Source organism: Eleutherodactylus coqui, chromosome 2 (genome assembly GCF_035609145.1).
Source record: "Eleutherodactylus coqui strain aEleCoq1 chromosome 2, aEleCoq1.hap1, whole genome shotgun sequence".
Lineage (NCBI taxonomy): Eukaryota > Metazoa > Chordata > Amphibia > Anura > Eleutherodactylidae > Eleutherodactylus > Eleutherodactylus coqui.
The window spans coordinates 136,284,138-136,402,173 of record NC_089838.1 but is presented as its reverse complement, the minus strand read 5'-3'; the positions used below and the strand labels follow the sequence as shown (position 1 = coordinate 136,402,173).

Below are 118,036 nucleotides of genomic sequence, written 5' to 3'. Positions count from 1 at the left end.
ACAAATGATGGTGTCAGGGGTGATGGACTGCGACACAGGATATAGAGTACGATGCAGACGACGGAGTTACAAAAATGAAACTTTTTATTCTAAGCAAATAACTGAAAGAAACAAGGCTAGGCAGTTTAGAAAACAGTTCCAGAAACATAACTGTCACTTTACCATGATATAATCCTGACTAAATCTAACAGAGGCCAACAACTGGTAGGCTATGTATGCCAGGAGATAACAGTTTTTCACACTTTGTTCTAGATAATTGCAACCTTAGGCTGCATTCCCACGAAGGTATATCGGCTCGGTTTGCACGCCGAGCCGATATACGTCGTCCTCATGTGCAGGGGGGGGGGGGGGAGGATGGAAGAGCCAGGAGCAGGAACTGAGCTCCTGACCCCTCTCTGCCTCCTCTCCGCCCCTCTGCACTATTTGCAATGAAAGGAGGCGGGACGGGGGCAGGGCTAGGTTTCAAGAATTAGCTCCGCCCATGTCCCGCCTCTCCCCATTGCAAATAGTGCAGAGGGGCGGAGAGGAGGCAGAGAGGGGGCTGGAACTCAGTTCCTGCTCCTAGCTCTTCCATCCTCCCCCCCTGCACATGAGGACGACGTATATCGGCTCGGCGTGAAAACCGAGCCGATATACATTCGTGGGAATGCAGCCTTAGCAACATAAACTAGCAATAATGTAAATTATACACCAACTCTACAGTTCATAGATAACATAAGCACTTTCCGCATCTAGAAAATTAGCAAAACTCTAATACTCACTAGTCACCCATTAGTCCTAGGCTCGATCCAGGTAAGAGTCCCAGTTCTTCGCTGGATATACAAGCTTCTCAATTAACAGTGATCCAAAGGATGGCATTGATCATGCAACACTACAAGCAGGCTGGCTTTGTCCCTCACATGGCACTATAAGTGTGCACACGATTTGACTTTTAATGATGCTGGCCTCACAACCTGATATGGAAAAACTCCTTGATGTCCTGCAGTGGATCTCGATCCATTGATTACGCAGCACAGCTTTGAACCTCTTGTTTCATCTCCCGTTGATTGGCATTTCCTCTGTAGCTTTGGCACGCTCTGTGGTAGGCCCCTGATAGACTCCAACTCATCAATGAGTGGCCCCAATGTCTCTAGAATAGCTCCTGTTGCTCAGCCCGCTGTCCTATGGTTGCTCTGCAGGCTGTTTCTCCTATCAGTCCTCGCCACCTAAGTTTTCACTTTACTAGCCTCTACTTTCTGCCTGTGGGTCAACAAGAAAATCCAGAGAATCGATGAATCCCTTTTTGGGCATGTTCTCAATACCAGAAATTTAGTGCACAATTTGGCGCATGCAATTAATTTGGCACAACTTTCAGCATATGTCTGTCCATTGCCATGAAAACCATTTAACTCTTTAGGGAAGCCCCTTACACACGCTTCCAAGTGAGAATAGTCCTTCATACCCAACTCAATCCAGAGCAATTTAAAAAAAAGAACCAGCATCCAATAAGTGGTGGAAAAAAGATTCAAAATGCCAATTTAATGCATAGTACATTCATAGCGACAATGGTTGGCTATGTGCTAGTCTTCCTGAAGCACAAATAGGGCCATCCTCAGCCTGTCTGTAATTATAGATGCTTTTGGTGCCATGAGATGCAGGACACTTGTGCAGTTTTCTCTGTATGTGTCTTGTAACCAGGTCATGGATGATGTTTGTACCAATAATTTGATTCTTTGCATTTAGTCATTGTGATCCAAGCCACCGATAGTAGTTGGTGATCCAAACAAGTAGCCAGTGTTGTTTCCTATTGGACCTTTTATAGATAGCACTCATTTTACAGTTTTCGGTTTGTGAACAGAAAGTGGCAGATTATATCATAAATGACAATGATGTATTTTACATGGTGCCCCACTGATTACACTCAATGATACAAAGTGTAATAAGTAGTGAATTTATTTATATTGGCAACTGTTTTTGCTCCAAATATTGTAATCTAAATTAGGGGTGTAAATTGATGATATTGGATGCTGTTTCTTTATTTGAACCCAGTGACGTAGCTATAGAAGTTGCAGCTGCAACTGTGCCCATAAACCAGAGTGATGCCCTATATTGCATCCCTCATCTCAATCCACCACCCACCCCGCACCCTCCACTCCACTAACGAAATCAGATTAAGCGTCTTTTAACTCGAACCTCTCCTTCCCGCCTCCAAGATTTCTCCAGAGCAGCACCAGTCCTCTGGAACGCGCTACCCCTAACTATCCGGGCAATCCGTGACACACAAAACTTCAGGCATGGTCTAAAAATGCACCTCTTCAGGGAGGCATACCATATCCCCTAAACCAAACTCCCTCTGTACTCAACCTGATAACATGCTTTCTGTCTTACTGACTGCAATTCCTGCTAGCCACAATCAACCGCCTCCTGCAGTCATACTGATTCAGCCACTATACGGCTCAATTTGACAATGGTCTATGTGTATAGCACCCCTTACTCTCCACCTCACCTTAAGTGCACTTTTCGTTTGAATGATGGATTTTACTTCACATAAAATCCATCGTTCAGCTGCTGAAAGACTGAGTAAATACATTCCATTTGAATGTATTTCGCTCATCTTTCAAAAGACTGCAGGATATTCTCCTGCAGCATGTTTACACTAGCCGGGAGAACAATGGAATGCATCTGCAGCTGTTTACACAGCTGGGTGTGTGTTTAAACACATGCTGTACTCAGCAAACAATTGTGGAGGTCTTTTTACATGAAAATGAAGATGATAAAGTATTAATGGCCATTAAATCTAGTAACACTTTATGCAAATACATCGCTAAATCTTGTGGCCGTTTGAAAGATTGCCTTTGCGTGTAAAAGAACCTTTACCTTGCACATCTCCAGCCCCTTTACCTTCTGTATCACCCCATTATTTGTATTATGTAAGCTCATTGGAGCAGGACCCTGACCCCTAATATCTCTATCAACTGTTTACTAGATGTAAGTGTGGTTTTGTTTTTTGTTCCCCTTGTTTTGTAAGCGCTACAGAATAAGTTGGTGCTATATAAATGAAGATTATCTGTGAGACCCCCTGGCCAGGTTCCTGCACCGCAAGTCCAGCAGTATCTTCACTTCATTCTCTCACATCTTCTCCCACAATGCTCCTTGAGCTGCAAGACTCCTTCCGCCAGTTCATTCTGTACTGAGAACAGGAGTAGGGGGCCGGGGAGATCATTGTACAGTGGGGTCACTTTCAGTGTCTGGGGGCCTAGTGGGCAACTATTACCTTATTGGGGGGGGGGTCGCAAAGGGAAATTATGACTGTGTGCTGAGCACTTAGAGGAAGGGTTAACAGCAGGATGGGGAGCGTGTACGGAGATGAATTCTTCATGGCGGTCTGGGCCGAAAGAGAAAAAAAAAAGTTAAAATGAATGTCACCAATTAGAGAAGACATCACCAGTAATCACTCGCACAGTGTAGAGCTACTATCTGACTATTATAGGTTGACAGCAATATTCAGAGGTATACTAGAGTTGAGCTGCTGTATATAAGCCTTTGCTGTTATAAAATTTGTCCTATAGGTAGGCTGTCTTTGACAATGTATATTTTTAACTTTTTTTTTTGGGGGGGGGGGGGGGGGGCGAGTGCATGTGCTTAGGAGCACCGCTGTTTTGAGGTTCCAGCAACATCCCTGGTGGCTAGTGCTACATTGATAAGTCACTAGCAGGAGTTGTACAATAGACTTTTACCACCTATCCTCTCACCTCACCTCACCTCATACTCAGCCCTCAGCCCTCACTGCAGCACACATCCCTCAGGCAGTTTGCGCTACTAAGTGCTGTCGCTGGTCGGGTGATACAGTAAACCCTGATCAGCGAAAATATATTGCACCTTCATCACACAGCATGTGGACCTGTGTATTTACATAGGGCTGAATTACAGTCCTAGTGCAGTATAGACCATCACTTTCTGTGTGGAGGAAACCCCTTTAACAAGAGTCAGCACAAGCCTTTTACTTGCACTTTACAAAAGTGGGCAGTTGTATGAAAAGAAAAAGGCATAATTAATACAAATGGCATCAATTTAAAAAAACCAAAAACTGAAATACACAGGAGGAAATTCGTAAAATGTTTTATCCCAGATTCTGGTGTAAAAAATAAGTTGCTAAATTTTGCGACCCTTTGTCCTCCGTGCCAGTTTACGTCACTTTCCCAAGAAGGGGGTGTGGTCACATTGGCCCAACATTTTTATGTATAATTTACTGCAGAAAGGGGAGTAAATTGTACCAGAAATGTACACCTGATTGGACCTGGGGTAGAGTTCTGTGTAGGTATAATGAGGAGCCAAGATGTGCCTAATATATGAAGAGGCATCAGCAGGAATATTATTAAGACCAGCAGTTGAAATGCTGGTCTTAATATATTTTCACCTTGGTGTCACAATTGTTATGTATTTTAGACAGTTTTGACACCTACCTTTCAAGGCTACTTAATGTGTTTTTTTAAAAAAAACTGAGTGTGTGGGGCTAAGGAGTCAAAAATGTGGCATCTGGAAATCCATCAAGTCCAGTTCTGTGAAACTTGTATTTTCCAACTCAGAAAATCATGCAAATTAAACCACTATTCCTCAATCGCCACTCACTAATCAGGCTATTTCAGCACTAGAATATTAGCATCCCCTGTAACTTACTGCTATGTAGCGACATGAAAAGAACATGAGAAATAATAATCCCAGGTTAATGTCTAACACTCAAATGTTGCTTCTTTCATAGGACTGCAGATGAAGCTCTTGCATCGCGTGTTGCCATAGTGATGTCAGTACTAGTTTTCTAACAGATTTAGATTATTTCCTAAAGAGAGCTGAGATTACATCTGCATCTCACATGTACTCCTTCTAGCTGCATGACATTTAACAGGCAAAAAATGCAGAAAATTACAAAGTAGAGACTAAAATAGAGAAAAAGAATTCAATCTCTAGCACGTGTACACCCCAAGGCTACTTGTACATGGGCGTTTTAAAAGTTGCGCCCAAGGTTTTTGGGTACAATTCATAGAATGGTAGAGTTAGAAGGGACCTCCAGGGTCATCTGGTCCAGCCCCCTGCTCAGTGCAGGATCACTAAATCATCCCAGACAGATGTCTGTCTAGCCTTTGTTTGAACACTTCCATTGAAGGAGAACTCACCACCTCCCGTAGTAACCTGTTCCACTCATTGATCACCCTTACTGTCAGAAAGTTTGTTCTAATATAGAATGTGTCTCCTCCCTTTCAGTTTCATCCCATTGCTTCTAGTCTTTCCTTGTACAAATGAGAATAGGGCTGATCCCTCTGCACTGTGACAGCCCTTTAGATATTTGTAGATTGCTATTTAGGCATCCTCTCACACAGGTGCTTTTTACAGCAATTAGGGTGGCGCTTTCAGTACCACACTATACGCAGTACAACGCTCACATTGTTTTCAATGGGACTGCTCCAATAGCCGATAGTTGCTGGTATTTTGGAGCGCTGCATGTTCTATTTTTGGGCGTCCTCATCAATGAAAGTAAAGCGCAGCGCTTACCGCAACGCCTGCGTGAGGGAGGCCTAAGTCTCCACTCCGATTTCTCTTTTTGCAAGCTAAACATTCCCAAATGCTTCAGCCCTTCCTCAAAGGGCATGGTTTGCAGACCGCTCACCATCCTAATAAGGCCGGCTTCACAAGTGCTAAAATCATGTGAGATTTGTGCATTGCGAGACTCACAAATATGAACCCCATTCTCTTGAATGGGGTAATACCCATGAGCGATGTTTCCTTGCAATGGCATAGCGATGCTATGCAGAAAACAAATCTTCCTGTCAGTTTCCAAGTACCTTCTGATGGTATAGGAAACAGTACTGACTTCCACCTTGGCTTTCTTGGCAATTTCCCTGTAGGACAGAACTACACGTCTAAGTGTTAATTGCCTGTCTTTAGTTAATTGCCTTTTACTTGCCATTATGAGAGCAATGTACTCTGCCATGAAGATCAAAACGGTCCAAATTCTGCCCTACAGGGTGTAATGCAGTCTGTTCCAACACTGGTTATATAGAATCAGTGTTTGAAAGTAATCTACAAAAGTTGGTACACCTGTAGGAATAGTTTGCATCTAATTTCAAACCATAATTTGCTCTCTGTTCTGCATAGCAGCTGTGCTTGGTGTGTTCCCTGAAAAAAAGAAGCTCTTTGGTTAAAATCAGAAAAACAGACTACTGCTGCATTTCAGGTTAAAATGTTAGATGGGCCGTGATTCACAGCCAGATACCGCCCTCACAATTCTTTTGAAAAGCTCTGGAAACGAAGTGTTTTCACATGGAAACAGCCTCACATCACTGCGGGAGTTCCCTTCATCACAGCCGCAGCGGGCGATCGTGATGTTCTGCTATTGTTTTCAATAGGGCCAGCGATGCTGCTGCCGCCGCCGGCCCCGTTGAAGGAAATGGGCAATATCGCAAAAAGAAAGGAGATGCTGTTTTTTTTTTCACGCAAGCTGGCAGGAGAGAAAACATCGCAAATGAGATTGAAACCATTGAAAATCATTGGATTCAGAAGCTTGCATTTTCACTCACTCTTGCATCTGGAGAAAATCGCACAATTTTCTCACCAGTGTGAAGGAGCTCGGATATGGATTTTTCTGTGGAAATTCCACAGCACTTCTAGTATAACCCATGTGTACAACAGTTCTAGAATCTCATTGATGTGGAGCAGAAAATTTCAGCCAAGAAACTGCAACATTTTCATGCTGCAGATTTTGAATGCGATTTCAACTTTTGAAATACAAAAAGGTTGAAACCCCCGGCAAATCCATACCATCTAGGTGCAGATAGTGTCACTGCGGATTTACTGTATATTCACTGTGGAAAGGCTACACTGAATACAGCATGACTGACAGTACCCTAAGGCCCAATGTCCACAGGCGGATTTGATTTGTAGGACCCGAACATCAAGCCGCCATAGGAAAGCATTGGGTGTCCGCACTTCATTTAACACCTGTGGATTTTTAAAAATTTGATTTGCGGATACCATGCGCACATAATAAATCGCAGCATGCTCCATTGTACAGTGGATATGCTCAATTCATCTCTATGTAAGCTTACGAGCCGCAGTGCATCTGCAAATACATTTGAAGGTTAAAATCAATTAGGGAAGAGGGGAAAAGGCTGGGAGGTGGAGTTGTGGATTTATTCCGCAGAGCATCTGCATATATCTGCCTGGAAAAACTGCAATCTCCCGCAAGCCATAAAAAAAAAAAAAAAAAAAATTAAAATGACTCACAGTACATCCGCTGCGGAAATCTGCATGACAAATCCTTGCGTGCCATAGACATGAGGCCTTAAAAGTGGCTTCCTCACTATTTCTAGTAAAACTATAGTAAATCTAAGTAAAAATGCTATCAATTTCCAATTTCTTATACCATAACTATACCCATTGTATCAAACGTATTTACATCATCTCTAAAAAGTTACTTTTCAAAAGAATGTGAAAAGATGTTTTTAAGTCAAGCTCCTAGCAGTCTATTCTTCACAAAACAAAGGAGCATTCAGTGCTTGTATTCATGGAGCACTCCTTCAAGGAATGCGCAGAGCTGATTTACTAACACTCAAAGACATAATGAGAAGAAAGAAAAAATACAATGTAACACCTTATTCCATCGATAGATTTTCTAAAGGCAATAATTGATTGTATTTTGGGTTTTTGTAGATCTGATATGCCACTCTATGATTACCAATTATCCGTTGGAATTTCTAGACAATCTATAGTCTAACAGTGATCCCCAACCAGTGGTCTGAGCTACACATAGCGTGCAACACCTATTCAAAGAATAAAGCAGATTCAGGAGTCCTACACCCCTCCAGTAACTTATGGCTAGCTTCTGTGTATGCACATGTGCAGCCAGTGGGTCTGGGGGCTAGCACTCCTCTCATGAATACCACAGGCTCTAAAAGCCCATATTATATATATATATATATATATATATATATATATATATATATATATATATATATATATTAGTGTTCAGTCATGCAAACCCATTGATTTTGGCAGGGATGAACAACTCTCTAATGCGTATGTGGCAGCTCCATTTCCCCCGAAAGATGGCAGGGGAAAGAGAGATTGGGTGATGCCCAATTTCAACATCTGATCATTTTGTTCCAAAGGAGAAAAGCTGGCGCCTGAGTTGTCTGGCTGTAGCTTACCTCCCTAAACACAAGAACCCTTGACCAAGCCAAACATTCATATGTACGGGCAAGGCACAGAAAACAACTGACAGCTATAGGTGTATGGACACTTATAACTAGAGATGAGCGAACGTACTCGGTAAGGGCGATTTTCGAGTACTTCACTACTCGGGTGAAAAGTACTCGGGGGCGCTGTGGGTGAGCGGGGGGTTGCAGAGGGGAGTGGGGGGGAGAGGGAGAGAGCTCCCACCTGTTCCGCGCTGCTACCCCCCACTCCCCTCTGCAACCCCCTGCCCCACAGCGCATCCGAGTACTTTTCAACCGAGTAATCGCGGTGCTCGATTGCGAAATCGCCCTTACCGAGTACGTTCGCTCATCTCTACTTATAACCATACACTTGTTGTATTTTTTGACCGCTTCCATATGACAAATATTTTGGTTAATAGGAAAGCAAACCTTTCCATGTGACATCATACACTTACATAGCCTGCCTGGAAGAGCCTCTTCATTCCCTTTTAGAAAAGCATGGGAACCGTCGCTAAAAAAAAAATAATAATCGGGTGAGGGGCCCAGGGATGGAAAAAATTGTTTTTGCAGAAGTAGCACATTAACTTGTTACCTGCAAATTAAGGATAATGTTTTCTCACAGTATTAAAGAATGGCATTTTGATAGGACCTACCATCGCCAACGGCTCAGGGCGGGGAGGGGGTGGGGGGGGGGGGGCTAATAGCGGGAAACATTCATCTAGCCTTAGGGCGGATTCATACACGCAGTATGCAGAGAATTCAACCAACCAATTGATTTCAATAGGTTCATTCTCACTCACTTGTTTGGCATGTGCAGAAGAAAACCCTGCAGCACGTTCTACTTTTGTGCGCATTAAAACGTCCCCACAGAAGGACGACGCACAATTTGTTGTGCAATTCCTTGGAGGCGGGGAGAGGGGGCGGGGAAACATCTGAAATTTATTGGGCTAAATAGTCATTTTAAATCAGGGCGTGGTTGTATTGCAATTCCCTGCACAGTGGGTGGCCATTCCTATTTGACAGTCCCAGGTGTTGGCAAGCCTCCTACCACCACCCTGCCCTTCAATGCCTTGTAATTTCCTATAACATTCCATGATGAATTAGCCTTTGAGCTTGTGAATATTTTACTTCGAGTGTTCCTTACATGCCCATGCGTGTTAACCTGTTACTTCCTACAAACGTGGAAAAAAAATTAAAGCTAGCCTCCGGGCTGAGATAAGGCCAGCTGCACCCTCTTCTGTGACTACCTGGTTCATACTTTACATTTCTAATGCATCATTAGTTTACCCGATTCATACTTTAGGCCTCTTTCACACGGGCTACAAAATGCATGTATGTGAGGCTGCGTCCGCACGGACTACAAAACATCTCTCATGTGAAAGAACCCATTGGAAACCATGGTCTTCATTAGAACAAATCCATGGGCTTCAGGATGTATCCGCACAGAAGATTTTGTCGCACAATTTTGTAGTGATGCAACAATGCTAAAAATCGCATGTATGTAGAGCCCATGCTTTCCTGTTTGACCACATGACGATGTTTTGTAGTCTACTAGAAAGTCCTATTAACAGTCTCACTACAAAATTGTGCACTTGTGTGAAAAAAATCACGGGCAGCCCTACATTGCTAATGCATCATTAATCTATACACTGCTATGACTGGCTAGTGCTGCCCACATGAGCAGCATGTAACATCTTAGAGCACCAGTGTGCATAAGGTAGGCAGAGACGTGGTTCTCCCGGCTTTGTTCGTCCAAGCCCAAAGGGTCACTCATAGAAAAAGATATCGAAATGGCTTATAGTAGAACTCCTCTTGCCTAACACATGCAATAATTAAGGTCAGTACAGGTCCCCTATAGCCCCTAATGGTAGTTTTCCCACCTCGATTTTTATTTTGTTTTCCGCCCTAGACTGTTATAGCTATATGGCTACAGATAGAAACCAAAACACATATAACACCATTCATTAAAAAGCAATGATACAAAAAGGTCTAAAAATTATTCTTCCAAATAGAAAAAAAAAGACAAAATTATATAGCGAAACGTATACAGACCCCAGCTTAGCAATGGGTAGATGAAATTAATGCTTAATGGGGTTGTCCCGCGCCGAAACGGGTTTTTTTTTTTTTCAACCCCCCCCCCCCCCCCGTTCGGCGCGAGACAACCCCGATGCAGAGACTTAAAAAAAAAAACCGCACAGCGCTTACCTGAATCCCCGCGCTCCGGTGACTTCTTACTTACCGGTTGAAGATGGCCGCCGGATTCTTCTCCCTCGGTGGACCGCCGGGCTTCTGTGCGGTCCATTGCCGATTCCAGCCTCCTGATTGGCTGGAATCGGCACGTGACGGGGCGGAGCTACAAGGAGCCGGCATCCTGCACGAGCGGCCCCATTGAGAAAAGAAGACCCGGACTGCGCAAGCGCGGCTAATTTGGCCATTAGACGCCGAAAATTAGTCGGCCCCATGGAAACGAGGACGCCAGCAACGGAACAGGTAAGTGAAAAACTTCTTATAACTTCTGTATGGCTCATAATTAATGCACAATGTACATTACAAAGTGCATTAATATGGCCATACAGAAGTGTATAGACCCACTTGCTGCCGCGGGACAACCCCTTTAATTACACATTAGTATATAGCGATCATAAATGCCTCAACTATAGGCCATGAGGTACAAAGATAGAGGAAATAGATCCTTTTGAGTGGTGTTGGCTGGTACGCACGTGGTGCCTTTACTTGCATGCGACAAGCGTGTTTATGAAAGCATTTTACTGATGGGAAAGTGATCAAATTTGCAGACACAAAGCTAGGAGGGATAGTTAACCCTAGGGAAGAGAGTGTATTCAAAAGGATCTAGAAAAGCTTGCACAGTGGGCGGCGACTAACAGAATGGTATTCAAAAAGGAGAAATGCAAAGTCCTACATCTGGTCAATAAACAAAGAAAGCACATACAGATTGGGAGGAATTGAGCTAAGCAGCAGCACATGTGAAAAAGACTTGTGTATACTAATAGATCATAGGCTGAACATGAGTCAGCAATGTGATGCAGCAGCCAGAAAGGCAAACACAATTCTGGGATTTATTAAGAGAAGCATAGAGCCTAGATCACATGAGGTAATTAATCCCCTCTGCTCTTCCTTAGTCAGACCTCATCTGGAATACCGTGTCCAGTTCTGGGCACCCCACTTTAAAAAAGACAGACAAACTGGAGCAAGTTCACAGAAGAGTTATCAAGATGGTGAGCGGTCTGCAAATCATGTCCTATGAAGAACGGTTAAAGGATCTGAGAATGTTTAGCTTGCAAAAAAGAAGGCTGAGAGGAGACTTAATAGCTGTCTACAAATATCTGAAGGGCTGTCACAGTGCAGAGGGATCAGCCCTATTCTCATTTGCACAAGGAAAGACTAGAAGCAATGGGATAAAACTGAAAGGGAGGAGACACAAATTAGATATTAGAAACAACTTTGACAGTAAGGGTGCGGGCAGACGAGCGCATAAACGGCGCGTTTTTGCGACCAAACGTATATACGTGACCATCTGAGGCAATGGTTTCGAATGTATTCGTTCACATGGGCGATTTTACGGCGCGTAAAAACGGCAATTCAAAAAAAAAAAAGGAACATATGCGACCGAAATACGCGCCAACGCATATTCGATCGCCGAAAAGACCGTTTGCAAAGTAGGAACAAACGAAAATACGCTTTCTAGCTCTGGTCGTGATCGGTGAAAAACGATCGCTCGGGCGATTATACGTTGCGCTTGTGCGAACGTAAATACGCCTACGCTCGTCTGCCCGCACCCTAAGTGTGATCAATGAGTGGAACAGGTTACCACGGGAGATGGCGAGTTCTCCCTCAATAGAAGTGTTCAAACAGAGGCTGGACAGACATGTCTGGGATGATTTGGTGAATCCTGTACTGAGCAGGGGGTTGGACCCGATGACCCTGGAGGTCCCTTCCAACTCTATCAGTCCAAGTCTGATGCAGAATACTGCTAGCTTATATGCATGCAGTGGGATCTAATCACATGGGCCAGCAACACGTCTGTGGGCAGCATATTGTGGCTTTGTTTTAGTGCAGTCAATTATATTTTCTGTATTTTATTCCTACAAATTTTGGAGGAATATGTATAAAAGGTATTTATCATAGATATAGACTACTGTGTAATTCAACATCAATTTCATCTACCCATTGGTGCAATGGAAATTTGAATGTCTTTTTTGGAAGAATAATTTTTAAACCTTTTGTAATAAAGATATTTAGTCTTTAATGGATGGCGTATGCCTCTATTGTGTGTTTCGGTTTCTAGCTTGATGGGAGTGGTTTCAAAAATATGAGGTGATTAATTGATGCACCCAGCCATGTTGGACAATCTTATGTCGGACTTTGTTGGTAATTGCTATATGAATACAGCCCGATTAAAATAGAAAGCATAGGATACATTAGTTAAAGAAAAAACTATAAAATTATAGAATCACTGATATGACCACCTTAGGAACATTTCACTATACAAGCAGAGGTAGCTCACAAACCCATTAAGTCATAAGTCAAGGTGCAGGTATCAATGGAGAAGCTCAAACCGTATGTACTACATGCTCTAGATGAGGTTCTGTACATGGGAAGGGAAAGTCATCAGCGCAAAATACAAGGGGGGTTTGAACATGTAACAAAAATCAGAACAGGTTTTTAAATGTATGAAGTGCGCACCACCAGCAGAACACAAGATCACAGATTACGGTTCCATACAACCTTCCAATAGTTGTAGGGGACAATCTCTCTGTAATGCAGTGAGGTACAGAGCTGCAGGGACTTGGCTTCCATGCACAGCGCTGTGCCCCGTACACGACGCCTACCTGCCATGTCTGGAAGGTAGAGGTGGTATAGACGCAGTTTTCCATGGTGTACCCATTTGGTTTCCCAACGTCACATCACATTTGATAACACGCATATGTGGCCAATACAATTGTGTTTCTCAACGCCAATGGCATTTTACAAATAGATATTTGGGGTCCAATATCAAAATTGTAGAGCGGGAAAAACTAAGCAACCAATAACTTCATTTTTAAGAAGGTTTTTGAAAAGAGAGCTGCAGTTTGTTTGCTAGGCATGGCTGCTTAATTTCTTTTCGCACCAGCTTTTGAGACCCTCTCCTTATGACTTTTGGCCAGCCTGGAGCTTAGGATACCTTCTTAGAGGAATGCACCCACAGAGTATTTTAAGGCCTTTTTACACTGGTTGGTCCATGATCAGGCGTGAATGTTAACCCTTATACAGACTGGGATAATGTATTGACGGTCACATGAGTGTACTCTACCATGGACATAAAACGCGGTTCCAATCCTTTATATTACCATGAATTGTGCCTCTCACACACAGTGCATGAAATGCGCAAGAAAAAAAACCACAGCATGCACTAGATCGGCACATATTACATGCACATACATGCCAAGAGATTTCCGCTACGGAATCCGCATTCAATTTTGCCCATAGGGATCCATTAGCCATCCGCGGTCAATTAAATTGAAATTTGCACCCGCGGATGGCATTTTAATGGATTTGCGTTTTCTCCCGTGCGGGAGAAAAAACGCAGCATGCTCCATTTTCTGCGGGTCTCCCGCTGGCTTCCATAGAAGCCTATGGAAGCCGTCCGGTCCTGCAGTACACCCGCAGCTGAATTTCTGCTCTCCGGCGCGGGAGAGCAGGAGTTCAAAAAGAAAAAAAAAAAGAAAAACAAAAAGTGCACGGCGCGTGCGCGCGGCAAGCTACCGGCGCGCCGAGCGCATCCGCCGGGCAGAGAGAAAGAAGATCCGGCTGCGACGGAGGGGGAACCCGCAGCGTCCGGACAGGTAAATTAAAACTTTTTTCAGGCCTCATGTCCCCAGGAAAGGAGGATCCCGCTGCAAGATTCTGCATGGAGAATCCGCGCGGGCCTGAATTTCCTAGTGGACATGAGACCTAAGAGTGCAAACACTCATTCGGTCGCTAATGCTCGCTTGTTGGCTACACATCTCCCCGTGTAAACTCGGACCTGTATGGGCCAAACAATTTCAATAATGATTGCTGATACTTTCTTGCACATGAATGGCGTAAATTAGCGTCAATCTACATACTTTATAGATCGCACTTGTTTACAAAGGCCCAAGGCGCGTCTTGTGTAAAAGGTCCTTTAATCTATGCCTGACAAAATTCAAGTGGCCTTGCAGATAAAAGCGGTCCTACCTGGAATTAGGAGACAGGCGAGAATTTATTCCGCATTTAAAATTCAACACCCTAGAAATAGATACTAATGTAGATCTCAAAATAGCACCAACTACCTGCAAAGGCATAAAGCGGCAGTTTCTACACAGCCCTGACTCAGCAGAGCGCTGCAGATCTAGCCGTGAAGCAGATTTAACATGCAGCTATAGAATTCTTGCACATTAGCTTAGTTCCGCCTCTTTATACAAAAGTGTGTGTATATATATATATTAGCCAATTTTAGCCTTGGATTACAGGGCGCATAAGGCGACCATTTTGCTTGGCGTCGGTGGGGAGTAGTTTTCTTTATGTAAATATTTAATTTTATTCTGTAATTTTTATTCACTTATTTTGTCACTTTTTTTTTTCTTTTTAAATCTAATGTTTCCCATGATGTCATAAGACCTCTGGGGGACATTAACATGGGTGTTTTTTTTTTATTTTTAGTTTCACACTTTTCTACTGTAGCTGGGGCAGCCATAGGAGCCTCAGTTACAAGGGAAAACATCCCCCTGTAGTGACATCAGTCACTAACAGAGCTTATCAGGGTCTGCTAGGATCCTGCAGCGGCAGAAGGCACCCAGCAGTCACGTGATCGCCGGGTCCAATAGCGGAATCAACAATTCCAATTTTAACTTTTTAGTACATGGCGCTCATTGAGTGCTACCGCATGTAGCCTGGAAAGGAGAAGGCAGAAGCATTTAAATACCACTTCTATCTTCTCCTCAGAGTCCTTCGCTGTGTCTTACAGCTGAGCACTGCACCTGCTCCTGCTTGATTGCTATTTACAATACACTTACGATTTACAATTTTCTCTGATCACCCTTTAAGACCACCAGAACAGATTTTTGTTGCAGAATCTGAGGCGGGCGTACGCACCACGGATCCGCAGCAAATACTGTGCATAGCATGCTATGGGAAATTAATTCTTCCAGCACATTCGCAGAGGGGGAAAAAATATATATAAAAAAAATAAAAATAAAAAAATTAAAAAAAAAAATCGCAGCATGCTCCACTTGTGTGCGGATTCCGCACAGGTGGTTTCCATTAAAGTCAATGGAAGCCGTCCGACCCACACCCAATCTGCAACTAACATTGCGGACAGGTCACGAATTCTGCGTCATCGCCTAGCAACAGCGCTGTAAAAATAAACATTTAGAAAAAAAAAAGACCGAAAAGCTGCACTGCGCATGTCAGATGGTGGCTCACCGCAGCTATCCACAGTACAGGTGAAAATGAAAAGAGACAGGTACGCGCAGACTCCGCCTGCTGTCAGTGTCAGATTCCGCTGCAGGCTCCGGCTTGCGGAATCTGGCTCTGCCGTGTGCAAGTGGCCTAATGCTTTTTTTTCCCATGAAAACAAACATGTACATTGTAGTTCCCATTTATAGAACTAAAGAGGGTCTAAGTAACGAGACGGTCTTATGATATGACACTAGCAACAGAACCCCAAATCAGGAAGGGCAGTCCAAGCTAGACAACCACTTTGAGAAGCCAGCGTTCTAGATTTACATTAAAACAAGACTTACCACACAAGACATCTTGCATACTTCAATATTAACTATTCAAACTTGCACTCTATAAAATAAAACGAGTATTCAGTGACTTATATGTATGACATATCATAAGGGTTGGTCATCAATATTTAAGTTTAGTTGGGGAGCAACTCCTGGCACCCCTATCGGTCAGCTGCCATGTATACCAAACAGTGCTGCACATTGGGATTGAGCTGCAATACCTGGCACAGTCATTGCTTGAATGGGACCGAGCAGCACAAAAGCCTTAACAAGAGGTCGCAGTGCTTACCCAAGCGTTGCATTCTTCTCAAATAGCTGACTGGCTGGGGCTGGATCCCCACCAATCATATTGATGACCCATCCTAAGGGTCAGTATTTAAGTCCCAGAAAACCCCTTTAAGTCTGTGTAACAGCTTACGATGAAACAAAGCATTGTGTTCTGTCGTTCCAATTGTAGAAGCTTGATATGAAATGTTGCTTACTTGTATCAAAATACTTACAAACGTGTTTATCACCGACTGGAAACGATGCAAAGAATATTAAATGCAAAGATTGTATAAAAGCTGAACATTGTCTTTAATATAGTGGTGGAGTCTCAAGTAGAAAAAAGCAAACAGCAAGGTACAAAGTATTGCAGTGCTCTTCAAACACTCAACATATACATCTTATATTTGTAACTCTTTGCATTGATCAAGCAGATGAGGGCATCTTCTCTGTGGTAACATTTTGTGCCTCATAATTGTAAAACTCGCCTGTGGAGATGATAACAGCCTGCAACATACATGACATGCATCAGCAGCTCCCCTTTCTTACGGTACCTGAGAGATTAATTTCAAGCTTCTCCATTATTTTACCACTTGTTATACATCCACTGTATAAAGTGTCACCGCTGTGCATATATATATATTTTTATTACAGAACAGAGTAGTTCTTTTAACCCCAGTATCCCCACAATTATCATGACAAATGTTGTACAGTAATAACGAAAACTAGAAATGTATTCCTACTGTGAAGAATAACACAGAACAGTGGCCGTTAACCTTAAAAGGGGCTTTTCAGAGTTATCCAGTTGTAATGTAAACAGCCTCTCCATGGGTTAAGATAAATCAACTTATACTCCCTCTCCAGGTCTCCCCTGTGACATCAGGTTTACAGGCTGCAGCAGCCTATAACGGGCTGCTGCAGCCAATGACGGAGCTCAGCACTCTATCGCCGAGTGCGGTCATTGGCTGCAGCAGCCTGTTTATGGGATGTAACGGGCTGCTGCAGCCAATGACAGAGCTCAGCACTCTATCGCTGAACGCGCTCATTGGCTGCAGCAGCCTGCGACGACCTGTACACAGGCTGACCACTGCCTGCAAGCAAATTCAGGATAAGGAGGGCTAAGTAACAGCATGGTGGGGAGTTGAGAGGGGACTAGTGTCCAATTTTTTTTTTAACCCATGGAGAGCTTGTTTACATTACAACAGTATAACTCAGACAACTCTTTAACAGTATAATGTGGGAGGCTGTTATTAGAAATCCTTCATCAATTTCTCAATACATAAGCTGGTGTGATTGATATGTAATTCAGGTCATCTACTACTCGAATGCTCTATATTGTTGGCGCCAAATGAAGAGCTTGTATGGCTACTTGGAGGCTGAGGAGACAGTTTGGTGATTTTATTACTTACATTCAAAACCTCAGTGCTTACGGCAGCTACTTAGAAATACACTGGAAGTACCATTCATCTAGATCTTAGAAGGGAATCGTTCTTATGATTGCACAAATGACTTCACAATCTCAAATCAAAGTCAACACTGCAGTGAGGAGAGCTTTTCTACTTTATTACAAAGAGAAGAAGCCTTTATGTGGTCAGAAAATACAAGATTGATCTTTTTTTCTTCCTATGAAACGCTGCTGTTCAAACAGCCAGAGTGAATTGTCTCAGTCACTTCTTTAAGTCCCATCACGTTCACTTGGGTATGGATGTCCTTGGCTGCTGAAAATCTGGCCCTTAAGTGCACAGGGCGACAATGGAGTCCCCTGACCAGCAGTTCCAGAATGTCCCATTTTCATATATTGCATCCATGCACACCTCCTAAAAATGAGGTACAGCAGGGCAAACATTTCCAAAATAGGTGTCATATATATAATATATACACATTCGTACATACATACCTTTATTCATGTGATGTCCAAAAATTTAAAAAAAATGTACACATTTATTACAAAATCGTAACAAAGACTGGACAGTGTTTTGCTCATTCTGGAAAGATGAAGCTCAGTAATACACAACCCTGGAAATGGTCCAGAGGTTGCGGCAATATCTTTCTCCTTAAGAGTAAATCATTGGTTTGTCTGCCCATTCCCTGCCACAGGGGCCTGCAGATCCTTGCACTGCAAGGACATACATACTCCTCTGACCGTGAAGGGGCTGAGCGTGGCAGAAAATTGCCTTTCAAAAACAGAGGGGAAGTAAAATGAAGGAAGCTGACCTTGCCCATCTTTCCAAATGAAATACGAGAAGGATCTTCACATAAAAATGCACAAACATGTGTTTCTTTTATTACCAAATAGTGCTACAATGAACAATGCAAACTTTGCTGTCTAATTTTGTTTTTGTCTCTCTCTCTCATTCTTTTTTTTTTTTGTACAATTTGGAAACTGAGTGGTAAACTGTCAGTACTGTGATCTTACGTGTGTGTGTACAGACCTATGTCCGTCTGCTGGCATAAAATGAAAACAAAAAAACAAAAAAAAAAAAGGAAAAAAAAAAAATCAGACCCTGCTCAAACTAAAGAAACAAAACTGATGACAATTCTAGTTGTTGGGCAGCACATAATTAGTAAGGCAGGACCTCAAGTGATGATCCCTTTGCATGAGACAATTGCCAGATCCTCAAGGAGTTAAAACCAGGATGCCTGAGCCACATCAGTTCTGCAGTTATGTTGAGTATTGTGCTGAGACAGCCATACCCCATGAACAGGGAAGTCTTTAGAAGGCTTGCTGAGCAGGATTGTAATTGAACGTGGATGGCAGATGAGGCCTTTCTTCTAGCTTGTCATATTCCAAATGGAACTCCTGTCAGGAAAGAAAGCGGAATCAAAATGCGGGATTTAAGAAGAGCTGCTCCCATGAACATGGAGCTTAGCAGCATCTATGCCCAGAACAGGAACACAGTCATCTCTGGGACACCTTTCATTTAGCAAGATACTTACTGATCACATGATTAGCAATGAATTGCTGCATAGAAGCAATGGATTGACAATTCCTGTGGTGTTTATGGTCTGTTAAAACGGGCTGATGCAAAATAAAAATGCTTCCTTCCATCTGTCTCCTATTTCGTGCAAACCTACTGAATGCAGGTTTAGTATGAATTAGGGGATGGGAAGGGGTAGAACCGCAAAATTATGTCTATTTGTAGTCTGTGATCATAGTTACACATAGGTCTGTACATACAAAACAGTAATGTGGTTACTAGATTGAGCCGATGTTCGCTTCTTTGCCTATTTTTCTGTCTCTGCCTGTGTGTCTTTCTCTGCCACTCTTCTCTATTTCTGTATCTCTGGCTGTGTCTGCCTCTGTGTGTCTTGCTGTGTCTGCGTGTCTCTTTCTGTGCGTCTGTCTTTTTTCTGCCTTCTGTCTCTGGCTATGATTGGTGGCCCAAAGGGGCGTCAGCCGATGATGGCCGGGGCCACCACGCCCCCTTCCATGCTGCTGTCCCGGGAGCTGCCTCTGTTCTCAGGAGCCGCGATTGAGCGGAATTTATGAGTGGCAGCTCAGCCAATTCATAAATGCTGCTTACATGACAATGGCTGTGATTGGTTATCCAGCGCTGCATTGAAAGGATAAACCAATCACAGCCATCGCACGCTCCCGTGTAGCACTGCCCTGCTATCCGTTGTCCCTTCAGCACAGCTCGCTCCCGTGTAGTGCCTCCCCCGCTGCCCTTCAGTAGCGATCACTCACCATCAGCAGCAGCTGCTGTCACGCAGTACTGGCTGCTCGTGCTTGCTTAGCAGTGGTTCACTGTACCCAGGCACGTGCCCATGCACTTAACATAGGAAATTTGGTCTGCCCTCACGGGTCACTCGCTGTACCAAACTCCAAGTTTAGGATTTTACAGCGGTGGTGAGGATGTTACTAATCTAATGACACCAAAAGGTCAGACAAAGGGGTAAAAGTCTGGTGCAAGAAAGACTGTAGGCTTGTTTATATTAGATTTGTAAAGCTGTTTCATTCTTCATTTTAGATAATTGAATGAAAAACCGGTTGCAAAAATGCATATAGCCTTTAAGATGTATTGCCTTTCAAATGACTTCGGCCCGCTGCACACGGGCAGAAATTCTGCAGCGGGATTTCCCACAGAATTTCCGCCCGTGCCCGCCTGCATAGGATTGCATTGCAAAACGCATTCCTATGCACACAGCCGCGATTTGTCTGCGTGAAAACATACGCGGAAAACAAATCGCGGCATGTTCTATTTCTGTGCGGGTCTCAGTAGTGCTGGACCGGCTCCGCGCATGCGCTGGCGCAAAGCCGAAGATGCCGGGAGCGGGTAAGCCGCAGGCCTCTGCAGGGACACAGGTCTGCATCCCGCTGCGAGAATTCAGGCGGCCATAGTCTTGAAAAATAATTTCTGGCTATTATATGACTTGCATCCTATATTTTTTATTTACCAATTTCCATCTTTGCCTGCTCAGTTTCTGTCAGTTGTCTCAGAGCTCATCTCCCGGAGTGAGTAGAGACTAACTGCTATGTTGTCTTTCATATATGTGACACACCCTCAAAAACAGCATCATCATGGAAGACATTATACAGCAATACCGAATAGCATTGTTGTGAATCCAGGATTGGAGCAAGAAAACACTAGAAGCTCCAGCCACCCTACACCTTCCTTTTGCATAGACTTCTATGGGTTGTAGCAGCCATTCAATCTCTGTGTACAGACTACTGTATCTTACAAATACAGTCAGACTGAGTGATCAGTGCAGGAGGAAGGGAAAGGAGTCTGATAAGTGGAGGAGGCGGCATTTTTCTGTAATAAAAATTTATTAGAAATGTTTTTTTTTTCCTTTTTGTGTTTATGGGGAAAAAAAAAAAGTTTAGTTACCCATTAAAAAAATAGCTATCCATAGAATTGTGTGAGCATACATAAATGTATGTAGTGTACATACTTAGTTGGAAACTTCTGAAGAACTGAAAACATTTTAGCACACCAATATGAAAGTGGCTATATAGGTTTTATACATGAAAGGTTGGTGACATCTGCTCAAAGAGGTAGGTGGTTTTCCTTTAGAGATGTCACAATCAAGAGGGAATGAATAGTTGCAGTGATTGCCTGCTTTAGATAACCCCTTATCAACACGCCCTATTAAGGCATGTGGATGCAATGTGTCCCATGCTTAGCACCCCCCCCCCCCTTTCCTTCTACCAGCCAGAACTCTCTCTCCTCTTTGAAGTTATATTTCCCCAATGGGAACAAATGTTCAATGTGACTTTCCCAGAGCTATTATTTAACTGCACCGACTACAATGAATTTACTTAAGCAAATTGTTCAAATGGCAGGAAGATGTCTTAATGCGTAGGATATTCATTTCTTTCGTTAGACGGTTCCTCAATGTAAAATGAAAGTAAAATGTTTTCTTTATTAAATGATTTATTTTTTTATTACACTGAATCAGGCTGTTCCATAATTGGGCTTATTTCATTTGTAAAACTAATTGCGGAAGCTGTACCAAGGTAATTCCAAGTTAAAGCATTTAGCTAATTCATATCCTAAATTCAATTACATGTACATGTGAACTTCTTACTTTCAAAGCACGGAAATGAAGAAAACATGCAACTTGGGCATGTCAAAATGCATATGGCGTTCCATCCAGCTGAAGCGTCCAGCAGGTCTAACACTGCCTTGTCAACTGGTTGGACGCAGGTAACCAGAGTGGATTACTTCACTTTTTGTTTTTCCTATAAGGATACTAGATTGGTTTATTATAAACACAAGTTATGTTGCTCAAGTATCTTAAGATGGCTGAAGATTTTGCAGAGTACACTATTAAGAACAATGGAGCAGATTTACTATTGAAAATGTGCACGTTCTCTGATGCAAATTGTATCAGAAAAGGGTCTTCATGCTTTGCCCCACATTTATTATGTGTTTAGGGTAGATTCACACATAGCAGAAATGCTGCAGATCTTCCAAAGCTGCACCATTAGTGCAGACCTTCCTGGGTTTCAGCTGCAGATCCGCAGTCGATTTGAATCTGCTCCTGTCACCATACTGAGCCTTCGCTGCAGCTCACAACCCTCACCCAGCAATCACTACTGAGCCTTCCCCTGCTGGTCGGGTGATGTGCCCACTTGGCATCATCTGACCTCTACTGGTTGCCGAATGAGGGATATGTCCTACATTTAGGGCTCAGTATGGTGGGTGGGAGTAGCAATGTTGCAGGCTGAAATCAGCTGCGGCTCTGCAGCTTAAACCTAGTCAAAATCCGTAGTGCCATGGATTTTTACACTGTGAAAGATCCCCAGCATTTCTGCTACATGTGAACAAATCCTTAGATTTTTTTATTTTTATTTTTTTCCTGCCCCAGCGCAACCAATAAGAGCCGTAGCTTTGTGAAAAGTCGAATGGCCTGAATGGAACATTGTGCAGCAAAGTTGACCCAGAAGCTGTTGTAAACTAAGCCTTTGCATGAAGATTTGCACAAAACAAAATTGTGAGTTTTTGCTGTCTGCGAGGCCATCCGTCACGGACGACACACATCATTTACACCAAGTTAAGTTATACCAGGAATGAGTACCAGATTGGATCTGGCGTACGTTTCTGCTTTTGAGGTGCCGAGATGCGCCTAATACACGAACAGCCATGTGCTTGTCTATGTATTAGATGCATTGCTCACTCGCTTGAAATGCCACTTTTAACTCTTTCCAACACAATTTCCATGTCACCCGCACACTCCCATAGTTATTTTGGGTAGGAAAGCGCATTGTGGATTCCTTGGAATTACTCGATAGATACACATGAAAATGATGTCATGACTATTAGTAATTTTTTGAAAATTAAACGTGAGTTATGTATATTACACATGTATATTATACACATGTATGATTGTATATGTATATTACAGATCAAATCTCTCCTCTGCATAGTGTAATACACATATGCTGAAGAGAACTCCGATGACTGATTTCTGCATAGTCTTAGAAACATGTATCTGACCTCGGCCGACAGGAGAGCTTATGCAGAAAAATCTTAATGTCAGACGAGGTCCGATACTGGATTGGAAAGGGTTAATATCCCCCCTGTATTTCTTACTATAATATTGCATACTGTACCATTCATTGAGATGAATAGAAACTTTGATACAAGTATCTTGAACTGCTAGCCCCCAAGGTGCTTGTGAATAGTCATATGGGTGATCCCATTGCAATAGAAAAGTGTCTTACCCCTTGTATACTAATCCAAGCAGGTCCTAAAGGCTCAGGTTAAAAGGGGTTATCCAGCTGTGATATTGATGGCCTATCCTTGGACAGGTCATCAATAGTAGATTACTATAAGATTCTTGCTGCTCAGGTGTTCTCTGGGCTGGTGCACGGAGCAGATTTCTACAAGAAGCAGAAAGCTTTGTTGTTGCAGTGGTCAGACTTGGTACTGTAGGCCAAGCCCCCAGTGAAAAGGAACTCTGCCTGTAATGCCAGGCCTTCCACTGCAGCTTTCACTGCAATCATCTAAGCAAACTGGCCAGGCGAACAGCTGATCAGCAGGGGTCCTGGGCAACTAACCTCTGACAATCTATTATTGATCTATCCTGAGGATAAGCCATCAATAGTGTACAACTAGACAACCCATTCAAAAGAAGTGACCTACATGATGGAGTGTGCGTCGAGGGGGCAGTTATTGCCTGTATACATGCTGGGTGTCCACATACTATTCATTGTAGACTGCAAAATAACTGAAGATGGTTGTGACTGTCCCTAGGCAGCCCAGTTCATGAAAGAGGAAATTTGTCCTATTGTTTGGGAGAAGAATATCTGCTCTGCAAGAATATGCCGTTTGGCTATATTCAGAAAAAATTAAGGGCAAGCAAATTTAAGTTTACGTCGAGGTGTGTTAGAATAGGTGCTGCAATTTGGGGTATGGGATGGATGATCTAGACTTGCAAAAGAATCTCACTTGAGGCCACTGTACACTTTAGATCTAGAATAAGGAGATCTTCTCTCATAATCAATATCATTTGATTCATAGCTTAGTTTGGACAAATCAAACCACTTCTGAAATATTAGTATCATGTTTAATGTGTGTTAAGGACAAAGTAAATAAGAAGAGCGCTGTACCTTTGCAACTTTCCTCCAGTTAAGACAGTCAAAGAAATAATATGTTCCCCTCTCATAAGTGTTGGTTTTCATAGTTGGTTCCATTCCAGGTGCCCTGGTTATCCATACCCGCTCTTCTTTGTGGTATCTCCAGTCTCTGTTGAAACTTAAAAGTAAAGGAAAAGAAGGCATAAAATTGTTCTGCATCTCTAAATATGTATATGTAAAGCAAACTATAATGAGGGATCTACTTTTTGGCAGATTGTATTATATATAGCTCCAAAACACTTGACTATCTAGATAATGGAAGTAACATACTGAGAGTGTTATCAAGTCTATCAATAGCTATACAATTAGGGTGAAAATTGTGATCTGACACATCCCTCCTAATGGACAAAAACAATAACAGATGGAAGGAGGAGGATTTTACTACGATTGACAACTAAGTTAACTGAAAAGTAATCTCCTTTTTACACGGGCCGATAGTTGGGTAAACGACTGCATGAGTGCTGATGTCACGGCTAAGGTAGTTAGCACTCATGCAGAGCGTTTACAATGACAGACGTATCGCTGGATCCTGGACTTCTCGCTCAGCACTTCACCTTCTATGTGTAGTACTGAGAGTTTACACAGAACAAGTCGGCGATCCAGCAATGGTTTTTAAGCAGACTGAAAATCAGCAATAAAAGCCTGTGAACGAACAGTGAGCTATTATTTGCATTTACACTGCACGATTATTGCTTAAATTCGTTCCTTTGAATGTAAATGGCCCATAAGCTACAGGATATGCCAATGTGATGTGATACGACTGGCCATGGCAGATGTCAGACAAATGCTTAAAAGGAGTTGGCCACTTTATCTGCTATGGATAGAGCTGTCTTCAAAATATGTATATGCTTCAATTAGCAATAAGTGTGTTCTTCAAAATGTGTCTAGATGTCTAATATTCAGGCCATGCACCCCGCTGCATACTGCTGGCATCCAGAAAATAGCAGCCTATGGAGGGGCATCTAACTAACACATCATTGTGTATCTATGGAAGATGCATAGTATGCCTTCCAAACTTCTTGAAGTCATATTTTAATGAGGCACATACATGTTTTGAACACATTTCCATCCATAATAGTCGGCAGAAGCATTTGGAGTACGGGAAATGTTATGTTCACATGATGCAGGTTTACTGCAGCAGAAAATCTGTAGCTACAAATTTACACCAAATTATGCTGATGTGGCTGTGGATGTTTGCTATAGATTGGCTGTGGATTTCACCCCTTCAATTGAAGTAGTGAAATCTGCAGTAAAAAATCTGCAACATAAATGGACATGCTGTGGATTTAAAATCTACAGGGCGGGTCAATTCACACTGTGGATTTTCTCTGCCACGTGTGGGTCGTTTTTTTTTTTTCTCCAAACCCCCATCCGCAATACACGTACTTTAAATGCTGCGGATCTTCCGTCCTGCCTGGACATACACCATACATAATTACTTCACAGATTTAGGAGCACAGTATGAGTTAGGTACGAACTGTGCCAAATCAGGTGTGAAACATACATAAACAGTTTAAAAGAGCAGAATGAAAAAAAAATGCATACATACAGCTCTACTGCTGCTAAAAGCTGTAATACATCCCCACCATTCATGTAATAAAGATAGAAAAGTAAATCTTCTCCATATCGGCCAAGTTTTATTGCAGCTAGCTACAACACAAAAAGAGGGGAGGGGGAAACATGTAAGAAAATATATCAGAGTAAATGTAAAAAGAACTCATCTCCAAACTAACATACATGTATATCATATATCTCTCATATCTCTACTTTGTTTCCAGGCAACTGAAATTAAATTCCATGGCTAAAATGACTAGGATTATATGCAGCACTGTTAGGTGAGGGGTATTGATAAACAACGTTAGCGCAATTTTCCAATTACAAAGAATGCCAATCAATAACTAAGGATTCATAAAATCTGGTGTCTAATCTATAGTGCTGCGCAATATAGTTTCACGCTTGAAATGAGTCTAATTTTGAATATTCAGGCAGTAATGCTTAGTCAGATAGCTAAAGCTATAGAGTGTATGAGTTCAGAGTACATACATATCCAGACCTTCGTATAGCAATGCATGTAGTATAGCTAAACAAAGAGCACCATCAGTTCTAATTAAAGAGTAACGCCATCTTGGGAATCCCATTTCAATGTGTTCAAAACTGCAAAACAATGCGCTCAACCATAAAATGTTTGTTTCCAAAATGCTCCGTTCTCCAGATATTATGGATATTGATTCCTCTGTCCTCTGGTTGTTTACTGCTTGTTGCAAGGAAAACAGACCACCTCTTCTATGGAGATAAATAGAGAGGGCCGGTGGTAGCACACTTCTTTCTTCTAATTTTGATGACTTGAGATATCAGGAGCACAAGCACACCAACTTTTGCCCTGGCCACCAGCTACCATTGTGCTCTGCTATTTCTTTCCATAGTAGAAGTGGTCGGTTACCCTGGCAACGAGCTGTAAACAATCAGAGGGCAGAAGAATCAATAACTGCAATATCAAGAGAACAGAGCATTTTGGAAACACCTTATGGGTGAATGCCTTTTTTTGGGCAATTTAGAGAACATTGAAATAGGATTCCCAAGATGGGAATACCCCTTTAACAGCTGTGTTGAGGAAGTCGCAACTTTGTAGTTACTTCTTATTCATGCTACATTAACAGAAACAGGAATAGGAGTCTGAAAGATTTGTAAATATTATTCCCATTTTCTAATTAAAGTTTTAATTTAAAAAAGTTCCCCATTTCTAGCATAAAGACATTTGACAAGACTGCAATAAACTAAGCCCACCCTGGAACTCACCTTATCCCTAATGTGAATGTTCGTTAAATATTCAGAGGGGACGTGGAAATCTAAAGGCAAAAATAGGAAAAAAATAAAATTAACAGTTAACTCCTTTAATGCCGACATCATTCTCACACTAGCAAAACATTTTATTAACTGCGTAAAATACAGCATAAAACAGAGAACAAAAACAGGGAAGCAAATGGATATTTTACATGAAAAAAAATAGCAAATGTCCTACCAATATCTTGTGGTCGACAGGGTGAGGATGCCCACGGAGACGCAAATTTCGGATAAAGATTTCTGGGGTTAAAATTGAAACAAAGTGAATAAGCCTTCATCAAATGTCAACATCATCTATGTCGAACACATGACTCCAAATGACAAACACGCCACTGATACATGAAATCTATTAAACCCACTCAAAAAATGTAAATGTTTATGCATCTCACAAAATGAAGAGCTCCCGTGTTTTAACTGACAAACGTTTTTCTTTTATGTCTGGCTTTAGCTTTACTTCACTTATTTTAGCACGGATGTTTAGGTATCAATGAAATAGTAATGGCCAAATTAGGGCATGTTTACAGAGCGGAATTCACAGTGGAATTTTCCACATGAATTTCGCCTCTAAAAACCACGTGAAAATCTGTGTCCATCTGGAGAGGTTTTTTTTTTTTGCACGCATCCAAGCACAGTTTTAGCCCAATCAATGGGTAAAATCTGTATGTGGAATTCCAATGCAGAAAATCGTGTTTTCCCCAGTTTTGAGTGACATGTTACTTCTGGTAAAAACAGAACGTGCCCATCCCTCATTGACAAAATTGCATTTCCTTTTCACCCCACTTAGAAATTTTTTTTTAAAGTTTTTCAATACATTATGTGGTACCAGAACCAATTATACCAAACGGATAGTGATCATTTTTATATGTAGCTTAAAACAGTCATTAACTGAAACAGAAACAACTGTGTGTGAGGCTTAAAACTGGGTGAAGAACAGACAAACTATGCTACAAAAGTGAGGTTGTGAGTTTCATGTCACAGGCCATACATCATATTTTGGAGCATTTATTTAAAGTCCTTCTTTGACATTCGATACTATTGAGTATTAATACATTGAGACATGCTTCTCTCTTTTTATTTAGAGGGATGGGGATATATATATACATATACACACATAAGAGATGTTGCTGATAAGTATTGAGCCTTACCCAGAAAAGAAATTGAGCTAGAAAGCTGCAAAATTTCAGGTTTTACTTGTCTATATTCAATGATGCAAAAATCAACAACCTTATCTTTTTTGCGGTCCAAAGTGAACATGGCAGCATCTCCAAAGACATTCAGTGTGGAAGAGCATGGGACCATAATCAAGTTCCTGTTTCTCCAAGTGAAAGGTGTAAAGCAGATGCATGATGAAATGTCACAAACTTTGGGTGACAGTGGCCCTTCATATGCAACAGTTAATAGTTGGGTTGTAAATTTTAAAACTGGCCATTTCGGTGTTGAAAGTGAGAAACTCAGTGGAAGGCCTGTCTCCGTCTCCTTGCCTGCGACTGTGAAAGCGATCCATGACATGGTCACAGAGAACCGCCGAATATCAGCCAAAAGTATTGCTACATATCTTGGGATATCACAGGAGAGAGCTGGTGCCATTATCCACAACAACTTGGGAACCAGAAAACTTATAGCCAAGTGAATCCCAAAACTTTTAACAACCGAACAGAAGAGGAGACATGTGCAGACATTGGTGGTGTTTTGGAGCATTTTGCAAGAAGAGAGTCAGATTTCCTGGACTAAATGGTGATGAGACATGGATCTACTGTTATGATCCAGAGACAAAAGGGATGGTCCAAGTAATGGAGGCACAGTGGTTCCCCCAGGCGAAAGAAGTTGTGTGCAAAGGTCAGCGTAAAAGCAAATGGCAACCATTTTTTGGGATAAGAAGGGAGTCCTGTTCATGGACTACCTGCCAAAGGGTTCAACCATCAATGCAAGATATTACTGTTCGTTATTGACAAAGCAGAGGCAAAATATTAAGGAAAGACGTAGAGGAAAGCCCTCCAAAGGTGTCATCCTGTTATAGGACAATGCGCCGTCACACACTGTAGGTGCCAGTATTGCAAAAATGACCTCCTTAGGCTTTCAGCTGATGCCCCATCCACCCTATTTGTCCGACCTGGCTCTGTCTGACTACCATCTGTTCCCCAATCTAAAAAACACCTAAAGGGACAACAGTTTGGGAGCGTTTTGGAGGCAAATAATGCTGCAAATGAGGGGTCTGAACCAGCAGTTGGAAGAATTCTATTTGCAGGGACTTAAAAAGCTGCAGCAGAGATGTCACAAGTGCATCCTGGAGAATATGTAGAATAGTGTGACAGTTTCAGCTTCCTAGCTCAATTTTGTTTCTTAGTAAGGCTCAATACTTTCAGCACCCCCTCGTATTTTATATTAGAATTATATATTATAACTTACATATTTTTAAATTGTTTTCACATAATCATGTATCCAGCTATCGGCTTTATGCCACTACGACTGTGAGCCAGTATGTATTAGAGAGGGATAGAATTTTTTTTAATGTCACAAAATAATTAGTGTGAACGCTCTGAGACATTGTGCTAGTATTGATCGCCCGTCTATTATAGCGCAGATTATACCTACGTCAGGCCTTGCGGAGATTTTTTATTTTATCGTCCAATTTTGATACACTGAGTATACTCTGGCCTGTGAATACTGGGAACGCCTCTGCCTTGTGGAGACTTTTATTCTATCAGCCTGTTTGTTTTTAAATAATTTTTTAATGGGTTTCATAATAAACAAACAAAAATAAATAAATAACAGAAAGTTGACATATTTGTTGCCTTAGAATACAACTTCTGTACCGTGACATAAATATTTTAAACATACAAAGCGTTGCTAAATAGTATTAAAACTAATGTTCCTTCTCACAAAGGAGAAGAAAATAGTTGCCAGGTTAATGTAGTCCGTGACTTGAGTACTAGTTATCAACTATGAACCAGAAACTAGAAGCCTGTGTGTACCACTTGAAGACTTTTACTTTATGGCAAAAGTGGGGGCTAATGAAATGAAAGGAAGTGGGGGTTAAGACATGGAGATATTTGGAAGGGTGGTATGTGGAAGGATTTGTTTATCAGTCCGTTGTGATCTGCTGAGCATGCTCTGGCTGACGAACACAGTCTGTGCTTGGCAATGTGTCTCCCATTGGCTGAATGTTATGTGTTCTTCTATTGGCTGCCACACACAGATTCTCCTATTGGTCTTTGCACTGATGTCTGTGTATTACACCCAGAGCCACTATTGGTTAAGCCCTCTGTCTCTCATGCATCTGATTGGTGGTGGGGATGATACCGATGCCACTTCTTACTGATATATATGCCTGTTACAGCCGGGTGCTGCATCTATAGCTCCATGTACCCCTGAGGATGCCAGTTGTCTGGTGAAACATGTTTCAGCCTTAGATCTTTGCTGTAAGGATTTATCTCCTCACTACTGATCGTGGTGCTTTCAGTATATTAGTAGCACCGATACCAGTCATTGACTAGTGTTATATATGCACTAGTTCACATGATTATATTGGTTTCTATAACTCAGTGTGCATGAACTATTGTGCTGGAGTCAGTGGAGCGAGCGCCAGTTCTACCATTCCTAATAAAGTGTATATACACCTAATGCATTTAGTGAGACAGGTAGTTTATAGGTTCAGAGTCTGTAGAATCATGTTTTTTCTGCCGCTACAACATATCTTTTCTTTTTCTATCTTTCTAAGGTGAGATTTTATATGTGATTAATAAACGTTTATTTTAATATAGTGGGTTTCGTACTGATTACAGTGGGGCCCGATGCCCTTTCCTTTTTCTCTTTTCATACATCAAGACAAGACACAGGGTAGTTCTACTGCGTCAGCGAGGTTTCTGTCAGACATACACACACTTGTACCCTATGGTACTAGCACAAGAGAAAGTAAGAGGCGAATTTTCAACCAATCACACAGCACCTTACATTTTCAAAAGCACTATAGGAAATGAAAGCTGCAGTGTGACTGGTTAGTATGGGCAACAAAGACAACTTCTGTTTTAGATCATTTACATAAATGTTCCCCCAGATGTTACACATTGCCTGCTGTGGCCAATGAGGTGCCACGTACACCAGAGTAAGGCCTCCCTCACACAGACGTTTTTTTTTTTTTTTACAGCGCTTAGTGCTACCTTTTCAGCGTTGTGCTAAATGCTGTACAACGCTCCCATTCACTTCAATGGGGCTGCTCCCAAAAAAAAAAAAAAAGAAATCTTGTAAGCCCTTTTATAGGACAATGAAGCCCTTTTTTTCACCCTGGTTTACTAGGACACAACCCAAGCTTCCCTATTCTAGAAAATACTCACTCTGGAGAGTTGAGATTGAGGCCTAGTGTTGTCAAGTCACTTCCTAACGCAAGATGTACCATCCCTGGATCTGTCTCAGCTGCCCTGATGAATGTTAACAAGCCAATCATGCCAAACTGGTCTGTCACCATGCCTTGAGGAATGTTGGTAACTCGGCCTGGAGGAGACACAAGCAGAAGATAATGCCAATTACAGGAAATCAGAAAAACAAGCAAAAAAGCCTAAAGAATTACCCTAAAACATTAGAGTGTTCACCAGAGTTACTAGCAAACCTTGCTGAATTTAGATTTAGGCTGGATTGATAGTTATGTTGAGCCATAGTTGGCTTTCAAAATGGATATGTCCTTAAGAAAAATGCATTAAAAACAGCCAATATCCCACATATGAACTGAAACTAGCAACTAGAAACAATCCATGGGAAACACTAGATATAAAAGTAACTCTCTGGTCCAGAGAAGAAAAACTGAAGTCAGACTGGGAGGAGTAATATTACCTGGTGACCTACATTTGTGCTGTTCTGCTACAAGTTTTCTGGTTTGCAGGCCCCTTCTACCTTCCTCATGAGCAGTGCTGGCCAATCAGAGAGCAGTGTGTAGTGCCTTAACCCTTTCCAATCCAATGTCGGGCCTGCCCCGACATCATCATTTTCCTCCACAGCTCCAATGTCGGGGCAGGCCCGACACTGCAGTGCAAGAGTGCATCTGCACCCGATCGGCAGACACATCGGGTGCAGATACACTCCTGCACTGGTCCCCATCGAGGACCCCCTAGGAGAAGGCAGAAAGGGTTTTTAACCCTTTCTGCCTTCTCCTTTACACATTACATAGCGCTCAATTAGCGCTATGTAATGCATAGAGATTCCGGCCGGCCGGCGATCATGTGACCGCCGGTGTTACCTGACCCCCGGCGGTCACATGAACGCCGAGCCGGGAGCCTGCATTGTGGGACCTGCTTACCTGACCGGCGTCCTGCGCGTTCTCCTGTCTCCCGGCCCGGCGATCATGTGACCGCCATGTGCCACCTGACCCCAGCGGTCACATGATCGCCGAGCCGGGAGGCAGAAGGAGAATGCGGAAGACGCCTGACAGGTAAGCAGGTCCCTCCACGGTACAGTGAGCATCTGCACCCTCCTGAACTCTGTCAGTTCAGGAGGGTGCAGGGAAAATGTATTTTTTCTCACCCATTTTCCCCAGCTCCAATTTATTTGGAGCTGGGGAGAATGGGTGAGAAAAAATAAATGGATTGGAAAGGGTTAAAGGGGTTGTACCAGAATTGCAAGTTATCCCTGATCCACAGGTGAGTGGATAACCCGCTGGTGGTGGTCATTTTTTGTCACTGCAGGGTCGCTTCTACCACCTGTAGTGACATCACACTCAAAAAAATGATGGCTGAGCATGTGTGGCTGGCGCTACATTAATTTCAATGGGACTAATGATAATCCCAGAGCTCTTCCCCCCAGAGCTGTATTTAAAGTTCATACTGTCCTAGGCCCTTTTTGTGCTCATGTCCTCTACTAGAGAGTCAGTTTAAAGCTACTACTTAAACACTTTAGGCCGCCAGCACACAGGTTTTTTTTTTCTTGCAGGATCGACAATGGGCATCCACCTCCAGGTTCCGCAGCGAAAACTTTTTCCTGCACAGAATGAGATAGATAGATAGATATATATGGCAGCATGCTCCATCTGAAGTTATTGGAAGCCGTCCGACCTGCGGACGTTTGCAATTAACGTTGCAGTCGGGTCGCAGATTCCGCATCATGGCCTAGCGACGGCGCAGGAAAGAAGAATTTGAAAAGAAAAAATCTGTACTGCGCATGTCCAACGGCGAGCCGTGCGGACCATCGGCAGTACAGATGAAGAGAAGAAATACAGGTACGAGTCGACGCCGCCGCTTCCAGGGCTGGTTTCCACATGCGGAATCTGGCTCTGCCGTGTGCAGGTGGCTTTAAGGCTCGTTCACAACAGCAGTCGGCTGTTCCGTTTTCCTGCTCTGTCCAGGGACCAGCAAAAACTGTACCCCCTAGCTGAACAGTTCCATCTTATGATGGTACTGAACAGCGCCAAGCGGACTCCAGTTAGCTATAATGGGGGTCCATTTGATTTCCAGCCAGCATTTTGCTGGAATTTATAGGATAAAATAGCACTGCTCGTTGCACTATTTTGTCCTGCTTTCTAGCAGAAATCAGCAATGGAAGTTAAGAACAGAACAAACAAGATGTGACCAAACCCTAAGATACCCGTCGGCCAGACACATTAGCTCGCCAGCTATCGCTCCGGTCTTCCCCGTACACGTCTACACTCAGCCAAGAGTACATGGGTTTTCATTGAGAAGGAAATAAGCCACAGCAGACACTTATATGTATGTTCCTGCGGGAGATGACAATACAGCCAAGATTACTGTATTAAGGGTTTGTTCACACCAATGATCAGTCTGTTGTCTCTCTGGTCTATTTTCTGAGCACAGAGACTCAATTAAAATGGAAAGAAATTGTTCAGTTTTATTTCAATGTTTAAAAAAAAATAATAACGGAAGGCAAAATGGAAAGCTTTCAATTTGCTCCCATTCTGTTAAGTTTCAGTTTTTTTAACTCTTAAGGATGAAGTTTATTTTTCTCCCCTCCTCTTTCGTGTTTTCCTCCCACTTTAAAAAAAAAAAAAAATTAAAATATCATAAGTCTTATTTATTCATCAACGGGGATGTATGAGGGCTTGTTTTTTGCGGGGCGAGTTGTGTTTTTCAATGGTGCTATTTAATGTACCATATAATGTGCTGAAAAACTGTAAAAATTCTAAGGAGTGAAATAAAAAAAATTAATAAAATTCCGCCATCTTTGATGGGGGTGGAGTCTTGTTTTTTTAGTGTACACACCGGAGCAAAAATGACAACTTTATTTTACGGGTCAGTACGATTACTATTTTAATATAAAAATATGTTTGGAAAACAAATAATTTTCTGCCGCCACCTTCTGACAGCCATAGGCTGCCTGTCCACAGCCAAGGCGAAATATCGCTAGCGATATTCCGCCTGCGGGGGAGCAAGGTAGAGAACTGACTGGTCTCCATGGTGAGCCTAATAGATAGGCTCACTGCAGAAAATTGCAGCATGCCACGATTTGAATCCCACGAGCGCAGAATCGCTATGATTCTCCGCTCATGGATGTCGGGCAGCACCATCCATAGTTCTTCTATGGAAAGTGTTTACTGCATTACCTGCAGCCAGATTATCGCCGCGGATAATGCAATGACAACTTGCCCGTACACAGGCAGCCATAAGCTTTTTATTTCTCCGTCGACCTAGTTGTGCGAGGACTCATTTTTTTCAAGATGCCCTATAGTTTGTACTGATAATAATTTGGAGTACATACAACTTTTCAATTCCTTTGTATCACATTTTTTCTTGGAGCCGTGGTGACCAAAAACAGCGCAGTTCCCGGAGTTATTTTATTTTTTCTGACTACATTCACCGCACAGGGTAAATAATGTATTAATTTGATAGATCGGACCTTTAAGCACCCAGCAATACCAAATATGATTTTAGGAATTTTGATTCTTTTATTCTAAAATATGTGAAAAGGGTTTTCTTTTTAAACTTTTTTTCTTTTTAATTAATTAATTAAATATTTAAACTGATTTTTAGTCCCCATAGGGAACAAGAACTTTACCTTATACCACGTTCTGACAAACCCTGCCCGATCCCCTGCAGAAAGACACCCTAGGCACTGGCCCTCCAGTGTCTAGTGGCAAATACGGCCCTGCTTATCACTTGGCTACTATCTTAGCAGTCCCATTTACCGTCGCTCCATTCATTCTCCTCCTCATGGCGGGGAGTGCAGTGAGCCCAAAGTGAGGAGACAGCCCCTTTGTCGGGATTGGTAGAGGTCTAAGCAGCGAGACCCCAACCAATCAGCAAGTTATTTCCAATTCTGTGGATAGGAGATAACTTGTAATTCTGGTACAACCCCTTTAAACTACCCATGAAGTGTGTGCATCTGGTAGTGAGAGTAGCACTGTTGCCAGCTTAGAAGATAGAAGATAGGCCAGGGTTCTGGTTGATCTGCAAAAAAATAAATTGTACAAATGGAGGACCTCAGGTAACATTACACTCATCAGGCCTGTCAAATTTGTCACTTGGGGCCAGAGGGTCTCTTCAAGCTTGTAAACTAAAGTAATGCATGGAGTGACATAATCCAACTAGAAATGTATGGAGAAAAGAACAAAAAAAAAACCTGCAGCTTACCGTCAGGCAAGACCTGGATCCCTTTTTTCTGCTGGTTATTATTTTGTGTTGTGGAACTTTTGTCTCCTGGAAATTTGGGTCCATCTGTATTTGAGGCAGTCTTTCCTGGTGTATTTAAATTCTGTACACAAAAAGCATAATGCAAAATAAATAGTACAATTAGCTTTAAGACTGTAAAGTAAAAAAACAAACAAACATACAGCGTGGGTGCAGACTCGAACCGCACAAAGATTTTTTATACTCCATCTTAGAAGAGATAGATACGTCTAGATGCTCTCTACCCCTCCTCCTTTGCTTCCCCCCCTTCCCTCTTCATCCAGGGTTGTTTAGGTGTAGTTGACTGGTTTTTGTAATAACACTTGTTTTATACAAAACCGACAGCGGTGTTTATTCCTGTTCTCCAGGCCCGGTCCGAGTGGATGTGTATGGTTTACATGCTTAATATATACTGTATGCTTATGTCAAAATTTATGTTGGCTATCTAATAAAATACTTTTAAACAAAGTAAAAAAAAATACATTTTTAACCCCTACAGGACCAGACACTTTTTAGGTATTTTACCAATGTGGTGGTTTTACTGCCTTATTTCTTTTTTTTTCGGCTACCAAAATTATTCTTGCTGCAGGTTTTTTTTTACATATAGGGCTATCCATATCTACAAAAAAAACACACACACACACACACACACTTTTAATTTTAGTAAAAAGCTAAAAGAAAAAAATATATATTTTTAAAATTAGTATATTTGTGCTGAAATAAAGTATGGAAATGGGTTCTTCATTTTGCTCCAGACGTTGGTTTTGGTTGGCGTCGGCTTTGGGTCATTTTCTTTATGTATATATTTTTATTTTATTCTATAATTTTTTTTAAAAACTTAATTTTGTAACTATTCTTTTTTACCATTTATGTCCCCCATGGTGTCATATAAGACCTCTGGATGTCATTCACATTGTATATTTTTTTTAAAATTATTTTAAATTTTACACTTTTCCACTGTAATTGGAGCAACCATAGTCACTAACAGTGCTGATATGGGTCTGCTAGGACCCTGCGGCACTGCTGTAACATGGGGCACCCGGTGATCGCACGGTGGAAGTAATACTTCCACTCTTTAGTACAAAGCACTTGTTAAAAACAGTTTCCCCCTTCTCCTTTGGGTCCCCCACTGTGTTTACATGGCGGATTTGGCTGCAAAATGTGTAGTGATTCAGCAACAGGTCCACAGCAAATTCTGCGTCCAAACATGCACATTCATTTCAATCGGAATCCACGATACAGTCTATATTGCGCACGTTTGCCTGGTTTTTCAAATCTGCATTGCAGGGGGAAAAATGGGAATGTGACTTCTTGATGCAAAATTTGTGTTGGGTTCTCTGCACATGGATCAGCCTGCGCGAATGTGTGTGTGGATATGTGCCTGCTAGAAAAAAAATAAAAAATAAAAAAAATAAAAAATCACATCTGTGCTGAAATCTTGCATATTACTGCGGCTGTTTTTCATTGTGCTGCATCCACTTCATATGCCTGTGTGAATAGGGCCCCAGGGTGTGCCTAAACAGTCTGAAATTGTCCAATCAGTGCCAACCACGTAAAAGGACTTAATAGTAGCTCCGTAATCAGTATTATTAGCTTGTTATCAGCGTGTCCACTCACCGCCAGAAGATCCAGCGATACAAAAGTAAAAAAAGGCACATGCAGCAGTGCTCATGCCAATCCAGGACTTATAAAGATCTATCCAGAGCCAAATGAACAAGTCATTTGTTTTACACCATTTGCGAAATCCATTGATGTCTATTGACTTCTAGGTTACATAAATAACGTAGGCGCGCTATAGCAAGTAGCGCGCCATGCCAGTCAAGTTAGAGAATACTACATCTGTATGTTCTTCAATAAGTACAATTCCATTCCGTTACATGAATATTGCCATTTTTTTCATACACGTATCAAAGGCAAAATCACCCCACGGTATATTAATAAACGCCGCTAGAATTGAATTGGCGTGTTTCTTGAACCATTAAAGGGGTTTTCCAAGATTTAAAAGAAAAAAAACAAAAACCTTACACATCTTTCCCCATAGCCTCCCGTGTCCGGCATTGCCGCTCTAGTCTTTGATGGTCCAACCTGGCAAGAGAGTGTCAAATCACTGGTCCCAGCCGATATCTGTGCATAAATGGCATATGGCCACTGCAGTCACTTCCAGGGTAGGAACGGCAGAGACTGTAGTAGTGGCGCTTAACAGGGAAGGCCAATGGAAGGGCAAGGGTGGCTTCTTTTTTTTAAATTTTACACGGTTACCTTCCAACTGTAATTTTTTTGTGTTATACATTACCTATACATGGCGCATATTTATTTATTTAATATATATATATATATTTATTTAATTTATTTATCTTAGTCCAACTTACTAATGGGTTTACTGCTAGAAAACGCTTTAGAGTGATGTTTTGTATTCTGTCCATGTGACTCTTTCCCAGCTAGCACAGCACCGAAAATAAGAACCAGCACAGTTTAGGTTTTCTCTGAATGAAACGTTGCAGGTTATGTGAAGTTTCTGACACTGAAAGGAGTTCCCCCTAAAGCTAATGTTAGAGGGGGAGTGACCAGGACGCTGCATACAAGATTAGCCATATTGTTGGGACAGAGTATACACTAACTAATTGGAGGTGCACCACTCTGAAGTATCAGCACCAGTAAACAAAAGGTGCCACAATGGAGGCGGGAGATCAGGAACATTCACAAGAGTCATTAAAAATGGGCCTGGAGCGCACAGGGAGAAAGTATTATTGCACTTCATATACCATCTGGGAATTTTATCAGGGCTGAAAACCCCTTTAATGTATAGAAGCAACCCCCACTTGGCAAATCCGACTGCAATATTACACAAAACTATGACTTCAACAAAAACAGTAATTAGTAAATGCTGCACTGAAGTTAATAAAACCATAAAGCTAACCAATTGCTACGTACAGATTTATTGTCATCATTGCTCGATGTTGGATCCTTATAGCTGGAGCCAGGTAATGCTGGGAAGTCCTCATTGTGTATCGAGAAGTCCTGTGACTGCTCACTTGCTGGTTTTGTCACCATACCGACTGCAGAGACAAAAGGAAAAAAAACTTATCAAGATCTTTCCCAAGGTAAGATTTTTAATGAGTTTCTTTCTATTGATGCCCTTAAGCACTCTGGTGTCTGGGTGTTATAATACTACTATAACGTAATCTAAACAAATAGACTATTATAAAGTTATACTGGAATCTTCTCACTCTAAGGACAAATATATTAAACCTGCGGGAGAGTGTGCGGTTCTGGTATATTTGTCAGAATATAGGACCATATTGAAATATAAATCGGGAACATGCAGAGCAGTAGGGAAGTTCAAATCAGTTTAGGATCCAGACTTCTGACTCTAGTGTCTGGAGGCCAATGAAGACAAGCCGAAGATTAAAAGCCAATTTGAACTCCCTTACAGCTAAGCATATTGCTTCTGTACCTACTGCAGTTAATGTGAGCAATTTCACCAATAACCTATTAATCATCTGCCAGCTTCTCCTCTATGTATATAGCCAGTGCTGCCCCTTCATTTATCACAAGGCTCACACAAGCAAAACCTCAGATGGGGTATGCTGCAGTGGGTTGTGTTTTCTTACGTGCATGGAGTTTTTTTTAAACTTTTGTTCATTTGCCTTGTGCTGTATCATTTCATTTTGAACTGGACAATAAATATGTGGTGTGAACACAGCTGTACCGTTCAGAAGATTTCAGCTCAGACGTGGGCAAAATGGTGATTTTGCCAATCTAAGAGCTGAGATCTTTGAATGTTCCCTGCTGGCGATAAGTAATGTAATGAATTTCCCAAGCTCCTCAGTATTGCCTCACCATAAGGAGCCCTTCCAGCCAGAGGATTTATTAACGGAGTAGGATTGCCGCTTCCTTCCCTTCGATTTCTATCAGCAAGTGCAGGGAAATCTGAAAGGTCCAAACCTGTCACATTTTCACTTCCGTCTGAAATACAAAACAAAAGAGCTACATAAATCTTTATCTATCATGTTTTACTCCAAACACCACAATTTTTAAAAATTTTCAAATGTACTAAATTAAGTGAAAATAGCCAGTCATGTCACTGAAAGTCATTCATACGGTAAAAAGCCACTAAGCCTAAAATGCACGGTGTAAGAAAAAAGAGAGAAGTATCCTGAGATGTACAAGAGCATGCATGGAACAAAGGGCCAAACCATTACAATGCTCAATGAATCCCCGTATGTGAAATAAGACATTACAATGAACTTTACACAATGCACAGGATCATCATATTCTTTGCCGTCACTTAGTTATGAGGCTTTATTGGCTGTGTCAACAGAGTACTAACTAATGTTACATTTATCTGAGCCACCTAGTGGCGTCTCTCCTACTGCACTAATAAGTGATGATGACCATTAACACACAGCATTAGACTAAGATCTGAAGTGCAGAGTCCTTATTTACTAAATGCTTTCACCTAGATTTGCTTATGAGGTGCGTTTAAGTATATTCATGATTTCTAAATGTGAAGTGCTACAGAATAATATATGCAAATTGCTCGCCTTTTCTATACCCGACTCTAAAATCCCCAGAAAATACAAATATGAAACGGCACCTGACAGAATTAAAAAAAAAAAAAAAAATCTATAAAAATCGAGAACTACTAAAGCAACTGCTAGGTGGATTCAAAGCTGGCTGAGTGATCGTACTCAAAGAGTGGTCATAAATGGCTGCATATCCAAGTGGAAGAATGTGTCAAGTGGGGTACCACAAGGCTCTGTCCTAGGCCCAGTGTTGTTCAACATTTTTATAAATGATCTGGAGGAGGGAATTGATGGGAAACTGATCAGATTTGCCAACGACACAAAGCTAGGAGGGATAGCTAACACTAGGGAAGAGAAAGTATTCAAAAGGATCTAGAAAAGCTTGCACAGGGGGTGGCGACTAACAGAATGGTATTTAAAAGGAGAAATGCAAAGTCCTACATCTGGGCAAGAAAAATGAAGAAGGCACATACAGAATGGAGGAATTGAGCTAAGCAGCAGCACATCTGAAAAAGACTTGGGAATGCTAATAGATTATAGACTGAACATGAATCAACAATGTGATGCAGCAGTCAAAAAGGCAAACACAATTCTGGGATGTATTAAAAGAAGCATAGAGTCTAGATCACGTGAGGTAATTATCCCCCTCTACTCTTCCTTAGTCTGACCTCATCTGGAATACTGTGTCCAGTTCTGGGCACCCCACTTTAAAAAAGACAGACAAACTAAAGCAAGTTCATAGAAGAGTTACCAAGATGGTGAGCCGCCTGCAAATCATGTCCTATGAAGAACGGTTAAAGGATCTGGGAATGTTTAGCTTGCAAACAAGAAGGCTGAGAGGAGACTTAATAGCTGTCTACAAATATCTGAAGGGCTGTCACAGTGCAGAGGGATCAGCCCTATTCTCATTTGCACAAGGAAAGACTAGAAGCAATGGGATGAAACTGAAAGGGAGGAGACACAGATTAGATATTAGAAAAAAACTTTCATACAGTGAGGGTGATCAATGAGTGGAACAGGTTACCACGGGAGGTGGCGAGTTCTCCTTCAATGGAAGTCTTCAAACAAAGGCTGGACAAATATCTGTCTTGGATGATTTATTAAATCCTGCACTGAGCAGGGGGTTGGACCCAATGACCCTGGAGGTCCCTTCCAACTCTACCATTCTAGGATTCTATGATAAGGCTGCCTGTACACGGCAGAGCCGGATTCCGCAGCAGAATCCAGCTTTGACCCCGGCCAGCGATCCGCCGTACCAGTCTTTTGTGGTCTTTATCTGTAGTGCGAATGGCCCGGACGGTGAGCCATCAGAGATGTGCAGTAAAAAATTTTTTCAAGTGCTCATTTTTACCACACTGTCGCTAGACGATGACGCGGGTCTCGCGACCTTTCAGCAATGTCAATTGCGGAAGGGCCATGAGTCGGACAGTTTCCATCAACTTCAATTGAAGCAGTCAGGGCAAAAATAAAACTTTGCGATTTTCTCTCCACAAGCGGAAATCGATTGTGCAGCAGGCAGCGCTTCTCCATAGGATGTAACGGACGGCATTTGCTGCGAATTCGCGGTGCAGACACCGACCGCGAATTCTACAATGCAAATATGCACGTGTGCAAACGGCCTAATGTGATTCTTTGATTTACAAGTGAAAAAAATCCAAAAAAACACCAAGGGAGTGGATAAGTGTAACATTTTAAAGGCTGCCACAAAACAATTGCATATACATTTATATAGTCTAACAGTACTAAAATGCATATTCAAGTGGATCCATATTAAACAAGGGGGTTTATATGCCATCACAGGGTGTTCGGTATATACTGAACGGGCACCTTCTTAAAGACACCCAACTAAATACATGTTGGACCTCCTTTGGCTTTCAGGACTGCAGTTATTTGTTGTGGAGTCCATCTCAGATATCAAAGGATCCAGGGTGTATAAAGAAGATATTCCCCACACCCTTACTCCTCCTCAAATTTTTGAGACCCAGCAAGAAGGCTCCAGGAAGAATTTATCGAACCGTGCTGCTTTCATGAAATTCTGATCCTCCCATCAGCATGGTGCAACATGAATCTGATTCATCTGACCTGGCTTTGTTTTCCTACTATTCAGTGATCCAATGTTTGTGCCCTTACCCACTGAAGTCTTGCCCTTCTGTTTCTCTTAAAGGGGTTGTCTCGCGAAAGCAAGTCGGGTTAAGCACTTCTGTATGGCCATATTAATGCACTTTGTAATATACATCGTGCATTAAATATGAGCCATACAGAAGTTATTCACTTACCTTCCCTGCGCTGGCGTCCCCGTCTCCATGGCTCCGTCTAACTTCAGCGTCTAATCGCCCGATTAGACGCGCTTGCGCAGAAGGGTCTTCTGCCTTCGGCTCGGTCTGGCACGAGCGGCGTTCTGGCTCCGCCCCCTTCTACTCGTCATTGCGTAGCTCCGCCCCGTCATGTGTGCCGATTCCAGCCAATCAGGAGGCTGGAATCGGCACACGTCATGGGCGGAGCTACGCAGTGACACCTAGAAGGGGCGGAGCCAGAACACCGCTGCTGCCGGACAGACCCGAAGGCAGAAGACCCTTCTGCGCAAGCGCGTCTAATCGGGCGATTAGACGCTGAAGTTAGACGGAGCCATGGAGACGGGGACGCCAGCGCAGGAAAGGTAAGTGAATAACTTCTGTATGGCTCATATTTAATGCACGATGTATATTACAAAGTGCATGAATATGGCCATACAGAAGTGCTTAACCCCACTTGCTTTCGCGAGACAACCCCTTTAAGACAGCAATGATGCCATTCAATGAATGGCTGTGATTGGTTAATCAAGTGCCGTCTCTCATTGGCTGACGTGGTGCTCGATTAACCAATCAGAGTATTAGCTTGCTAGAGGCGGGGTATTCAAGCCCTGCTACCAGGAAAAACTGCTGTCGGTGTGCAGGAGGAAACGGAAGTCTGCAGCAACAATGGAGACCAGTGCAAGGGACCCAAACGCCAGCTCCAAGTATTTGAAGACAAGAAGATAACAAAGTGTGCCTGTTTTGAGGCAAAAATTAATATAAGACAGTTTCATATTTTGGGGGAAACACAGTACTATTCATAAGGAGTGCTATTTATTGTCACATTGGCTAGAGAATTTCATAAAGAGAAAATTGGTTCTCTCACCTGTTCCGTTAAAAATATTACTCGATAATGAATTGTTCAAACCAAACGCCTGATTTCTGTTCATACCAAACCCAGACATGCTGTATGATCAAAGAGGACATCAGTTTAGAAAATATCTCATGCAAATCACAAACAGTGACATTAATTGGCCCATTTACACGTAACGATTATCGCTAAAAATTTGTTTCAACTTATTTGAACGGTAATCGTTTGCAGTTGTTTATCGCCAACTTTAAGTCGGGGGGGGGGGGGGAAACTATCGCTGGCTTCTCCTTGTGTGTAAACGCTTCCCGCTTAGTGCTTCACATAGAAGGGGAAAGCACTGAGCGAGAAGTCAGTAATGTCTTTGAGTCTAAACGCTCTGCATAGCTACTAATGACATTCGCCGTGACGTCAGCACTCACGCAGTCTTTTTGACCGCTGTCGGTCCGTGTAAAAGGGCCATCAAATACAAAGGAGTGCTTTATCAATGTACTTCAAGGCAACGTCTTATATGAATGCCATACGTATGAGGGGGCTATTACCACATTTAAAAACAGTATGAGGAACTATCAAGACTGGTACAGTGGAAAAGTAGAATAGTTCCCCATGGCAACCAATCAATTTCCACCCCTTATGTCTGGAAAATGAAAGCATCAAGCAGATTGGTTGTCATGGGCAATTAACTTACTTTTCCAAGGCTTCCATTTTAATACAACTCCCTAAATGTTTTGATCATTTGTGTCAGGTAAGGGATGAAGCCTTACTGTCAAATTAGCCACAACCGATTCACTAAACACACTCTACTTTTCATTACTCTGTTCCTGAAGTTGGCATTACGCACAGCCAGTAGTACACAATCTAAAACTGTAAGCCGATGCAAGAAAAGAATACTTCTCTCATTCTAGACATTTATGGACAATCATCTAACAGGTGGGGGATCCCGCCTCTACATGTTGGAAGATTTACCTATACATTCCTTACACAAGTCCTACAGAAAGTAAAAGAGCCATTTACCTGTTCACAGTAAAAGGTTGCCGGGATGACGGTTGCTTTGGCATACATATTATGCTGGGCGAGCTTCTGTTTGGACTACCTAAACCTGAACTGCTCATGTTATTTGTCCTGCTGGGAATTCCAATGCCCTGACCAACTTGGGAGTGGTTCATCATATTCCTGGGATTCATCGGCAAGATACCCCTGAAACACATCATGAAGAATATTAACAAGAAGAAAGTCATCTAACAAACCTGTACAGTATGACAACACTAAGACGTCTTTTAAAACTGGTATACAGAAGCCAATTTTTATGTAATAGTGCAAGTGATCACACATTTCAGGTCAAAGTAAATAGGAGATTAAAATATAAAAACCTCCAAGTAATAAGCTTCCAATTACCTGCTTGGCGATGGTGGCGTATGAAGAGACATTGTTGGTACCCCTGTTGTCGGCGTTACATGGTTTGGTAATTGAGTGCCTTGTGATAAGCTGCGGTTTAACTGAGGAGTATTGTTGCTCATCCCCCTCATTGGAAGGCCTAGTGCACCTATAGAAAAAAAATACATATTAGAAAAAAGCATCACAGATTTTATGAATCTTGAAAAAGGGGTTGTTTCATGACTATTCATTGGTCAAATAACACAAATTTTCACTGGAAATTAAAAAAAAATAAAAAAATAAAAAATGAAATAATAATGCTCCCGTGATATTGTCGTTACACACGTTACGGCGCCTCCGTTTTCTTTGGATTCTTTCTCAGAATCTTCACCTAGTGTATCCAGTGCTAGTAGGTCAGTTGCACTGCCTGGAATCCCCTTGTATATGGGCGATGTAGCGATTCTCACCATTATGCACATACCAATAAAAATTAGTACACTAGAAGTGGCTTCAATAACCAGCACTGGACACACGAGGTGGACGCATTGTTAGGAAATCAGAAGGTTACCAAGGTGCTCCATAACAGAGTACAGTATGTAGCTGCAAGATCTACACATAAGCAAATTTTTCTTAATCCCTTTCAGTCACTGACAGTTTTGGCCTTAACCCCCATATGCTCTATGACATCTAAAACCATCACGAGAAAAGGTTACACTGACATCCATGACAATATACTAGGTCAGATGATCGCTAAGCTCCCACCAGGACTTTGGATAACTTTCATCTCAGCAGTTTAAACCCTTTGATGCTGTGGCCAAGATGCTCTGCCCCTCCAGTGCTGATGGACTGATACGGCAGTCAGAGACATAACAATGGCCTAATGGAAAGGAGGGGGGTATGGGGGTGCTCTAAAGGGATATAAAAAATAAACCCTAAGAAACCGACCCCTCAAAAGCATTCATGTAAGGGTGTAGCAAGCATCCTTGACCCACAGTTTTCCAGAAATGTATGTGCAAAGGATGAAGCAAATTAAAAATTGCAATTTTTCTACAGATATGCCATTTCAGAGCCAATATGTTGTGCCCATGGCGACACACCCTTTAAAGCAGGGGTGCACAACTTGTGGTCCGGGAACCACATGCAAAACACAATGGTGTTATGTGTAGTCTCAAATAGTTAGTCATAGATATGTTTGTGTCTTGTGGCTGCTCATATGTATTCTCCATGTCAGAAAATGGTATGTAGCTTGGGAACAGGAAGAAGTACTAATGATGCACTATATGGCTATGCTTGTGACCCCCAAAAACTGACAAAACAAATTGAGCCTCATGACAAATGAAAAGACAGATGAGGTGGAGAGGTACCCATGCATGAGTACAGGGATCTTCAAACTAGTTTATGGAAGTATTTCACTACTCCTATAAACTACAGTGGAGAGAGCTGCGTGTATGGTCTCCCCTCCTTTGTGGCGTATGAACGGAGGAGAGAAGGTACCCCACTCTCCCAACAGGTGGGAGCTCCGCAAGAGGAAAAGGCACCTACCAGACATTTAGAGCATATACTATTGACATGCCATAAATGTCTTGAATGGTAATACCCCTTTAAAGTTTTATTACGGCCCTTGACTATAAAAGTGGTGTGGAAAAAGTTGGCGCTATACAAATAAAGATTATTTGTAAAGCGGGTGGGCACACTGCGGAGCTCAAAAGGAAAGTAGTGCCATTTGGCTTATCAAGAGCAGATTTTGCTCAAATGGTTTGTTGGCACCATGATGCATTCGCAGTAACCCTGAGGTACCAGTACAATGGAAATCCTTAGGATGTGATCCTATTTTTGAAACCTCACTCCTTAAGGTATTCATCTCGGGGTATAGTATGTAGTAGTTTGTTTGTTTGGTGTTTTACCAGTATTTCAATTTAGAATGAATGTAGGAGCGTATGTAAGCTGTGGGGAGTACGGTATACAGGGAATAGATTTTGTGAAGATGAAAAAAAAAAATTTATTATATATATATCTCTATCTCCGGAAGCTGCAGGAAATAACTTGCCCTTTACCCCATAAAGTCACAGACCACTGAAATCAGCTCCGTGAAGGCACCATGTAGTACATGACAGGTTGCCTTTAAGCCAGCGGACTGGAGCTCAGTCTGACACCGCCCATCGAACCAAGGCGTCAGCTGTTGTTGCAGTGGACACCGGCGGCTGATAAAGCAAGCTTAACCCCTGAGCCCACGCCATACACATACAGCCATTTGTGGGAAGCCCTTCCCGGCTGCAGCGTTTTTGTACTTCAGGAACGGGTTCAATGATTCCAATTAATAACTTTTGTTTTACCTAGTCCAACAGACAAATGTAATACTTGGAGCAAAGGACAACATTAAAAGTAAACAAACTTACTTTGTTGCCCGTATAAACTAGCCCCAAACTGGGACAGCTGACCCGATGCAGATGGTGATGGAGATGCCAGCATCTGTAAAAAGCAGAAGAAAAATCAGCCAAGCTAGTGCCAATTGTTAGAGAAGTGACATCATTACAGAAACATGTGTCTTAGATCTTCATTTTGAACCTCATTTCTAGGCTTAAGGACATAATCCCATTAATTTTGTATACATTCTAAAATATAAACTGGGCCTTAAACCTAACCGAGCCTAAACAGAAGACACAAAAGTGCCAAATTGTGATTGCTGCCCCCCATTACATTTTACTAAGCCATTTATGATACATTTTGGTTTGATGTTAAATACAACTTTGCATAAAATCAAATCCCTATGTACATGTCAAGAGGTTGGAGCCATACATCCGACAATGGTTGAAGGTTATATGTATAGCTCGAATACCTTACAATGAAGCCTTTTCTAGAATCTTTTTCCCTTTACACTTTTTCTTTTTACATGTCTGACATTATAGAAGACCATCCACATATATAAATGTCAGCTCCTAAGGGCTTCAGTGAATGGCAAAACTTCCAGAAGCACAAATTAAAAAAAAAAAAGTCTAAAAAGGTAGAATGAGTCAGTGTGCTGTACTAGAACTCCAAAGTTTGCTCTTCAAACTGTGATTAAAGAGCAAGAGGGTGCGAACAGCGAACACTATGCAAAAAACACAAAATGAGGAAGAGAAAAAGTGAGAGACTTACATCTTTCTCCGACCGATGCGGAAACATCGAGGACTGGCTATAATACATATTCTCATCATGGTAGTCACTTTCGACCCCTTCTACAAACTTCTTTCTTGAAGCACCAAACATGCTGTATGTCACCTGAAAAATAAAAACAGAAATAATAATGTATGAGGACTAGGACTGTACACCAGTTCCAGTTATCTTCACCCAATGATGGGAACGGTTCAGGAACATCTTCACTTTTTACCCTTTCCTTAAAGATGTTTGTTCAGGACTATAAAATGAGGTCTGCTGTTGTTTCCAGGAAGAAGCACCGGACTGTCTATGGGCTGTGTGTGGTATTGCAACTCATTCCCATTCAAGTGAATGGAGCTGAACCGCAAACCAGACCCAGCCCCTGGAAAAAAAACCTCATTTTATAGCCCTGAGCAAACCCTCTTAAAGATTATCTAAAGACAGAACAGTCCGACAGACACCAAAACTAAAAACAATTTCTTATGGCTTGATTTCCATACAATTATTGTGTTATTTGCCCTTATAAACCAATGAGACACTGACTGTAGTGTTAAAGGCTCCTTTTACAAAGAACGACTGTGGGGCGCTTAACACAACAAATTGTCCTATACTCACCCATCCCCGCTCCATCTCGCGCCGATGCTTGGTCCACCGCTCTGGTCTCGGTTTACAGCTGCAGTCGCGCCCAGTTTATGGGACGTCACGGGGGCTACAGCTAGGGATGAACGAGCGTACTCGGAAAAGCACTACTCGCTCGAGTAATTTGCTTTATCCGAGTATCGCTGTGCTCGTCCCTGAAGATTCGGGTGCCGGCACGGAGCGGGGAGCTGCAGGGGAGAGCGGGGAGGAACGGAGGTAAGATCTTTCTCTCCTTCTCTCCCGCCCGCTCTCCCCTGCTCCCCGCTGCGACTCACCTGTCAGCCGCAGCGGCACCCGAATCTTCAGGGACGAGCACAGCGATACTTGGATAAATCCTTCCCCCCCAATATTTCAAATACCTACAATTCTATAGGAGAACGCACTGACTTCAGAGGGGGGGACACTGCTGGATGTGGAAAGGCACCTTTAATTGTAGCAGCTTTTTTTTAATAAGCTTTATTTAAGGTAAGCTTTCCAATTTGAGTTTAGTCGCCCCTTAATAGGACAACATCCAGCATCAGTAAAAGCTGAATGGTAATGGGTAATAATGAAGTCAATGTCATTACTCTCAAATGTTTCACAGCAAAACAAAAAAAGAATATGGAACAATTAAACAAAATGACACCACAGATATATGGTACAAAGCGGTTGATGCATAAAACCAGATCATATCCCCTAAACCAGTCAGCACTGGGCACGGCTTTGCTGCCAGTGCGGCGAAGTGCTTCATGATGCACATTATATGGACTTGCTGCGGTCACGCCAAAATAATAAACATCCTGCAGACAGATACTCCAACCAAATTTGGATATCCTGCTAAAACAGTAGGCCATTTCAGAAATTGTGTATATTCAAACAGTTCAGTGAAAACAAGTTATTAAGGCCAATTTTACACACAGCATTTTTGGAAAAAACACCACTGCAATTTTTGCTTTAATTTTTTTAAGCCAAAGCCAGACGTGGATCCAGCAGGAAGGAGAAGAAGTCCTTCCTTTAGATTTCCCATTCCTTCTACATGAAAAAAGCCACAACCTGCACCATTTTTCCTAGAAATGTTATAGGTGAAACAACCCTAAAGGCGTTTTGCAAGACTGAAACATTAACCCTTTAGTGATCCAGCACCGTAAGTATACGGCGCTTGGTCCTGAGCCTTAAACCTGAGCTATTGCACATTTACAGCATGGATTTAAAGCTCCTGCAAGCTAGCTGGAGCAGTAAGGCGCTTGGCTGTCTGACAGCTGGGCTCCTACTGTTAAGGCCGCCGTCACACAGCCAAGAAATATGCGCGGTATGAGATTCACGAATCTCACACAAACATGAACCCCATTATTTTGAATGGAGTTACATATACGCATCACCTATTATTTTCGATAGGACTGGAAAACACATCCCACCACGTGTGAAGCGAGGTCTCCCATTGAAAACACTACTTTACCTGAAGTGATGGGAGGAGTTTTTAAAAGAAAACCACCTTGCATCCGTAGGTATATTGCACATTGGCGAGCACGATATCAGGCAGAGTTTCTCGCCCATGTGTAGGAAGCCTAAGGCCTCATGTCCACGGGGAAAATCAGGCCCGCTAGGGATTCTCCATGTAGAATCCGTAGCGGGTCCCTCCTGCCCCGCGGACATGAGGCATAAAAATAAGAATTAACTCCCTTCTCGCCCGCTCCAGATCTTCCCTTCGCCGCGGCTTCATCTTCTCTCCATCGTGGCCGGATCTTCTTTCTTTGGCTCGGCGGATGCGCAGGGCACGTCGGTTGCGTGCCCCGCGCATGCGCCGGGCCGAAGAAAAAAGATCCGGCCGCGACGGAGAGAAGATGAAGCCGTGGCGAAGGGAAGATCCGGAGCAGGTGAGTAAATTCCGATTTTGGTCTCCCGCGGATCCGGACGGCTTCAATAGAAACCCGCGGGAGCCGTCCCCGCGGGAGACCTGCACGAAAATGGAGCATGGTCCAGATTTTTTTCATGCTCCATTTTTAAAAAAAAATCACTTTTATTGACCATCCGCGGGTATTTATCTACCCGCGGGTGGTCAATGCATCCCTATGGGGTGCGGATCCGCGGGCAGGAGAAGAGTTAAAATCCGCTGCGGATTTTAATTCTTCTTTTGCCCGTGGACATGAGGCCTAAGGGTGCAAGCTGATAAACCTCCATTCCTGACCATTTGATGCCTTCCATGCTGCAATCAATAGCGATCATAGCATGTAAGCGGCAGAGAGCTCCTCCTGTCACCCATGTATGCAATCGCAAGGTGCTGATGGGATACCAAGAGAGCAGGATGCCTGACCATCGATTCAGTGTCTGCCAGGTATCACAGCCTATCAGACCCTGCATTACAGAAGTACCGTAATACAATGTACTATGCTAGCAATCCAATGATTGCATCTTTATGTCCTCTTGAGGGAGGTAAAAAAAAAAAATGGAATTAAAGTTTAGTGAAAAAAAGAAAAATATCCACTGTAAAACATGTTTTAAATAGGCATTGCCGCAAGAGCTAAAATACTGTTCTTTATCCCACACGGGAAAACAACCTAAAAAGTAATTGAAGGGTTTGAAACACTACTGTTCATAATATTATTGCAAAAAATCCATTAAAAACCATCAAAAAGTTGCATATACCCAATATATTGTGTCAATGAAATTTACATCCCTTCCCACAAATAAGACCTGGCATAGCTCGCAGGGGTACCAAATGGTACCAATAAAAACTACAGATTATCGCACCAGGAACAAGTCCCTCTCCAGCTTTCAATAAAAGAAAAAAAATTTTATGTGGTGACAAAAAGAATTTTACTTGATTTTTTAAGGCGTTTTAAAGTGCAAAAGTAGCAACATAAAAAAGCCCATTAATCAGCATTGCCACCAACATACAGATCCAGAGAGTAACATCGTCATGGTGTTTTTTCATACTACACAGTGAATACCAATAGAACAAAACCTTAAAAACAGCAGTGGAATTTCAGGGGGGGGGGGGGGGGGGGGCAGTGTGGTTTATGTCTCCCGTTTCCCTACTTCCTCCCCTCCTCTCCCCCCCTTCCCCCTTCCCAAAAAAGAGAGAAGAGTTTTACAACACATTAGATGTACTGCAAAGTTGTTCTAATAAAGATACTTAGCCTGCGAAAAAAAACAAGCCCTCATATAGCCATGTCGGCTGGAAAAAAATGTTATGGACGGTACTTTCAAAAAAGCAATGAAAAAAAAAACAAAAAAAAAAAACTTGGTCAGTAAGGTGGAAAATAGGCAATCACTAAGGGGTTAAAGCCCCAGGTTAACTATGTCGACAGGTCAGCCCAATTCAAGTTGTTGTGCCATCAATGCTCCAGAAGTGTCCTTTCAGGGGTTATCCAAGGACAATTTTTTTTTTCAAAGCCTGCTTAGCCTTCTGTACCAACATAAAAGTCCCTGCTATAGCGGGGCCCGGTCTCCCGCTGGACTCTACTTTCAGGTGCACAGCAAAGACCTCCCGACCCCCAGACATGTGCCACTAATCAATGGCTGAAGTGAGCCAGTGACTGACTAGCCAGATATCCCTGACATCATTAGTGGCTCCCTGCTCCCGGGAGTGAAGACCATCAGGGACCGGGGTTCAGTAGGACGGGAGCGGCACTGCAAGGAAGAAGGGGAGTTATGTCGGTGCAGCAAGCTGAGCAGGTTCTGCGGAGGAAAACAACCACACAACAACACCACGTTGTCCCCAGATAACCTTTTAATTCTCCCTCAATTACTTAGAAGGATAAACTGGCAGATAGCTTGTGTACGCTGACCGTATTCTACACCGCTGAGCTCTGCCGCTTGATTTCCCAGTGACTGCGAGTCCTAGGACTGCCAGTAGGACAGGGCAGCCTAGAAATTATACATGGCAATTCCATGCATTTTAATTATATTTGTATTATGTATCAAACTGCTCAGAATGTGAACACACACATACACACATCACATATCCAGAAAAGGGGAAATGAACACTTATTTAAAGGGGTTGCTCAGGACTCCCCTGCTAAACAGCCAGTTCCCGGCACCACTCTCAGTACAGGAAGGGTTTAATGCTGACCACAGTGCAGTGGTCTGGGTTGGTATTGCAGGTACAGCTGGGAACAATACCGGGACCCTTGAGTACAGACGGCACAATCTGCTCCCTGCACTCTCTGTACTGAAAGTGGTGCTGGGAATCAGCTGATCAGTAGGGGAGCGGAGGACCCCCGCCGATCATCTATTGATGACCTACCCTCAGGACAGGTCATCAATGGAAAAAGTTACAAAAGTCCCGGCCAACCCTCTTAAGGCTGGATTTACACGTTGCACTTGCGCAGTGCTAATGCGGGTTGTTTTTTCCCCAGAACGCATACTCTGGTGGTTTTGTAATAGGATTCTCTGAAACTTAAAAGCATGGAAATAAAACCTGTACTTCCAACAAGTCTCAGTTTTCCTACAGACCATTTGGTAAAATGGCTTCAGTTGAACAAAAGTGAGCCTTCACCCTGAAAGATGCAATAATAAATGTAGTGTGTGGAATTGGGCACAGATCTTGGCTGTCGGGCTCCGAGGCCAATAGTCACTCAGATAATATGGGACCATTTTGAACAGATTTTTGAGCACAAAGAAGTTGTCAAAGTTGAGTTTATACCTGTGTAGATTACATCAGAACCCTGGTATCCCCAACGCAAGAGCCAAGGCCTAGTCAACCCTTTGGTAACATGGCATCAGGTGGCACCATTCATCATGTTACATCAGGAAAACATCTGGTGAGAATGCCAGCTGCCGCAAGCATCATGCTCATTGTTCTTAGGCTACGTTCAGCACAGAATGCGCACCAGATTTTCAAGTGCGAATTTGCACTTGTGGAGTTTAGCACATTTTTCAATATGCAAATCCACCTAAAGATTTGCTGACTCAACAGATTTTGCATCAAGAAATGACAGGTGACTTTTTTTTCTTTTTACATTCCACAAGAGAATGTCAACACTGCAAGCAAAAAGTATGGATGTCCTTTCTAATGAGCTGAACACGTAGAGGATGTGGAATCGTTATGGATTGAATGCACACAGATTTTACATCAAATTAGTGGCAAACATCCGCTGTGGGAACATATCCTTGTGTACTTTATACAGACTCCACTCCTCTGCAACAAGACCAGACAGGCCAAGTTTAGCATCACAGCAGTACAACATAGTCAAGACTGTTACACGGGCCGGGCTGGTGACAGAGAACACTGAACAACCAGCGTTTAAACACTGCCAGTGGAAACCGGCCAACGAGCAAGACCCTCACGATCCCGGCATCTGAACTGAACAATTAGACCTTGGCTTCGTTTGCCTAGACAGAGCAATTATTCAATTCTATTGTTCAGAAAATCGTTCAAATGGCGTATTAGGCTTGAAAGACAAATGTCCATTACGCTTCATCCCCACGGGCTACAACACATCGCTCGTGTGAAAGAACCCATTGGAAACCATGGGCTTCACATTGTAGTGATGATTTTGTAGCCCGTGCGGATGCAGCCGTAAGTTCAACCAAGGGATAGGAAAAGACAAGGCAAATAGCCCATTTACATGTAACGGTTATCGCTCAAACAAACAAATTTGAGCGATGATAATCAGGCCTCGTTCACATGGGCGACACAGCATTTAATCGCAGCGATGTCCCATCGCTGGTCCATACGTCATTGCCACAACTTATTGCGTTGATACCGCGACTTTGTAGCACCACATGCCAGGGTTTTCAAATATAAGTCCTTCCCCGAAAAAAAGCTGCAGCTGAAGAAGAAAGAAGGCAAAGAAAAGAAAACCAAAAAAAACCAAAAACACACATACATCACCTGTCCCGCGCTGTCAGCCTGGCAGCATCTTCTCCCCGGGTCCCCGGCAGTGATCATCTCCTCTTCTGGCCGGGAATTCAAAAATCCCCGCCTCCTGGAAGAGCTAGCCGTGATTGGCTGACGCTTAGCTAATCACAGCTAGCGCTCAATGAATGGCAGTGATTTCAACGTGGGTTTCATGGAAATGTTTCTGTTTGCTACCATTAGGAGAGGGGGAATGGAAAAACCAAAAACACAAAAAATGGCTGGTACTTTAAGGGTTAACCTGCATTAAATAGAGCATGTAACGTCTATTCCATGGGTCAGTGCAGGCCACCCATCGCCTAGAGAATCCAATTCAAGATATCATTAATGGCATGAAACACTGTCACAAGCCCTCCTCTGGTCCTCACACAGTCCTCGCCAACACTTCCCTCATCATGTATCCCCATGCCAACCCATTAGACTCTCTCGACCTTCAAAAGTAACATGAAAATCCACCTCTTCGAAAGAGCGATAACCCTGCTGCCTCCACACAACCATTGAGTCAGTTCCTCCCCTCATCTGCTACCTCTTCTCTCCTGGATGGTGCTCACGGGCAGCGTCCTCTCTCCTACCTGCATCAGTTTTTACCCATTTGTTCAGGATTCCTGTACTTGCATCTTTTTTCCATTCCTACATCACGTATTTCAACCTTGCCCTCATAGGACCAGCGCCCTAAAATTAGTGTCGCTTTAAAAACCAAGATTAAACTGCAGTGAAAGTAAGTGACTGCGAAGCACATATAGAGCCTGGAGATCTGCATGAAGCATTCTGTAATGGAAGCGTTACCATGCATATAGGCGACTGTCACCAGAAGGCCACCTATGATGGATGGCAGTTGGTTGTCACTGGCTGCGGCAGAGAACTCCGCATACTGGGACAAGATGATTAGATGCAACTATCTGGGAATGTCTGTAAAAAGGTAAATCTGCTTAGAGTATTAACCGCACTGCCCTTCACAATCACGATATGAGCTGCATTCAATGACAAGGTAAATGAATCAAGCCCCTCTTATTAGGCCTGAACAACTGGAACAAACAACGGACAGGTTAGGATGGACCACGTTCATGTACTATCCAGGGGGAGTGATCCCAACAGCTGCCATGCATGAAAATGCAGATTCATCAAAATTATAAAAACCTATAGTTGTAATAAAAAACAAGTAAAATAGGAATATACTGCAGGGAAAATGTAATCTACTCATAAGCCACTCATTCAAATAGCTGAACATTTCATATATACATACTGTCTTCCAGAGTTAGGGGGCAGTTCTTAGTGAGTGGCTCTTGGCTATTAGAATGTGGTTCTATCATACAGGGCTCCCAAATACAAAAAAATAAAAATAAATAACCTACAAGATATTACCTAGAAAATGTTGGGCCATAAAACTTTTTACTTGGCTCCTTTTACACACAAAGCCAATCTTTCAAATGATTTAAAGTTTTAGCGATCCTTTTGCATAAAGTATTAATGGACACTACTGTCCATTAACACTTTATTAGCTTCATTTGCGTGTAAAGGGGCCTCCAGGAGCTGCCTTCAGAGCACAGCATGTGGTCAGAGCTCTGCACACAGCTCCTTTGTTCTCACATGGGCAAAATCTAATGTAATCTCCGACTCCCGTGCAGAACACAGCGTGCGGTCCCCGTTATCTTCTCTCTGGCTGAATAATGGATTTTAAGCTCACCTTAAAATCATTGTACAGCCGAAAATTGAATGATGGCAGCGTTTACACGCAACATCGAACGCTCATCCGGATTTTGAGTGATAATCTTTGCGAGTAAATGGGCCTTTAGACTCCAAACTTAAACATATATAATTAGTTTTACCATACATTACACACTTACTGTGTGCCCGCTTTTTTTCTCCTCCTACTGATTCCTCCTTTTCACAGCTATTAACGTAAGACCCCAGGAGTGGGCACTGGGTGGCCCAATATCATACAGGCACGCAGTTTTACTGCAAATCGGCATGGTTTTCAAATTGACTTAATGGCTGCAAGGTTTTAAGAGTGGAGGCTAGGCTTGCACGATTGGGTCAGATTCCGCATGCAGGAGGCCCACAGTGAATTCTGGCTGTGAGCCCGGCCGATGGCCATACGTACGGCACATTACTATATTGCGGATGACCGTAGAGGCTCGCAGACGGTCATGCGCAGGACAGGTTTTCTTTGCATTTCCCACGCCATTGCCTAGCGATGACGCGGATACCCGTAGCCCACAGACAATGTTAATTCACAGTATTTACAGCAACAATGTAGCAGATAAGATTTAAAAAAGTCTCATCCACAAGCTGCAAAAACATGCAGGGTCCATTTCAAATATTGAGCATGTCCGTTCTTTGCTGTGGCTTTTCACAATGGGTGATGTATACTGCAAGCCCACATTTCCATTCCAGCGTGCGGCACATTGGTTGGATAAAATCTACTGTACAGCCCGGCCATAGCACTAGTTGCAAATGGCAGCAAAACTGAAAAATGTTGCCATCTGTAAATTCTTAAAGGGGTTGTCCCGCGAAAGCAAGTGGGGTTAAGCACTTCTGTATGGCCATATTAATGCACTTTGTAATATACATCGTGCATTAAATATGAGCCATACAGAAGTTATTAACTTACCTGTTCCGTTGCTAGCGTCCTCGTCTCCATGGTGCCGTCTAATTTCAGCGTCTAATCGCCCGATGAGACGCGCTTGCTCAGTCCGGTCTTCTCCCTGGTGAATGGGGCCGCTCGTGCCGGAGAGCTGGTCCTCGTAGCTCCGCCCCGTCACGTGTGCCGATTCCAGCCAATCAGGAGGCTGGAATCGGCAATGGACCGCACAGAGCCCACGGTGCACCATGGGAGAAGACCCGCGGTGCATCGTGGGTGAAGATCCCGGCGGCCATCTTGCTAAGGTAAGGAAGAAGTCGCCGCAGCGCGGGGATTCGGGTAAGTACTAAACGGTTTTTTTTTTTAAACACATGCATTGGGTTTGTCTCGCGCCAAACGGGGGGCCTATTGAATAAAAAAAACAAAAACGTTTCGGCGCAGGACAACCCCTTTAATGACCGTTTTGGTCATCATCTGGGGTCCCGTCATATATGACCTAGGGAATGCCTGAAGAGGTGCTATACCCAAAGCATGCTGCGTTTTGAATATCAAATATCAAAATGATTTTCACAGCGTTTTACATCTCACTATAGACTCCATACTAACATCTGACTGCGGCATTGTAGCAACTTAAAATAAGCTTTTTTTTTAAAAATGCAACGAATACGCTGCAAAACACTGTGTGTATCCAGCATTAAACTTCATGAAAGGTTAGACATTCCCTCTGGTTCAAAGCCTTCCAGTAACTCCTTTTTCTTGCTTGACACATCAGTGGTTTCACTTTGCCGACTCCTATAATTTGGCTTTGTCAAGGTGAAACTCGTAACCACACAACCTTTGGGAATATGGCATTATTTCACCAGACTCTAATCAGAACCATTTTATATGTAGTTCTTTATGCAAAGTTTTTTTTTTTAAATAAACTATTTCCGCTCACTTTCAAGTTGCCATTAAAGGCAGAGCGCAAAATAATAAGCAGCGGCCCGCTGCATTAAAGTATTAGCGTATATGCGCAGGACAGAGATTTGTTACAGAAGATCAGTTCCCCACATCATCAGCAAGCACATAGATGAACGGGACGTCTGCAGGAACTTCTGCAACAACTCAGCCGCTGGTAAGACACATCGAGGAGCACAGAGGAAATCCTCCAAGTTCAGATGACAGTCTTGGACGGCTGACAGCTTGTTTTTATACGCGTCTCTATTGCAAAGGTTTATTGACTTTCATTAAAGCAAATGTCTAGACCAAGTTTAAAGAAATATTTCCAATAACCTTATCGAGGATCTCGGTGCACGTCCAGCCTTATTAACGTATGCCTATTAACAGCTGATAACAGTTATGGCAATGCAATCTAGCTAAGTAACAGAAATTATACACTGCATGCTAATACAATTTATTCCAGGGAGGTCTGGTCAACCCTAATTTAGGTCAGACTCACATGAGCGTTTGGTCACCGCGTACCACATGCACGCTGGTTTTGCGTGCGTAATATGCTGTACCAGTCTCCCATGTTGCCCCTCTCACGAATTGTGTAAAGTACAAGAAAAATCGCAGCAGGTTCTACATTGGTGCATATTACATGTACATACATGCCAAGATCGTGCATGTCAATTGGTGGCATGCAGTAAATTATGGCCATCTAAGCCCCGCCTTACAGTTATGTGGTTGCAGTAACCAAGGGCTCGGGTCGCAAATGCATTAACCATATCCAGCTATATGACGTACATTTACGTCATGCAGCGTCGGAGTATGTGTAAAAAGATCGCGGGACGATCTGACAGCGGAATTTAAATTCTGACAGCAGCATTTAAATCCTCTAAGCATCGCCAAGCCCCCTCCCCCCCACGATGAGATTGTAGGAAGCCTTCTGAAAGGCCCCAGTCTATCAAACTATCCCCATGGGGTGGCTTGATAGACTGCCTGTCAGCTTGCAGTATGATGTAATGCTGTGGCATTACATCATACTGCAGGAGTGACCAAAGCATTCCTAGTTGTGGTCCCCTAGGGGGGCTAAAAAAGGAAGTAAAAATAATATCAATAAAGTTTCACTAATTGTGAAAAAAAAAGTGTATTACAAGTTTAAATCACACCCCTTTTGCCATATGTATAATAAAAAAAATCTAAATCATAAAACAAAAGAACCATATTTGGTATCGCCATGTCCGTAAAAGTCCGATTTAGCGCAGTATTTACCCCGCAGGGTAAACATTGTCCGGGGGGGGGGGGGGGGGGGGGAGAAGAACACCATTAATGCACTTTTTCGGTCACCTGGTCTCCGAGCAAAAATGCAATAAAAAGCGATCATATGTATACCGAAATGATACAAACAAATACTACAGGATGTCTTGTAAAAAGGAGCCCTCGCACAACTATGTCAACTGAAAAATAAAAATGCGCGCAGAAAATGGCGGCAGAAAATAATTTTAAAAATTAAAGGTTTAAAAAAATAGTACAGCAGAAAAAAAAATACCAGTTCGGTATCGTAGTAATCGTACTTGCCCACAGAATAAAGTTATCTTGTCATTTTTGTTGCAGTGTGTGCGCCGTAGAAACAAGACACACCGAAAGATGGCGGAGTGTCATTTTTAAGTTTTTCAGTATATTATATGGTACATGAAATAGCACCATTGAAAAATACAATTCGTCCCGCCCCAAAAAACCCCTAATACAGCGACGTCGATGGATAAATGAGTAACGATTTTTTAAGAGGGGAGAGGAGAAAATGGGGGAAAAAAAAGTGGGCCACGTCACTAAGGGGTTTAAGTCCATCCTAGTGAATTGGCTATACACATGATTGTAGTTACAGGTTATCAGGTGTTGGGGTGAAGCACAACACTTTCACTGAATGTAGGCTGATGTAATTGGCTCTTGTGATTTTTATGCAACATCTGCAAGGAAAATGTGAATGTGTATTTATTTTCAGAGTGATACAGGCTCCCTTTACACAAGACGACCATCCGACACTTTGAGGCCAACAGTTGTCCCAGTAATCAATCCCGATTGTCAGTGAATGGAGCTAGAGCGGCCAGAGATCCCTTCTGCCCACCGGCCTCCATTCACAGTGATCAGGCAGTCCTTCATAGATGAATTGTCTCTTTACACAGGCAGATTGTCGTTTGACTTTTCTACCTACACCAACTGAACGATAAGCAAGTGAATTGTCATTCAGTCACTGCCAGTGTTTACACTAAATGATATTGCTCAGATTTACACAATTCAGCAAAAATCTGAAGGATAACACTGGGGAACAACAAAAAAAAAAAAAACACGTTCATAGTGCCTAGAATTTTAGGCCTTATTCCGGGTATTATTGTGCCGCTGATTCCATAAATACCATGCATTTTGTTCTAGAAGCTCTAGTATTTGAGATATTCCTTATCTATTTTTGTTTTACTTTAATGTTCCCGCCAGCATTTGCTTACTATTAGCACATATGGCCACCACTGCACATCACACTTGGGTTGCTGAAACAATGTGTAAAGACACTGAAGAGTGATGAGCATGGAGAAGCTAGAAGCGGGTAAATCCGTGGACCACAAATCCAGAAATTCATGAAAGACCAGCATTTTCCAAGACACCGTGAACAACTTGAGTCGTGCGCTATTGTTGTAAAGAGTTTTCTTCGGAACGATAAGGCTGGGTTCACACAGGGTGGATTTGCTGCGGAAATTCTGTCTGGAATTTCCCTGCGACGCATCCGCCTGTGGCCGCTAATCCCGTAATTAGCCAGCCATGTGGACGAGAAATCTCTTCCACACTGGATGGCGAATCGGTCGCGGCAAAGCCAGCGTTGCGGCGCGGATTCCCTGGCCACAGCATGTCCATTTTTTTTTCTTTCCGTTGCTGCTGCGTTCTCCTCTATGGGAGCGCTGGACGCAATGGAAAAGCGTACAGGCAAGCTGCTCCAAAACCCGCGGCTAGGTGCTGCGGGTTTTGCAGAAGCATTTTCCTGGCAGAAATCTCACGATATTTCGCTGCAGCCAAGTCGTGAGATTTCCAACAGGATTCCGCTGGAGCCTAAATTCGCAAACTCTGGTGAACTTGTGGAGAATACTCTCACTTCTGCTCCTGAACACTTGGGTGCAATATGAGCAGCAGATTGCGGGACCTGCAGTCATTGTGGATGGATTTCCAGATTGTTTTGGTGATGTAAGTGCTGAACAGGGTGAATGATTTCACCAGGAAATAAGGACCATGGAAGAGCAGGACTGCGGACGATGGGATACATATATGCTGGCCGACTAATGGAGAAACATCCAGCGCAAATGTCCAGACACATCTCATCGCAGGAAATCACTAAAATGTCGTTTGATCGACCTCTCAATGAAGAAACTTTTGTTTTATTTGTGTTCTAGGCTTCTTGGGATTTATCTTTGTACCTTTAGCTCTTAATTAGCAGTCATTACATATATAATACAATATGCGTACATTTATATGGACATGTGTTGTATCATGATAAGCAGACGTGATGGAAAAAAAATTAATGTCATTTTCAGTATCTATGACTCCAAAATACCCCCAAAGGTTTTAACATCTCAGTCACCAAAAATGGTGTTCCCCAGTGTAATCACTCAGTCTAAAAGGGCCCTTAAATTCTACCATCACTTTTGATGGCCTCTGATAATGTAATACCCTGTTTCCCTGAAAATAAGACATTCCCTGAAAATAAGACATAGTATGATTTCCCAGAATTTTTGAGGATGCAAAATGATTTTTCAGGCTTTTTGAGGATGCTTGAAATATAAGCCCTACTCCAAAATTAAGCCCTGCTAACAGTTAATTAAAAAAGTCAATTTAAATAGTGTCCAGGCAGCTATACATGTAAAAAAAGTTAAACCTTTTTGAACAAAAATTAATATAAGACACGGTCTTATTTTTGGGGAAACACGGTAGTAGTTCAAAAGAGCTTCACTACGAAATCTAGGCTCTGAACAGATCACGTAGCAGGCGAGCGTGACATCCATCAGAGGAGAAAAACCTGGACAAATACTGCACTCTGAAACCTGCAATTTTTACCTGTGCCTTGTATAGGAGAGCACACTCTGAAAAGAGTCCGATTTTGGTGCTGCACCCCAACTACGGAGGAGAACACCGCTGGATCCAGGGAGCGGGTGAGAATAAACACTACATCGCCCGGCCCAGTCCTCTAAGGCCACCATAACAGTTTTTGGTTTTGTGGGGACGTGACTGGCTCCCGTTAAACTGCTAAAGGCATTAAAGCATATTGCATGCAACAACTGGACCTCTCTAGCAAATACTCATGTGGATGCCAAAAAACGGCAACCTATAAAAAAACAGTTATCAAACATATTATGGCACAGGAAGGCAAACATATCCGCCAGTGAATGTGGAAAGCAAAAGGAATATGAAAGATGCCTTTCATGTAAGTCAAATCACCCAGAAGTCCAGTGTAGTGCTGTTTATCCAAGGACGTCAGTGAGCGGCCCCTGCCAAACACTACAAGGACGACTACTGGCCAGAGCACAAGTGTTACACAGAGCGGCAAGCAGACTGCGGCCGACCACCACCACCAGCACTACATCCACAATGGGAAGGGACAGCGGTGATGAGTGTCACGCATCAGATACTTCTGGAGTGTGCCATAAGAGCAGCCTGTACATTGTATATTAAGGTGCAGATCTTCTCTAAAATCACTTTCTGGCACTGCTGTGTCCGACATGGTAACTTCTAACAATTACACTGATGGGAATCCAACCGTGAACTCTAAGAATCACTAGGAATATGGCAGAAAACCCAAAATGAAGCCGATTAGGGAATTATCCTCTTCTCTAGGGTGCATCTGAAGATGTAGTGAGAACAGGATTTAATTAAGGTTTTATTTATTCTCTGATACTGGCTGAAGACGAGAAACAAACTGGGATGGAGGGGGAACTAAATATGGAAGAGAATATAACAAGCACTGATATGATAGCAATCGTCTGTCATCAAACTGCTGGTCAACCTCTGCCTTGTTCTGTGGTCTGCACTTCTAATAGGGGGCCAATCTGTCGTTTAATAGAACATTACTTCCTAGGACTTGCCCCAGCAGCTAAAAAGGCCAACAAGGCTAATCAACTTTTCCACACATCTACCATGTTCATTTTTGTCCTAAAAATGTGGCAACAGTCAGTATAAAGTGGCCGACAAGCTTGCCAGTCTAGAATCTGTAGCGTGTGGCTGGCTTTGAGGTACTATTTGCTCCTTAGGCTGCCTGTCCACAGGCGTTGCGATATCCTGCGGCGGATCTCCGTCACGGGAGCCACCGCCCAGGAGCAGGAGCCGGCACACGGATGTCTGCGGTGAGCCTAACTAACCGACAGGCTCACCGCAGAGAATCGCAGCAATTCGCAGCACGCTGCGATTTGCCACCCGCGAGCAGAGAATCACTATGATTCTCCGCTCGTGGACAGGAGGCTGTGCTTTCCACAGCAACGCTATGGAAAGCATTCACTGCATTCCCCGTGGCTGGATTATCACCGCGGGGAACGCAATGCAAAAGCACCCATGGACAGGCAGCCTTACACATTCTCCCACAATACCTTGTCCAATCTCAATTTTAAAATATGTTCCTACAGAGAGAAACAATTTAAAAACATGCAGATGATCAAGAGGACGTTCCATGCAGGCGAAGACTGCTGCCAATACTTCTTTTACCACAAGTATTGTGATGACAAGACTAGGAATTGGGACCCAGAAACATGTGTTTCGGCTGTCAGGTATGTACAGTTTTGGCATTCACACACACCGCTGACTTAAATCTATAATCACACCCCAGGAGGATCATTTCTGCAAGCCCCATGCAGATGAATGAGACAGCCGAAAGGTCTGCAACAAATCTGCTGTATATGAATACACTCATAAATTGGACAGAATGGTTAGCAAAAAATATAGGATTCCAATATACTTTTCCCACTCAGGCTACGTCCACTCAGGGCAGAATTTGCTGCCAGTTATCCACAGCTAATTCATAGTACAAGATTTTAATGTTGATTTTGGCGCAGAATTCCCCCCCTCATTTGAAGACGCAGAATCTGCACCACAAATCTGATTCAGATTTACGTTCTGTACGTCTATTTCCGCACAGCGTGTGAATAGGAATTTGAATTTTTCACTTACATTGCAGCTGTAAATGCTATGGATTGGTCTGCATGGAAAATACTCTGCAAATCTGCCCCTTGTGGGCATACCCCGAAAGTTCCTTCACACGGGCGATAAAATCGTGTAATTTTCGTGCAATGCGAGTGCAAACGCACAATTATGAAACCAATGATTTTCAATCGTTTCATTCTCAATTGCAATGTTTTCACTCCTGCCGTTTCCAGGTGAAAGCGCCTCGCATCCAGGGGTTTTCAGAAGGATTGTGAGGGCGATATCAGGCCGAGAATCATGGTCCAATATTGGCCTCGCCAGTGTGAAAGAGCCCTTAGGCCCAATGTCCACATGCAGATTTGACTTATTAAATCGTGTGGGAGATCCACAGCTCTATCCGCCCATAAGAAACAATGGGGCATTCGCAACTGAATTAAACCCTGTGGATTTCATTTTCAGCTGCTTTGCTGATGTCTTGCGCAGATCTAAAATTGCAACATACTCCATTGTATCGCGGATGTGGCTCCATTCATCTCTATGGGAGATGAAAATACACAATCCGTGATCATCCGCAAGCCATTAACAAATCATTTTCCAGATGATCCGCAGTGGATATCCGCAATGAAAATCCACGCGTGGCGCGGACATTGGGTCTCAATGGTATGATTTTGAGTGCCAACAGTCACAGGCCCTCATCCATTTAAAATCAAACCCTCAGGACCTAAATGAAGTACGGATGTCCCATGCTTCTCTATGGGCAGCTAGAGATGCAGGAGATCATGCGGATTCCATAAATTAAATCCGCCCGCGGACATTGGGCCTTAATGCTGCCCGTTGCCACCCTAATAGTCCTTTTTATTTTTAAATCCGCTCTGGACAAATTAAAGCTGAAAACCGATTGGCTGCGGTGAGAACTCTTCTTACTGATTTTTTTTACTAGAACGCATGAGCCTACAGTTGCCTTGGATGATGTTGGTCTGAACGGTTGTAGGTTTGTAACACTATCAGCCAAATCAACACAAACCATCATAAAAAAAAGGAAAAGAAAAAAAAAAAATGGATGGACGGACGATGGATAGATACATAGCAAAAATAGTGCATCTTTGAAAAACCCAGCATTTAAGAAAGACCCATAATCAACTATTATCAACTTAAAGTGGTCAACAACCAATAATGCCCACTAACGATTTAAGATGGACTACTACTGCCTCATACAAACTGATAAACATCTTGTAAGATATGGGTCATCAGCGGTGGCGCAGCTCGCTGTGGGCAGGGAGTATGTGCGTTTTTATGCTATCGGCCACTAATGTTAAAACGTGTCAGAAAACCCCTTTAAATATTCTTTGTACAAACCTTAGGCTGAACGTGCTAGGAAAGCTCCAAGAACATAACACAACAGGTCACTTTTGGCTTTTGTCAGGCTGGTGTACATCACTACAGCTCTTTTCAGCTGTATGGAATAGCGCAGTCACCTGTATTGCAGTGTATTATGTCCGTCAGAGTAAAACTAACAGGAAGCCTATTAAGTCCTGACCTGAGACTATCTGCAGATGGTGCAGACGTGCTACAGTTTTACCCCAGGCCAAGAACTAGCACACAGGTATCTCCAGAAGGCCAATAAAAGTAGGTATACTCGACCACTGCTGCATTTATAAAGGGGACACAAGGTCTCTGTCCTCATAATAAACGGGGGTTTCCAACAGGGCTAACCTCTTTAAAAGTAAAGTGGTGTGACTATAGCCAGGCACACACACCATGTGGAGCAGAAATATAGGATTACTGGCTGGCCATTCACATGAATACAAAGGTTTGGGTCCGCCAGAGTCACTCGGCTCATAGAGGGTGGTCCACAAATAGGGTATCCATACCATCTGACAAGGCATATGAAAAGGGTTGTTTTCAAGGTTTAAAGGACCCTGTGTATGTATTTATGTAAACGTGTCTGAAGTATATACCAGAAGATGTATTCTGTACTATTGTCATTTCACAAATCTTTAATAAAAACGGCATTTAAAATAAAATACTCTTACTGGTTGTACAAGACATACTGTATTGCAGGCGATTCTCTCACTAAGAAACTCAAACATTCCTCAACTTTTTCCTTCTGTGTACGTTTCATTCTGAAATCAGAGATGCATTTACCGTGTATGTTGCCTAGATCAGGGGTGTCCAAGCAGCGTCGTCTTGGGCCACACATTACATACACTAACAATGCAGGGCATCGTCCCTCCACAGTGCATAATCCCCACCAGCCCCCAAACCACTGCCATCATCCTCCACTGTGCCCCCAAACCACCCAAGGCACCAGGCCATATGGACTCCAGCCTGGAGTCAGTGCTGCTTCTGGACAGATGGCAGCCACGGGCCGTGTCTGACACCAGGACAGGGACACCTCAGCATGCACGGGTCTCCTCCCTTTAGTGATGGGCTGCATACATAGCCATCCTGGGCCACATTTGACCCGTGGGTTGGACACCCCTGGCTTAAAGCATATGCTGAAAATGATCCCCACCAGCAGCTAAGCACTTCTGTATGCAAGTGTATTGGCGAAGACATCCACTAATGTGACATCGGTTATGGCAGCAACTTCCCATCATATCCCATCTGTGAGGAAGTCAGTTGTATGAGGTTTATTGCTGTATATAAGGCCCTTCAGTAAACCCCACAAGAAGAAATCAGGTGGCTTCTGATCTGGTGATCTTGGGGACCTCAGATTTTGCTAAATTATATTGGTCAGTGAAATAATTTTCAGCTTCCCTCCCGCTTGCATTGTGCGGCACGTTGCACCATCTTGTCGGATGTAATCTTTCAGAAAATCATTATCGGTTAAAGGATTCGTCACCAATTTGTGAATGCAAAATCGTGTCGGTGCGCTTCCTTTACCGTACCGATTCTAAGATGCCCTTTAACGTGGTTTATATGAGCCGTTTGCTTGCATTTTCAAATCATAAGCAAGTGATTTTCAATTGAGTACATGTTGGTGCGACTCCGCTTTTCACTGCGCCACAGACGATGCAGAATCTGATGCAGAAAAACCACTAAGTGTGAACGTAACCATAGGGGCACATTTATATATAGTGGAAGATTATGTCGCTTTCCCGCAGAGGAAAATCTGCACCAATTTCCACTTCAAAATCTGCAGATATAGATTTCACCCTTTCAACAGAAGGAGTGAATTCTGCTGTGGGTCCACACAAAAGTGAGGATTCTGACGTGGTAATGATGCAGACTTTACACTGTGTGTGAACGTACCCTTAACCCTTTCCAATCCAATTTGGATCCTGGTTTTCCTAGGGGGCTTACTCTTTTTCTGCTGTTCTACAACAGCGCTATCTGCTGGCTAAAGCCGGTACTGCATGAGGTGACACATTGGATAGGCTTCGACAGCAGAGAGGCTGGCAATATACAGTAAGAGAACCCTGACAGATGTCTTCCAACATCAGAGCTGTACAGCCTTAAATCATAATGTCTTCAGAGGTCAGACAGTGGATTGGAAAGGGTTAAACAGTTTTCAAAAAGTCTACTCCATTATATTGTTCATACAAAGATTACAAAGTTACTGCAGAATATTTGGGTTTTCCAGCAAGAGAATCAGATTGTAACATACAACAAAAACTAGGAGTGGAACAAACAAAGATATAGTGGAAATTATGTACCTTTTCCGTGTTTTGGATGCGGTCCAGTTATTGGCTTACAAACACTGTGTTATGTGACTTTCCGATGAAAGTGGTAAAAATCCATGTGCGCCGAAGAACTATCTGATTCAGATGTATAGATCGCATATTCAGCTGCAGAAGTTTCTGCGACAAAGCCTAATAGGATATTAGAAAATTCGTTTTCTAAAATCAGGCAATCCAATTAGTAAAAGACTGTTCACCTTCAAAACGTGCCCACATTTCTACAGCAGGCCAAGACCCTGCATGCTAGAACCAAGGTGCAGAAGGGCAGACAGCAGCTTGGAAGTGGCTCTTACATTTTGCAGCATTTTGACTGCCTTCACGCTAGCGTGCAAATCGTGCAAGCTTTGTGTTCAATGGGGTTAAGGGCAGTAGTGCCGGCCCCAATGAAAGCAATGTGAGAACTCCTATCATCTGCCACACCTGTGACAGCAGCGGCGGGAATTCCCTGCGTCCCTGAAGCGATGAGAGGCTGTTTTCACATAAAAATGCCCCACATCAACGGAGCTTTCACATGGTGGCATATGAATCCGCCCGATATCACACTCGCCAGTGTGAAGTTAGCCCCAAGGCTTCATACTTTTTGGCTAGGTTTGGATTATTTTATTACATTTGTAACATGCCTTTTTCTTGCAGTTTGAGAAGTGATGTCAAACTGATTGTGAGAGTTGATGCGGACGAAGTATAACTGCAGTAAGCTCTGCTCTCTAATCCATCACTGAGCATCTCTTCTGGCATCAGAGAAGACACAGCAACTTCAGAAGCAGCCGCTCATCCCACCAGCAATCCTCTGCATACCCAGAGGGGCAGAGAGAAGCAAGACTGAGCATGTGCGACAACCACAGAGCAATTACAGGGGAGGACACAACAGAAACTGCGGGTGGCGCTATTCTAACACAAATCCTAGAAGATCTTACTAAAAAAAAAAAAAAAAAGTTTCTACCATAAGTAATTATAAAAGTATACTTAATGGTTGGATTTAGATGTCAACAATATTTTTCATGAGACAACTTTTTTAACGTTCTATGGGACTTCTGATCTAAATTGAACTAAAAACATTTTTCTCCAAATACTACAATGAATGGTGAGACCTGGGCTTACCATGTTCTGACTGGGAAGACTGCAGTAGAAAACAAGTGATAATCCTTGCTATAGAGAAGCCTAATGGGGAAAAACACCAGAAAAGAAAAATGCCGTACCCAGAGCAAGCTACGCTGCTACCAGAGAGATGCCATAAGCCAAAACACTATGTATGAAGGGCATTTATTTACTAAAGAGAAAAACATTTTGCAGTTTTCTTAAAGGGGTTGTACCAAGATTGCAAGTTATCCCCTCTCCCATCAGCAGTGAGACCCCCACGGATCCCCAGAACAGGCCTCCGCTGTCTCGCTCTGTCTGTCACTACAGGGGTCACCCCCCCCCAGTGACGTCTGCATGAAGGCAGTGCTGGCCAAGGATACATACACAATTCATTTCAATGGGGCTGATGGAAATAGGCCGGCAAGTGCCGCTAGGGTATCTCTACAGTCCCATTGAAAGTGAATTGAGCGGTAGTGCAACCAGCACTCCATTCAGTCTCCTCACTGTGGGGGATGCAGTAACACCGCAGTGTGGAGGACAAGGCGTCCTGATCTCGAGATGAACAGTGAGACCCCCACTGATCAGCAAGTCATAACTTACAATCTTGGTAGAACCCCTTCATGGCTTGTAGATCTCAGTTTTGCCACAAAACACCTTACCTTAAACATTTCGTATGAAAATAGTTTTCTCTAACCTATTAATACACATAAAAGTAGCAAAAGTCAACAGAATCCGTATTTGGACTGCGGCTAGATTTCCTGCTGACATGCCTGCGCATTTGCTATTGACACCATTAAGAAGTGAAGCACGTATAACAAGCAAATCTATCTCATACAAACTGTAATTACGTCTGTCATATCAATTATTAATTCACTCGTTTTAATCTCAGAAGAGTAAAATAATTAAGCCCATAAATTGCAGGAACACAAGAATTGTTCTTTTCACGTAAGCACAAAGGCATCACAAACATATTGGTTATCAATAATTAAGCCCAGTTTTTGCACGAGTAAAATGGGGCAGAATATGTAATAAAAAGCACAGGATAGGTGTCTGCTCCGTGGAAACGGGAGCGACTTACAGTAGAGGACATCTCCCATTGAAGAATACATCCCATGGGACAAGTATATACCCATTTATAGTGGCAAAGATGAAAAAAATTCTATTAACATTGCCTTGCCCAACCACAGTTCCTTTGACCCATTAAGGACCAAGCACTGTAAATTTATGGTGCTTGGTCCTGGGCTTTAATCCCGGCCGATAGTAAAAATACGGCGGGGGAAGGGATTAAAGCCCCTGCTTCTGCAATCAATCAGAAGCAGGTCGGGTCCTTAGTCACAGCTGAGAACCCAGAGGAGAAGGGAGCAGCTGTTTTTAACCCCTTTTGGCTTCTCCTTTCCATAGTACACAGTGCTCAATGAGTGCTATGTACTAACAAGTGGAAGTGTTTCTTCCACAACATGAGCCGGCAGTCCCCTGGCAGAACACTGTCAGCATCCCATGTTACCACCAGCATCCCCTGACACAGCAGAGCTACAGGGTTCCAGCAGACCCTAATCAGCTCTGCCAGTGACTATTTTCACTACAGGGGAATGTTTTCCCCTGTAAAGCCCCATTTACATCCAAAGATGATCACTCAAAATTTGTTCAAAAGTTAGGATGATCGACAGTTTAAGCAATCATTTTGCAGAAGCTGCTAATGGGCACTAATGCGCATTAGTAGCTTATTAGCTTTATTTGCATGTAAATGAGCCTCTGTGCGCTGTATACAGAAAACTGCAGTTGATTTGTTATCTGCATACAGCCCTTTTGTTCTGCCACAGGACTGCAGCTGAATACAATGTTACCAGCACTCCCAGGAAGAATCACAGCGTGTGGTCCCTGCTATCAGCTGCCTGCCGAATGATGGCTTTTAACCCTTTGCAATCCAATTTTGGATTCAGGGTTTCCTAGAGGGCTCTCTCTCTGCCATTATACAATGGCACCATCTGCTGGCTAGAGCCGATACTGTGGTATGGGACATGTTGGAGAGGCCCCCCGACAACAGAGCAGCCAGTAATATACAGTAAGAATACCCTGCCGGACGTCTTCCGACATCAGAGCTGTACAGCCTTTGATCAGAATGTCTTCAGACGTCAGACAGTGTATTGGAAAGGGTTAAACTCACATAAAATCATCGTTCATCCCAAAAGCAAATGATGGTAGCATTTACACGCAACGATTACTGCTCAAAATACATCATTTTTTGAGCGATAATCGTCCCGTGAAAATGGGGCTTAACTAGGGCTCCTATGGATGCGCCAGCTACAGTGGAAAAATGTAAAATAAAAGAAAAATTTAAAAAAAACATCTGAATGCCCCCCAGAGGTCTTATATGACATCATGGGGGTCATAAATAGAAAAAAGAAGCATAAATAGGTAAAACAAAATTACAGAATAAAATAAAAATTTATACATAAAAAAGAAATTAACCCAAAGCCCTGTATACAAAACCATACATAATATATATCAAAATGTCTGAAACAAAATGCGGAACCCATTCACATACTTTATTTTAGCATAAATGTACTAATTTAAAAATATAAACTATAAATGTTAACAAAAAATAAATGAAATCATTTTTTTAGCTTTTTACCACCAATAAAACACAAAAAGAAAAATATTTTAAAAATAGCTTTATAGGTCACAGAAAAACAAACGCAGCAAAAATAATTTTGATAGCTAAAGGAAGAAAAATATAGGGCAGTAAAACCAGCACATGAGTAAAAACCCTAAAAGTGTCTGGTCCTTAAGGTGTTAGGCCCATTTACACGAGCAGATAATCGCTTGAACAACAGTTTGAACAATTATTTTGCATAAAAAATAATTGGTATTTAAGTAGCTTCTCAGCTACTTAAATACCAATTATGTATGCAAATGAAGCCTTCTATGAATGCAGCTAATAGCCCAAGGCTATTATCTGCGGTTAGATCCTTTGTTCTCCAAGGCTATCAGCACTCCCCGTGGAGAACTACTGATAAAAATGAGTGATGATTTTTAGGTGAGCTTGATTTTAACGATCAGCTAAAAGTGCCCGAAAAGCCAGTGCCCCGCACCCATTTAACGCACCGATTATCGCTAAAACGATCACTGATTAGAGATTTTTCAGCGATAATCGTCCAGTGTAAATGGGCCTTTAGTCTTATACCTTCTTTTATCAGTAAACAACAATATATTGGGGATAGCAATTCTCTAATGTATTACTGAAATATCTCCATCCAGCCCCAGGGGCATGCTTATTCTAAACTATAAATCACTGCAGGAAACGTCAAAGTCCCATCAGTTCCCCTGTGAGTGTCAGCAGAAAGGCTCATTGATGTAGTCCAGGCATTGTTAGAAAGAAGCCTGTGACCACAGATGGATCTCCAGGACACCATCACCAAATGTGACATTCCCCAGAGTCCTGCAGCTCATTAAACTCCCACTAATGAACAATGCAATCCCCGTAATCCAAGTATACTGTGAAACTGCTATTTGTATAAATCAATCCCGTACCCTTCAGAACAAGTCCAAGTGCACTTGTGTCATCTTCTCCCGACTACCCTTATTACCATGAGAGGTCGCAGTACAAGGGAAAACCCTCCCCAAAACTTCTGCTGTGTCACAGTGTATAGGGGGATACACTACCAACAAGGAGGACAAAAGGTGCTAGCTTACTCAAGCATTTACAGGAGGAACAACAGAAGGACGACAAACAGAGCTGTAAAGCCTGGTTTAGACGACGATTCGCTCAAAAGATCTGTTTTGAGCGATACCCGTTGTGTGCATTACATGGCAGGGTGGCCGCTCAAATGTCGAGTGATCACTATGCGCTCCGAGTGGGGGATGCAGAAGAACTCCAGATATCATCCTGGACAGCAAGGCACCACCATGTCTAGACCCCAAAGAACTGTCAAAAAAACTGAAAGCAATGACTAGAACAGAACGGAATGTGCTGCCGTAAACGTTTCTACTACCAATTATGGGAAGTGTTCATTATAATGTAATTCTATAATAGACGGTGCACGCTGTAATATACTGAGAACCTGCTAACGTGTCAGGTGAACAACTGCATTTTTGAGCGCTGGTTCCAAATCACTGTGTGGCGTACACACACACAACCCTCTGCACTAGTAGAACTGTGCCATGCAAGGCTGGCTGTCCACGGGTGATAGTTCATAGCGTGATCCGCAGCGATAAATCACACGCAGATCACGCTTGAAACTCTTTCTATAGAATAACTATGGAAAGCACAGCCCGATGTCCATTAGGATTTTTCGCTTGCGGCTAAAAATCGCGGCATGCTGCGGATAGGTCATCGCGGTGACTTTAAAAGATCACCCGTGGTGGAAATGCGCTTGCGAGAATCCGCCCCGTCTGTGGACAACCACCCATCAATCAGTGCAGGCACTAATCTGCCCATGGAAGAAGACCCTCTGCCTCAGGCCCATTACTGCTTTAGCCAAGCGGCCGTATCACTGATGTCACCGCTAAGGCGGTCAGCGCTCACGCCAAGCGTTTAGACAGTCAGAGATCACCGCTCGGCCGAGGGCTTCTCACTCAGCAGCTCCCCTTCTATGTGAAGAGCTGAGTAGGGAGCGTTTACCCGCAGCAAGAATCCCGCAATGTTTTTTTCTATGCTGACTGAAACTCAGCGATAACAAAAAGTAACCGAATAGTAAACGATTTTTTTGCATTGACGCGGGACGATTAGCGCTCATTTTCATGCGTTTGAACAAATTCTGAGTGATGATCGTCAGTGTAAATGGCCCTTAAGTGACCATTCTGCAAAGAACAAGAGGTTTATCCTACACCCCACAGGTCTGTTACAGTACGGCCGGAAGTAGCTGCACGCAGCAAGTAAGCAATGACATGCATGCTTGCTGAGCAACAATCCCCACTCACTGTCCTGGCGTGTATGGATGCCACAAGACATGCCGCAATTGTTTTTGCATGAGTAATTTGCAGGCAGAAAAGAAAAAAAAAAAACTCAGGTATGTCTGGCCCAATAGAAATCATTGGGCTGCTAACCGTGTTTTGCGTACAATGACAAGACGCCCATGTGAGATTCGCGTAAAACAGTTCCAAATATTTATTACGCTCCTTCATATAGCGCCTGCATGTCCTGCAGCTCAACAGAGAAATATTGTTATTACATGTGTAACAGTTAGCAAGACGTTCTAGGCGACCAGTTACAACATTCTTTGCATCTCCCCATGAGGTTGTTCAGAGTTTGTGCCATGCAGATAGTTACCACTCAGCAGGACTCCGCTTTAGGCCTCACGAACACGGGCGGATTTGAATTGCAGATCCCGCAATTTTCACCAACGCAGGAGAGCGACTGTTCAAGTCACCCAAAGGAAAGCATGCAGCGTCCTCAGCTCCAAACACACACAGATTTGATTTGCAGATTGTGCGAGCGGAAAATAAATCGCAAGCGCCATTTTAGCGTGGATTCCGCAAAGACAGGCTCCATTGATCTCTATGGAAGCCTTCGATCCACAATGTAATAGCAGATGCATTCACGATTTGTATGCGGCTACTTCTCCGATTGCTTGGAGACCAGGTAGGGAGGTGGGGGTAGGCACCATTAGGCTTGCGATTTTTTTTTCCCCACGTGGGTGATCCGCTGTGCATCCATGCGGAAAATCCATTGCATCTGCGATCTCCCGCGAGCATTTACGCAATGACTCGGTCATCCTCGGCGGAAATCCGCATGCGTAATCTGCACGTGCCATGTGCATGAGGCCTTAGGCTGAATGCACACAGGCAGATTTGAATTGCAGAATCCAGCGCGGGCAATGCGAAAATGATTCTTCATGCACACGAGCGAAAAGCAATTGTGGTTTCTACTTGTGGATGAAAAAAAAATTGCGGCATGCCGTCTGACCAGTCCGTAATGTGAATTGAGGACAGGACGCAGATTTCCCAGGAAAAGCAGGAGTTTAAAAAAAAAAAAAAGTATTGCGCATGTCCAACAGCGAGCCGTGTGGACCATCTGCTGTACAGAAAAGACGACGACGAAAATAGAGGTGCGGAATCCGACCCGCCCGTGTGCACGCGGCTCTAATACAAATTACCATAGTTTTGATACATAGTTTTCTTGCCTGCATAGCCTCACTAATCTCACCTATAAAACACACAAAGCCAAAACCACATTACACATCCACAGTAATTTGCAGTTTTGCTGTGCAGGAATTGGTGGGGCGGTCAAAGGCAGAGTGCATGGGCATGTGTGAAAGCCGCCTCCACCGGCAGTTTGGTTCAGGCAAGGAGCAAGTTACCGCTATGATGCCATAGGCTTGCTACAATACAACCTAGAAGCAAGAGAGTTTCCCCTTGGGGGACCCTGCAGATAGACATGCACTTCTTTCATTGGAATCAGACAACTGCGCTGTCATCAACCAATAAGGACCAGTAAGCCGGACTGGGAGGCTCCAAGCACCAGTAAGCCGGACTGGGAGGCTCCAAGCACCAGTAAGCCGGACTGGGAGGCTCCAAGCACCAGTAAGCCGGACTGGGAGGCTCCAAGCACCAGTAAGCCGGACTGGGAGGCTCCAAGCACCAGTAAGCCGGACTGGGAGGCTCCAAGCACCAGTAAGCCGGACTGGGAGGCTCCAAGCACCAGTAAGCCGGACTGGGAGGCTCCAAGCACCAGTAAGCCGGACTGGGAGGCTCCAAGCACCAGTAAGCCGGACTGGGAGGCTCCAAGCACCAGTAAGCCGGACTGGGAGGCTCCAAGCACCAGTAAGCCGGACTGGGAGGCTCCAAGCACCAGTAAGCCGGACTGGGAGGCTCCAAGCACCAGTAAGCCGGACTGGGAGGCTCCAAGCACCTCTATGGGGGGTCTCCGATTCTCATATAGAACCTGAAAAAAAAAAATTTGTGCCACGCTCCATCGCTGGTTGTAGCTGCAGTGTTATCCTTCCCGGGACGTTGTGCACCGCTGTAGAACCTTTTGCACACACCAGGAAGGTCTCCATGTATGAGTAAGACCTGACTGCGGACTCTGTTTACACTACAGTTACTCTTCTGTCGGGTTTCCATTTTTTATACCAAGGATCGCATTATCTGCCGCACTATCCTTGCCAACAAAATAAAGAAAACGTATCGGTTATATGTCAACGGAATTCCTTGGAGCGCAGCTAAAGATGGTGGCTACGACTACCCCGTGAACACAACTGTAGGCTTGCGGTCTTCCTACAAGGGTGGAATCAACAATTTAAACAGGCAGAGGACATGTATCAAAATGGGTGCGGAGAAAAGGTGGGGTAGTTACTGATGGCAACCAATCACGTCACTGCTTTCATTTTCTAAAGGGTCCTTGAAAAATAAAGAAAATTGATTGACCGTCCTGCAATTGCGCCACTTTTCCTTTGCATCCGCTTTGGCAGATCTCTTTCAATGATTATCTACATACGACTGTTCACACCGGCATTTGGTTTTCTGTTTTATCATAGGAACAAACAGAAAATTAAAAATAAAGAAAAAAAAGGTAAAGCCGGATCCGTCCTATGATGGAACCAAACGGTTCTAGACGGACCCAACTAACTAGAATTGGATTAGCCCGGCTTCCACCAGTCAGATCTCTCCGGAGGCGCCAAACCCTCCAACACAGAGGTCATTATCACTTCTAGACTCGTTCACATCCGACATCCCACATACATCAATAGGAAAGTCTCTTGCAACACAAAGTGACAAAATGAAGCAAACACACATTTCCAGGTCCACACAGGGTAACTTTGGGGGGTTTGGCAATTTTGAAAAATTACAAATAAAAGTTTACTTAATGATGTCATTTTTACATGTAAATAGTACAAAGCCCAGGAGTGAGAACGCACCCCAAGTCACAGACTATAGACCTCCTATATCCTCCGTAACAAGAAGTGCCATCAGCGGGCAAGGGAGATTATGTTGTGCCGCACACAGGGTAGCGAGAAGGCAGAGTACCGAGCGTGCACCCACTTACAGACCGGCTACTGAGTCCGCGCAAACTTAGGCTGCCTGTCCACGGGCGATGACAGTGAATCACGCTTTGTGAAGCTCTCCATGGCGTTGCTATGGAAAGCACAGCTCCGGCGCCCATGAGTGGAGGAGAATCATAGCGATGCTCCGCTCACAAACTTTAAATCGTGGCATGCTGCGATCACTGCGATTTTCCACGGTGAGCCTGTTAGCGCTCCCCCCTTGGCGGAATATCTCCAGCGTTACTCCTCCTTCGGCTGTGGACAGGGGGCCTTACAGACCGGGTACCGATTACGCGCGCGCGCACACGCATGGTACTGAACGCACGCATACTTACAGACTGTGTACCAAGCACACTCACGCATTTACAGAATGTGTACCGAGCGCGCACACGCACTTACAGACCGGGTAATGGGTACTGAGCACGGGCGCACACGCACACACACACAAACAGGGTACAGAGCACGCACACACTTACAGACCGTCAGGCGTTTGCACCAGTTTTACCACCCTATGCAGCTGCTGGAAAGTTATACATAAAGGTACTTTTACACGGGACGATCATCGGGAATGTGAGCGCCCAGTCGGCCCACAGATTATCGTCCCCGTGCTTTCACACAGGAGCAATAATCGCCCACTGAAGGGCGTTGGAGCCCACCGCTGATCTCTCCCGCCTCCTGTCAGAGTATACAGGCGATCATTCATAAAACTAACTGCCGGCGGTTCATACAGGCCGATTATCGGTCGCACAAACCGCGTGATAAGTGTACGGCTCATGGCCCGCGCTCATCCTGGACGATTATGGCGGAGTTTTGCATGATCAACAATATACTGAGCGACAACCGTTCCGTGTAAAAGTGCCCTAAACTTTTTGAAAAAGTTATGAACTTGACCAAGTAAGATGCCGGAGTAATCCTCATGGCCCCACAGTCCGTAGCGAGCGCTCCTTCATACAACTTATAGTCCGTATTCCCAGCTCGGCGGCCCTGTTGCCCATAGCAACCAGCTTTCTTACTACAGCAGTCTCTTCGGTCGCTGGTGACATTTTTCTGACATATTTGTTCCACAAACCCCAAGGAAAAATTAATGAAAAAAAAAGCTAAAGTGCTCCTATTCAGCGTCCGGGTAAAATAATGGGCCGTCGGCGGCCAAATGCCAGCTATGCGCTGGTGGTAGCGCAGCCGCCAGAGCCGTTATCATATCGTCACTTCTCCACGTAAGATGACGCTGGGGTCATAAGATGTCACCAAGCGGTCACAGCCAACACTGGGGTGAAAGCCAACGTGGCGGTGACAGTGATGGCGGCGGTCACCCATAGCAACCAGTCCCATTGCATTGCCAGGAGATGCTCTCACCTGGGGGCTGTGGACCGGTGATGGATGCTGCCTCTGTCCCACCATCGCCGGCCTACACCGCAGGATGTGACCGTTGGAGCCCCGCACCTGCCGGCCGCCCAATACCAGCGGCCTGAGCGCCCGTCCTCCATCCCTGCCGCCAGCATCCCGTAGGCCTCGGCGCAGCCTGCGGCTGGAGTAGCGCCCCCCGCCGGCTCCGTGCCCCCCGCATCCTCTCCCCGCACCGCTGTGCCGTACAGTCGCCTCCTCCTCCTCCACCACCACATCCAGACAAAAGCCGCCGCGGCCTCCTTCCCGCTCCCGTCCCCCCGGCCGCCGGAGCCCGGCTCTTCGCCACGGCCTTCCCCGCCAGAACTCGGAGCCCGGCCGGGGAGGGAGAAGACTCCGGCTGGCGGCTCCGGCGACTAAAAACCACTCACCGCATGAATTTTCTTGTCTCGCAGAACCAAGATGGCTGTGTTTCCAACCCGGAGGATGCTGGGTGGCTGACCTTTCCCCTTTGACCCTCCGCCGTGACCCGCTCTCGTTCTCCTCCCTCCCTGACAACGGCAGCTGGTAACCAGGAAGCGGCCCGGGCCTAGCTGGGGGATCGGCCTGCTAGTGCGGGGACTGCGCCTGCTCTCCGGTGCTCCCCCTGCTTCCGGTGCCGCCGGCGGGGGGAGGGAGGAAGAGGAGGAAGCCGACGTTTTGGCGGCTTCATCCCCATCCCAGGCCGGAGAGGAAGCTGCTGTGCCGGGCGTCCCTGTAGTGCAGTGTGGGGGTCTTACCTGCGGCTCAGTCCATGACTAGCGGCAGCCGGCGGCTCCGAAGTTCTCCGCAGGTAGTGGTGGGTGCAGCCGGCTATTCCTTCCCCGGCTATCCGGCCAGTGGGGGGCGCTGCAGATAATCTGCACAAAGGGGCTGTAGATACTGCTGGACATCACATCGCAGTACGTGGAGCTGCAGCCCCTTCGCCCCATTCACGCCGCCGTATTTGCTTTCCGTATTTTTTACGGACAGAATACGCCCCCAGATACGTGTTGTACCTCAGCCAGTGTTGTCAAAAATAAAGCTGCCCCCTCAGGGTGACTACCCGCTGGTGTTTGCGAATTTGCTGCGGTTTTTTTTTTTTCAGGTGTCTATTGGGCTTTCCAATGTTAAAAACGCATTGCGGAAAAAAACCGCAATGTACAGCGAAATCGTGATTTTGCACGATCGCGATTTTAACATTAACCCATCCCATAGACCCTTGGAGATTAAAACAACGCTGCAGATTTCACAGTGACAAAGATCTGTAGTGGGCAGTCACCCCAAACCGACCCAAATCACCCCGTAAAGTCTGTTGGCTCGTTAAGGAAATAAAGTAATTCTACATTTTTATTTTGCGCACCTTGTTTTCTATGGGAGGTGAGAAAGCGGCCACCACTCGCTGCTGCTTCCTATTAATGAGTGAAAAACGCAGTGAGCACGGATGTACAACATGTCTATATGCACCGCAAACGTAGATACACTCGCACCGCGAGAACATATATACTTACACCATGAGAACGTATATACTCACACCGTGGGAATGATATACTCACACTACGAGAACGTATATACTCACATAAGAACGTATATACTCACACTGTGAGAATGATATACTCACACCGTGAGAACGTATATACTCGCACTATGAGAACGTATATACTCACACTGTGAGAACGTGTATACTTACACCATGGGAACGTATATACCCACACTGTGAGAACGTGTATACTCACACCATGGGAACGTATATACCCACACTGTGAGAACTTAGATACTCACACTGTGAAAACGTATATACTCACACTATGGGAACATATATACCCACACTGTGAGAACGTATATACTCACACTGTAAGAACGTATATACTCACACTATGAGAACGTATATACTCACACTGTGAGAACGTATATACTCACACTATTGGAATGTATATACTCACCCTATTAGAACATATATACTCACGCTATGAGAACGTATATACTCACACTGTGAGAACGTATATACTCACACTATTGGAACATATATACCCACACTGTGAGAACGTATATACCCACACTGTGAGAACATATATACTCACACTATGAGAACGTATATACTCACACTGTGAGAACGTATATACCCACACTGTGAGAACGTATATACCCACACTGTGAGAACGTATATACTTACACTGTGAGAACGTATATATCCACACTATGAGAATGTATATACTCACATTGTGAGTATATACTCACACCATGGGAACGTATATACCCACACTGTGAGAACATAGATACTCACACTGTGAAAACGTATATACACTATAGTTTATTATTATTATTCACTATGGGAACATATATACGCACACTGTGAGAATGTATATACTCACACTATGAGAACTTATATAACCACACTGTGAGAACGCATATACTCACACTATGGGAACATATATACTCACACTATGGGAACATATATACTCACACTATGGGAACATATATACTCACACTATGAGAGCGTATATACTCACATTGTGAGAACGTATATACCCACAATGTGAGAACGTATATACTTACACTGTGAGAACGTATATTCTCACATGAGAACGTATATACTCGCACAATGAGAACGTATATACTCACACTGTGAGAACATATATACTCACACTATGGGAACGTATATACCCACACTGTGAGAACGTGTATACTCACACTGTGAGAACGTATATACTCACACTGTGAGAACATATATACTCACACTATGGGAACGTATATACCCACACTGTGAGAACGTGTATACTCACACTGTGAGAACGTATATACTCACACTATGGGAACATATATACGCACACTGTGAGAACGTATATACTCACACCCACCCTGATTTAAAAGGCTATTTAGCCTAAAGAGGTCCATGTATTTTTTTCATGGAATTGCGCATTTTCCACAGACTACTATGTGGACCTTTGCTGTGTAAATATGCACAAAAATAAAGCAGGTCTTATTTTTTTTTTTGTGTGCGCAAAAACCAGAACTAATCTAGTGAGATCAATGGCTACTATTCTCTGCGCATTCCGCACGCAAATACGTTCGTTTGAAGCCGCTCTAAGGGCTGGGCTCAGACGGTTGTAATTAGCTGTGCACCACATGAGAATGCAGCAAGTACACCCACGACATGCCGCCAATCCCCATGCACTATCTTGGCGTGTTTCCGCGCATAATATGCACTAAGGTAGAGCATGCTGCAACTTTATTTGTGCGCATATGTCGCAGACCTCATTTGAGTGGCAACATAGGAGATTGGCACTGCGTATAACGTGCACAAAAGCTGCACGCATAATACACGCTGACCATATGCTTGTGTGAGGCAGCCCCATGGGACATGCCATCTGCTCTGGAAAATCTGCACCAAACGTGGCAAAATTGCATGTATTACATGAGCACTCGCTGCAGTATAATCTGTCCTGCTCTGGACTTGAAATCTGCCCCACAGCTCAATTTATGCAGCGGGTGGTTTTCGCATTGTGTGGATGAGACTTAGTAACATCTCATCCATTATGCTACGGTACGACTGTAAATGCAAACAGTTCGGCTCTGGAAAATACGCTGCATTTGTGCCTCCAGGGAACATACCCTAAAAGAAAAAACAGAAGTAAAGATGCCAGAGGGACACATACATTTGCATATGTAAGCACAATGAAAGCTACAGTTCAAGATTTCTAGATGTAAAATAATGCAATTGGGGAGAAGGAATCCTCCTGAGTATCATATCGGCTGTTCCGTGTTATCCAGGACTTCAGTAGAGAAGGATTTTGGGGTTCTGATTTCTGACAGCTTCAAAATGAGTCCTGAGTGCAGTCAGGCAGCTGGGAAAGCCAGTAGGATGCTCAGCTATATAACGAAGTGTAACCAGTAGAAAGAGAGAGATTGTGATCCCACTGTATAGAGCTCTGGTGAGTCACGTCTAGAATACTGTGTTCAGTTCTGGAGATCTCATCTACAAAAATACATTGATAAAATAGAACAAACACAGAAATGATGAGAGGTCCCATGAACAAAACTTACCAGGAAAGAATTTAATTTGTATAACCTGGAGGGGAGAAGGGAGAGGGGGGACGTGATCAAAACCTTTAAATATGTTAAAGGTATAAATAAGGTCAAGAATGGAAAAGTTTTATTAGGTAGCTGAACCCTAGAACAAGTGGTCAGAATCTGAGGTTAGTTGGGGGGAAATCAGAAGGAATGTCAGAAAATATCTTACTGAAAGAGTAGTAGATGCTTGGAACAAACAGCAGACATAGATAAAGAATCAACAGTAAGGCTACCTTCACACAGGTGAGAGCAATGTTGGGGCGTGACTCAAGCTCCCATATCGCGCTTGCCAACGACGCTTTGGTGAAGAAGTGATCCTCCGCTGCGGCAGAGGATCGCAGAGTTTCTCCCATTGTTTTCAAAGGGGAAACAGTGCACCACTTGCAACTAGCACATGGTGCAATGCTGACGCCGGCCCCAATGAAAACAATGGGAGATGCTTTGTGAGAGCACGCACAAAGATAGAACAAAGATGCCGCGATTTGTATCGCTCATGTGTATGACCCCATTCAAAAGCATGGGATTCATATTCGTGGAAGATTTGGGCGTCTCGCAATTCACAAATCTCACACAATTTTCTTGCCTGTGTGAAGGCGGCTTAAAGGGGTTGCCCCGCGCCGAAACGGGTTTTTTTTCTCAATAGCCCCCCATTCGGCGCGAGACAAACCCGATGCAGGGGTTTAAAATAAAAAACGGATAGTACTTACCCGAATCCCCGCGCTCCGGTGACTTCTTACTTACCTTGCGAAGATGGCCACCGGGATCTTCACCCTCGGTGGACCGCAGGTCTTCTGTGCGGTCCATTGCCGATTCCAGCCTCCTGATTGGCTGGAATCGGCACACGTGACGGGGCGGAGCTACAAGGAGCAGCTCTCCGGCACGAGCGGCCCCATTCAGAAAGGAGAAGACCGGACTGCGCAAGCGCGTCTAATCGGGCGATTAGACGCTGAAAATTAGACGGCACCATGGAGACGAGGACGCCAGCAACGGAGCAGGTAAGTGAATAACTTCTGTATGGCTCATAATTAATGTACAATGTATATTACAAAGTGCATTAATATGGCCATACAGAAGTGTATACCCCAACTTTGTTTCGCGGGACAACCCCTTTAAGGCTTCCTACACACGGCCGAGCTTGATATCAGGCTGTGAGACTTGGCCCAATATCGTGCACGTGCAATGTACCAACGGATGCGAGGCATTTTATAACAAAAACCCCTGCCATCACTTGGGTGAGGTTGTGATCCTTTGGCATGGTTGAGGATTGGTAACTGTTTACCAGTTGTTTTCAATGGGAAACCTTGCATCGCACTCTCGTTCACATCGCATGTCGTGCAATGTGTTTTTCAGCCCCATTGAAAACAATGGGCAATGCACTCTGAGGGAATGCCCAAAGATAGGACATGCTGCAGTTTTTTCCCGCACCGTGATGTGGGAAAAAAATCATTCATGCAACGCACAAATCTCCACAATTTTCACGGCCGAGTGAAAGCAGCCTAAATGAAATGAAAGGGGGTTGTCCGGTTACAGGACAACCTATTCTTCAGTAGGGCTGAGCGGTTACCTGAGTTCCTGTGACATCAGTGATCACAGCAATCACTGGGACCACAGCGGGGCTGCAGCATTGGATCCCGGGGTAAGTGTATTATCATTTATTATTTTAGTTTAGCTTGTGCTTTGCGATTTTTGTGTGACGCGTTTTAAATATTAAAAAGTCCTATTGATATTCGCGTTAAAAAAACGCAGCGATATCGCGATTGCCAGTATGCAGGAGCCCTTAGGCCGCTTCCACACAGGCGACAGCGATATCGCTGCTACAAAATCGCTGTGATATCGCTGCTATGTACACACGATTTTGTAGCGTCAGTGATGCTTTTTTCTTGGCAAAACGTAGCATTGCGTTGCTGCTACCTGCGATTTTCTTGCACTATAAAAATCAAACGATTTTGTAGCGAGAAAGTTAATAGAACCTTCCAATGTTAAAAAAAATCGAAAATGCGATAAACAAGGAGGCTTCATGTGGAAGAACCCATAGGAAAGCATGGGCTCCACATACATGCGATTCATAGCACTGTCACGTCGCGAGAAAATTACCTGTGTGGAAGCGGCCTTAGAAGCAGAACAGATCCAATAATGGGCCAAGAGAGATGTCTTGGGTGGACTTACCACTCATAAGGCAAGCAAAAATGAAATTAACCATGCTTGACAAGGCACTAAAAGGCAAAATAGCACCACACACTATTCTGCCCTTTAGCACCCTGTCAAGCATGGTTAGTGTAATTCTCTCACTCTAGCACTGTCTCCTTCTCACCATACCAGTCATAGCTGTCATATTTCCTAATGATAGACATGGGATCACGGTGTTCCTCTGCACCAGATTGTAGCACTTATGATGGTGCCTTCTACTCCTGGATGACAAGCAGATCACTCTCTTTTTTGAGCTCCTCCAATGAAAAGACAGCAGTCACGGCACTTCAGGCGCAGACTACTTCCGGGTATAGATGCAGGTCCAGCGTGAGGTCATGGCATCAGCTCCAAACTGCATGATGAGCCTGTGTGCACAGCTGTAATGTCATTTCATGCCTGAAATGGCTCTTACCCACTTGCGTTTTTTTAACGCTGTGATATCGCTACTTTTTTTTAACATGATTGCCAATGGGACTTTCTAAAGTTTTTTAAAAAAACGCAAGTGGGTAAGAGCTCTAAGGGCTCATGTCCACGGGTGGTTTTTCTCCACGTATTACGCATGTGATGCACAGATGCATGATATGCCGTGAATGGAGTCAATGAAACTCAATGGACTTACCAATATGGCTGTTGACATGAGGCCTATCTGTACTGCCTCTGATAGGCTGGCTGAGCTGTCCATCACCTCAGCCAGCTTATCAGGTTCTCTAGAAGGGATAGGGTGGGGATAACTTACTGATCAGTGGGGATCTCGATGCTAATGATAATGCTAATGCACCCCCTCGTAAGACTGAATGAAGAACTGGTCATGCAAATGCACTTGCGCTCCATTCGCTATCAATGGGACTACTGAGATACTTAAAAGGCACCAGCTCGTATACACAGAGCGCTCAGACCCCCCCCCCCCCTCAGCAGCTGACCCCCTAAGGGATAGTATTTGTAAGATCTTGAGCTTTCAAGATGCGCTTGCAATACTTAAAGCGGCCAGATTTCACAGGGACTTGAAATACAATGACCACCCTATACAGATCTTTCAGGATCTAGCTCCCTCCACCCTATACAAGCGTCGCCTCCTCCTGGAGGCTCTCCGGACCAGAGATATCAGGTACTCTTGGTTATTCCCCTTTGGCCTGGGGATATCAGTGAGCGGTCGCAGGCTTACTATCCGCTCCCCTGAGGACCTTGAGAGTGTCTGGACCCATCTGGATATGGAGCCTATCGAACTACCATGCTGGCTCCCCCTGCCAAACTCCCGAATCTGCCACCAGCGGAAGCCTGGCAACAGGAGGGAAATCTGAAATCCCCAAGGGGGAAGAGGAAGAAGGCGAAGGAGGCTAATAACTACACAGACACTTAACACAAGAGACTGGGTCTCGCTTGATTTTTTTTTTCTTCTCTTTCCACTTTGGTTAAGGAGTTACCCCCCTGGGGAAAAGGACGGTCAAGTATCTCGTTCAAATGGTCTATATGCGATACTACCCCTGAGTAGCACAATTTAAATGCGCAGCTCCGAGTTCAAGCTGCAAAAAGTTTGCGCTGTGTTTGTTAACTAAATTTTGATTCACGTTATCTCTATTTCATATTTGTTTGAAAATATTCCTATATTCGGTAGGCTCTTCGCCAGAGGAGAGCCCCTCTGTAATGTTCCTCTCTGTTTTTGCTCTCAGTGTCCCACCTTTGATTGGGTCAGGGAGGGCGCCTGGCAGTACAGGCTGTACTAAGTTGACTGGCCTACTTTAACATTAGACCAGGCAATCTGCCCTATCCCATCGTTACTAGATTATCTGCTTTAGCGAGTTTTTTCAAACTCCTTGCAGGAATACAGTGCAATTGTTTGTCCTTCCCCACCCTTAAGTGTTCTCCACTCCTAACTTTCCTTTTGTTTCCTCCTCAACCTCCCTTCCTAACTCCGCGCCCTGACAGAGGTGGTCAAGTGAACCGAGGATCCCTTCGAAATTGCGCTCTGATATTTAACGATTGTATTATCTCTCCAGACACCCTCAGAGATGTAACCGCAACCTTCATTCCACCAACATGACTGAATCTCTTCGGATTACTACTTTCAATGTAAGAGGCCTCAATTCCCCGGAAAAAAGGCATCACATCTCGCTGCTTCTGAGGAGGTATGGCACAAAAATAGCTTTCTTACAGGAGACCCATTTCAAGGGAAACAGGTGCATATCCCTTCCTGGAAAACAGTTTCCGCAGGGTTATTATAGCTCTCATCCGACGTTGGCGTCCAAGGGAGTCTCGATCTTAGTACACAGGTCCATCATTTTTTCCTGCGAGGCCCAGTACTCGGACGAGGAGGGAAGGGTTCTATACCTGAGAGGGATTATTCAGGGCAACAAGGTGACACTAGCGAACTTATATGTCCCCAATAAGGGACAGGTGCCGTGGGTGATAAAACAGCTCAAAATCCTAAAACAGTTTGCCACTGGACCGATCCTTATGGGAGGAGACATAAACCTAACTCTCTGTCCCCTTTTAGATTCCTTGACGGGAAAATCGCATATACCACAGACTAGGTTAAAGAGACTGAGCAAAGAACTGACTGATATGGGACTAGTAGACGCCTGGCGATACGCAAACCCATCCGTAAAGGACTATACATATTTCTCAACAGTCCACTCCTCCTTCAAACGTCTAGACTACATATTTATTTCCGCATCCTTCTTAGAGTCAGTAGAGAGCACCGCTATAGACCCGATCGCAATATCTGACCATGCCCCTCTTCATACCAATATAAAACTTGCTACCGCCTCTCCACGTGAGTGGCGGTGGAAACTGAACCCATCACTCTTAGACAATGAAAAAGATAGGCAACATCTAAAAACAGCTATTGAAGAATATTTCTTACTCAACAAAAACAACGAGGCGCCCATGCCGATAATCTGGGAAGCCCATAAGGCATTCGCAAGAGGTTTACTGATTGCCCTGGGTTCAAGGGTTAAGCATGGCCAACAGAAGGAGATTGACGAGATGTTAAAACAAATCGCCAGATTAGAACAAGCAACGAAGTATTCCCAGAGTAAGTCCTCACTAGACAAACTAATTTCCCTAAGAAAAGAGCTAAAACTTTATCTGGAGAACAGATATAACAAAAAACACCTATACCTCAAACATACGGTCTACGCCCAGGGAAATAGAGGTAGTAAATACACCACTGCGCTTATTAAAAAAGCCCGTTCCAGAAATCTCATCAACTCTATTAAAACCAACTCCGGCCTCTCGGTCACCTCCTCTAGTGAGATCGCTAACGAGTTCCAGGCGTTCTATTCATGCCTCTATAACATTCAGAAACCCCTCTCTCCTACAGAATATCTAGAGGCCCGGACTCGAACTGAGGCCTTTCTGGAGGACTTAGACCTGCCTAAGCTAGACGAAAAAGAGACAGCAGCTCTTATCTCCCCAGTTACCGCACAGGAAGTAGAGGATCTTATTGCCTCGTTCCCACCAGGAAAGAGCCCTGGCCCAGATGGCCTCCCACTGTTTTATTTTAAAACCTTCAAATCCCTCCTGATCCCACAGTTAGTAGACTTATTTAACTCTTTACTACTTGGAACACCCCTCCCAAAGCAGGCCCAAGAAGCCCATATAACCCTAATTCATAAGGACAAGAAGGACCCGGAAGATTGCGGAAGCTATAGGCCTATTTCGCTGATCAACTTCGATATGAAGTTGTGGGCTAAACTTTTAGTAAAGCGGCTTGAAAAATTCATTTCCCCCTTGATAAATCCCGAACAAACGAGGTTCGTCAGAGGAAGAGAGGGAAAAGACAATTGCATAAGACTGCTGCATGCTGCAAGATATGCTCAAACACAGAATATTCCTTTAGCTTTCGTAAGCTCGGACGCAGAAAAAGCTTTCGACCGGGTCAACTGGTCCTACATGAAGTACGTCCTTTCTCACTTTAATTTCATCAGTCCCATTGGAATGAATGGAGCTCTGACTGTACATGTGCAGCCAGTGCTCTATTCATAGTGACGTCACTGCGTGGGAAGAAGCAACCCCTGCAGCGACAGGAGAGGGAGACACAGGAATCCTGTTCTCGAAATTGGCAGTGGTGTCAGGCGTGAGACCCCCACCAAGCAAATTCTGATACAACCCCTTTAAATCAGCTTTGGGTTTCTGGGAATGATGGTAATACTTCCTGTATCCTCATCAGCTTTCAATTTGGTGAGCTATCTTGCCTTGCCTTACCTTACTGTGGTCATTTCTAGCATGTTCTTTGGATCTTTTGTTACAGTACCCTCAAGTCTATAGTTATTGTGTCTTTTGTTACACAGTGATGCTTCAAAGTTTGTGAACCCTTCAGAATTTTCCATATTTCTGCTTATATTTGGCCTAAAACTACATCAGATTTTCAAACAAGTCCTGAAAGTAGGTAAAGAGAACCAAATCAAACAAATCAAAAATATTAGACTTGATCATTTATTCATTAAAGAAAAGGATCCGATATCACATGTTTGTTTGTAGCAAACGTATGTAAGGCTTTGGAAATAGCAGATAATGTGAAGGTGAAATTATAGTCAGGTGTTTTCAATGAATGGGATGACAATCAGGCGTGAGTGGGCGTCCTGTTTTATATAAAGAACCGCAATCTATCAAAATCTTTTTCAGCTCACAGATGTCCTGACATTTTCCTTTAGAATTTGCTGGTATAATTCAGAATTCATTGTTCCATCAATGATGGCAAGCTGATCTGGCCCAGATACAGCAAAACAGGGCCAAACCATCGTACCACCACCACTGCGTTTCACAGATGATATGAGGTTTTTATGCTGTCATGCACCATTTGACTTTCTCCAAACATAAAGCTTCTTATTTAAGTCAAAAAGCCCTATTTTGGTTTATGCATCCAAAAAACAATGCCCTTCTAGTTTGTTCAGGTTCTTTTTGGTGAGCAGTAGCTTTCTTCTTGCAATCCTGCCATGCACACCATTGATGTGTAGTGTCCTGATGCTCCACTCCTGAACATTAACATGTGAAAAAGGCCTTTAGGTCAGGTGTTTTCAATCAATCAATAAGATGATAATCAGGTGTCTTGTTTTACCTAACCCCTAAAGGACCAGGCTGTTTTGTACCTTAAGGACCAGACACTTTTAGAAATTTACCCATGTGGTGGTTTTACTGCCTTATTTTTTTTCCTTTAGCCACCAATATTATTTTTGCTGCGTGTTTTTCCCGTGACATATAGGGCTAATCATTTCAGCCAACCAATGACTGATTGTCATAGTTTCTGCTTAAAAACTTAATGAAAATCAGTCACAAAAACCTGTGTGTAAAAGCACCATAACAGACTGGGTTAACAGGTGTACATTGGATGTACTCTTGGTATTCAGGTGTCAGTGGTGACAAAAACTTGAGCAGACAGAAAAACCTAATGACCATCCCAGGTCCCTTGCAAAGTGATTTTAGAGAGCAGGCATGGTCTAGGTAAAAAATTATTGAGATTTTGCATTTTCTCGGTTGGCTCGGGTAGTGCCATTAATGTGGAATGCCCTAGAATCCAACAGCTTAAATGGAAAGAACTGTCAAACTAGCCTTTTGAAAGACCAATGGATGGCTGGAGGTAGAGATTGCTGTTAGTGTTAAGAAGCAATTGGAGGAGTATATCTCTTAATCATTGCTGCCAGTGTAGCATACAATTCTGTAGTGCTCAACACTTGCCCTACCAGTAATTGCAATACTAGGAGCAACTGTGAGGATGGCAAGAAAGCATTGCTATCGACTTGAGAACTGTTCTTCATTCTGCTAATGATCTCAGACTAACATCCTTCATACCTCCCTCTCCCATCTTTTCTTTGGCTGGACCAGTTCTCTGTAATGCACTACACTAAACAATCAGATTAATCACCAATACCCACAGTTTTAAGTGAGTCCTAAAACACCTCTTTTTAGGCAGGTTTATCACATTCTCTAATCTGACTCCTTTACCCTTCTTCCACGTTATTCCCCAGAATACGGTTCCTGCTTCCATGAGTAACTCCCAAACTCTATGCACTCAAAGGTAACTTGGACCGTAACAATTGCTAGCCAGTTGCTTAATCAGAGTGATTTTTAAGTAATAGAGTAATTCACGATATTCTTAATGATTGGCAAGCAAATTTTGTAGACCTTCAATTTAGGGTGCCTTCACACTTGTGATCGCGATATCGCTGCATTTTTTTAACGCAAATGTCAACAGGACTACAGAAATGTCAACATCTTCTCTGGGCCAAAGCTTATTTAAAATGGACTGAGACAAAATGGAAAATGGACTGTTGTAAAAAGAAGAGAGGATATCCGTCCAGTCTCAACTTTTTTGAGATGTGTTGCTGCCATCAAATTCTAAATAAGTTAGTTATTAAATGAAATGGAAAAATGTCTGCTTCACCTTCTGATAAGTGTTCTGCTGTAAATAAAATATAGTTGTATGATATTTCCAAATCATTGCATCACCAGGTAACCTTATCATCCTTCCCCCACTCCCCGATTAACTTCAGATTTTGTTCTGGGACTAGAGGGCCTCTTTAATGCTTTGGCTTAGTTTTTTTATTTAATTTTTCGGAAGTATGTAGGATCTCTGGCTCACCTGCCACTAATATCTTTTTTTACAGTCATAAGCCAAGTATATTATACTATGCACTAAAGACTGTAAATGTCTTTTTGAATGTACATCATAAAAGCACAGCTTCTTCTTGGCAAAGCTAAACCAACTAAACTGTGTGTTCCAATAGATCCATAAAGACATCGCTACTTATTATATTCAATTGTTTTAATTTGAAGTGGCATATTTCTTTGAGCAAAAAAAAGATTTCCTAAGTCTGTCAACCTAAATAATGTAGAGCCAAACTTTTACTGTCAGCAACATTATTAAATAGGGCTTGTAATGTAGTGGTGTGATCTGTGGTTGAGCAAGATGTTTGACAAGAACATATAGGATATGAAAGTGTAACAGCTGCAAAGTACAGAGGCTGTGAACTCTCCATGGTAACAGGAAATAATGAAACTTTTTCATTCTAACTGAATTTTTACTGCAGAGGATATATTTTCAAAGCACATAAGAGGGTACCTGATAGCTACTTAATTTTACAGTGTCTGTAGCATTACATTCTGAGCGAAACTGATTCTGTATTATGCCTAATGAAGGGCCTGAAGTGCCGGTGTATGACATATGCTTCTTGGTAGGGAAGGGCTTCTGAATCCATAGTCATATGTGATACAGTATGTCTGTACTGTAAACAGCTCTGTTACGTCTGCAGGGCGCACTAAAGTGCCACACCTCCATACCGACGCAGGGTTGTGTCCTTTTAAAACCACAAACACACTATAGTGTTGCTTAACACCAATTGCACCTCTACAGGCTATGATGGAAGGACCCCTGTCCTTTACTAATCAGGGGAAGTGGGGCAACCCCTGCCTAAAAGCGGGGTAATCGTCCTGATAAGGTCGGCCCCACTATCTTCATCTGGGACCTGGCTATCCCTGATTCTGAACCTGAGAAGTGCACAAAACACATATAGGACACAACACTGTTTACACACACTGAACATAGAACCATACCACACACTGCACTCTGTACACGGAACAGGACTGCAAGTAAAGCACATGTCTGGCCACCTGCACAGACATACCACACCTCACTGATCACACCAACATACCAGGTTACACATTACAAATAAAACACAGAACAGGACTACATATAAAGCACATGTCTGGCCACTTGCATAGAAATAACACACGTCACTGATCACGCCAACATACATGGTTCTGCATACAACATATAACAGGAACCCTACCCAGAGCTCACATGCATACAGAAGGTAAGCCATAGCTAGTCCAAGTGTTTTCACACCAGGGGAATAGAGAGTCAGCCACCATTCTGACATAGGGAACAGTGTCAGACATCACCCATCTGACACACACTTAGGACATCAGATGTCTGGGGGGGCCACACCTGCCCAGGGATAGGAAGAAACCTGTGGGCCGCCTGCACTTGTGTGGTCACCGTACCACACACTAAACAATGCACGCACCCAAAGACTCAAGTAGGGGAGTGACAGCAGGTGCCGGGACCGTCTTCAGAGGAGGAAAGAAGGACACTACAGACAAGCATGCACCACACCAGTTCTGAGTGGGCTCAACACAGGGTACAACAGTAAAGCACTAAAATGACCAGCAATCTCTCACAAGAGTTTGTTGATCTTTATCTGCAGCAGACAAGGGAGATTGGCTGGTGGAGGCATACCATATCTCCTAAACCGAACCCCTCTGTATGCGCCATGATAACATGATCCTACTGACTGCAATTCCTGCTAGCCACCATCAACTGCCTCCTGCAGTCACACAGTTTCTGCCGTCACACGGCTTAATGTCTGACCATTGTTTATGTGTATAACATCCCTCACTCTCCACCTCGCCATACTGCGCATATCTCCAGCCCCTTTACCTTCTGTATCACCCCATTATTTGTAGTATGTAAGCTCGTTGGAGCTCCTCACCCCTACTGTTTCCTTCAATTGATTACTACATGTAACCGTGGTTCTGTAAATTTTGTATTTTTGTCCTTCTGTATTTCCCCTGTCCTTGTAAGTGCTGCGGAATATGTTGGCGCTATACAAATAAAGATTATTATTGTTACCACACCCAGCCAGCTCAATTAACCCCTACCTGTTAAGGTGTGCACAAGGAAACCTGTAGAACCACAGGTCCCAGATGCACAACCTTAACAATTACATTTTCTTTGGCTATATCTTGAGACATTCTTATTGTTGAGGTAGATGCATCTGATATGTTGGTGCAGGGGTTATACTTTTGCAAGTAAATCCTCATGGACCTAAATTACGCCATGTACTTTTTTTTCCGGAAGTTTTCTGCTGCAGAATTGTATATAAGTGATGTCTTTGTCAATTCATAAACATCACTCAAAGTAAACAAGATAAATTCATATTTTAAACATTATACTATCATAGATGACATTTATATTAATATTTTGTGCTGTTTAATATATACAAAGTATGTTTTGTATATATTATATGATATATATGAATTTATTTGCTATTGATTTTTATAAATGGGTAAATGTTTATGGTAATTGTGTTATAATAGTGATAATGGATTGCAGCAAATGCATTCCATGTTGGCTAATATTGGAGCGCGTGCTGCCCTCCAAGATAGTATGTGGTGTCGATCCTGAGGCTGATTGCAAAGTGTGCTACTAATTAATTCATTTATCATTGCCTTTTGTGAATGGGTAGATGTTGTCGCTGGTCAAATTGGGATAGTAAGAATGAAGCGCAGTGAATGCGTTCCATATCGTTGAATTTTGGAGCGCATGCTGTGCTCCAAGCTAGTACGCCATGTACGTTTTGCAGTCAATTGACAAGCTCCTCCTTAGAACCCACATGGTAATGAGATCAGCGTTTTATTGAGTGAGTGTATTTTAGTATATATATATATATATATATATATGTGGTCTTTAAGATTGTAGGTATATTGCTTGAGAAAGGTGCAAGCCGAAACGCGTTGCAATAAAAGTTGGTATATTTCTTAACGTTCCTATACTGGACTATTGGATTATCTACCCCGGATCCCGTGAGGGCTGAATCCTTGTTTCCTTCCTTAATTCCTTGTATATAAAATTCATTAATCCGCTCAACCCCAGTTCGATTTTGTAATAACTTTCTGTCCAAATTCCAGACACATTATGGCTGATACTCATTCTCATAGTTCTTTACAGTAGAGACTCCTGTACAATCTCCTATCTTACCTCCAGGTTACATTATGGGAGGGTTGACATAGGACATTTCTGACTTACTCTTGCAGGCTCAATCTTAGGCACTTCCAGTTAAACCCACTAAATTATTTTTTGTTCCCGAAACTCTTAGGCCCACTGTGCTCTCGGAGTGTCATGGTAGCAGGATGGCTGTTCATCCTGGTTTCACTTGTCCTGATCTGTTCGGTAGATAGATATGATGTGGAGTGTTTTTTGGGGGGAATGTGACACCTGATGCTGCAATAAGGCACCCAGGGTCTTACCCTTTGGTCAGTTAAGACCTTTAACCACTCCCAGTAGACCATGGATGCCCATATCCATAGATTTTATTGTTGAGTTTCCTGACAGGTTTAGCAAGATGGCACATTTCATACAATTGTCGGGCATGCCCTCTACTGATATACTGGCTACTCTCTGTGTCCAGCAATTGGTGAAACATCATGGTATCTCTGAATACATTGTATATGACAAGCGTTCAACATCTGTAGAGACTTTTGGAATGCTTTTGGTACTAATTTCTCTAACAGTCCACTGCTGAAGCACAAATCTCTATCTCTTCTCACACGATGTAATAAATGTATTTCATTTCATTTATACAATCATCAGTAGTTTTACTAGTCAAATTTGCTTATAACCCAGTTATGTACATATAAGGAGAATGTGGGAAATTTGTTAAAGACTGTGTGCTACAACCGTGGAGTTAAAAAGTTGAAAATGATGGCATCTGACACAGTTGTGCAATAATTTGTGACTTTTTCGTCATTTTTGTGCTTCTTGTAACACATCCAAATGGCGACAAACGTGGGTGGGGCTTATTGTGGGCTCACCAGTAAGCCTGACAGACTTACTAAACTTAAAGGGGTTATCCAGCCATTAAAAATTGAAGACCAAGCCTAGACACGTGGAGGTCTGCCGTTCTGGCCTCCCAAATGAGTAGTTGATTGAAGTGGCCACGGTGCCCTTTGCAAGCACTGCAGCCTCTTCAGTGTTTGCATCTGAGCACTATCTTGTTCATACTCAGAGGAACCTATTTTTTTTTATAGCAGATACTCTGAGTACTACAGGTTTGTCCCATTGAAGTGAATGGGACAAGATTATAGTACTCAGAACAGCCTCTCTAAGCAACCAGATATTGATGGCTTATTCTGAGGATAAGGCATCAATTTCTAAAGACTGGATAAACCCTTTAAGTGTTTAACATTTTAGTGCAAATTTTCAACAGTTCATAGCCAACATGAATTTAAATTTCTGGCACACAAGCAGCAAAATATGGACCAAACCTATTGAGAGACATGTGCCCCTTAGTAACAGTAGCGCAGCTTTATCCAGCACATTGTAGATTAAGACTGATTTACGAAACGGGAGTCTTAATAAATTTCTTCCTAGGTTTTTATTCATCTTGAACCATAGAATAAAAAAAATCCACATAATCTGCAGGTTTGTAAATGATTACACAACGAGAAATTGCCTCCAAGTCTGTGTACCAAGCCCAGGCCCAAACTAGACATTTGTATACAAAATCCCTAAAACAAAGCATTATAAAAACGTCACTTATTGAAGGCTCTGTTCACTTCTGGGTTAAGGCTTTTAATTCTAATAGACCTGGTTTTTAACACCAATAAGACAGATATAGATGAGTAATGGATGGAACTGACTTTTATAAGATCAGTCAACTTTTTTAGGGCCCTTTACACTAAATGATTATCGTTCGTATTCTCAGTGCATTGCGGCAATCTGAACGATGATTGTTCAGTGTAAATGCCTGCATGATCTGTCCAATTCATTGTTTGGATCATGCAGGAATAAAAAAATAACAACGATCTGCTCATGTAGATAAGCAGTCGCACATCTATGCCTGTTTACTTTGAATGGAGGAGGGCGGGCCGGAACAATCCTCCATTTACTGAGCAATGATCCCCCTGTGTAAACGCACAGGAGTGATCATTGCTGGGACAACAGTCGTCCCATGTAAATTGGCCTTTGGTGAGCACACTAACTATTCTGTAAACCAAAAACAATGATCCACCAATGGAATGGAGGGAAGCTAATCACATTTGCCTTTGGAGAAATCCCATTGTAATCAACAAAGGCACTAACAGAAAGATTTCCATACATATTTCTGTAAGAATGATGGGACTGAACAACAGGGGCAAAAGTCAATGTGAACAGAGTCGATCATTTCTGATTAGGCTGACTATGTACTTATTAACTTCGATGATAGCCTGCTTCTGTGATGTAATTCCTCTTTCTCATAAAACAGGGAGTATCTTATATACATACAAAACATTGAGGTTGAGACAGATATTTTTTTACTGCCACACCTAATAATATTACAGCCTCAGGAAGATTATTGGTCAAGTTTTGTTTTCTTAGTTCTTAGACGATAATGAGATTTCATAAACTCCTAATCACAAGAGCAGATGACTGATCCACTGTGTATAAGGTTTTGGACATAATTAATATTTAATTTTGAATACATTGAATGGCTGCTGTTTATACTGAACGGCTGCTGTGTTAAGTGAATGGAGAGGGGCAGGGGAGTGCTAGGAGAGAAATCTCCTCCTGCCGCCCCGGCCCCCTGCTGGCTGATCTGTCAGATAGCCAGCAAAACTCGCTCCTGTGCAGCAGCACAAGAGTGAGTACACACAGGGACGAGTGTCGGGCATTGTTTGCCTAACATTCATCCCGTGTAAATGGGGCTTAAAGGGGTTGTCCCGAGGCAGCAAGTGGGTCTATACACTTCTGTATGGCCATAATAATGCACTTTGTAATGTACATTGTGCATTAATTATGAGCCATACAGAAGTTATAAAAAGTTTTATACTTACCTGCTCCGTTGCTGGCGTCCTCGTTTCCATGGTGCCGACTAATTTTCGCCCTCCGATGGCCAAATTAGCCGCGCTTGCGCAGTCCGGGTCTTCTTCTTTTCTGAATGGGGCTCCGTGTAGCTCTGTGTAGCTCCGCCCCGTCACGTGCCGATTCCAGCCAATCAGGAGGCTGGAATCGGCAATGGACCGCACAGAAGCCCTGCGGTCCATGGAGACAGAGGATCCCGGCGGCCATCTTCAGCAGGTGAGTATGAAGACGCCGGACCGCCGGGATGCAGGTAAGCGCTGTGCGGGTGGTTTTTTTAACCCCTGCATCGGGGTTGTCTCGCGCCGAACGGGGGGGGGGGGGGGGGTTTAAAAAAAAACAAAACCCGTTTCGGCGCGGGACAACCCCTTTAAGTAGTTATGATTTCAGCAGTGTGGTGAGTGGATAGCTGGGACAACAAATGTTTTATCCAGGATTACTTGTTCTAGTTCAATTTTGCTTAGTGTGTCTATTGTCTTATCTTTCCTTATTTGTTTCTGTTTGACAGTTTTATTATATTCATCATCATCATCATCATCTTCTTCTTCTTCACCCTTATCATCTAGTCACCATCACCCTCTGCCCTTGTCATTTATCGGAAAATTCCCAGTATTTGTTTTCTGCTATATTTATAAGGGCTTCATATCAATATTTATTGCGACGTCCGGTTGTTACACCATTCAGCTTTACTGTATGTCCTGGGGGTACTGGAGTACTAGGAGACACAGTAACCAGGAATGGCGACTGCTAAAGGTGAAGTCAAATTGTGCGGTTTAGCATTCAGCCAGCTTTGCTGCAAGAGGTAATTATTTCATGAGAATATTTTCTGAAGCATGTGGATGGGGTGAATGGAACATGAAAAGATGGTGCCATTCATCATGTATGAAAACACCCTGAGGCAATATCAGGCTGCAACTTTGTCCCAAATATTAATTCAGGAATATATTTTAGGAACTTCCATGACTGTAGAGGGATTTCAAATTTAAATATTATCAAAACATTTAATTACTGGAGTATATGTTGTGGTAAAACAGTACCAGATATCACCCCTAGAGGTCATTATGATAGTCTATTTGGCAGAGAAAAAGTGCCTTTAATTGTTAAAATGAAGGCACCTAGGCAGTTCTGGTAAAAGGAGAGGGTGTGCTGCTCCCATTCAGCTTGCGGCTCCTTTTAGAACAGGTGTGAACCCAGACGGTGTGAGAGGAGAAGCTCTCTGGACTGCAGCAAGACTGTTGGTAAAAGGACTTTCTGTTATGTGACTGCTAAAGTGCTAAGTTATGGAATTAGGCCAAGTAGAGAGGGCCAAAGCTGATGTATAGTGAGTGACCAGATGGTCAGGGTTACTGTTGTGTTGTACTGGTTAATGTACAATGTGGAATACTTTCAACTGTTGCTGAGATTGATAAAACTGGCAGGTGCCAAACTTTAAGGAAGTTGCGGGTGTTCCTGAGAGTGGCATCAACCATCTTGAGTGGAGAAGGTGGCGATCCTGCGTGGTGACTAATCCCCTAATGTCACAATACATATTCCAGTTACTGCCTCCTCTTCTTTTTCACCTGTGGTCTGTTACCTATTGGCAGACAGTAGATCCGCAGTGGAATATTTCTGAAATAACTTGATACCCAGGGCCTAGGAGACAAAAAAACATGGATATATATCAGCATTATTCCATCGGTATTTACAGAAAACTCCTGTACTAGACAAAATTTGAATTTGTCAATAAAACATAACTTAGACCAACAGAAGACGCAGGCAACAACTGTAGCATACCTTTTAAGGGTTTCCTTTAACAAACAGAGCATCCTGAAAAGGGCGACTACAATCTCCAGCCTATCCATAAGAGCCCCTACTTATCCTAACATAATATTGGGAAATTTTGAAAACTTGCCTCCGGGAAAAATGACCATATAAAGCATACAAAGACACCCTGAACAGTTGTGAACCCTGAAAATGTGCAGAAGAAGGTAAACCACAAAATAGGAGACTAGTAGAACAAAGGAATCTCTAGCTTTCCCATATCTGATGCATGAGGGTACATGCACATGGGCAGATTTTTGCTGCAGAATCCAGAACGAGCGCCCGCCTCCAGGTTTCGCAGCAAATACCCTCTATAGTATGCTATGGAAAAGTGATTTTTCATGCACACGAGCGAAAGCCAATTGCAGTTTTTAGCTTGTGGAGGAAAAATCACATCATGCTCCTATGGTGTTGGCACGGACGGCTTCCATTGAAGTCAATGGAAGCCATCCGACCCGCGGCCCATCTGCAATTGACATTGCGGATGGGCCACGGATTCCACGGGAAAACCAGGAGTTTACAAGAAAAATTTTGTACTGCGCATGTCTGACAGCAAGCCATGCAGACCATCCACAGTACAGATGAAGCGAACCGAAAGCAGGTACGCGTGAACGCCGCTGCTGCCAGTGCTAGATTCCGCATGTGGAGTCCGACCTGCCCGTGTGCAGGCAACCTAAAGGCCCATTTACACGTAATGATTATAGTATAAAATTAGTTCAAATGATGGCAAATGAGCGATAATCGTTGAGTGTGAACACGGCCATAATTCACGCTTTGTCTGAACGATGATTTACAGGTGAGCTGAAAATTCATCATTCAGCCAGAGAGATATAACACAGACCGCACGCTGTGTTCTCAGCGGGTGCCTGCATTTACATTGTATTCTGCTGACAGCCCTAGCGAGAACAATGCAGCTCTGTGCAGAGCCCAACACACATGCTGGGCTCTGCATACAGCTCCCGGAGGCCCTTTTGCACGCAAATGAAGGTGATAAAGTGTCAATGGATATTAATGTCCATGAACACTTTCTGCAAAATGATTGCTAAAACTGTCAATCTTTCAATCGTTTGAAAGATTGTCTTTGCATGTAACAGGTCTTCAGGCCGCTTCCACACGGGCGATTTTCTCACAATGCAAAAGTGCTGCAAATTGCATGTATGTAGAGCCCATGCTTTTCTATGGGTTCTACCACACAAGCGATGTTTTGTAGCCTGCAACATTGTGAGTCTACAAAATCGTGGAATGCTCTATATAGCCGCGATTTGCAATGTTTTGTAGCCCATTTTTCCCTATAAAGCCTTCCTTTCTGTTGCATCGCATCGCACAAAAACATGGTTTTCATGCAGTGCGATGCAACTTTTAGAGTAGGAAATTCTACTGTAAAAGCCCCAAACTAAGCCCTAGGTGCAGTAAAAAAAACAAAAAAAAATACATCACCTAAGAGGCGTGTCATCTCCAGCGCGTCGTCTTCTCTTCACCTCCGGCACTCGTCTTCAGTCTTCTGCCAGCCCTTTCTAGATTGGATGATCAAACTCCCCGCCTCCAGGAACGGCTAGCTGTGATTGGTTTACAAGCGCTGTGGCACAGCTAATCAGAGCCAACACTCGATGAACCAATCACAGCCATTCATTGAATCAATGACTTTGTAGCACCACGTGCAACTTTGTAGCGATACAAAATCGGATTATCGCCACGAGGTGGAGCAGCGATATGGCACGGACCACCAATGCGATATCGCTGCAATTTCCTTACGTCCATATCGTATCACCCATGGGGAAGCGGCCTAAAAGGAACAATGGTCTGGAATCCTCATGAGATAAAATCAATAGTACCTTTAACTTTGTTGGCCATGGTATGAGATAACGTGCGATTTAAAAGTTCTTTCAAATTCTCAGTGACTGCAGCTAGTAACCATCAGTGGTAATGAACATTGCTTTTTGTAAAACAACAACCATATGCGGCATAATAAGCGTGAACTATGCAGAATTCAAACTGTATTTTGCTTTGCAGCATAATGATTATTGGATGTGTGTTATAAATGAATTTAACTGCACTGATTCTCTACACAAGTTCAATAAACTAAGAGCTTTATCTATACACTATTTAAGGGAATTATAATGTAGTTATCCGTATAAGTTCACCAAGTGCTCACACTTTTTATTATAGACATTATTTATTAACCACCAATTTGTGACCACGAATACACCTTTTTACAGCAGTCACTAATGGACTTTAAACCTGCACATGCGTCTTTTTAAGGCGGTGGCTTAGCTGACTACTGATAGCCGGGTTCCTGCTCTAACAACCAGTAATAGAGAAACCTCAGATCCTGTCAGTTTAACCCTCTTACGTGCCACAATCAATAGCAACTGCAGCATGTAAGCAGATGACAATGGGAGGGGGCTCCTGCAGTGCATGGTAGCCGAAAGCCTGACAAAGGCCTCCATGTCCGCCATGTAACTCAGGCTATTAGGCCTCACCTCCCACAGAGTCTAATAGGCTGATGTCATATGGTTTGTAGAATGTACTACATAAGTAATGCAGTGTACTATCCTAGCGATCGAACAATCACATCTTCAAGTTCCCTTCAGGGACTGAAAAATAGCGTCAAAAAAGTTCAAATAGCGTCAAAAGAGTTTAAAGAAAAATAAATAAATAAATAAATTAAATAAATCATATTTTTCCCCACAAAAATCCATTCTAAATGGATAAAATACCAAATATCTTTTTAAAAAACCAACACATAGTAGGTATTGCCACATCCATAACATCCCAAACAATGAAAATATTTTGTTATTTATTAGAGATGAGCGAACGTACTCATCCGAGCTTGATATTCGCGCGAATATTAGGGTGTTCGGGATGCTCGTTACTCGTAACGAGTACCACGCGGTGTTCCGGTTACTTTCAGTTTCCTCTCTGAGACGTTAGCGCGCCTTTCTGGCCAATTGAAAGACAGGGAAGGCATTACAACTTCCCCCTGTGACGTTCAAGCCCTATACCACCCCCCTGCTGTGAGTGGCTGGGGAGATCTGATGTCACCCGAGTATAAAAATCGGCCCCTCCCGCGGCTCGCCACACATGCCTTGTGAGTTAGCTGAGGGACAGTGGTATCGTGCTGGAGCTGCTGTAGGGAGAGCGCTAGGAGTTAGTGTAGGCTTCAAGAACCCCAACGGTCCTTCTTAGGGCCACATCTACGTGTGTGCAGGCTGCTGTTAGCAGTGGAGAAAATTTTTTTTTCTTCTCAAAATCGGCAGTGCAGAGCATTGCACCCGGCATTAGGGACAGAAGTGGTGCTTAGGCAGGGAGAGTGTTAGGAGTGAGTGTAGCCTTCAAGAACCTCAACGGTCCTTTCTAGGGCCACATTTAACCGTCTGCAGTACTGTGCTGGCTGCTGTTAGCTGTGTTCCTTTTTTTTTTTCTCAAAATCGGCGGTGCAGAGCATTGCACCCTGCATTGATACTACAGGCACAAAATTGTGTAGGCAGGGCCACAACACAGTTATCAGTCATTGAATAGGCACAGTGGGCCTTTCCTTTTAAACAAAAGGGAAAAAAGTATATTTGCCCTGCCTCTGACAGCCGTCAGGGCTCTGGGTACGTGTGTGCTGCGTGGAGAACGTAAAAAAATCAGACGCAACCAGCTACGGTTGAGTGCAGCCTTGCGCCAATTTCTTTCCTGCCTGGGAAATACTTGCTCTGCCACAGTTAGTAACTCTGCAACAGTAAAGTTCTGTGACAGTTTTGCAGGGCCGCAACACAGTTATTAAAATTATTATTCAGTGAATAGACGCAGTGGGCCTATCCTTTTAAACAAAAGGGAAAAAAGTATATTTGCCCTGCCTCTGACAGCCGTCAGGGCTCTGGGTACGTGTGTGCTGCGTGGAGAACGTAAAAAAATCAGACACAACCAGCTACGGTTGAGTGCAGCCTTGCGCCAATTTCTTTCCTGCCTGGGAAATACCTGCTCTGCCACAGTTAATAACTCTGCAACAGTAAAGTTCTGTGACACTTTTGCAGGGCCGCAACACAGTTATTAAACTTAGTAGTATTCATTGAATACACGCAGTGTGGCTTGTCCTTTGAAAAACAAGGGAAAAAATTGTATTTTGGCTGTAGGCTTGCGCCACTTTCTTTCCTGCCTGGGAAATCAAATCACTGGTAATACACCATGCTGAGGGGAAGGAGTAGGCCAATAGGACGTGGACGCGGGCGAGGACGCGGAGGCCCAAGTCAGGGTGTGGGTACAGGCCGAGCCAGTGTGGTGGCCAGGGGTAGAGGCAGGGCCAGACCAAATAATCCACCAACTGTTTCCCAAAGCGCCCCCTCGCGCCATGCCACCCTGCACAGGTCAAGGTGCTCTACGGTGTGGCAGTTTTTCACAGAGACGCCTGACGACCGACGAACAGTGGTGTGCAACCTTTGTCGCGCCAAGATCAGCTGGGGAGGCACCACCAACAGCATGCGCAGGCATATGATGGCCAAGCACCCCACAACGTGGGACGAAGGCCGTTCACCGCCTCCGGTTTGCACCACTGCCTCTCCCCCTGTGCCCCAACCTGCCACTGAGATCCAACCCCCCTCTGAGGACACAGGCACTACCGTCTCCTGGCCTGCACCCACACCCTCACCTCCGCTGTCCTCGGCCCCATCCAGCAATGTCTCTCAGCGTAGCGTCCAGACGTCGCTAGCGCCACAGTTTGAGCGCAAGCGCAAGTACGACGCCACGCACCCGCACGCTCAAGCGTTAAACGTGCACATTGCAAAATTGATCAGCCTAGAGATGCTGCCGTATAGGCTTGTGGAAACGGAGGCTTTCAAAAGCATGATGGCGGCGGCGGCCCCGCGCTACTCGGTTCCCAGTCGCCACTACTTTTCCCGATGTGCCGTCCCAGGCCTGCACGACCACGTCTCCCGCAACATTGTACGCGCCCTCACCAACGCGGTTAATGCCAAGGTCCACTTAACAACAGACACGTGGACAAGCACAGGCGGGCAGGGCCACTATATCTCCCTGACGGCACATTGGGTGAATTTAGTGGAGGCTGGGACAGAGTCAGAGCCTGGGACCGCTCACGTCCTACCCACTCCCAGAATTGCGGGCCACAGCTCGGTGGTGGTATCTGCGGCGGTGTATGCTTCCTCCACTAAAGCACCTTCCTCCTCCTCCTCCAACGCAACCTCTGTCTCGCAATCAAGATGTGTCAGCAGCACGTCGCCAGCAGTCGGTGTAACGCGGCGTGGCAGCACAGCGGTGGGCAAGCGTCAGCAGGCCGTGCTGAAACTACTCGGCTTAGGAGAGAAGAGGCACACGGCCCACGAACTGCTGCAGGGTCTGACAGAGCAGACCGACCGCTGGCTTGCGCCGCTGAGCCTCCAACCGGGCATGGTCGTGTGTGACAACGGCCGTAAGCTGGTGGCGGCTCTGCAGCTCGGCAGCCTCACGCACGTGCCATGCCTGGCCCATGTGTTTAATTTGGTGGTTCAGCGCTTTCTGAAAAGCTACCCCCACTTGTCATACCTGCTCGGAAAGGTGCGCCAGCTCTGCGCACATTTCCGCAAATCCCACATGCACGCTGCCACCCTGCGGACACTGCAACATCGGTTTAATCTGCCAGTGCACCGACTGCTGTGCGACGTGCCCACACAGTGGAACTCTACGCTCCACATGTTGGCCAGACTCTATGAGCAGCGTAGAGCTATAGTGGAATACCAACTCCAACTTGCGCGGTGCAGTGTGAGTCAGCCTCCTCAATTATTTACAGAAGAGTGGCCCTGGTTGGCAGCCATCTGCCAGGTCCTTGGAAAATTTGAGGAGTCTACCCAGGTGGTGAGCGGCGATGCTGCAATCATTAGCGTCACCATTCCTCTGCTATGCATCTTGAGAAGTTCCCTGCAAAGCATAAAGGCAGACGCTTTGCGCTCGGAAACAGAGCCGGGGGAAGACAGTATGTCGCTGGATAGTCAGAGCACCCTCCTGTCTATATCTCAGCGCGTTGAGGAGGAGGAGGAGGAGCATGAGGAGGATGAGGAGGAGGGGGAAGAGACAGCTTGGCCCACTGCTGACGGTACCCATGCTGCTTGCCTGTCATCATTTCAGCGTGTATGGCCTGAGGAGGAGGAGGAGGAGGAGGATCCTGGAAGTGATCTTCCTAGTGAGGACAGCCATGTGTTGCGTACAGGTACCCTGGCACACATGGCTGACTTCATGTTAGGATGCCTTTCTCGTGACCCTCGCGTTACACGCATTCTGGCCACTACGGATTACTGGGTGTACACACTGCTCGACCCACGGTATAAGGAGAGCCTTTGCACTCTCATTCCCGAAGAGGAAAGGGGTTCGAGAATGATGCTATACCACAGGGCGCTGGTGGACAAACTGATGGTAAACTTCCCATCCGACAGCACTAGTGGCAGAAGGCGCAGTTCCGAGGGCCAGGTAGCAGGGGAGGCGCAGAGATCAGGCAGCATGTACAGCGCAGGCAGGGGAACATTCTCCAAGGCCTTTGCCAGCTTTATGGCTCCCCAGCAAGACTGTGTCACCGCTCCCCAGTCACGGCTGAGTTGGCGGGAGCACTGTAAAAGGATGGTGAGGGAGTACGTAGCCGATCGCACGACCGTCCTCCGTGACGCCTCTGCCCCCTACAACTACTGGGTGTCGAAGCTGGACACGTGGCCTGAACTCGCGCTGTATGCCCTGGAGGTGCTTGCTTGTCCTGCGGCTAGCGTCTTGTCAGAGAGTGTGTTTAGTGTGGCTGGGGGAATCATCACGGATAAGCGTACCCACCTGTCAACCGACAGTGCCGACAGGCTTACACTCATCAAGATGAACAAAGCCTGGATTTCCCCAGACTTCTCTTCTGCACCAGCGGACAGCAGCGATACCTAAGCAATACGTAGGCTGCACCCGCGGATGGAAGCATCGTTCTCTCTCACCATCCAAAACGGGGACATTTCTGCTTCATCAATCTGTGTATAATATTCCTCCTCCTCCTCCTCCTGCTCCTCCTCCTGAAACCTCACGTAATCACGCCGAACGGGCAATTTTTCTTAGGGCCACAAGGCTCACTCATATAATTTTTCTAAACAATTTTTATACGTTTCAATGCTCTTAAAAGCGTTGAAACTTTAACTTGAACCAATTTTTAGTTAAACTGGGCTGCCTCCAGGCCTAGTTACCACTTAAGCCACATTAACCAAAGCGATTAATAGGTTTCACCTGCCATCTTGGTTGGGCATGGGCAATTTTTCTGAGGTACATTAGTACTGTTGGTACACCAATTTTTGTGGGCCCTCGCCTACAGTGTAATCCAATTAATTTTTTGCCCACCTGCATTACAGCTGACGTTACATCAGCTGTGTTGGGCACTGCAATGGGATATATTTATGTACCGCCGGTGGGTTCCAGGGAGCCACCCATGCCGTGGGTCCACACGGAGTTGTAACTACATGTGTCCACTTCTAAAGAGCCCCAGTCTGACTGGGGCATGCAGTGTGGGCCGAAGCCCACCTGCATTAAACATGACTTTACCTCAGCTGTGATGGGCAATGCAATGGGATATATTTATGTACCGCCGGTGGCTTCCTGGCACCCACCCATGCTGTGGGTCCACAGGGAATTATAAATGCATCTGTTTCCACTTGTAAAGAACCCCAGTCTGACTGGGGCATGCAGTGTGGGCCGAAGCCCACCTGCATTAAGCACGACATTACTACCTCAGCTGTGTTGGGCAATGCAATGGGATATTTTTGTGTATCGCCGGTGGGTTCCAGGGAGCCACCCATGCTGTCGGTCGACAGGGACTTCACAATAGGGAGTTGTACCTGCCTGTGTCTATGAATTAAAAAGCCCGGTCTGACTGGGGCATGCAGAGACACCTTGACAGAATGAATAGTGTGTGGCACATAGGTTCCCCATTGCTATGCCCACGTGTGCAGCTCCTGATGGCGGTGGCACAGGATTCTATTTCTCATTGCTTCTGTACAGCATTGTGGGCTATCGCCCCGCCCCTTTTAAAGAGGGTCGCTGCCTAGCCGTGCCAACCTCTGCAGTGTGTGCCTGCGGTTCCTCCTCATGGCAGACGCACTTCTAAATAGACATGAGGGTGGTGTGGCATGAGGGCAGCTGAAGGCTGCGCAGGGACAGTTTGGTGTGCGCTGTGGACGCAGGGTCGTGCAGGGGGGGGTTGGTCAGCATGTAACCCAGGAGAAGTGGCAGTGGAGTGTCATGCAGGCAGTGATTGTGCTTTGTTGGAGGTAGTGTGGTGCTTAGCTAAGGTATGCCATGCTAATGAGGGCTTTTCAGAAGTAAAAGTTTTTGGGAGGGGGGGGGGCCACTCTTGCCGCTATTGTGGCTTAATAGTGGGACCTGTGAACTTGAGATGCAGCCCAACATGTAGCCCCTCGCCTGCCCTATCCGTTGCTGTGTCGTTCCCATCACTTTCTTGAATTGCCCAGATTTTCACACAAGGAAACCTTAGCGAGCATCGGCGAAATACAAAAATGCTCGGGTCGCCCATTGACTTTAATGGGGTTCGTTACTCGAAACGAACCCTCGAGCATCGCGAAAAGTTCGTCCCGAGTAACGAGCACCCGAGCATTTTGGTGCTCGCTCATCTCTATTATTTATCTCACATGAACGGCGTAAAAATTTTTTAAAAGCCAATGCCAGAATTGCTATTTTTATTTTGTTCGCCTACTAAAAAAATGGAATAAAAAGCAGCCAAAAAATGACATATACTTCAAATGGTGGCAATAAAAAATATATCATCTTGTAAAAAACAAGCCACACACAGCTCCTTTGCCAGAAAAATAAAAACACTATGCAGTAATTAGGCTGTTGCGTTTGCTGAATAGTGAAAACTCTCAAAACATCTGGATGTTTTTACATCTCATCCAACCCCCCCCCCCAATATATATATATATATATATATATGTTACAAAGCACATTATTTGTACTACAGAGTGGTGACAATTAAAAAATATAGTTTGTCCCAAAAAAGAACAGGCCCTCATATGACTATGTTAAGCAGTTATGCCTCTTGCAATGCGACAATGAAAATTGCTTGGTCCAAAAGGCACAAAATAGGGGTTAAATGAGTTATCTAGTTTAGAAAACCCATTTTCATACACAGACACAAAAGCCATAGTTTTAGAGCATTTAATCTACTCAACTGTGTATCCCAGCTTATCCACCTCTCTCCCCATTACTCCCCTGCCTCTCCCCATTACTCCCCTGCCTCCCCCATTACTCCCCTGCCTCCCCCATTACTCCCCTGCCACTCCCTTTACTGGCTCCTATTGCCTGGAGAATCCAGTTGAAGTTCTTATGAATTAAATACAAGGCCATCCACAACATGTCTCCTCCATGCATCTCTGATCTAATCTCCTGAAACCTCCCCACAAATAACCTTCGGTCTTCGCAATACCTCCTCCTCTGCTGTCCCCTAGTGAGCTCCTCATATAATCATCTCCAGGATTTCTTCCATCCATCATTTATACTTTGAAACTTGGTACTTAGTGCATGAGACTCTCCACCACCTAGAAAAGCTTCAAGGGGAGCTTACCACCTACAGTAACCCTGCTGCCACCGCAACAGGAGCACCTTCCACCTCCACCTACTGTCTCATTATCCCTTCCAATATACACTGTCACAGGCCGGGTCTTCTCTGCCTTCAGAGCACCTTTTTAGTCACTTTGTCCGAAGGGACAAAAGGTTTCAGCAGCGACTTATGGAATACCCTGTGAACCCTCCATGTGGCTGGCAACCCCAGCTCGTAGGCGAGTGGGTTTACCACACGTGTGATGGCAAACGGCCCCACGTAACGTGGCGCCAGCTTCAAGGACGGGACCCGCAATTTGAGATTTTTAGAAGACAGGTATACCTTCTGTCCCACCCTGTAAGGTTCAGACACAGACAGACTCTTCCCACTGCGCAACTGCATACGGGCCCCCGCTGCCTCCAAGTTTCTCTGCACCTCTTTCCATACTCCCCGAAGAGTATCTGTGGCGTCATCCGCTGCCGGACAGAGCGACGGAGTAGGGATTGCTGTAAGGAAGCGAGGATGCTGACCGTATACACTAAAAAATGGAGACACCCCAGTAGAAGAACAAAGGCGGTTGTTTAGTGCAAACTCTGCCAACGGCAGGAACTCTGCCCACTGGTAAGCCTTTTCGCTGGCAAACAACCGTAAATATTGCACTAAGTCTTGGTTCTTCCGCTCAGTCTGACCATTGGTCTGCGGGTGGAACGCTGACGAGAAGGAAAGCGACGTTCCCAGGTTTCTGCAGAAGGCACGCCAAAACTGCGACACAAACTGAACCCCGCGATCAGATACAATATTTTGGGGAACCCCATGTAGGCGAATTATTTCCTTTACAAAAATCGTGGCAAATTCTTTTGCCGAGGGTAGCTTTTTTAACGCCACGAAATGTGCCATCTTTGAGAACCGGTCGACCACCACTAAGATAGTGGTGCACTTCTGGGATTCTGGTAGGTCAGTGATGAAATCTACTGATAAGTGAGACCAGGGACTGGAAGGAACCGGTAGTGGTCTCAGGGGACCCTCCGGAGGACGCCGCCGACTCTTATTGCGAGCACAGACCGAGCAACCCCTCACAAAGTTGCGGATCTCCTGAGACATGCCTGGCCACCAGAAGTATCGGGAGCAAAGCTCCAGGGTCCCCTGGAACCCTGGATGCCCGGCGAGAGCCGACGAGTGGGACTCATCCATGACTCTAGGGCGTAGGGTCTCTGGCACAAACCATCTGCCCTCCGGCACCCCTGACGGAGCGTCCTGCTGAGCATCCTGTAGTTGAGGGACGAAGTTAGACTCTAACACTGCCACCACCACGCCGGGGGCTAAGATATTCTCGGGAGTCATGGTCCCACTGTCTGGAACCCCGAAACTCCGTGACAGGGCGTCCGCCTTCACGTTCTTCTCTCCGGGGATATATGTCACGACGAAGTTAAACCTGGCGAAGAACAACGCCCACCTGGCTTGACGAGCAGTGAGTCTTTTCGCATTGGCGAGATATACCAGATTCTTGTGATCAGTATATACGGTAATTGGGTGTCTAGCACCCTCAAGATGGTGTCGCCACTCTTCCAGAGCCCATTTGATAGCCAACAATTCACGGTTACCCACGTCGTAGTTGCGCTCTGCTGAATTGAACTTTCGCGAAAAGAACGCACGTGGGCTATAGCCAGACCTCCCACTGACTTCCTGCGACAATACTGCTCCTGTCCCCACTTCCGACGCGTCTACCTCAATAAAAAAGGGTAGTCGTGCGTCCGGCTGTATTAGCACCGGGGCAGTCGTGAATGCCTTTTTTAGACGGCTAAAGGCCTCAAGGCCTGCAGGCGACCACTTACCCAAGTCAGCCCCCTTCTTAGTCAGGTCGGTCAGAGGTTGAGCAATAACTGAGTAATTTCTAATGAATTTGCGGTAGAAATTTGCAAAACCTAAGAACCGCTGGAGAGCCTTGAGGTTGTCGCGTCTGACCCATTGGGAGATTGCTGCTACTTTATCAGACTCCATCTGAATCTCTGTGGGGGAAATTACATAACCAAGGAAGGATACTTGTTTAGAGCCAAATGTACATTTCTCTAATTTGACAAAAAGTTGATACTCGCGCAAACGGGTCAGGACCAACCTCAGGTGCCGCACATGTGAATCCCAGTCAGGCGAGTACACCAGGATGTCGTCCAGATAAATGACCAGAAATACCCCCAGGAAGTCGTGGAAGACTGCGTTCATAAAACCCTGAAACACAGCGGGGGCATTACAGAGTCCAAAAGGCATGACCAGACATTCAAAATGTCCTAACGGGGTGTTGAACGCTGTCTTCCATTCATCTCCCTCTCTGATGCGAATTAGATTGTAAGCCCCCCTTAAGTCCAGTTTGGAGAACCAGTGAGCCCCTACCACCTGATTCAACAAGTCAGGAATTAGGGGCAAGGAGCACTGGTTCTTCACAGTGATTTTATTCAAGGCCCGATAATCCACACAAGGCCTTAGTGTCCCGTCCTTCTTCTCTACAAAGAAGAGACCTGCCCCGGCAGGGGACCTGGACGGCCGGATATGTCGGTTGGCCAGAGCTTCCGAGACATAGGACTTGAGGGCTTCATGCTCACGACCTGACAGATTGAAAATGGCTCCCTTAGGGATGGGACCGTCGGGAATCAGGTCGATACCACAGTCCCACTCCCTATGAGGGGGCAGAGCCTTAGACAGTCGTTTGGAGAATACATCCTGAAAGTCTGACAAATACTCCGGAATGAGCACCGTATCTGCGGAGCACACAGCTATGGTAGACAGGTGATTGTGACACGATGACCCCCAATGAGTCAATTCCCGGGTGGACCAATCAAATTGGGGATTGTGCAGTGCCAACCAGGGCATACCAAGCACCACATCAACCGACATTTTTTCCATAACCAAGAAAGACAGTTCTTCCGAGTGGAGGACCCCCACCGTGAACTGTAATCTTGGGGTCCTCCATCGTACCAAGCCTGTAGAGAGAGGGGTAGCATCAATGCTGGTAAAATGAATTGGCGTCTTCAACGCCACAAATTCCGCCATCAGAGAACGGACAAAACCCAGACTTATCAAGTTAGCGGCTGCTCCGGAATCAATAAACGCCCGCCCTGATCGGGAAAAATCCCAGAATCTAACATGACACGGTACCAAAAGTTTAGGAAGTACCTGAAGTCCTAGGCGATCCTCCCTGCAATCGCCTAGGACTCGGAGTTTTCCGCCGGTTCCGGCTGCGGGCGTTGAGACCTCAGTGGGCAGGTTATCACCCGATGTCCAGCTTTCCCGCAGTAGAGGCAGAGACGATGCAACAAACGGATCCGGCGCCGCTCTTTGGGGTCCAGCGGGTCCACCTCCATCGGCTCGGGCGCAGAGACTGGTAAGGAGGAGGAGGGACCAGGGCCACTGACCTCCCTGACTCTACAGGTCTGCCTGTCCTGCTTCCTAGACCTGAGCCTCCTATCTGCTCTCACCGCTAGCTCTATAGCCTCCCTTAAGGACCCGGGAACGGGATGGGAAATTAACAGGTCTTTAACTGCGTCCGAGAGGCCCTGCAGAAAAACGTCCTTCAGCGCGCTATCGTTCCATGTCGTATCCCCCGCATAGCGTCTGAAGTTGGAGCAATAATCCTCCACACACGACAACCCCTGCCGCAGCGCCAACAACCGTGAAACCGCCAACCCCGCTCGGTCTGGTTCGTCGAAGATACCCCCGAGTTCCTGAAAAAAGGAGTCCACGGACTGCAGGCAGGAGGAACCCTCGGGGATGGAGAAAGCCCATGTCTGTGCCGAGCCCCGCAGCAGGGACATTATCAGCCCGACCCTCTGAGCCTCCGACCCGGAAGAACGGGGACGCATGCGAAAAAACAGGCGACACGCCTGTCGGAAAACAAAAAACTTGTTCCTCTCCCCAGAAAACACCTCGGGAAGAGGGCACTTGGGTTCGGGGCTGGTTGAGGCGTTCGACCCCTGCGACACCCCCCGCTGTTCCTGGGCCACCATGCGGGCGGATAAATCCTGGATCACAGGCACCAGGGCCTGCAGCTGGTTCGTGAGGGAACTGATCGCCTCCATGACAAAAACGGTTTTAAAGGGCCAGTTATTATGTTACGGCACTCTGCCCCCCGAGCGCCAGTTGGGGTGCCCTGATCTCCTGCACCCCACTGTCCCTGCCTACTTGCCTCGGCCCTGGCTAACCCCAGGCGGACAACTGGGCGGCAGTCCCTGCGCTGGCTAGGGACCTGGCGACTACCTGGATGGAACTACTAACAGGGGACAGAGTGCCGACAGAAGAGGCAGGTGTAACAGACCAACAAAACTACTAGGTGAATCAAGGCTGGAGGTGTAGCTCACAGGCAAACGAAAGGATACTGACAAGCAACTAGGACAGACTAGAATAGACCTGACTAGAGGCTAGCAGAACCAATAACTGGCAGTGAGTTCAGGTCACTGCCAGCCTTTTAACTAAAAGCCTCCGCCCAGGGGCGGAGAGTGGGAGGAGCCGACTCTCCCACTGTTGCATAAGGGAGGTGGATGAGAGCGGGCGGCACCCTACGGGCGGACACGCCCACGCCGCAGCACGCTGGCTGCTCCACGCTGCTGCACGCTGGCTGCTCCACGCCGCCGGGAGATCCCTGACAGCACAGTTCCGGGACGCCGAAGCCGAGCTCGAAGCGGCGCGCGCCGGCCGCGGGACCCAGCGCCGCCCTGCATGGTAACAGAAATCGTGACTGCTGCAGCCAATGAGAGGCTGCACCATCGTTTCTGGTTCAGGCTGCAGCATCACTGCCCATTCTCCTGGCATCGGCACTCACATCCTGAGCACCATGATGCAGGAGTTCAGGAACGTGACCCTGCAGCCTTTCATTGCCTGCAGTGGTCACATGATTTCCTGTGACATAATGTATCACAGTAATCACCGGGATCACAGTGAGGCTGCAGTGCTGGATTCCAGCAGCCATGGAGGGGTAGGTATATTTCTCTTTATTGTTTTAATAGAAGGTGTCCGATTGAAACAGGGCTTTCCAGTATGCAGACAACACCTTTTAATATTTGCATTTTTATTCAGATTTTTTGTATGTTGAGATTGGTAGTTCCTAAAACCTTCTTGAGCATTTGATTTAGCTATGTGGAAAATTTGGTGCAGATTGGTCTACTCATCTGGCTGTTTCATTTTATGTGAATGAGGTATATATTTAAATGTATTGGTTTAATATAGTACACAGAGCCCATGCGCCTCTCATGGTTAGGAAGAGGACAGCAGGGTCTGAGTAGTTACCAAACAACCAGCACAGTTCTTGTCAGACGTGTTTATTACTACAGTATACAGAGAGGGTCATAACCAACCACAGTCTGTATGCACATCTTGACATACAGTAGGAGTCCCAGCCAACCAAAGAGAATTGAGGAACCTGTGTAACTGTCTGTTGTTTATGTGTGACTGCATTCTACTAAATGATTTCAGCATCCGATTGTTTTGCGATTATGTCAAGAAAGACAGGTTCTAGAGAGCTGAAATGTAGTCTAAAACCCTCAGAAGTGCCTGATTTACCTATATTGCAAATTTGCTTTACAGAGGTAAAATACCAGACACATCTCAATATCAACTGTTCAGAGGAGACTAAGAGAATCAGGCCTTTATGGTTGAATTGCTGCAAAGAAGCCACTACTGAGACGCATCAACAAGAAGAAGAGAATTATTTGGACCAAGACATAGAACCAGTGGAAATCACTACTTTAGCCTTATGAGTCAAAGTTTAGATTTTTGGTTACAACCATCATGCCTTTGTGAGGCGCAGAACAGGCGAGCAGATGGTTTCCATGTGTGTGTGATTTATTTAAAATTCAATAAACAATTAACCAGCATGGCTACCACAGCATTCTGTAGCAAAATGCTGCCCCATTTGGTTTGCGCTTAGTGGGAGCATCATTTGTTTTTCAACAAGAAAATTACCCCAAACACACCTCCAGGCTATATAAAGGTTATTCGACCAAGAAGGAGAGAAATGGAGTGATGTGTCAGATAACATGGCCTCCACAATCATCCAACCTAAAGTCAATTAAGATGGTTTGGAATTAATTGGATTGCAGCGTGAAAGAAAAACAGCCAACAAGTGCTCAGCAGCCCTAGGAACTCCTTCAAGACTGTTGGAGAACCATCTCAGGTGGCTACCTCATGAAGCTGATTGTGGTAATGCCAATAGTGTGCAAAGCTCTCATCAAAGCACAAGGGGGCTACTTTGAAGAATCTAAAATATAAAATATATTCCAATTTATCACTTCTGTGTTTACTGCTTAATTCCATATGTGTTCCTTCAAAGTTTCATGTCTTCAATATGGATCTACAATGTAGGAAATAAAATAAAACAAAAAATACCATAGAATGAAAAGGTGTGTTCAAACTTTTAAGTGGTACTGGGTATTGTTGTACCTTGTCTCCACCATGAAGAATAGGTGGAGACAAGATGAACGCCCCCAAGCGGCACCGACAATTTTTTTGGCTCACCTGGAGAATGGGTGGGCATTATCTCCCCTCCAGCCTTGTGTCACTCAGCCCTCCGGCGCTGTGCCTTGTGCCCTATACCTGCCTCTGCACTGTGGACTTCCCGGTGTTGCCTCGCAGGCAGCCAAGGATAAGGTTTTTCATGCCAGCCGGCTCACCTGCACCGGAACCCCCTGGTTGTACCGCTGTATAGAGAGCAGCTGCACCGCAGTACCGGGCCGCACAGCTGGGAGACAGCAGGAGACGTCAGGGGTGGGAAGGGGATGACATTTTCCAACACAGTTCTGGAACACTCAGCTGGGGTAATGAAGCAGAGGGGAGGTGGGGATGAATGGTGCAGAAGCCGGTACCCTCTGATTTTGGCTGTAACTTCTGGAGTAGACTGAAAGCAAGGGGCTGGATAAATAAAATACAACACAGCTCAATGTGAAATTAATGGCATGTCTGTGTAACACAGTACATGGACATGGTGGGTTCTCTAGAGCGGGGGATGCTTGCTGTAGATGCTTTCTGGTTAAGAGAGTCCTGAATAAGGGACCCATTTTTAACTTGGAATTCCCTAATAAAGTATTTGAAAATAGATTGTCTAAGAGGATGTTCAGACATAAAAAATCTACAGCAGAAAAACATAATGCACAAAATCCACATTATAGCCTCTGATAGAAGTCCACATGGATTTCTGCCTGGAGTGCATATGGATTTCTTGTGAAAATCTGCTGTGTGAACAAAATGCAAGAAAACACCTTACAAAACAAACTTTAGCAGCAGAATATTGTTCTGTGTGCGTCCAGCTTGAAATGGTTTAGAAAACTAACATTACAACTGTCAAAACTAGATACTAGTAAAATCTAAAAACTACAAACTAGGTTCACAATTGGCAAAAAACACCAAATCTAAAAGAATCAGTTGAGATTTCCCTCTATTCCCAACCACAGCATTTTATATTTAGGAATCCTTGTTGTTCTCTGACCTCATTAACTTCTGCAAACTTTTTTTTTTAGCTTATGGAACTATATAAATAAGTGATAGAGATGAGTGAATATACTCGTTTCGAGTAATCACTCGATCGAGCACCACGATTTTCGAGTACTTCCGTACTCGGGTGAAAAGATTCGGGGGGCACCGGGAGGCGGGGGGAGGCGTGGCAGAGCGGGGGGTAGCAGCGGGAAACAGGGGGGAGCCCTCTCTCTCTCCCTCTCCCCCCACTCACCCACGGCGCCCCCCGAATCTTTTCACCCGAGTACGGAAGTACTTGAAAATCGCGGCGCTCGGGTGAAAAAGGGGCGTGGCCGAGTAGGTTCGCTCATCTCTAGTAAGTACCTATCATAAATCTATAGACTTCTATGCTCTATATTCAACTTGGTGTAGTCATTGTAACTTATGATTCCTTTCTTTCTCCACGGGTCTGTACAACTCTTTTACATTTTAGTAGTGTTCACTCATCAGGCTTACTTGCTTAGACATTGGTTAAGCATTATATTATGCATATTCCTCCATCGTTCCCCGTTTTCTTCTTGATGAAGTTGCTCTTGTTCCAACTCTTCTCTCTCCTTCTCCTTCCTCTGTTCTTCAAAGACAGAAAGCTTTATAGAATAGAGATACGTCAGTAAGGTCTGAAATAAAGATCTGTACGTTCATTATTAAGAGGCCATTTGATTTGTCCACTCTGATATGACTGGGTTTCCTGGTAATGAGCTGTGGTCAGTAGACATCTCCAATGTCAGTAGATGTTACAAGCTCTCTATGTGCTAGCGCCACATCTTGCTGTTATATGTCTGCATGAAATCAAACTGGCTAAGCCTAGGGCTCCTGCACACTTGCGTTTTTCTTGCACGTTTTTTTCATGCGATATCACTGCGTTTTTTCACGTAATTGTCAATTGGACTTTCTAATGTTAAAAACGCATCGCACAAAAATTGCAAAGCTCCAACTTGTGATGCGTTTTTAACATTAGAAAGTCCCATTGACCAACGTGTTAAAAAAACGCAGCGATATCGCAGCTTAAAAAAAAAAACAAGTGGGTGTGAGCCCTAAGGCTGTAATATATAGACATAGGAATATGTCCCCATCTGGTTTCTGCCAGGGACAGGCTGAGTGCTGTGACCAATCACAGGCAGCACTCAGCTGTCATTCAATGAATGGCTGAGTGCTGCCTGTGATTGGCTGAGTGCTCAGCAAATCAGATACAGCCCTTTCAGCAGGCGGGGATTTTAATTTCCCGCCTACTGAAACAGATTTAGAGCAGTGCAGGGAGAAGACAGGCTGGACGCACCTGAGCCCCGACACCTGAGGAGAGGTGTGTATATATATATATATATATATTTTTTTTTAACACATTCTAGGGATGATTTTCAGAGCAGGACTTATATTTAAAGCCCTAACCCGAAAATCCCTGCAGGGCTTGCCAGCAGCCTATTGCTTTCAACGGGACTGCAGAAGCGCTGTGGCAGGGTAATCCTTCAGCCTCGTGGGGAGTCCCTTTGTCACTGAACACTGTGACAGTGCAGTCATAGTGTTCAGTGACAAGGGGACTCCCCGCGGAGATGAAGAAATTCTCTGCCACAGCTGTCACAGCTGTGGCAGGGGATTCTTTACTCCCCGCAGGGAATATTTGCACAGCAGCAGCAGAGAGGTTTTATATATATATATATATATATATATATATATATATATATAAATGTAATATATATATATATATATATATATATATATTACATTTTTATTTATTTTTTTTAACACAAACCATGGCTGATTTTAGAGAAGGGCTTATATTTCAAGCCCTTCCCTGAAAATCACTGCAGGGGTGCCGACATCCTATTGCTTTCAATGCAGCCCAATTGAAAGCGATGCTGCATGGACCTGCATTTATGCGTGTTTGTGCAGGTACATGGTGTGAGGTACTGAGGGGTGTAGTGGTAGATGGTCGCTACGTCGCCCCTCGGTTCCGGTATTATGCATAAAGGGACTGGAGGAGGGTCACGTCCCGCTATTGGAGACGTAGGAAACCAGGAATGTAATGTGGTCTCCAGCAAGTAGTTGCTGGAGAGCTGTTCTTTAAAATATCCGGGCCTGTTTTTTTTGGAATGGATGGCAGGTTGGTAGTGGGGCTGTTCATTCCACCTCCTCCACTCCAGGGTGTGGGCAAGGCCAATCAGCCCAGGTACTGAGGCTGA

The 118,036-nt window shown here is 44.3% G+C and overlaps 1 protein-coding gene across 1 annotated transcript; it reads right to left on the bottom strand.

Annotated features, from left to right (window-relative positions):
* Positions 1 to 17,746: 17,746 nt before the first annotated feature.
* Positions 17,747 to 78,682, bottom strand: CNOT2 (CCR4-NOT transcription complex subunit 2). Its single transcript, XM_066591634.1, has 15 exons — positions 78,570 to 78,682; positions 47,908 to 48,030; positions 47,169 to 47,241; positions 44,794 to 44,941; positions 44,413 to 44,595; positions 43,417 to 43,496; positions 39,575 to 39,700; positions 38,666 to 38,790; positions 35,699 to 35,819; positions 31,463 to 31,619; positions 27,310 to 27,371; positions 27,087 to 27,136; positions 25,840 to 25,940; positions 24,264 to 24,408; positions 17,747 to 19,004 (listed from the first exon to the last, which is right to left on the bottom strand). The coding sequence occupies exons 2-15, from the start codon at positions 48,016 to 48,018 to the stop codon at positions 18,918 to 18,920; spliced, it is 1,569 nt and encodes a 522-aa protein (XP_066447731.1). The 5' UTR covers positions 48,019 to 48,030; positions 78,570 to 78,682; the 3' UTR covers positions 17,747 to 18,917.
* Positions 78,683 to 118,036: the final 39,354 nt, after the last annotated feature.

Bases quoted from the DNA above. Each gene is read 5' to 3' on its own strand.
- CNOT2 (XM_066591634.1), bottom strand. From the start codon at position 48,018: ATGTTTGGTGCTTCAAGAAAGAAGTTTGTAGAAGGGGTCGAAAGTGAC. The intron at 31,620-35,698 runs GTAAGCTGCAGG...TGTCTCCTCCAG, and splicing joins GATCCAGGTCTTGCCTGACG to GCCGAGTTACCAACATTCCT. The intron at 27,137-27,309 runs GTAGGACATTTG...TTTTGCCTTTAG, and splicing joins CTGTCGACCACAAGATATTG to ATTTCCACGTCCCCTCTGAA.